This window comes from Uranotaenia lowii, chromosome 1, assembly GCF_029784155.1.
Source record: "Uranotaenia lowii strain MFRU-FL chromosome 1, ASM2978415v1, whole genome shotgun sequence".
NCBI lineage: Eukaryota > Metazoa > Arthropoda > Insecta > Diptera > Culicidae > Uranotaenia > Uranotaenia lowii.
In genome coordinates this window covers 126,009,176-126,153,354 of record NC_073691.1, presented here as the reverse complement: position 1 = coordinate 126,153,354, position 144,179 = coordinate 126,009,176, and the positions used below count along the sequence as shown (strand labels likewise).

The 144,179-nt window shown below is 35.9% G+C and overlaps 2 protein-coding genes across 4 annotated transcripts; one reads left to right on the top strand and one right to left on the bottom strand.

Annotated features, from left to right (window-relative positions):
* Window positions 1-56,296: 56,296 nt before the first annotated feature.
* LOC129738754 (zinc finger protein GLI2-like) lies at window positions 56,297-65,328 on the top strand. The gene is made up of 3 exons (XM_055730014.1): window positions 56,297-57,679; window positions 63,805-63,966; window positions 64,034-65,328. Exons 1-3 carry the CDS (start codon window positions 56,492-56,494, stop codon window positions 64,637-64,639), a joined length of 1,956 nt encoding a protein of 651 aa, XP_055585989.1. The 5' UTR covers window positions 56,297-56,491; the 3' UTR covers window positions 64,640-65,328.
* Window positions 65,329-76,677: 11,349 nt separating this feature from the next.
* Window positions 76,678-143,859, bottom strand: LOC129739842 (shootin-1). Of its 3 annotated transcripts, none has more exons than XM_055731369.1 (7): window positions 143,241-143,859; window positions 125,583-126,219; window positions 118,143-118,531; window positions 117,944-118,056; window positions 92,273-92,435; window positions 91,507-91,999; window positions 76,678-77,202 (listed from the first exon to the last, which is right to left on the bottom strand). In XM_055731369.1, exons 2-7 carry the CDS (start codon window positions 125,920-125,922, stop codon window positions 76,823-76,825), a joined length of 1,878 nt encoding a protein of 625 aa, XP_055587344.1. In that variant the 5' UTR covers window positions 125,923-126,219; window positions 143,241-143,859; the 3' UTR covers window positions 76,678-76,822. The 3 variants fall into 3 exon arrangements, with proteins under 3 accessions (XP_055587344.1, XP_055587345.1, XP_055587347.1); XM_055731370.1 differs by lacking the exon at window positions 143,241-143,859 and adding an exon at window positions 142,894-143,231; XM_055731372.1 differs by lacking the exon at window positions 143,241-143,859 and adding an exon at window positions 130,173-130,191.
* Between the last annotated feature and the right edge of the window lie 320 nt (window positions 143,860-144,179).

Below are 144,179 nucleotides of genomic sequence, written 5' to 3'. Positions count from 1 at the left end.
AAAGTTTCATGAAAAAAGCATTAATTCAAAAAAAAATTCATCGACAAGTTTTAGCAATAATCGAATCTCACATGCAGTAAGGTTTATTGAGCTTGGATTGTGAAGCTGATTGAGTCAAATTTTAGTATTTGTACTCATAAATATTTGGTTTAAAAAAAAACATTTATCTGTGTCAATTTTAGAACAATGCCATTAATGAAGATAAATTTACCGGAATTACCGGTTTTTTACCGTCCCAAAAGTCGGTATTCCGGTATTGAGAAATTGGACGGTTTTACCGGTTTTACCGGTTTCGGTAAAACCGGTTAGACCACCCTAAGAAAATCTTTCCAATTCAGTGGTAGCTGGAAAACAAGTTGAGAAAGTGGGGTGCTTCCAGTATCTTGGTCGCCAGTTAATGCCTGATGGTGGTACCAAGAAAGACATCGAGACCCGGATCAGAAATGCCCAATTTGCGTTTGCAAGTCTCCAGAACATTCCGCGGTGACGTCAGATATCTCTACGAAGAAAAAACCAAATATTCAACTCAAACGTCAAATCCGTATTGTGCACATAGGGGAGAGGCGGGCTATATGCGCATATTAAGGAAAACACTCATTTTCTCCGATATTCCGATAGATAGGAGCCTGAAAACTATATGCACATGAACGGACATCTGTTTTCTATACGTAAGAGAAATTTTTCTGTTAAAATCTCTTACAGTTTTTGTGAAAATAATTTTATAATAAAAGAAGTCAAAATAGCCGATTTCCGAAACCGGCGGGCTAAATGCGCATATTTATGCTTTAAGCTACATTTCATTTATACTCGCAATATTTTGAAATTATTTAATTGAAAATGGTAGAAACGGATGTTAGGCATACGTCAAGGCTGAAATTTTGGTGAAATTTTTTACATCATAGTTCTTTTGCATGAAACATAGTTAAGTATGCCATATGGCCATATTTCATGGTAATATTTTGTTCATATTGTATTTTTATCGGATCAGTATGAAGTTTTTCTTTTTTCGCTGTAAGATCGTGTTTTGAGCGTAGATTTAATGTTTAAATGATAGAAAGTAAAAAAATTATAAGACTAATCTATTTTTCTTGATATAGGCATTTAACCTGCTTTGATATGGGCATTCAGAACCTGTCTCGTATTACAATATCTTATCATCTACAACTTTGCCAAAAGCTTCAATTTGTTGAATTTCCGATTTCCAGATGAATAAGAAAGAAAAACCATTAAAATTTTTGTTCACAGAATCTGTACGCATGTTAATTAAAGTTCAATATATTATAACAAAACTGACAAAAATCTTGTTTGAATTTTTAAATTTTTTCGACTTTATAAAACAATTTAATTTTTTCATGCCATGTGTTAAAAGCGTACTACCCTCAAACTGCACTGATTAGATATGATGAATCTCTAGCCATATCGTCAATCGGCTGTATGCGCATATTACCTAACATGCGCATTTAGGAACACTTCCCCCTACAATGACGTGAAAATTGCCAGTAAGTTGTGAATCGCTGCCTCTGGAATATCATTCGCACTTGGTAGCCTGGCAACTGGATCTCTAACGAGGAACTACATCGCAGGTGTCATCAAAAGGCGTTAGAAATCGAGATTCGGGAACGTAAGTGCCGAACGAGATTTGCAGAGAGGCGGTTGAATGGAATCCAGAAGGACATCGGAGGAGAGACAAACCCAGAAACTTGTGGCGGCGAAGCCTAGCCGGGACCATTAAATAAGTAAGTCTGATAAAAAACGTTACCTGCTCCTGGTCTAGATAAAGTTGCTGTTTCAGCAGGACCGGATTTGAAGCCGGCGATTTCTTTCTTATCGACAATCGCCGTCTGAAATTGTTCTTGGGTTTTTAGGGAAAAATGCAACAAGGATGATGTTTTCAAACTCATAGAAGAAAAACTTTCTCACGTGCAACTAACTCAAGCCGTTGTTGGTTGCTGGCGCTGCTGCATTCAGTCAATCATCCATTACATCAAGGCGTGACTAATCATAAACATATTTTCTAGCTAACACTTTTATTTTCCACTAACATAACACAAATGCGATCCTTCACATCAAGGAACGTAGTCGTTAGCAAGGATCTTCTCCCGCAGGCACACCGTAAAGTGCATATTAATTAGGGAATAAAATCGAACATTAAAACACGCTTAAGTGTCATCCCGTACGTTTTCTCCTCGCCCTACGAAACGCCACCATACAGTGCGTGTCGTAAAAGTGAAGTGCACGCCTCTTTCTGTGCTCGGGGTTTCTCAACCAGTAGGAAAAATCGTCATACCTTACAATGAATTTTGTGTGTAAAATAATCTCAGAAATTTTCCTAACGATTCCGAGGTATGGTATTACATATTTATAAATAGTATTTTGATAATTGTTCACTATTTTCTCTAATTAATTCACAGGAAAGTTGGGAAACGGTTTTCAAAATGAACTCGCCTGCTTCGTTCCAGAGGGTGCTTAGATGGTAGGACCTGCGATCGTTAAACGTTGCACATATTCCTCATAGTTTCTCCTCATCTAGTCCGAGAGCGTGTAGAAGTAGGCGAACTTGAACGGTAGGTACATGAAGAAATAGATCACCGCGCATCACAGTTGGCGGATGGCGAAGCAAGTGCGTTATGTGACAAAGTCAGGCTGGATTAGATAGAGCAGCAGGCAACCGAAGTTGAAAAGTGTGGGAAACTTTGCTTTCCAGCCTCTTCTAGCTAGTGTCACGACATAAAAGTAAAGCAGTGTCATCTTCTCGGTGCTACCGTTGCAAGTCATCATCGTCACCGTGAACAGATTTATGCGTTCTTCCACGTTTTTTTTTCGAGCCTGTTGAGAGGATCCCTGGAATGCACCGTAAGGTCCTTAACCACATACTGAAAAATATGTTGCAACTGTTTGCATTTTCTAGCCTTTGATCCGAAGGAGGATTTATCTAGTGCCTATGTTTTTTTTAGGAATTCACACTTTGTTCGTAGCTGGAGCTGGATTAGGCGAAACTATTAGATGTAACAAATAGCCTATGTAGAATATTATGACAAGATGCTACTGGTTGGAAGAGGATTAAAGGTTGTTGATTAGAGGATTATGTTTAGCCGGTAGCAGAATTTAAACACAAGCGTAGCCGTGACTTCTAACGAAAACAATCCAACCAAATTCCATCATAAATATTCACCCTCATCCGTCCCATATTTTTTACTTATTCAAGTTCTAGGAGTGTCACTTTGACTATTAAAACAAAAACCGCTGTATCCATTTTTTCTCAATTGATCTGTTAAAAACTTTTAGTTATGCAAACCTTGTAATATTTTGTTTAAACGTCATTCAAAATTGAAGAAAAAAATACTAGCGAATACCGAATATTGATCTTTTCAACTATTCGGCCAAACGGATATTCTGTGGAATTTTTAATAAAAATACGAAATAGATTATTGAAAATTTCTTTTTTCTCTACCATCTGAATGCTCCTTATTATCTCGAGTCGATAATTTTCAACCAGATGTGTAACACATCAAATTTTCTTCAAGTAGGGGTCTCTCTGATTTTCAAAATGTCAATAAAAACTGAAAGGACATCAAATGAATTGTTGCTTCTAGGGCGTTAATTACCCTAGAGATTGGGTTCCAGTGAAATCTGGGACAAAACATGTGGTATCAGGTGCCAAACAATTTGATATCGAATAAGACGAAGGTTGAGGAAGCTTCTTTTTTTTGCCAGGAATATCTATGAGCGAGAGAGTCTTCAACATTAGATACCATACTTTCTACCACACGTATCCACACAGCCGGGCAATTCTGCAAAGCTGAAAACCAGTCACTGTAGGGGCATAATGAGAACCCCCTGGGGCAGTATAAGCACCATTAATCGAGGCACGATGAGCGTTTACTGCAGTGGAATCAGGCAGCGAATTCGACTCGATTAAGTCAACTGAATAAAAGAGCTACAGCTTGACTTGTTTCATCTGACGATTTGGCCTTTTGGTAAGGTGTCGGAGAGGTAATCAGTAGGCTCGAGTTATACCTGGTCAGGGTGATTTTTTTTCATTTATCATTCATGATCGATGCATTTTGCACTAAACGGTGAGGCGTAGATTCATCAAACAAAGCACTAACAAAATAATCTAGGTCTATTTGTAGCTTTCAAAGAATTAACACATGCTCATACATTATGTTTCTGGTGTTTTTTTTACGGATGATGCTACTAGCCGTATAATGTAACAATCAAAAAAATCAATCATGATTGATATGTCAAAAAAAAAATCCCCTTTGTATTTTGTGTTGTGCTTAATGTTGTCCGATTTTTTCCAAGGGTTGCACATTTTAAAAATTTTCTCAAGGCTCAGCTACCATATGGTCAAAGAGGCTGATATTTGTTACGGAAGCTTATTTTGAGAACTTAAAGTTCAAATGAAATCCGGGACGGCCCCTTCTGAGGGGGTCTTCCATATAAACTGTACTATGCACAATGGGAAAATTCGGACCCTAAATCGAAAAAAAACACGAAGCAGCTGATTTAAGAGTCTGGAAAAGCATTTATCACACGTGAAATTTCCTCAGAAACTCAAATCTGCTGAATTTTACCGAAGCCATTTGAGTAAAGTGTTATTTGACCTTATTTGCCCAGTATTAAGCTTTTTTCTTTAAGTGTTTTTATGTTTCATGTTGGTACATGAAATTTTGTGTCATCAATCTAAGTATGGAATACTTCTATCAGCTTTTGATATTGAAATGACTTTTGAAAATAAGTAAAAAGTATTCGAGAAATTTCTGCACTTTTTTTTTTACAAAAACTGAAATCAAAATCATTTCATATTAAATTAGAAGTATTAAATGTATTATCAACTTTCCCCAAGACTTCAATTTATTTCGAGTTTTGCGAAAAAGTTATGGAAGTTTTATGTTTTTTTACTTTTTCTTATTTGTCAAATGTTTAAGAAGTTTTAAACCAAATTGAAAGATATTTTCTAAGCATACATGTAATCTTTTTGCATGTTTAAAACAATATGATAAATTAAATTAAGTTTTTTTTACATCTTCAGCAGTTATGTCAAAAATACTTGTGATGATATCGTTCCATTTTTTTAAGTTGTTTAATTTTCCTTTTTTAGAGCATGCATCATTTTCATCATGATATTATTTCATAATTTGATGAAGTTTGATAAACAGAATCAAATTTTTTCATTTATGCAGGTTTGCTATTTAGTTAATCAGTTATCAATGCTTGATTTTACTTCAAACTGATACATTTTAAAACTCCTTATCATCAAAACTGAAAGTTTTCGACCAAATTTGATAAAAAAAATTCAAGTTCAAGACGCTTACATCTACCAATTCAATCAATAAAATTATGTAAAAGCTTATAGTGAAAGGTGTTCATTAAAGAATTCTGAAATATTTTAAAACACTTTTTTCATTTTCAAATTTTGTTTAAATATGAATTTACCGAATTTTAAAGTACAGTTTTTCTTCAATTCTTTGATTACTTGCCAATTTTTTTAAGTCAAACTATTCAAATTTTAGAAATAATTTTAACAATTTTGTCTTTGTTTTTGAAATTCCATAGAAAGAACTGAAAGGTATTTGAAACTTTTTTTGAAGTACCTTTTTACAGGTGAAAAAATTAAAGGACGGGATCTGTCCTCTTTACCCTTATGAAGAAAATATGATTTTATAAAATAATTGCTTTAGGACTCACTTGGAAGTCGATCGAGTTTTACATAATGAATATGAATTTAAAGCTTAAGAATGGACTCAACCACGCCCTAAGTTTAAGATCTTTCGTCTGATTTATTAAATATATCTTTTCAAAATGTTTATTTATTTTGAATATATCTTTTTCATGAAAGTGGGATTATTTGTAATGAAAGTTACCTCTGTAGTATTTTATAAATCTTCAAGAAACATTTATTTGCATTGACACATTTCCACATCCACATCCACATTGAAATTTTCGGGCTGAATAACTTTTTTTATTACATTTTGTTTCACAAAGTTATGACTGTTTATTTTTCTGTATAATAAGAGCCAAATAAAGCTTCGCTCAAATGTCTCGTGTCTAGCTGGACGGAAGATTTGAATTTATGAAAAAATTGCACATGATAAGTAATATATCGGATCTTCCAACCTTCGACTTCGAGTATTTTAGGATTTAGGGTCGAAGTTTTCCTACTGTTTTGACGAGATTATTATCAAAAGTAAGGAGTTCGACGTTGACATGAAATACTGTTCTTTAAGATTTGTTGTTTCGAAATTTGAGAAACAGGGTTTTAAGAACAATCATTAGATTCTTTGCATAATATGTTGAGTTAATGGTTGGGATAAATGATTTCAAAATAAATCTGATTGATAAGGGGCCACTCAAAGGAAAAGCAGTTTAAGTGACTTTGACACTCAGATATTGCAAGTTGCTCGACTTTTTAATTCAAAGATATGTTTTTCAACGAGTGTAATAATCTCAAAACTTCAATTTTAATACTTAAAGATAGATAGAATAGAATTATGGAAATATGAAGTGTTAAGGTTAAATTATTTAGAAAATAATAGTCAAACGTAAATATCTACTTATTTTGCAAAAATCATGTCATATTAAAAGACAATCCGAGTTTTTTGTTCAGTAGCATGTAATCAATGAACTTGTTTGATTTTGTATGGAAGAAGAAATTTTTGCGTATGAAATCATCCATTAAACTCAAATAAGCTTGAAATGAAGTTTGTCTTTGATTAGACATTGATTTTACCAATTCTAAAGGTTCATTTTTTTGCCAACACGAGAACAAGCAAAGTATTTCACGAAAAAAGTTATAACCATTCCAAAATAAAAAAAAAAACGGAATCCTTTGAAAAGTATTGTAAAATTGCTGGCTTTGCTTGCGGGAGGTTTCAATAATTTCATTACATGCAATAATGGGTAACTTACTTACTTACTTAATGATCCCGCGCCGATCCTCCGGTGCATAGGGCCGTGGTAAAAGACCTCCACTGTTGACGATCCGGAGCCAGCGTCTTCACCTGGTCCCAGTCAAGATTCTCGTCGACAGTTCGGATTTCAGCGGCTAGGCTTCGCCGCCACGAATTTCTGGGTCTGCCTCTTCTTCGATGACCTTCTGGATTCCAATCTAGCGCCTCTCTGCAAATCTCGTTTTCATCTCTTCGCAGCGTGTGCCCAATCCATCTCCACTTACGTTCCCGAATCTCGATTTCTAGCGCCTTTTGATGACACCGGCGATGTAGTTCCTCATTCGAGATCCAGTTGCCAGGCCACCAAGCGCGGATGATATTCCGCAGGCAGCGGTTTACAAATACTTGCAGTTTTCGCGTCGTTACCGCATATGTGCACCAAGTTTCGCACCCGTACAGCAATACGGATTTGACGTTTGAGTTGAAGATTCGGATTTTTGTTCGTAGAGAGATCTGGCGTGACCGCCAGATGTTTCGGAGACTCGCAAACGCAAATCGGGCCTTTCTGATCCGTGTTTCGATGTCTTTTCTGGTACCACCATCAGGCGTAATCTGGCTACCAAGATACTGGAAGCACTCCACTTTCTCAACTTGTTGCACAGCTACCATGAAACTGGAGGGATTTCCTGTGTTGATCTCCATCGACTTGGTCTTTCCGACATTGACTTTGAGACCTGCTGCCTTGGAACTTTCGGTGAGGTCGTCGAGTTTGCTCTGCATATCTGGTTGTGTTTGGGCGAGCAAAACAATATCGTCAGCCAGGTCAAGGTCGTTCAGTTGCTCCATTGTTGAAGGATTCCACGGCAATCCTCCGTTCGGTGCACAGTCAATCGATCCAATCAGAATCTCATCCATTACGATTAGAAAAAGTAGCGGTGATAGAATACATCCTTGTCTCACTCCAGCAGTTACCGGGATTGGTTCGGACAAGACACCGTCGTGCAAGACCTTGCACGAAAATGCCTCATACTGTGCTTCGATGAGATGGACTAGTTTCTCTGGGACCCCTCGTCGCCTTAGAGCCGCCCAGATGTTTTCATGGTTAAGTCGGTCGAATGCTTTTTCGAAATCAACGAACACCAGCAGAAGAGAGTCCTGGAATTCGTTGATTTGTTCCAGTATGATTCGTAGCGTTGTGATGTGGTCCACACATGATCGTCGAGATCGGAATCCAGCTTGTTGCCGTCGGAGTGTAGCGTCGATTTTCTCCTGGATCCTGTTCAGGATCACTTTGCAGAGTACTTTGAGGGTTGTACAGATCAACGTTATGCCTCGCCAGTTACCGCACTCTGTCAGGTCTCCTTTCTTCGGGACCTTTACGAGGATACCCTGCATCCAGTCGGCCGGGAATGTTGCAGTATCCCAGATGTCAGCGAAAAGACGGTGCAACATTTGTGCTGATAGGGCAGGGTCGGCTTTCAGCATTTCAGCAGGGATGCAATCGATCCCAGGTGCTTTGTTGGATTTCATGTTTTTGATTGCCGCTTCTATTTCAGCCAGCGAAGGCGCTTCCGAGTTGACGCCATTTATGCGACTTGCTGTTGGCGCTTCGAGCTGCAGATTCTGTTGGCCATCGCTATTCGTGACTCGGAAGAGTTGTTCGAAGTGCTCAGTCCATCGTTTGAGCTGATCTGTTCGATCGGTCAATAACTGACCTGCTCGGTCTTTTAGCGGCATTCTTGCATTAGTCCTTGCACCACTGAGGTGGCGAGAAATGTCATAAAGTAATCTGATATCTCCATTGGCGGCGGCTCTTTCTCCCTCTTCGGCTAGGGAGTTTGTCCAGGCTCTCTTGTCTCGTCTACAAGCTCGTTTAACTGCCTTTTCCAGCTCCGCATATCGTAAGCGGGCGGCTGCTTTGGCTGACCCGGTACATGCCTGCTCAATTCCGACTTTCGCCTTTCTCCGATCATCGACCATCCTCCAAGTTTCATCCGACATCCATTCACTCCTTCTTCCACAAACTTTACCGAGAGTACCATGGCTCGTCGTGATAAAGGCATTCTTGATTCCACACCACTGTTCTTCGACTGTTCCGTCTGTCGGCAGCTCCGAGGCTCGGGATTCTAGCTGTTCAACGTATGCCCTTTTCACCTCGGGATTCTCCAACCGGCAGACGTCGTATCGACACCCGACTTTCTCCTCGCGCCGTTGGACACGTGCAACTCTCAGTCGTATCTCGCCAAGGACGAGGTGATGGTCAGATGCAATGTCTGCGCTTCGCTTGTTGCGCACATCAAGAAGGCTCCTTCTCCATTTTCGGCTGATGCAGATGTGGTCAATTTGATTTTCTGTTCGGCCATCTCGGGATACCCAAGTGACCTTATGTGCTGGTCGATGGGGGAAGAGCGATCCACCGATCACCATGTTGTTGTTGCCACAAAATTCTACAAACAGCTCTCCGTTTTCGCTCATCTGTCCTAGGCCATGGCGCCCCATGATGCGCTCAAGGTCCTGATTGTCGGAGCCAATCTTTGCGTTGAAGTCGCCCAGATGGATTTGAATGTCACCCTTCGGAATTCTCTCAACCACGCTGTTCAGTTGACTGTAAAACTGCTCTTTCTCCTGCAAGTCGGCAACGTCAGTTGGCGCATAACACTGGACCATTGTAAGGTTTCTAACCCGTGTTCTAAATCTGGCTACGATTATTCTTTCGTTTATCGGTTCCCATCTAATGAGGGCCACGTGGGCCTGCGGGCTTAACAGGAAACCAACTCCTCGTTCCCGAGTAGCATGTTCTCCTCGTATGCCAGAGTAAATCAGGACTTGCCCGGATTGTGTCTTGTGTTCTCCAGTATTAGGCCAACGGACTTCGCTCAGTCCCAGAATTTCAAGCTTGAGGCGGCTAGCCTCTCTAGCAAGTTGTTCCAGTTTGCCTTGTTGGGCAAGGGTTAAAACATTCCAAGTTCCAATTCGTGTCCGTGTTTTCATGCTAAAAGTCGTCGCCAAAGTTCCAGGTCGGTCATTTCTTTCGGATTCCGTAACAATTTCAAATCGGGAGCAGTAGGTTGTTAGCCTAAAGTCCCTATCCCGCGATGGGGCTGCCATCTTGGACTTAGCTGGCGGGAGCCGCATTTCATAAATTCAGCCGCTTGCTGCAAGACAGACGCTGTTTGAGCCGCCCCTGACCTGGAGAACAGACGCTCGGTTGTTGTTGCACGCCGCCCCTAACCTGGGGAACAGACGCGTGCGGCCACCTTCTCAGTCTGCATGCGACCAAAGCATCCACCGGGGTTGGGTACCCGATCTCCGCTTAGGTTACTCGCACCCCAGCCGGCACCGCGGGGAGGTAGAGATAGGAGTTGTGAATAAGAGGTGATATGACCACTATGGGGTCTCGTGTTGCACATTATCCACCGTTTACCAGCTAATGGGTAAGGGGAAAACAATTGGCAAATCACCCTATGTAATTAGGTTTTGTTTTGTTCTGACACATTCTTGCAGTTTCATGCGTGTTAATTCGCTCAATTTCGTTGAAGTTTTTGAAGCTGTTATATAACTATTAAAGCTTACAGTATTACAAAAATTAACAGAGTTCAGAGATGAATTTGGAAATAATTTAACAAAAAAATATACATTTAAAATCTAAATATTAGCCCTACTCATATCAAGACTAAAAACCCCTGACAAAATATAGCAAAGTATGGCACACCCACCCCACTAGGTTTTGGATTTTTTTTTGTGCTAATTCGGTTGACTATCGTGAGTAGTTAACACACTTCACATTGTTAATGTATAAAATTAGTGTTCGATGAATGAACTTTAAGTTTAAATGGTTGGTTTAAAGTTCTGAACTTGTTAATTTACACTTCTTAACTATAACCCATTCTGAAGACAAGGTAGAGTTTAAAAGGAATCGATCTAAGAAATTTTGCATTTTTTTTCAATCCAATCCAATAATTGAAAGTAATCAATTTTAAACTACGTTGTCAAATCACACTGATTTCTAGCACCCATTAGCATCTTGGTGAAAAAGAACATGGAACAGGGATTTGTTCTCCCCTATATCAGCGATCGATGTTCCTAAATCCGACTCCGTGTGGTCACACAAATGAAACAGGATACGTCTCATTTGAACTGTACGGATGATATTCATCAAAATTAGTTTGTAAACAGATTGTCAGAGTATTTTCAAAACAAGAAGAAATATGTACGCGTAGGGGAATGCGTGATGATCTCCCCATTTCACCCACGCTCACCGAATTGACTCATTTGCTCGAACAAAAGCATGAAATAATCACTTCTAAAGTGGCCGTTCCTCCCCCTCTTGTTTTCTCAAACAAGAAGTTGGTTGGCTTTGGGAAAATAAATCAGCATTCTCAATCGCTGCTTTCCGCTTAGACAGTTAAGGTGGTGGAAAACTGGGAAACCTAATGAGAGAAGTGTGAAGTTAAAGGGTACAACAGTGATCTTATTGATGGAATATTGAGTGACGGTTTAAACTAGGCGGTAAATTCCTTCGGCTGGAATCGTGATCTAACGGTGGGAAAGTGGGTTTTGCTCGAGTAATTTTGCCCAACATTTTGACGCTTAGCTAACCGGATATGAGTTTCCCACGTGTGGCTAACTGATTGGAATGAATTCAAAGCGTGGTTGAACAAGAAATCCTCAGAAGCACGCACGACGTTTATTTCACGCGAGGATCAATGCTTGGATTCATCCTTTCGTGCGTTGACCTTCCGTATCTCGGGCGGGACACCCTTTAAGTAACCACACAGCTGGGTTCACTTTATTTAAACAGATCAACCCATCAAGCACTAGAGTAAATATTTTTAATTACAGCTCGTAATGGTAGCTGTCTAATATCGTTTTCTTGTTTTCCGATACGTTAGGGGTTACATTAAGTTGATGGTTATGATTATGGATATGAACTCTTGCAAGGTCCATGGGCCGCCTTAATGTACAACCACTTGAGATAGCGAAAGATTTTGACTTTGGATGTCTACTACCAAAAAGTGTGAGGAAACATGCGTCAGCCGTGTTTGGATTAGTTGTTTTATCATTCGTGTCTTGGCAGTTTCAATCATTTCAATGCAATGCAATTAGGCAATGGACTATTTCTTGTTCTGTGTTTTATAGAAATTACTATGGAAAACAACATTTTTTTATTCAAAAATCACCTGAGAGGTACGGGTGCTACTAAAAATTATAACAACAAGTGATAAACGTTCCTAAGTTTTTGAACTACAATTAGTGTTAAGAAACTTTCAGCGCTACTTATCGAAAGATATGATCCTGATTTATGCAAAGATGTATGGATAAAATAGTTGAAAAAGTTGGTAAAATCTATATTTTTTCTTTTTGGAAGAAAAGATCAGTAATAGAAAAAGCCTTTTGAAAAAAATCCAAAGAAAACATTCCACGATGCTTCAAAATGACAAAAACCAATATTGGTTTTGGTTTCTGATCGTAGCAAATAGTTTGTATTACCTTAACACTAAACATAGGTACCGTAATCCGGGGTAATATTGATAATTTTTTTTCAATATTTTTCGATTATTTTTTCTGTTAAGAGAAATGTGACATGTTTTATATTTTTAAAACCAGTACTCGACTCCTATGAACGTAAAACATGGATGCAGAAATTTATTGGACCTCTTTAAATTTGATTTAAAAATCGTTTTCGTCTCTGTTCAGAATTTGATGCTTTGGGGTGACATTGATTAGTCTTTATTCTGACGGTTTTAATGCGTTTTTTTTTTATCATAAAGGATACAAAACACCTTCATAATATTTAAAAATGCTATTTTATCAATTTAACCTTGATTTTTAACGTTTTATTTTAAAAATATTTATTATCGAAAAAAGAACTATGATGCTGCCTACATTTAGGGGCAAAAATAAATTATAATTGCTAAATAGTTTGAGCTTCAAAATACAAATGAAATTTTTCCTTCAAACATTCTCCTAGGCCCTCCCACCATTTCTATTTTCATTTTTTCTTCAAAGTTAACAATTTGATAGGGTTCCTATCCATTTGTCCAATACGGGGTTACTCTAGGAAAATGTCCTTATTTTTTAAATATAAAAAATTTATCATTAAATGACTATAAAAATTGCACTATAACTATTCATATGCAAAGAAAAAAAGTTGTTCTTTCACATTAAACAACCCGTTTGCTTCTAAAAACTTTTTGGAATCATCAGGAGAGCTGTTTGTTTGCGAGCCTTGAAAAAATAGATATTTTAAGATTTTGAAGTTAGATTTTTTACTTATACAAAAAAAAATCAAATATAAACGAAATTTTACCTATTTGATACTCAATTAATAGGCTTTCAAACGTAGAAAACAGTTTTGAAGAATTCAAACTATAGACTGAGTTATTGATGATAATGTGGAAAAGTTTCTTTCTGGTCAAATTTACCCCGGTGATCAATGTTACCCCGTTTTACGGTACTTCAAATGACATACGATAAAGAATTCTTTAGAGAAAAAGTAAGAAAATTAATTGTGGGGTTAATTGAGACATGACGTCCGTAGAAAATAATATAAAAAAAAATCGTTCCCACCCAGAAGAATTTGGCTTTCAATTTTAGCTGGGAATCTTTAACAAAAATATCAAATTTCATTGACTGTTTTTGCCCCTAGTGTTAGACCTTATCGTTGACATTTCTTTGTATAAAAAGCTCGGGTGATGAAATTAAATTATTTAATTTATTTTTTTTAATTTGATTAAGTTTTGGTTTAAATATTTCCAAAAAAACTTGACATATTTCAAGGTTCTATAATCTACATGATTGTTTCATTTTAAATAAGAAGTTTTAATCGTTCTCGTTGATGTTTCTCACAATATAGAGATTTAAACAGTCAGTTTCGACGCTCGTTTTAAAATTTCAAAAATGGCTTTGGATAAGGGAATCTGAATTGCTATTCTTAATTATGTACCAAAACTCACCATGCAAACTTTACAATGAGTTTGACGAAAGCTGAAAAAAAAACAATTCATCTTCTCTAACGGCCTAGGAAGTACCTATATCGATTAGAACTTTTTTTTTTCTCTTCTCGAAAAGGTCATTCGCATCATTTCTTTCCACTTGTTTGCTCTCCAGATGGCTTAGACTTTAAAGCCATGCCAAGAAGAGGAGGACGGACGAACGGAGAGTTAATTTTCTGTTTTGGGCAATAACAAATCCAAATGTTTTCGATTGTCAAGATGGACAAGTTTATTTACTTGGTGTCGATTTTTCCACTAGGTTGTTACTCGGATTGCGTTCTGAGGCTGACTTTTTTCTGTTGTTGTTTGCTGCTCGCTCCAAAATATGACCTGCTTACACAGGACTAAGTAGTATTCGGTTACGATGCACAGGGCTGATCGTTAAAAATGATCAAGTTTAATATTTTCTACTGAGATTGGTTTTCCATGCAGTGGGGATGATTAGAAAAAAATGTACATATAACTGAAATAAGCTGTCAGAGCATTTGAGTGATTGATGAATGTGACATGAGCGTTTCCATTTGTTTTTCTTTGATGTTCGTTATATAAGATCTAAAAAAGAGTTCCATGGATTTTTTATCCTCGAAAAAAAAAGATTGTTTTTTTTTTTAAATTTCGCCTCTATTTCCCAAACATAATTTCTGCACATGTTAGGCTAATTTGTCAAACCGCAAGTCCAAATTTGTAGTCGGTCAGTGTCGAAAAAAAATCCGCATGCGACAATTGCTTGCCAAATGTAGCCTTCATATGATCTTTTTTTGTGAGAGCTGCTTTAGGAACGTGCCTATTTGTCAGTTTTGGATTGCCCAATTTGTTTTTCATAGCATCGAGATGATCTTTAAAATTCGCTAGCAATTTAAGTGAGGCAATTTTTTCAAGATGTTACCATCTGAAAAAAAAATGAAGGAAAATTCGAGCAGATTCAGAAATGAAGTTTGAAATTGTGATTTCAAAATTCAAATTCTGTACGCAGATTCTGTACGCAAATTCAGTGTTCAGGAGTCAGATACAGAATTCAAATTCAGAATTCAGATTCTCAATTCAGAATTCAGGTTCAGATTCAAAATTAAGATTCAGAATTCAGATTCAAAACTCAAATTCAGAATTCAAATTCGAGCAGATTCAGAAAAAAAGTTTGAAATAATGATTCCCATTTCAAATACAAAATTTGAATTCTCTACGCAGATTCTTAGTCCAAATTTAGAATTCAGAAGACAGATACAGAATTCAAAATTAGAAATCAGATTTAGGATTTAGATTCAGAAGAATGACCCTAACGGGTTAAACTCTTATCAAAAGAGCAAAAAAAAAAAGAATTCAGATTCATAATTAAGATTCAGAATTCAGATTCAAAACTAAGATTCAGAATTAAGATTCAGAATTCAGATTCAGAATTCAGATTCAGAATTCAGATTCAGAATTCAGATTCAGAATTCAGATTCAGGATTCAGATTCAGAATTCAAATTCAGAATTCAGATTCAGAATGCAGATTCAGAATTCAGATTCAGAATTCAGATTCAGAATTCAGATTCAGAATTCAGATTCAGAATTCAGATTCAGATTCAGAATTCAGATTCAGAATTCAGATTCAGAATTCAGATTCAGAATTCAGATTCAGAATTCAGATTCAGAATTCAGATTCAGAATTCAGATTCAGAATTCAGATTCAGAATTCAGATTCAGAATTCAGATTCAGAATTCAGATTCAGAATTCAGATTCAGAATTCAGATTCAGAATTCAGATTCAGAATTCAGATTCAGAATTCAGATTCAGAATTCAGATTCAGAATTCAGATTCAGAATTCAGATTCAGAATTCAGATTCAGAATTCAGATTCAGAATTCAGATTCAGAATTCAGATTCAGAATTCAGATTCAGAATTCAGATTCAGAATTCAGATTCAGAATTCAGATTCAGAATTCAGATTCAGAATTCAAATTCAGAATTCAGATTCAGAATTCAGATTCAGAATTCAGATTCAGAATTCAGATTCAGAATTCAGATTCAGAATTCAGATTCAGAATTCAGATTCAGAATTCAGATTCAGAATTCAGATTCAGAATTCAGATTCAGAATTCAGATTCAGAATTCAGATTCAGAATTCAGATTCAGAATTCAGATTCAGAATTCAGATTCAGAATTCAGATTCAGAATTCAGATTCAGAATTCAGATTCAGAATTCAGATTCAGAATTCAGATTCAGAATTCAGATTCAGAATTCAGATTCAGAATTCAGATTCAGAATTCAGATTCAGAATTCAGATTCAGAATTCAGATTCAGAATTCAGATTCAGAATTCAGATTCAGAATTCAGATTCAGAATTCAGATTCAGAATTCAGGTTTAGATTCAGAATGCAGATGCAGTTTTCAGATTTAGATTCAGAATTAGGAATTCAGTTTCCGTGAATTTTGTCATGGAAACAGAATATTGCAGTTGAAAATTTTTAAAGATAAATAGAATAGTTCGAAGAAAATTTTACGTATGAAAGAGCATTTTTGCGAGAAACTTTTTTCTTATATTTTTCCTATCTATATCTGACCATTTTCTATCCTTGTTTTTCTAAAAGTATCTATATACTTTCACTGATTTGCCAGAATCAAAATTTACGAAATCAATCAAACGGTTTAACTTAGCTTGAAATTCAGATTCAGAATTCAAATTCAGAATTTATATTCGGAATTCAGATTCGAGTCTCAGATTCAGAATCCAGTTGCTTGAAGAATTTAGGCACCATTATTATGTTTGTTTATGAGTTTATCGGCATTATCAGTGAAAAGTGATGTACTTTTTAGTAAAGAACATCTCAAGAATATGAATTTTTATTGGTGGATAGAAAGTTAGAAGTAATGAAAGTTGGTGAAAATGAGCGAGTAGAATTTCATTCAGAAGTTTCATCACAAAACAAATTTTTATTCAACACGTTCCTACAACTATGAAGCGGATAGATACTGAAAGACGTCACTTTTCATCGAAAAGGCCGATAAACTTATTCGCGAATTTAGATTCAGAATTCAAATTCAGAATTCATATTCTTATAAAGAGATTAATCACCGTAATTCATGTTTGTTACTATTACGCTGTTACGCTCATTTTCACCATCTTTTATTTCTTCTAACGTTCTGTCCATCTATAAAATTTCATAAACTTAAGATTTCCCTACTAAAAAGGACATCACTTTGCACCGATAAGGCCGATCAATTAAAGTAGCGAATTCATATTTAAAATTTAGATTCAGGATTCAGATTCAGAACTTAAATTCAGATTCAGAATTCATATTCAAAGCTCAATTTGAATTCTGAATATTGAGTCATTTCATTATTGATAAGAACTTTGTGTTTAAGTTTTGGTACAGAACTCTGATTCTGTTTTCAAACATAGATTCAGATTCTAAGGCCAGATTCTGTGGTGTCATTGTAAGATTTTGATTTATTATTAAACGCTTAAAATGCGCTCTATAAATTACTTGTTAAAAATAAAAATAATTCAGATAACTATTGTACATAGGAGTTGTAGTGTAGTGTATAGGTAAGTGTATACTTCTAGGACGACAACAACCTTCTCATTCTCAGTGCTGCGTATTGATCGAGCACCATCATCTTGTTGACTTCCACATTCTACTGAGCTGTGAAACGTGTTTGTTTTCAATCCTTCTGCGCTCCAAGTATGGGGTCAAAAATGAAGTTTATTTTTAATGCCGCGTGCTGCCATAAATTTGTATGATGATTTTTCTCCGATTTTTTCGTCATCATAATTGTGATAGCTTGTCTTGAGATTTTTTTTTGGTTTGAAAAATTTAAAAGTTGAGAATATGAAAACACCTAGGAATTGCAGCATAGAGAACTTGCAGATCTGTAAGCAAGTTTCTGAAACAGCCTTCGATTCGTTAGATGATTGTAACGGTTCCCTTATGATCATTTCTCCGTTTACATTTGTCGCACTGCGTAATTTAGCTTCTTGAAACAATTATTTACGGGCTTCCTATTGACAATGTGACTTTTAAGTTTCAGTTTTGACCTCACCTACTTATCCCATTCGAAGTTTTGCCTTGTAGCTAAGCCGGTGTGAACTAATCCTATTTCTCATATCCTGCCAGCGACGTTCGTCCCAAAAATTGGTGAAATATGAAGTGTAACTAAATGCGGTTGGCTCATTTCGGAAAAACAAACGGATATGTATGTATGTGCTCCGGTCACAAATCAAAAAGGCTAGGGCAAAAAGTGTGAAATGATTTTCTTCTGAAAATTAATTTTCTTAGATTTTACGCCTTTTTCGAGCGGACTTAGCGGAGCTGTAGTGGGTCATAATTTACTAAACACTTGTAGGATTTGTGTGATTTTTTTCGCTGCTTCAACCAATACAGTTTCTTTGTGCTACAAAGTAATCCAATGTCATAAAACAACTGTTTGGTTCATAATTTTATCTCGATTTTTATTATTCGTACTCCCGAGAGGACTAAACACACACGCTCACCCAATTGTCACACCATTAGTGAGCCCTTAAAGTGCAATAAAAGAGCAATTAAGCGTGCGCAATTTTGGCGGGCTGGCCCACAAAAATCGTAAAGATGGCAAGATTTTAATACCATATCCAATTCGGTACGTACTTCTTCAGGCTTGGTGGATGGCGCACTCACAGGCTGATCTTATAGCTGTCAAACAATTTCACGCTTCCGCGCTAGAGCTGCATACGAGCCCGTCAAAATTTTGCAGAGCATATTAAAATTTTGGATCGTAAACAAACAATACTTTGTAGAGAAGATGCTGATTGAATCATCGTTTTTAAACAGATAATCACTGTTTTATATATTTTGAACAATTTTTTGATATTTACTTATTTTTGTCCTGAATCCTCTAAAGAATTCGGAGGAATTTATGGATATTTTTTTGTAAATTTTTTACAATTAACAGAACGTTATACTTTGTTTTTAAGCAGGATAATTTCAACTTCAACACTGTAGCGTACCGTCAAACGAGGCATCATGCAACAGCAAGGTTAGATGCAACATTTGTATACCACAGCAATGATTCAATTTTTAATTTTATATAGTCTAATCAAGTTATTTTTTAATGACTACAAAATGATGATGGCATAATTTCTCAATCTTACGCTAGTATTTTAAAGTTTTTCATTTTCATTCAAAATTTAAAAAAAAAACCACCAACAAACGTACAAATTTTTACATTTTTCGATGCAGTATTTCATAGTTTGCATAAGACAATACTGAATAAATTTATTGGTCTCAGCATTACAGTAAGATTCTGACTCAGTTAAGTGTTCTTGGAGTACTATCAACGAATCTATGAAAAAAAAATCATTGTTTTGGTTGCTTCCAAATAATTATTGGTTACTAGCTCATTTTACCCGACCTTGTTCGGGTTCACATAAAATATAAATAAATGTGAGTCGTTTGAATTTTTGAAATTTTGAAAGCTTTTTATTCATCATTATAACAACTTGTTCATGTTTGGCCGTATAAGCTTCGTAAGTTTTGTTAGTCTTTTCAATGTTTTGATAGGGGTAATAATCAAAGTTTATCGTTTTCATATTATTGAATAACTAATAGTTATGAGGTTTGCCAACAGAAATTTTAAATAATTTCCCATGATTGCTTATTGCTTATTCATCCTATTACAAACATCATTTTAAATTAATGTTGCCAGATTGCCCGGATTTACCCGGACTTTCCCGCATATTTGACACAAAATTTGAGGAAAGTATGGTCCGACCCAGTTGCTCAGATTTTATTGGAAAAAGTCTGGATTTTGATAGAAAACTTCGACTTCTACTCTTTTGGTCCTTTCACACAATGCCTATATTGTGGGAGTTTCATGCGATTTCCAGTGTTTAACAGCATTTTAAAGTTCAGTGAAAATCGCTATCTTGGATTTCGAGATGCACCTGATAGCGAAATTTGACTTCTTCTAGGTTAGCCCTTTTAGCCATTTTAAGATTCAGCGAAAGTCGCCATCTTGGATTTCAAGATGATCTGATAGAGAAATTCCACTGATTAAGCCATTTCACCCAATGACCATATTGTGGGAATTTCTAGTGACTTTCAATGATTTCAATCATTTTATAGTTCAGTGGAAGCCGCCATCTTGGATTTCAAGTTGACACCCGATAGCGAAATTCGACTTCTTATAGTTTAGCCCTTTCACCAAATACCAATATTGTGGGCCTTTCATGCGATTCTTAGTGACTAACAGCATTTCAAAGTTCAGCGGAAGACGCCATCTTGGATTTCAAGATGGCGTCGAAAAGAAAAAAAATCGACTTCTTCTAGATTAGCCCTTTCAACCAATACCCATATTGTGGTTGTTTAATGCGACTTTTTGTCATCTACAGCATTAAAAGTTCAGCGGATGCCGCCATCTTGGATTTCAAGATGGCGTCTGATAGCGAAATTCGACTTCTACTTGTTTAGCCCTTTCACCCAATACCAATATTGATGGGGTTTCATGCGATTTAAAGTCATTTACAACATTTGAAAGATCAGCGCAAGCCGCCATCTTGGATTTCAAGATGGCGTCAGACAACGAAATTTGACTTCATCTCATGATTTATTTCACGGGTGATTAACAACCAATCCGTTTTTATTTAAGATGTCTGTCCTCATTTACTGTACAAAGGATTAACAACTCAGAAATGAGGAACTCATCCTAAGCGTGTAATTGGTTGGCTTGCGAGAGAAACGTCAAATCGAATTGACTAACGCCATGTTGGTTGCAAAATCGATGGGCACAAAATGACGCCATGTTGATGGATTCACAATGCAAGCATTGAAAAATATTTTTTCAAACTCATTTTCCATCAATTCCATCATGATTGACCATCAGATTTGACGAGGGCATTTATTTTAAGATACTTTTTCATACACATTTTGAATAAAATCTTGACTGGCAGTACAAAAGAGGCTAATAATATGGTTAAAACATTGGTATTTTGGCTATTAATCATACCACCAGATCATAACTCAATAATGCAATCATGATTCATCAACCATTATGGTTACTGGAAAAAATAAAAATAAAACTCCGAGAACTCACAGAATCGAAAAAAAAAATTCCCAACATGTTTAATAAGGCCGGAACAAATTTCAAATCCTTCTTTTGTCACTCAGAGTTGGAACATCGTGCGGGGGGGGGGGGGGACAATAAAAAATAATGCGAAAAACAAATAAATTGGAATAAATTGCACAAAATCTTGCATGCAAAAAATTACATGCTATATCATTGCACAAAACCTATAAAATAATGAAATTTTTTATTGAAAAATTCAATAAAATCAAGAATACACATGGTGAAATTACTTCCATCTTCCAAAATTTCTTTTTTGGTCTTGTAATCTATCGGATACTTGATTCTTTTATTAAAATTTCCACAGAATACTAAAAACTTTATTTATTTCCCCCTTCAGGTTTTTTGGAATTTTCGAAGGGGGGGGGGGGGGGGGGGGGAGACAAAAGAAGAAATTGATATTTGTTCCAGCCTAACAGCTTTTTAAAAGCTTTGGAGACCAATAATTATATGTCAAGATGACGTTTCTAGGGTAGGGCCAAATAGCCTAATTTTGGCATTATTAGAGTCCAGGTGATGTTATAGAATGCGCTTTAGCTTTTTATGAAGATTAATGCTATAGTCCAAACGAAATTTTGCTGACCATAATAAAGCTAAAATTGTTACTTGGGCAGTGAAACTTCATGTTTCTTTGAAGAGACCTAAATTCTACTTAAGACTAAAGCGCACATCTTTCAAGGCTATAATAACTAGCATCTTACTTATGCTACCACCACCAGCCCACAGAAAGACTACTATGTGACCGAGACTCGATCTCATGACCTTTGGCTTAGAAGAATTAAAAGCTATCCTCTAGGTCATGGTCGGTGGCATTATTAATATGTTTTAGCTACAATACCAAATGTTTTTTTCCCTTATACAATACCCTAGGCCTTCCTACTATTCCCATTTTATTTTTATTTGAACTTAACCATTTGATAGGGCTCCGAGCCATTTGTGCTTGATCTTGAAAAATGACCCTTTTGTTGATATAAAAAAATATCACATTATAACCATAAATACAAACAAGCAAATTCAAAGGAAAAATGGAAATCTTTCACATAAAATAACCCGTTTACATTGCTTTGCTTTCATCAGGAGAGGTGTATGTTTGTGAGTCTTCGAAACAGTAGACATTTTAATTTTGCATATTTGAAACTAAGTTTATAGGCTTTCAAAACTTAGTTATTGATGAATATATGGAAAAATTTCATGTTGATCAAAGCTCCAACATCAAAAACAACAACAACAAAGCCAACATCAAATTTTGTTGAATACTTAGATATGTAGGGGAGAGTGGGGTAACGTGGGCCATGGGGCAACGTGGGCCACTTTAAATATCTCAGCTGTGTGTTGAGATAAAAATCCCAATCCAACTGTCATCGTCGTCGCTTTGCGTAAGCATGTTTTTCTATATGTTGTTGACTTATGTACGTATCATATGCTTCTTTTATGAAACTAGCCTCGAAAAATGTATTTAAACAATTAAACAAGCACTCGCAAAATTGTATCCGTGCGAGACCTCAAGTACATAACAAAAATATGCTCATATGCTTATGATCTCGGTTTTGTCATGATCTTTCACGTGGAAAAGGAATTTTTGATGAAACATAAATAGGTCACACTAACGCAACCAATTTCCAAATCATTGCTTGTGGGGAATCGAGGGCCACATTTTGTGGGGTATCTTGGGCCACCTATATTTTGGTGTTTTTATACACGTTCAGAACTTAAAATACTTTATTACTATTTGTTAAGTTTTCTTACGCCAAATGAAGAATTATGAAAAATGTTTAGTCCATATTTTCAAATGCGATAGAGACGAACAAAAATCCTATATATGAAATTTTGGCGAAACGTTCGTGAGCCAGGTTTTAGGATCCATTCGATCATACACAACTCTCTTTTCAGTTTCCTCATCTGAAATCGCTTTAAAATAACTAAATGAATTATGAAATTTCAGTTTTGGTTCAACTCATAAACTTTGCACGATATTTAGTCAATTTGGATTTGGTGGCCCACGTTTCCCCACAGTTTTTCGAAATCCAAAAAAAGCTACTTTTTTAAAATAGTCTAAACTCGGAAAATTAATGTATTTAAAAAATAACAAAAAATGCCTAATGATACCTCAAAAATGTAGAAAACATTTCCATTTATTTTTTTAATTTTATCTTTTCTAATGAAGAAGTTATGAAACGAAGAAAAAAAGTGGCCCATGATACCCCACTCTCCCCTACTGTATGCATAAGCCCTTACAAAAATTTCACTTCGATCGGTTTTGCGCATCGACTGTTACAATGAAAATATTATCAACTCATGTATAACGACAATGAACTATCGGTTCTCTTGGTGCCATGGATTGAGGCCGAAACGACGTCCTACGATTTTAGAAGATATGAACTAGCTTGTTTTTATGATATCCAGTTTAAAATATACACGTCTGTTGAACCATTTTATTAAAAAAAATCTTGCTGTTGGTCTGTAACCTGTAGCTCTATGAAACATGGCATTTTAGATCCAAACTGTAACAAAAAAAACCAAAGAGATGGAAGAGTAAGTCTCCACACAAGAATAAAAAAAACATTACAAAAAATGCTTCACGACAGATCGAAACAAGTGAGCAGTCAGTCGGGACTCTTTTTTTTCATTCGATTTATAATTACCACCACCGCGTGGCTTAGAATGCATTAAAGTACGACGAGCTAAGCAGCAGCATCAGAAAAGATGCGAGGAAGGATCATTCTCGCTCGTAACATACCTTCCATCCTCACCAATTCCCGTCAGCTCCCGTCCGACGATCCTGTCAACGGCAATGAAAATGAAAACCGCATGAAAAATGACAGAAAGGTTTAACAATATATGTGGTGCGTTTGGAAAAAAAAATCCATTTTTTTATTTTACCAGGAATAAATCGATTTACGCGTGCATTCTAAAATTGAACGTGTCATTCTGTCCATCTCCAGAGCTACGAAACATGTGACACCGTATATGATATTTTTGAAAGATGCAAAAGAGTGAAGCAGCATGCAACACGGTGCCAAATGGGCCATCTTCTCCTCGTCTCAGATCGATTACAAATCACTATGTCAACCAAGTCTTCATCTTACTCGGGGCAGCGCTGCTGTTAATGAACCCGCGCATTTAACTTTAAAGTGCTAATAAATATTATCACGCGTCTAATAGCATCCATATGGGAGGAGTAATGAGAATGGAGACGCCACAGGATTCAATGTTGAACCAAGAGTCGAGGAATTCTGATCACTTTTGAATTTAAAAATCATTAAATGCTGTTGCTGTTGCAATGAATACATCAACATTAAGAAAAATAATCTTGGATTTTTATCCAAACAAGAGCTTTGAGGAAAAAAATTGGTAAAATAAGTCAAATAAAACTTAGTTCCTTAAGAAATGGGACACTTTATCTTGGTGATTCCTCGTGATCGGATATGCAAAATTTTGATTTCACGTAAAAAGTACCATCATGCAATTTTTTTTCAAAATTTTAAACTAATCTTTTATTTTAATTTGATTTAAAACAGATCTTATTAGGCGAAAAAGTTATTAGCTGTTTAACAGGGGTATGTCTTTTGGCATTGAAAAACAATATCATCAAAGCCAAAAGACATACCCCTGTTAAACAACTAATAACTTTTTGTTGTCCAATAGGATACGGATTTATAGTTTTCGACAAAGTTGTTCAGCGAAAAATTTCCTTTGGAGAATTTATAAATTGGAACAAAAACCATTAGCAGGCTCGGTTGCACTGCACAGTAAAAAATTTTGACTATTACGTGTCACTGAAAACTGCAACCTTTAAAATAAATCACCTGTAATTAACAAAACCTGTAATTTTAAATTGTTTTCCTTGAAAGTTAACGAAGATTCATTTATTATTACACCTAATTATGTCATGTAAAAAAGTTGTGCGCTAAAAATTAAATGTCACGTAATCATGTTTTCGACCTGTAGAGTTACGGTAAATGTCCTGCTCCTTTTTGTTACAGGACATTTGCGTAATTTTACAGGAAAAATTTTTGCTGTGTGGTCTTAAAATTCACTTGTTAAAGGAAACTCTAATTCAATAATATTAGCCTCTACATCTGAACAATTCACGAAAAAAAAACTAAATATAACTTGCTTTGCATTATCTTACATTATGGACGGTCGGAGTAAAGTGAAATTTATTATCCGAAGGTTTTTTGGGTCAAAGATGGTTTGAATAATAGTTTCAAGATTCTCAGATTTTATGGGAGGGGAGCCCCCATACAAAACCATCCTTTTTTATATATTAAAACTAGCTTACCCGGTGTGCTTTGCTACACCTTCTTAAAATGAATGAAAATTGTGAAAATTATTTAAATTTGTATTTTATTTGTCGGTATGTATTGTTTTAAATCGATGAGATTTGAAGATGATTTAAAATTATACCTACATTTTACAGACAGACATTTTATGCCAAATGAAAAGTTATGAAAAATATTCTTTCAATTTTATTGAACGCGATAGAGATACACATCAATCTTTTATGAGGAATTTCGCCAAATTGTTCACGAGCCAGGTTAGTCGATTACACAACTCGCTGTTTTATTTCCTTACCTGAAATTATACACTGCCGGGCAAAAGTTTGGGATCACCCCTTTTGGGATGAGATGAAGTATATGTAGAAAATAAATCAAATTTAATTAAAAATAAAATAAAATTATAGTTGTATTCGGCAACACTGAAGATAAATAAAATAAAATAAATTTAAATGGCAACATTTTCTATTTTGGCAACACTAGGCAAACAAACAAAACAAAGTCAGTCATTGATCTATTCTTGTGAGTGACAGACGTGTTTAAGTGAATCTCTGAATTGAGATTCGTAAAATCACGACAATGGAGTGGTTGGTAGAATAAGAACAAATACGCAGATATTTAAGGCTGCTGCTGCTGATTGTTTTGGTTTGGCCTTCCGGTGGAATAAGACGGAATTGGCTTTAAGAAGCGCAGATATAAGGCTGCTGCTGCTGATTGTTTTTGTTTGGCCTTCCGGTGGAATAAGACGGATTGGCTTTAAGAAGCGCAGATATTTAAGGCTGCTGCTGCTGATTGTTTTGGTTTGGCCTTCCGGTTATGCGTTAGAAGCGCAGTTATTTAAGGCTGCTGTTGCTGATTGTTTCGGTTTGGCCTTCCGTTGGAATAAGACGAAATTGGCATTCCGGTGGAAACAGGCGGAATGAATTTGGAAGAGCAGATTTTGGGCAGCTTCAGGCTGATTGTTTATTTTGGTTTGGCCTTTCAGTGGCTAAAGACGGAATGTCTTTGGAAGCACAGATTTTCAGGGCTGTTGCGGCTAATTATTTGTTATGATTTGGCCATCCGGTAAAAAAAAGACGGAATCGGCTTAGGAAGTGCAGATTTTTAAGGCTGCTGCTTGTTTGTTTTGATTTGGCCACCCTGTGGAATAAGATGGAATGAGCGTTAGAAACACAACTATTTAAGGCTGCTGCTGCTGATTGTTTTGGAATAACCTTCCGGTGGAATAAGACGGAATTGGCGTTAGAAGCACAGATATTTAAGGCTGCTGCTGCTGATTGTTTTGATTTGGCCTTCCGGTGGAATAAGACGGAATGGTTTTGGAAGCACAGATTTTCAGGACTGATGCGGCTAATTTTTTGTTATGATTTGGCCATCCGGTGAAAAAAGACGGAATCGGCTTAGGAAGTGCAGATTTCTAAGGCTGCTGCTGCTGATTGTTTGTTTTGATTTGGTCTTCTGGTGGAAAAATACAGAATTAGCTTAAGAATCACAAATTTTTAAGGCTGTTGCTTCTGATTTTTTAGTTTGATTTGGATTTTTACGGCTACTGCTGCTGATTGTTTGCTTTGTATAAGCCTTCTGGTCGGGTAGGCTGTTTCTAAGAATACTATCGAATTATTCCGACTCTGGTAAACAGAGACACAGTGACAAGAAAAGCACAGTTTGAGAAAAATGTTGCTAAGAATGTTTTTTTGCGGTTTGTTCCGGCTCTGGTAAACAAAAGCAGAGCGACAAGAAAAGCACAAATTGGGAAGGCTTTTGTGAAGAATATTTTCGGATGGGATGAAGAATATCCAAAAAAATGAGATTTGAAAAGCTTTTGCATAGAATGGAATGTGGGGATTAGATGAGGGATATTTGGGATATAAAATTTTGTATTTTAGAAAAACAAATGTCTGTAAATTAAAGATTCTATTGAGAATAGAGTTGAAAAGGAATGTAGAGATGAGATGAAGGATAAGCAGAAATTAAATAAAATTTGTAAGATGGAGAATAAAGATGTAGAATATGGAATAAAAATAAAGAATATTTGGTTAATAAAATTTTGTTCTAAAGGAAAAAAACAATAGTCGATGCATAAAAATTTTAATTCAGAATAGAGGTGGGAAGGAATATAGGGATGAGATGAAGTATATGTAGAAAATAAATCAAATTTAATCTATATATATAAAAATGAATTTCTGTCTGTCTGTCTGTCTGTCTGTCTGTCTGTTCCCTATAGACTCGGAAACTACTAAACCGATTTGCGTGAAACTTGGCAGGTGGGGGTATTGGAGGTAGGGGAAGGTTCCTATTATGGTTTGAGACCCCTCCCTCTCTCATGAATGGAGGGAGGGGCCTCCCAAACAAAAGACAATTTTTTGCATAACTCGAGAACCCATCAAGCAAATGGTATCAAATTTGGCATGGTGTAACAGTATTCTGTAAACCGTTTATTCGAATCACCTCAGTGTATATGAGCGGTGTCTTGGATAAATCTTTTAGTACAACTTGATCAACTGTGGCATTCTTTCTACCTTTCCCACTTACTCTTAGGTTCGACCGAAATCCATTGTGTGAGTTTGGCGGCTTATCCAAGGGATTGGTAAAGCCACGAGGAGCTGACTCAAGCCTCTTTGTTCGTTGGGCTTCATCGAGAGCAGTTGAAGTTTTGTGCACGCAGCAGATTTTAAGTGTTTTCGTTTCCGTTCGATACAAATGGTAGGCTGCGGTGAAATACCACATGGTGGAATAGTTTGTAACTTTTTATTACAGTATTTCCAGCCTTTATTTACTGTCGCTAAATGTATCATCGGTGCATGCGATGAATAGCGTGTTTGAAAGTGAGTGATAAGTAATTTTGTTAAACAAAAACGAAACACTAAATTATATCCATTATCGTATTAGAACTGCTCTAGCAATACCAAATTAAAGCTTAAGAAACGAAGAGATCTATCCGTTATATCAAAGAAGATCATCAGGTATGACCATTGTCCGTTTTGTCCGTTTTTCGTGTGATACATAACCTAATCGTACACGTGTGTGTAGATTAAACCTTCACACGAAGGTTTTTTTCTGTAGATTCTACAGTTCCGTCGTCTCGGCCAGTCGGTTCCGAATCCAGTTTCTTGAACCGAGTCTGGCCAGTGGGAGAAAACAACATTTGGGCCGAGTGATCGGCAATAGCGTGGTCAAGGTCATCCAGGCAGCTTGCACGTCCGTAGGAGGTACCAGCAACCACCTCCGAGCCAAGGGACCCCGGTCGGTTAGTGGTCGAAGACGCGAGCCATCCGGCTAGCGTAAAAGCTGTGCTCACCAGCCGAATCAAGCCGTAGGAACTCCCGTTAGGGTTCCGAGTCAAGGGTTTCCGACACTTCCGGGTCGGCTTTGCATGCTGTCATCCGTCTGTAGGGGCACCAGTCTCTGCCCTGAGCCAGTGGACACGGCTACCGTGGATTCCCCATCGGGTTCTCCGATCGGCGATCCGAATCTAGCTCACGGATTAGGCCAGGTCAGTAGGAGTTCACATCCGAGCTCTGAGTCAACAAGACCAAGCCTCGGTAGTCGCTGAAGTCGTTCGTATGTGATTTGACCACAGCAATCACAATCACCACCGAAACGGAACCGTGGACAACAATCCGACTACGTCGGCAACGAACAAGGTTAGATCTTCTCTAGACTATAAGATATAAAAACATTATTACATGAAATATTCATAGTTTAGTTCGACCAAATATTTATAATATGGTTTGCAAACCCAGGGTAAATAGCCTCAGGTTACACTTACGGATATAATATTGTATTCATGTTATGTTTTGATTGAGAGCTACCGAATATAAAGCTAAAATGGTATTTTGTGAGCATTTTGATTAGTGAGCGAAGCTCATTCGGGCAAAGTAAGTTTTGGGTTGGTTCGTCTCGTATTGCAAATTCTTCACTTTGCGTTTTGGGTTTCGCTTAAGAGTATTTATCCTTTTCCGTCCGCTTGACCCGCCCTGAGAGAAAGTTTTACTAGCTGGGCATCCAACACGCCGTCTCACATCGGCGGATGATCTCCGTCGTTGGCGCACAAGTGAGGTGGTCATTAGCAGTGCAGGTTTGCGGGACATTTCGGGTAACAACTTACTCTATACGGGTTACATTCTCCCCCAGAGTAAATGTGATTACAATGGGGTGGTATTTGGGAACGAGAAATATTTCTATGAATATCAGGTATCCCTCCCTCCTCTCAGTGGGGTGATAGGAAGGGGGGAGGGGGGCTATCTTACAATTTTTCATATAACTCGAAAGCTAATCAAGATATTGGAACCAAATTTGGCATGGGAAGGTATTTGGATACGAAAAATACTTCAATGATTATTTGAGACCCCTCCCTCTTTCCAGTATAAAGGGGGAGGATCCTCTTTCATATTTTTTTTACATAACTCAAAAACTATTAAAGCAAATGGAACCAAATTTGGCATGGGAGGGTATTTGGAAACGAAAAATATTTCTATGATTATTTGGGACTCCTCCCTCTTTCCAGTAGGGAGATATAAATGGGGGAGGGGGCCTTTTTTATAATTTTTTACATAACTCAAAAACTAATTAAGCAAATTGAACCAAATTTGGCATGGGCGGGTATTTGGGAACGTGACATGTTCTAATGATTGTTTGAGACCCCTTTCTTCTTTCAGAGGGGAGAAAGGAAAGAAGGAGGGGAGTTTCATACAATTTTTACTGCATAACGCAAGAACTACAACAGCAAATGGAACCAAATTTGGCATGGAACGAAATTTGGGTACGAGAAATGCTTCTATGAATATTTGGAATCCCTCACTCCTTCAAAGATGTGGATGAAAAGGGGGAGAAGAGGTCTCTATTACAGTTTTCAGTATAACTGGAGAGTTGATCGAGCAAATTGAACCATATTTGACATGTGAGGGTTTTTGGATACGAGAAATGTTTCTATTATAAATTTAAGCCCCAACTTTTTTTCAGCGGAAAGATATATAGGGGGGCTTCCATACAATTTTTTTGCATAATTCGAGAATTAATTGAGCAAATGAAACTAAATTTGGCATCAAAAAGAATTTGAGTACGAGAAATACTTTTTCTTTGTGAAGCAATACCTTTCTTGCAGTAGGATGATAAAATTGGGAATATAGGAAGGGAAGAGAAGGCTTACATTTAACTTTTTTTTTTATTAAATCCGAGAAATGGACAAAACATAACATGGAAAATCATTTTGCTATGATTCTATGAATATCTGACACACCATCCTCCTTTCAGTGAGTAGGTACCTAGGAGGAGGGAGTTGAGGCCAATACACTTTTGTTAGCATAAGTTCTCAATTTATGCAAACAAAACCAACACATGGAAATAAATATGGCATGGAAAGGTACTTGGTTACGAGATATGTTTCTACGAATGTTATAGACCCTTACGCTTTACAGTGTAGAGAGGGGAAGAAAGAAGGCTCCTTTTAAATTATGTTGTAAAGCTTAAAAACTTATCAACCAATAAAGTTATAATTTGATATAAGAGGATTTTTGGACACTAAAAAATGGGTATGATTATTAAAGACCACGACCTCCATTCAGCAGGGGGTGAAGGGAAGGAGAGGGGAGGCTCTCTTATCAGTTTTTAGCATAAATCCAGAGAATAACAAGCAAAAACAATCATATTTTATAAGTTAGATTGTTTGGGTACGATTAATTTGAGACCCTCTAGACAGATCAAAATTATCAGATCTTTTACACAAATTTATAGAACAAGATTCAGAATATTAGTTTAAGTTATCTTTGTGTTGCAATTCGAAACTCCAGCTGCAGCTCCCATTTTATAGCGGTTGCTTATGAATTATGTTATAATGCCAATAAAACAATAAAAATTTGAATAATTTTTGAAAAAATCATTTGATTTTGGAAGGTGTAGCAAAGCACACCGGGTCAGCTAGTTAAAAATAAAATAAAATAATAGTTGTATTCGGCAACACTGAAGATAAATAAAATAACATAAATTTAAATGGCAACATTTTCTATTTTGGCAACACTAGGCAAACAAACAAAACAAAGTCATTCATTGATCTATTCTTGTGAGTGACAGACGTGTTTAAGTGAATCTCTAAATTGAGATTCGTAAAATCACGACAACCCCCTCAAAAAAATTGGAAATTTTGATCAGCCATATCTCAGCCAATTATTTTGATCTCATTCAAGAGATCGTGAGCAAAACCTTCTTTGAATGTATTTGACATAATGTTATAATATTTAGTTTATATGACTTAAATTTAGCTTAAAGTTGGGACATTTTTCAAAAACGGAACTTAAAATTCAAACCCGATCATCCCAGGGTGGGGCGGACCAAATGTCAAAATCCGAGTTAGATTAGAATCCTTTTTTCATAGTTATCAAAATACATTTGTTTAGTTTTGTGCGAAAAATTTGCAATGTACTTGAAATATATAAAATAGCTACTTAAGTCATCGTCCAATAGTTTGGGATCACTCCATATATGAAATTTGAAAAATCGAACAATAAATGTGCAAATTTTAACATTTTTCGATGCCGTAAAAAACTTTACCCAGTATTGGCTTGATAATATTACCTAAAAACTTTTCACTGGTTTCCTCATGCTACACCAACACTGTTGGAGTAAAAATATTTTTCGAACAATCACTCAATTTAAAAAATCAATTTTTTTTATGATTCAGTTAGGTGTTTTGGGTAAAATGTAACAAAATGCAAACCAAAGAAACTTCTTGTAAATCTTGTTTCCATGTGCTGGAATATGAATGTTTTGTACCACACGTTTGAAAATATTGAAATTTCATTCAGCCAAATATTTATTATTATGATTTCAGCCAGTAGAATTTTTCGTAATATTACTTAACCCCTAAATGTATGCAGTATCCTTAATTTCAGAAAAAAATGGCATTATTTCGGCTCTCGGCTTCGCTCTCTGCCCGAATCATCACCCACCCTACCTACTCGGAGAGCAAACAAACACGTTTTGCTGGACGCGCTGCTTGTGGTTCTAGAAATTCAGGAATGATTTTACGTTTATAATTTTCATATTTTTGTGAAATCTCACAGCGAATTGTTGGACCTCACTAGAATGGAGATTAAATGTGCTTTCCAATGAATATACTTTTGATTGGTCCAAACAATGTAAAAGCACTGAAAATCCGGCTGTAACCTGACGGTGGACCACAAAAACAGATGAAATTTCAATTTGTAAAAAAATCGTGCACTTTGAAAAATTCCAGTAAACTCAATTTTTGTTGCATAAAAAATCTAAAGACAGCAAAATGTTTGAATTTTAATAGATTTTGTAGTCATATTTTCTTCAAAAACTCTACCATCGCTTAAACAGTATTTATTAGCAATCGAATGAAAAGTAGGTTTTTCAGACCACTTTTCTGAACTTTTTGCGACCATTTCATTAAAAAAAATAGTTCATGGCTTCATGATGTAGATTAACTTCAGCTTTCATATGCATAAGACAAATATTTTTTTGGATGTGTAATATATGAACTACAGCAGTTTTCCTGAGGCATGTTTTTTCGTTTTTTTTTCTTTCATGCTGAATAACGAGAAAACTAGTAGCTTTAGCTATATATAATGTTCTAAACATATTTTACTGACATTACAAGGTTTCTATTGATATAAGTTTTATATGAAATTCATAATAATTCAAACGACTTAGAAAGATTTTACTTTTGGTGTGTCAAATTGACACTCTAAGTCGGAAAAGGGATTTTTTTGTCCAGGATTTCAAGGTTCGTCCATAAAAAAAGTAAAGATACAATATTAAAGTACTTTTGAATTCATTTAGGGTCCCCGAAGAAATTTTTATATTTTGAAGCTTCTGAAAAAAGTTACAAGCCTTCTAACTTGCAATAGTGTTAAAATGACACTCTAATGCGGATGAGGGTTAAGGCATCACAAATATATTAAAAATATAAGTTTTCATACGTGTTTATAAGATTTTTCATTAAAAACTAAGTTTGTTGCAATTTACCCCCTTTTTTGGAGGGTGAAAATCGCATTTTTTTACAAAATTAAAAATAACTAAAGAAACCAATAATTTTTCTAACTACGCCAATTTGATGTCCCTCTAAACTTTTGATGCATAACGGGTAGGATTAACTGTGAACATAAGTTTTTTAGAAGCCATTGAAGTTGAAAATTGTTGCATGTTGCCCCAGTTGACGGTACCTTCAAAACGATCCGACTCAAAGGAAGGGGACTGGGGGGGGGGGGGGGGGGGGGGGCTTCCATACAAAATTATTAAATATAAGAAACAATTTGAACAATTTTCGGAAACTACTGAACCGGTTAACGCGAAATTCGGCGTGAAGCCGTTTTCAAGACCGGGAACAGTTCTTTAAAACTTTTAAACCTCTCCAAATCCAAATAAGGGAACTCTCATAAGAAATGAACATAATTTTGTCAAAATTCGAACAATTTTCGGAAACTTCTGAACCGATCAACGTGAAATTTGATGTGCAGCCGTTTTTCAAGACCGGGAATGGTTGTTAGATTCTTTTAAATCCTTCCAAACTCAAAAAGTGGGAGCTCCCATACAAAATTAACAAAAATTGACTATTTTTTCATAAATCTCGAATGATTTTTGTTAAAAATACAACCTAGTCGAAATATTAAAAGTTGTATTTGAGATGACAACTGAGCAAATCTTTACCTGTTCATCATTTTGGAACAAGCAGGGTGATTCTTTTTCAACTCATCATCATATCGGTCAAATTTTTACCTTTTCTTCGACGATGAAACTGCTTTCATAGATAATTATGGATTTTCTTTAAAATAAATTTAGTATCGTACTTGTTACATTTTGTTACCAAATAAAAAATTGATCGACAATATTATCACAAATTTTCCCTTTTTTTCGAAATAACTTACAAATACTCTTGAAAAAAAAAAAAAAAAAATAATACACTTTGAATCGCTAACATCTGTTAACGATATTGGCTTAGCCAGAGAGACGCAAAAAAGAACTTTATTTAAGTCAGTGATCCTCACGATCGAGCGAGTGCGAAAAAAAATTCTAAGGTTTGGCAAAAATTTGCTGCACCATAATATCGGTTAGTTAGGCACATGATAAACGAGCACGCTTAGGAAACGAGACAATAAAATGTTTAGAGGTTTTGCTCCGTTTTGGTGTGGCTCTAAATCATTCTAAATTATTCGACAAATTTTTCGCGACGATGCGTAGGATCCTTGATCAGTAGCCGAAAAAAAAAAACAAACATCCACCTAAGCTCCCAAAATGTCTACCATTCAAATTCGGCGGATACTGGAACAAGTTTTCATTCTCGAATCACAATTGAGAATGTGTAAAATTTTAGGAAATACAGTTTTTTTTATCTGTTCAAGTAAATAAGAAATAAATTTAATTATTTCTTTGAACTGTCACCGAATGGCCATTTAAAAAAAATGACAAAAAACTCATCGACGATAATGATAAAATATACTTAAAACAATTCGCCGTTTAAAGTTGTTCTCTAAAAAATATTCACAGAATGTTTTCCAGTGTATTGAATTTTATGTTACAAAAAATCAACAAAAACCTCGTTCCAATCCTGACAAGGATCACGAGCACTGTTCAGGCTTGCATGTACAAAACTACACATGTGGCCGATTTTGCGCAAGAGCGATATAAAACAGATTTTTCTGCGTGCTGTTTTTTCTTCATTTAATTCCGCTGGGATAAGTTGGATTGCCTTATCGTATATAGTCTGGTTAAATTGTGATAGGTTGAACAAAAACCAAGTGTAAATTCAAACATGTGTGCAGGAAAAGTCGCGCGACGAATAAAAACGCTTAACGCATTCTGAAATCCATATATTTTGCTCCACAAAACATCAAACCAGCTGCACTCGAAATGATTAATGTTTTATTGTCTGGACCGTATAAAGTTCAAAAAAATTCTGGGTAAACCTGGTGAAATTCTCGTAAAAAAATTAACACTGCTGAAAGAAATTTAACATAATTTTGAAATCATCACACGAAGTCTTACATCCATAACATTTAGCGTTTTCATTGAAATGATAATCAACAGCTGTTTGAATAACACAAATTCTGGTTTGATCCATCTTAACGCAGCGCAGCGAAAAAATCGAAAGTGGAGGATTCCGAAAATTAATGAGAAAAATTTCGATAACCAAAGAACAGAATTTTATTTATCAGGTAATTGTCGATTCCTTTGAAATTTTATATTATTCGGAACTTCATTGTTTGTTTTTCTAAGAATATAAATCGGGTAAGAAGAAAACGAGAAACATCTTCCAAAACTTTATTTTTTGTTGAACAATAAGAGATATATTATCCATAACCTACATAAAAATTAAAAACTGTTCATTGACTCGCAAATATGAAAGAGATCATGCAATCCACAAGGAGTGATCTTATCCTCGCGTTGACTTGAAGATTTTTGAAGTTTATTTATGATCAGGTTCGCTACTGCTGAAATTTTTTTTACTCACTGTTGTTGTTTATGATAGTCTTCGCTTGTCTTTTGTCATTTCGTATGTGTTTTTATCTGATGAATTCATGTGCACTTGTTTTTTAGGTAAAGCTTCAGCATGACTTCATTTTACCCATTATGTCAGCATACTAGACGGCAGTGATTGAAATCCTCACCAATTTTCTCATCAGAGGCATTCAAAATACACGCTCTGAGGCTTCGCATCAGCCTTGCCAGATCTACGGATTTTTCCGTATTTCTACGGATTTTAAGCATTTCTACGGAGCTACGGATCGATGCTCAAAATCTACGGGTTTTCAGTATTTCCTACGGATTTTCTACGGATTATCGAAAATTTCAAGGGATTCTGCGGATAAATGAAAATCCTACCTGACGACTAAAAAAAAAAATGTTCATCAAGTTAAATTTTGTCAAAATCAGTACATTTTTCGATTTTCGTCAAATCTACGGACTTGAGCGGTTTTTAATCTGGCAACGCTGCTTCGCATAGCTACCCGAACAGAACAGAACCATGGTTTCACATTCATTTTCCATTGTCAATTTTTCAAGAGATTACATTTCTAAGTTTATCGTGTATGGGTGATTTTTTGACAGCCTCGGGGAGATTTTTTTCCTCTTCGTTATAATTTTCGGTCGGGAACCAGGTTTTTCGTAGGTTTTTTAAGTTTATTCGAAGTGCTCGGAGATGGGCGCAACGGTAAGGTCAAATTAAAGTTAACAAGAGACAATCATTATAATAATATTTCATTTTCTAGCAACCAACACACTGCGAATGGCACAGGTTCCGGTAGCCAATGGATGCCGGGATGCGAGCCCCAAACCAGTCCAGTGAATGATAAATTGTGAGTAATGTGTCAAGATAAATAGAATAAATAATAAATGTGAATAAATTCATTCGATTTTTATAATACAAATATGAGAAAATGATGACAGAACAAAAACCGAGTACAAAAAACCACCATGAGCAAAAAATTTTATTACAGCGGTTTTACAATGAAAATCAACGGATTTTCATGATTTTACTATTAAAAATTGGAAGATGTTACAACAATGAACTTCATATTTTTGAGCTTCTTAATGTATGGGAAATCGCAATTTTTTTCATGGTCACGCTGCATAACAATACCCCTTTTTCATGGTTATTTTCGTCAAAACGATGAAATGTATGGTCGTACACTATGAATTCCAATGTATATTCACGGTATCTTGGATGATAATAATCATGGTGCAAACCATACAATTTATGGTTTGTGAATATGGAATTCATGGTTTTTTCATGGTGCAATTCTATTCGGGTATACTGGAGACGATACATATACATTCATTCAAACCTCCCCCCATGAGGAGGATCTGCTCTGAAAGACGCTATTCGTTTGCTGCCCCGAACGAACTCTTTTAACCAGTGATGGTAAATTTCGCCCGTCACGCTTGACCCGACTAGTTTTGTTTCATCAAACGACTGGCACTGTTCTCAATTGACGGAGCCTCACTACTCTCATGACGGATAAAGCACGACAACAATCAACATTTCTCCATCATCGAATGGCGAAGCTCCTACACATGGTCAAAATTTCTCCTGAGAGTGACTGGCAAATCTCTTCACACTTCGATCGGCTGCTGACGGCAGGTACAACTAATTGAACGACTTGCTGGCAGAGAGCAACAATAGCAATAAAAAACTGAAAACGAGCTTGCTGGCAGGAGGAACAATAATAATAAATGCTTTTCTTGTTCCTCTTCGGTCGTCTTCGGCTTGCTGGCAGGAGCAACAATAATAATAAATGCGTTTCTTTTTCGTCATCGGTCGTTTGAATGCGATTGCTTGACTAGGTTATTATTTTAGCTTCAAATGAATGGGGAATGAATGACTGGCAAACGAAGTGACTGGTCGTTAAGGAACAGTCAATTGAATTTGACGGACCAAGAGGCTTCACAGTCATAGCTTCACGCCTCATGACGATGACTTTTGCCAAGCCTGCTTTCAACGTTCGGTTGCTACATGATGCATGAAGAAGACGAGGCACACATACTCATTTACGTTATTGAATTTGATGGACTCAAGCCGATAGCTGTCGTTGGGAGAACATCTTCAACCTCGCCGCAAAGGTTGAGGCAACAACGACAACAACCAAACTTATTGCATTGTATAGGCCCGCAACGTATGGAGCAAGGAGAGGGGAGGAAAAAGAAACGAAAAAACTAGCTGCCTGCGTGCGGTTGCTGTGCAATAATAGCAATACCAGAAAAACCTCGGATATTCGATCCAGGCACAAACGAGGAGACTCGGGTTTGCTGTGCCTTTTGAATTCGGTTCCCTCAAGAATGTAACAGGAGATGAGTGAGAGCCATTCGTTTGTTTTTTTGGATTCGCTGCCTCGAATGTATATTGCTTCGTGAAGGCGGGTCATGTTGAGAGCGTATGCATCATCGGTTTTGTCGTTTTCGCTGCCTCAAAGCAACCTTTGCTTCCGAGTAAATCGTTGAGCGAGAGAAGGTTGATCAATTCATTCTCATCCAAATACAACCACTGCTAGACGGTTTCTGATATCCTGAAACAATTTTTTTTTTCATACATCGGAAGAGTTAAATAACTTTTCGAAAATTTAAAACTCTGGTTCGCAGTTTTTCGATATCTCCATAACCAACTAAAATTGTTCGATTTAGAAAAACTTGAAGAATGATATTAAATTTGTTTGTCAACTCACCATTGAACGCATGAATAGTGTTCAGTCAGAGTCAACGTAAGAATTGCTGATTTTACAATTAATAATTTAAATTCCAATATTACATGATTAAAACACAATAAATCGTGTTCCCTTATAAAAGATCTTGAGTTCTCCAAACTCAGAAAAAAATAAGAAACTGAAGAAACAACAAGATCTCAATGAATTGAATCTCTATTGTAAAATCTGGAAGAAGATCAAATTAAAAGTATAGAAATATTCATGTTCAGAGAATCATTTAATGTATTTCTCAATCGAACTTTGAGAATATTTAAAAGAATTTCAAACCGGTTCTAGTGATGTATTTACATTAGCGGTGCGATGCTTGCCAAATTATCTACATATATGTACAGTGTCGGACAATAGAATAGGACCACAGCACAGAAAGTGACAAAACTTTGAGAAAAAAATTTCCATTTAAGTGCATCAAACCATTTACGAGTTGTAAATTCCATTCTTCGAAGAAATTATAATCATCCGTAGTTAAAACAACTGTCCTTTATTTAAAAATGCGTTTTAAGCATACTTACTGACTAAAATAACGCGACATAAAATAGGACCGCTTTAGAATTCATGGTAAAAAAATTAAAAAAAAAGGGAGTTCATACCGTGATCGATTTGCAGGGTTAGTACTTGGTGGTATAACCCTTATTACGCATCACTTCTCGCACCCGGTTCGGTATCGACTCCACCAGCTTTTGGCACGTTCTCACCGGGATAGCGTACCACACCGCCTGGATTCTCTCCCACAGCTGCAGCTTGTTATTTGATTTTTCGGTGTACACCTTACGTTTAACTATTTCCCATAGGTTCTCTATGGGATTGAGATCAGGGGACTGTGCTGGCCACTCCATAACGTCTACCTTATTATCCTGGAACCACTTTTTAACCGTTTTAGCGGTATGTTTGGGGCCGTTGTCCTGCTGGAACTGCCACTTTAGGGGCATCTCCCACTCGGCGTGTGGCAGCATTACTTTCCGAAGTATCTGGGCGTAGAGATGCTGGTCCATAATCCGGTCGATCCAGTACAAGGGACCCACTCCGTACCAAGAAAAGCACCCCCACACCATGATGCTACCTCCTCCATGTTTAAAAAAAAAGTTTTATTTGTATACTGGGGCATATACGCACAGCCGAGTGGGCGATGAACCTAACTCTTTCCGTCCGAGCCGATGAGGTTCACTTTGGTCTCATCCGACCACAGCACATTTCTCCATAGTTTCTCCTTTTCCGGACCGACCCAATCGGAGTGATCCTTCGCATACTTCAGCCGCGCCTTCAAGTGCTTCGGCGTCAGCATCGGCACCTTCCGGGGACTTTTTCCTCCTAGTCCCTTCTCCGCCAACCGTAGCTGAACAGTCCAGGAACTCACAGATAAGTTCAGCTCGTCTCTCATCTGCTTGGACGCTTTGAAAGGGTCCTTTTGCGAGGCCTGCTTGATTGCCGAATCGTCCTTCGGCGTCGTTTTGCGGGGGCTACCGGTCAGTTCCCGTTTGCCGGTGCTGTGAAGCGCGTTGAAAACGAAAGTTTTCGACCTTCCTAAGTAGTCGGCAATCTCGCGTTGGCTTTTGCCAGCCTTGTACAGATTCCGGATGATCGCTTGCTGGACCTCCGTACAGTCGCAGACACCAGATACCCAGACTGACCACTGAAGGCTGATTTTGGCGCTTGTTCCGCAGCGCTTTCTACGGGTTATCGTGAAACTAACGGCCACATACAAAAAAGGAAAAATCTCGATATATCACACACACATTTGCATTGTGCTATTTGTTTTTTTACATCTAGCGATGAACACAGTGGTTTTTAATTACCTACTTTTGATAGAAAAAAATAATACGATATATTTCGAAAACCACTGAAGAACCGTTTTTGAATTGGAGCGCATTAACCAAATGTGGTTAGAATTCAACCATAAAGCTTATAAAAAATACATTGACTTCGACAGAAATGAAAATGGAATGAAAACTTGAGATCTTCTGCACCACTTCCTTATTGCATTGTGGTTGAAAAATAACCATTTTATGACATCTTTGGCTTCATGTGTGAAGATCACTTTCAACTGCAGGATTTCGTTAACCCCAAAACCTCCGCCAAGAGTAAGTTCAAGTTTCCCAAGTAGAAAAATATTGTGACAACCCAATATTTGTAAATAGTTATGAAACGATCTAGAACTTGTTGAGAAAACGATAAATGACATCGTAAAAACATTCCACTGATTGTATATTGCAAAACTACAGTATATTGAATGTGGCTTTAAATTATATTACTGTTTAGAACTGGTAAATCAGTTGAATGGACGAGATTCTTACAAAATTTTGTTGAATAATAATTTCAGTTAGAGTTTCTCAAAACCCTTCGCCTAGCCGAATTGCCGCATTTATAGAGGTTTACAAAAACTGGATAAAACAAATGTAGAGGTAATATTTAAAAAATTTGTAAAGCAATGTTTTGTTAACAGCTAAGAAGCTTAATGAAATTCGCAACAACGAAATATACCATTAAGTCACCATCTACAACAAAAAACCTGTGTCAGATTTTTATTTACTTTTTTCTCCAATAAATCCTAAAACTTCGAGAAATGTCCTCTTTTCAAAATATCTAACTAAACTTGGATATCAAACTAGCCCTTTTACCACCCACTGGAAGAGGCAGTTGTGGAAAAGATATTTTTAGCTTCAAGATGATACATTTTCCTGCAAATTTAGTACAATTTCATATGACATATGATGATTCTTGACAAACAATCTCAATTATCCGAGTCTGTTTAGTAAGAATAGCTTAGCTTTTCCTGTTCTGTTGTTAAGTTACTTTTTCATTATTTTTTTTTTGGTTAAATTTCGAACCATTTTTTGAATATCGCACGTGTAATTGATTTTATCCATGGGTAAAATAAAACAAACGTGAATTCGTCACATCAAAATCAAAACATTAAATGAATTCACTCACACAGACATACGATATTTGACATTCCATAAAACGACAAGAAAATAAAAATGACTTTCGTTTGCATCAAGATAGAACTGTTCTTTTACCATTCAAAATTCGTTTTGGTGGTGTGGAAAGGCATCGAAATCGATGTATAAGTTTAGTTGGCATCGGTCAAGGAACATTAAAATGACCCTTATTTAAAAGCTTTTTGAAGAATGGACTCATTTAGTAAACTAATTACTTTCGAAATATGGTTTTAACAAAACTTTGAATCAAAGAATTTGGTTGAATGTCAAAGGTGAAAAAATTTCGGAAGCAAAGAGAAATGGATTTGAAACATACATTTTGAAATATTCCAAATTCAGTGCAGTTTTTCAACAATTTTTTTTGAATAAAAGATTTTTAAGTTGACATTTCTCACGCGCACTTGCTCTCGTGTACGGATTAAGATGGGGAAAAGTCTAAAAAAATGGTCGCTTTTAAGGTTAATTTTCCAGTCCAGTCCAGAATTATGCCAAAATCTCGCGTGAGCTTTCATTACGTCGTATGAAACAAAATGTAAACAAACAGTTTTATTACGAAATAAAAAACAAAAATTGACTTAAACTAGTAGCATCTTCTTTGAATTTAGAATATTTGTAGCCTGGACAACATATTCTATATGGGAAATACAAATTTTAAAGTTGTTTTGATAACTTTTGAAGCATTTTTCTGTGAATTTTCAAGATGTTTCATACGACGTAATGAAAGCTCTCGCGAGATGGTCATTAAAGTTGTTTTTTGACATTTCTCACGCACATTTGAGCAGAGAAAATACCCGGTCGACAAACACGGTCCTTTTTGAGGTTATTTTCCCAAAAATTTATAAGTTTTAGTGAAACTAGCAGCATTATATCACGAACACTTTCAGCGGCAAACAGGATTAAAGATCTTATCAATACATTCATCACATTTAAATATTATTCAATATATGTCAATAACTTATTTCACTCCTCAAACCTATCAAGGTACGAGCCAAGAAACAGTTAAGATAAATTAGAATTCAAGTTTTTCAAGGAGTTATATATAGTTTTTCTTTTTGGTCGCAGTCAACCTTTCAGATTAAGACGAACAATTCCGAACTCAATGAATTATTTATAACAGACATTATAATTTTCATACTGTTAATCAGCCGGATAAATTAATATTGAAATCAAAACTGAATCTCAAAATTAATTGGCTCTGAACTAAGGACCGCTATAATGTTGGGTTTTTCATCTCAATCGACCAACAGTCATTGTTTGTATACCATTCATCTCTTATTATGATACAGTAAATTAAAGTAAACAATTAACATTGAAGACAAAAACGATAATGAAAATATTTGGAATAGGGTTTCAAATACTAATAGGTGATTCAATCAAGACGGTTTTTATTTGGCTTGTTAATTATCAAGTGTAATTTTTTTTCTTGATAAAGCACAGTAGTTTCACGATGCCCAAACAGATGGCGTATGATTCTGGGCGACTTGTAGTTGTATGGATTCAAGCGCCACTGATCAGTCTGGGTATCTGGTGTCTGCGGTACAGTGCTGTGCCCGACCCATCGCTTTTTCGGTGAAAACAGAGTAGGAGGAAGGAAATTTTTATTTTTTGTTTGTTTTCATGATTTACATGATTAATTTTATGGGAAATACTTACCAGGACACGAAAATGGACAAACAACACCGAAAACAACAACTTTTCTTCAAATCTAGAGCGCTGAAAATGCCGGAACAGCCGAACCGATGAGCTGGTCTTATTTTATGACGCGACATTTTTCACCCTCTGACAGCTTTCTGGTCGAGTAGAACAAACGGGTTGCTTTGATTGCAACAAACGTGCAGTATACAAAGTTGGCATACTACAATAAGTGCTTGCCGGTAGGTGTCGCATATTATTATATTTGAATTGGCAGTTTAAAGGTGATTTGAATATTTTGCATTAGATCGGTCCTATTCTATTGTCCGACACTGTATATATATCTCGTGTAAGCTCTCATTATTTCGTATGAAACATCTCAAACATTCACAAAAAACTGCTGCAAAAGTTATAAAAACAACTTTAAATTTGTTTTTCACATATAGAGTATGTTGTCCAGGCTACAAAGTCAGTTTTTGTACTTTTTTCCTTTTTAAACTGTTTGTTTACATCTGGTTTCATTCGACTTAATGAAAGCTCACGCGAGATATATAAAAATGAATTTCTTTTTGTTCCCTATAGACTCGAAAACTACAGAACCGATTTGAGTGAAACTTGACAGATGAGGGCATTAAAGGCCAGGGAAGGTTCCTATAATAGTTTGGTACACCTCTCTTTTCCTGGAAGGGAGAGGAGGTCTCTCATATAAAAGTAATAAGTCTTCATAACTCGAGAACTGATCATGAATCAAATTTGGCATGGGAGTGTATTTCGGTACGAGGAATGTTTCTATGAGGGTTTGGTACCCCTTCTTTTCTCCAGTGGGGAGATAGGAAGGGGGAGGGAGGCTTTCTTACATTTTTTTTTCATAACTCGAGAACTACTTAAGAAGATGGAACCAAATTTGACATGTAAGTGTATTTGAATTCGAGAAATGTTTCCAAGGTTATTTGAGACATCTCCCTTCTTCCAGCGGGGAGGATGGAAAAAAGGAAGGGGACTCCATACAATTTTTATACATAACTCGAGAACTTATTGAGCAAATGAAATCAAATTTTGCATGGGAGGATATTTGGGAGGTCGCTTGGGCTTCTGTGGATCTTTACTGGAGTGGTTTCGGAGTTACTTAACGGGACGAAAATTGTCCGTTCATACTGGAGAATCCTTCTCGAGACAGTTTCTCGGCTCTTCCGGAGTGCCACAAGGAAGCCATTTAGGACCGATAATTTTCGTCATCTATTTTAATGATGTTCTCTCGCTTCTCGATGGTCCAAAACTCGCTTATGCCGATGATCTGAAACTATATCACACCATCAATGGTAAAGACGACATCGATTTCCTGCAATGGCAGTTCAACATTTTTGCTGACTGGTGCGACAACAACTGCTCGCCGCTAAATCGCAGTAAATGCTCGATCAGAACTTTTTCTCGCAAGCGACACCCTCTTTATGCTGAGTACATTCTCGGGGATGAAATAATCTCCCGGGTTGACCAAATCAATGATCTGGGTATTATTCTCGATCAACGGCTTGAGTTTTAGACTCACACGAACTACGTGGTAGACAAAGCCTCCAGAAATCTTGTACTGCTTAAAAAGCTTATATTGTAGCATAGTCCGCTCCGTTCTTGAGTATGCTTCTGCTGTCTGGTGCCCTTTCTACCAAAATGGAGTTGAACGAATCGAGGCTATACAGCGGCGCTTCTTGAGATATGCCCTTCGACACCTGAACTGGCAAGATCCTTTTCGTTTGCCCAGTTATGAGAATCGTTGCCAGCTGATAGACTTAGACACGCTTCAAGTCCGAAGAAACGCTACACGTGCTTTGGTTGTTGCGGATCTTCTCACATCGAGGATTGACTGTCCCGTGCTGCTGGAAGCTATCCCTCTCAACGTGCGACCGCGAGGATTGAGAAACCAGAATCTGCAACTCTACGTTCCTGTTCGGCTGAATAACTATGGGGCTAACAGCGCTCTTATAGGCATCCTAAAAACCTTCAACCGTTTTTCGGAGTACTTTGACTTTGGCGTTCCCAGAAATGTTTTCCGTAGAAACATATTGAACAAATCAAGAGAAATGTATTATTATTATAATTTATTAGAGACCTTTTAACCACCCGGGTCATTCGGGTCTGTAAGAGAAATGTAGATTTACGTTAATTTTAATATGTAACCTATAATTAAGATATCATTAGGATCTAAATTTGATCCGTTGATTTTTTATACAATAAACAATAAACAATAAACAATACGAGAAATGATTATATGATAAATTGAAGCCCCTCCATTCTTTCATCGGGGAGATATAAATAGTTTGGGGGTTAATTACATTTTTTTGCATTACTTGATAATTTATTGAGCTAATGAAACCAAATTTGGCATCAAAGGGTATTCGAGTACAGGAAATATGTCTATGAATATTAAGTATTCGCCCCTCCATTTTCTATGGAGAAATAGGAAGGGAAAATCGGACTCTCTCACATGTTTTTGCTTAACTTGACTAACCAACTATTTAACCAGGCAATTGGAACCAAATTTGGTATGGAATGGAAATATTTCTATGATTGTTTGAAACCATTCCATAAGGAGCATAGGATTGACGATATGGGAAGGGAGGAGGAGGGCATCCATACAATTTTTTTGACATTACCCGAGAATTTATCTAACAAATGGACAATGTTTGACATGTTAAATTGTTTTGATATGGTTCAATGATTATTTGAGACACCACCCTTCTTACAGTGAGTAGGAACACAGGAAAAGGGGAGGATAACCCAATACAATTTTGTTAGCATAAGTAATCAATTTATGATGACGAAACCAGCAATTGGAATCAAGTATAGCATGGAAAGATATTTGAGTACGAGACATGTTTCTATACGATTATGATAGATCCTTACACATTGAAGTGAGGAAAGGATATGAAAGAAAGGGGTCCAAATACTTTTGGATGTAAAGCTTAAAACATATCAACAATGGGATTAAGGTTGATATGAGAGGGTTTTTAGGTGCGAAAAAATTGGTATGATTTTAGAGACCCCGACTTTATTCTAGCAGTGAGAAGAACTTTTTTTCATTCATTTTTGAATGCTTTGAATAGTGTTGCTTCCTCGTAACTAAACGCTAACTGAGGAGAGGACCATAAAGCATGGTTTTGTGTACGGGATTTTCATTCTATGAAATTATTCATCCCTACGATATAAAGCATGATCCTTGATTGCAGAATATTTACCCGATATTTTTGTATTTTAAAACTTAAAATACGATTATCTCAAAATGCCCTTAATCTTCAAAACAAGGGCTTTCCTTCAACTATAGCTTCTACGGTTTCTGAAATATTTAGATAGGAAAATTGCTATTTTGGGAAAAAGCAAAAAAAATTTAAGAACGGGGGCTCCCACTCGGAGGGAGTGGGGTGGTGGTTCGATTAACCCAGAATTTTGAATTTTTCTAATTTCCATTACAATAAGCCGTCATACTGATTTAGAGCAAAATCGGAGAAGGTCGATTCAGTTTCATGGTCACTTGGTATGGAATGACTGAATGAATGAAAAAAATAGGAAGAAAACTTATTTTTGTAAAGTTTCTTAGTTGTGCATAATCTTAGTTCAAATTTTAACAAGAGGATTGGAAACAGACAACAAATTGTAGAGCCGTTTGGTGTGATTAACTCGAAAGAACAATTTTGGAAAAAAAAATCTGAGTGACTGAATTCAAAACTCTCAATTTAAGGTCATGATTTAGTATTTGCTTTAATAACACCAAGAATGCAATACTTCCCATTTTCCCCGGCTATCCTATGATAGAAGAAAAAGGGTTATTACCGCACTTCACATTAACCAGAGGTTAAAAAATCAAACATCAACTCAACTCCTACCTATTAATAGCGCAATTCAGTGTTTTGCCCAAGACCTGGGAGACATCGTCATGTTTCCACTGATCTGCTGCGAAGTCCGCATGTGTGTCGAGTTGAGTTTGGTTGGAAGAGTATCAACTCTTCTTGATCTAACGAGCTGAAGATCGCGTTGATTTTTCCTCACATAAACATTATTTTCCATCCACTTGCACTTGTGACACTGAGTCGTCTCCCTTCGATCCTTTCCTCTGTTCTTCACTTCCAGCTTCCTGAGGGTTTTCTGTGGTGCACTGGAACTATGGATATGGTGCCGCGGTTTTTCCTAATGTGCATTATTGAGAATGTTTGTGGTGCTCTTTTACACTTGTGTCATAAATTTCTTAATTTTATATCTATCTATGGACGTTATGATCATCATACATACTCCTAGCGTTGTTTATATAAACAAAAATGTGGCAGCACGTTTGTGGCGGCATCTTTCAAAACGATTTTATTTGTGACCAAAGGATGACACCTGAGCGTGTTAATCTGCGGTGTATGTATAGTTATTTCAAACATATTGCAATGGTTGGGAAAATTCAAACTATACCAAATCTGGAATGAAAACACCGAATGTTCCGAACCGACGATGCTGACGAAGTGGCACACTTTTGCCGGATTTTTTTTCGGATCGTGCTGTCGGCTGCCAAAAAATCCGTCAAGATTTCCAAACAACTAAATCATCGCTTTTTCGAACCGATGCACATTCATACTTAGTATTCAGGGTTTCTTTGTGTCGCTTCCTTCTTAACTGACACGCTTCAACTGAGATGTGTTTTGGCACATTGCGCAAATGAAAAATATGTGAACGTAGGACATATAAACACAGCGCACAAAGCCTTGCCGACCCAACGAAAAGAAAGGCCACTGCTGGAAAATCCGGGGAAAGTCGAAATGATACTTGAGGCTGGACTCTGATGCACTTGACGACAAATGGAATTAGTTGACAGTGGAACAAAAACCATCGGAGACTTTCCGGCCTTTTCCATTTGACCTTTGCACGTGCTGGGTCTAAGTGATTAGACCAGTGATTTTCAAACTTTTTTCACTCACCGCCCCTTTTGAAAAATTTTCGAGTTCAACGCCCCCCTGGGCAAATTTTAGAAAATCTTGAAAACAATTACAATCTTGATCGTTGAAAAACCATCAGCTTTTGACTATATGTTGTTGCAAGACTTAACTCACATAAGTGTTTTCTCAAAATTTGCTTTTATGCATTTAAACCCTTTGGCTCCAAGTGTCTCATATTGCTTTAAACTTCCAGTAAACAGTTAATTCTATGTAAAGTTTCCTCGACAAAATTGATTAGTCATAATATTGATTTGCATAATTATTATTACTAATACAAACTAATTACTGTCAAGCTTTTTCTAATTCTAAACTAAGCTTTTTCTAATTCTAAACTAATTACTTTCAAGTTTTTTCTTTCTAAAAAATCTATTACTAAATCATAAATAACGCCTTTTTAAACAGATCTTTTCGAAGCTTTAGCACATTTTTTGAGACAATACATTTTAAAGAATATCAAGCATTCTAAAATCAATTAAAAATCAAGCCATCTAAAAGTAATCCTTCTAAGCATAACCCAAAACAATCTTACAAATCAAGATCATCATGTAGAGCGTATACAAAATCTGTGACAATTAAAAAAAATATTGTAGATGGATACATTTTAAGTAAAAAATTATTGAGATAATAGAACAAAGATTTGCTTGCAGCTTTGGGAAATTATAGATATTTTAGTCTTCAACTTGATGTTTAGTTCTGTAACGTAATTTCGTTGTTTTTTATCGAATTAACTCGTTGTTATTTCAAATCAACGTTGTTTCGTGATTTGTGAAAATGGTAATTACGACCTTACTGCCCCCCGGAGCCCTTACAACGCCCCCCGAATTTCAAAATTGAGCTCACCGCCCCCCTGGAAGCTCTGAACGCCCCCAAGGGGGCGGTAGGGACCACTTTGAAAACCACTGGATTAGACCATTCCTTCTGAGGTTTTTTTTTCAACTGAAAGTTGCGCCGTTTTCATATAATTAGATAACAATCGTCAAACTTCTCTATTTGTGATATTTTTTGTGTCTTACTTCTAAGATATTTAAGATTTTGAACTCCTCAAAAAACCTATTCTTACTTGTTTTTTACAATCTTTTACGAAGCATGGTGGTTATAGGAACATAGTGAAGGAATGAATTTATTCTAGTAATCCTTAAAGAGGTAATGTAAAAAAATATGCTTAGATGTCATTTTGAAATATATGTACATGAATTCTTAATTTTATTAAAACATAGAAATCGTTGTAAACTTTTTCCGAAGTTTTGTAAAATTGAATTTTCCTGCTTGATGGTATAATTTCTCATCCAAGCCACGATATCTGAAATTTACAAAATGAAATCAAAGTAATTGATTGGAAAATTTCCCCAATTATTTTGAATCGCTATGAATGAAAACTCATTTGAGATAAATGTTTTTTTTTGGAACACTGAGTGATTAATTATCCTGATGACCTCTCTGATTATGTATGTATGTATGGTAGCCACCATGCACGGTCGTACCGCAGTTGTGGCTAAGGCTTCATCAACAAGTCACCGCAAGTTACCATATATCAAGTAATAACTGCTGGATGAGACGTTCAAGGGAATGGATTCGTAAGTAGAGCTACTTACGATTTCCGAAGGGTTAGGATCGATTGATCTCGAGAAGTTATTGCCGAATATACAACTAACTCACAATGCAAGTCTCTGTAGTCCCGCCCCCAAGGTTTGTTTGAAGAAGAGTCAAACAGCAGGAGAACTTAATACGAGTAGTACTGCAACAGATACATACCCATGCGCTCAATCCCTTTGTTTGATAACCTGATGCATCCCAACCCCATGAACCCCATGAAATATTTCATATACTATATATTTAATGAATATAGTTAAGAATTAAAATAGTCTATAATATATAAAGGAATATAATTTAATATAATGGTAGTATGTTAAATAATGGGATACAAAATAAAGTTAATTTTTAAAACAGGTTCACCGCATATCCTGAAAAAAGTATTATTATAAATAAATTTTTAGAAAGTATATACAGTTGCGTTCAAAAAAGAATGAAATCGCGCGAAGCTTCGCACCCACTTCCAACTTTGACAAGTTGCCATTTCTCTCTCGGTTTATATTTTTTCATGAAAATTTCACACAATCTAGACTATCCAATTAACACTCCACAAAATTTGAAGTCTTTCCAATGACGGGAAATTAAGATACAGCTATTCCCGTAAAAAAGGGAAATTTGGAACTGCTTCACTAAAATCACTGTATCTTTAACAATTTTCATTGAAAAATCTTGAAATTTGGTCCAAAGATGTAAAAATGTTTGATCTAATACCAGGCCAAGTTTCGTCAAAATCGATGAACGTGATCAAAAATGGTGCCGGATTGAAAATGAGGTTCATTATCGCCTAGCAGACGATTTCATTCTTTTTTGGACGGATGTTTGTATGGAAAACATCGTAATTCATGTATTCTTGGTTTTTTCTTTCACAAAACAAAAATTTATCACAAAGAATGTTGTAAATAGCTAAAAACATCATTCGTACTTTGTTTTGGAAGACAAAATGTTCCAACAGGGTTCAAAATAATAAAGAACAGAGTTTCAGTAATGACCTGCTAATTACACCGATAAATAAATTTGATCCACAATTAAAGCGAATATTCTATCCGCTCTTTTGTTTCAATACCAGCTCTGTTGGAATAATTTCTATTTCTAAACAAAGCAAGAATGAAGTTCCTATCAATTTACAACGTTCTTCGTAATAAATGTTGGTTTTGTGAAATAAAAACCAAGAATACATAGATTACGATGTTTTCCATACAAACATCCGTCCAAAAAAGAATGAAATCGTCTGCTGGGCGATAATGAACCTCATTTTCAATCCGGCACCATTTTTGATCACGTTCATTGATTTTGACGAAACTTGGCCTGGTATTAGATCAAACATTTTTACATTTTTGGACCAAATTTAAAGATATTTCAATGAAAATTGTCAAAGATACAGTGATTTTAGTGAAGCAGTTCCAAATTTCCCTTTTTTACGGGAATAGCTGTATCTTAATTTCCCGTCATTGGAAAGACTTCAAATTTTGTGGAGTGTTAGTTGGATAGTTGAACTAGATTGTGTGAAATTTTCATGAAAAAATATAAACCGAGAGAAAAATGGCAGCTTGTCAAAGCTGGAAGTGGGTGTGCAGCTTCATGCGATTTCATTCTTTTTTGAACGCAACTGTATTTGTTTCCAGCCTGAGTATTAACATCGTCATTATTTTTCTGTACTGTCGCATATGTTGTGTTGTCAACATTTATACCTGTAAAATTAATTGTTTTCAGAATATAATTGAATAAAAAAGGATGAAATATAAATCCTAATAAAAACGATTTTTCAAATGTCTGTTATAATTTAAATAAATATTACATTTGAAATGGAAAAAAAAAATATATGAGTCGCTCAGGATTAGATGAGTGCAAGTGCCTAAATGATAGTTACGAGAAAACGCGCTTCAAAGCAGTTATAATTCAAACAAAAAAGTGTTCAAAAAAATTATAAAAAATTCTTGTTTTTCACCAAATGTGCATTGAAACATGAAGAATCGTTAGGTATACTTAACTCAAAATTGATGATTTTGGAACTTGCACGCATCTGATCTTGAGGGCCTCATTTACAAATACTTGGTGGAAAGGCTGAAAAACAAATATCTTAAATAATCGTACCTATAAAATTTAAGCTGAAAATAAAGTAGTTAACTTAGTTTTTTTTTCATGAGTTCGTGTTGAGCATAATAATACTACAGTAACCACCAACACCAATTAACACATAATTACAAGAAATACTACATAGTGAAAATATGTGTTATGAAAATATGTAGACAATATAATTTTTTTTAATAAATGTTTAATTCGTACTAGTTCATCATTACATTTATATTACATTATTACATTAAATAAGGTGTTCAGTTCAACAATGAACTGTCCAGAGCCCTATAATTTATGATTCACTAAAAATTTATTTATTCGAATTAAATTTGCTGAGCGCAAACAAGTATTTAATGTAGGAGAACATCCTGTAATGTCAGAAATATTTTAAACTTAAAACTAAAAACTATCCTGAAATTAAAATAATTATAAAGATAACGAACCTCTGCGATGGAAGACTGCATCGATTTTCCTCTGAAGTTGGAGATGATGTTGTTGGCCATCTCTTTGATAGATTCAATGCCCGAAATCCGGTGAAGATCTTCGGTGCTGTGCCAAGGTGGAAGCCGCAAAATCATTTTCAGAACCTTGTTCTGAATCCTCTGGATGGCTTTCTTCCTCGTCGCGCAACAGCTAGACCAAATCGGAACTGCATACATTATTGCTGGTCCGAACACCTGTTTGTATATGAGCAACTTATTCCTCAGGCATAGCTTTGATTTCCTGTTGATGAGAGAATAATGAGATTTAGTGTATTTATTACATTTAGGTTGAATATCTTCAATGTGATTTTTTAAAAGTTAGATTCCGATCAAGTGTGAGTCCCAAGTAGGGGGAAGTGTTCTTAAATGCGCATGTTAGGTAATATGCGCATACAGCCGATTGACGATATGGCTAGAGATTCATCATATCTAATCAGTGCAGTTTGAGGATAATACGCTTTTAACACATGGCATGAAAAAATTAAATTGTTATATAAAGTCGAAAAAATTTAAAAATTCAAACAAGATTTTTGTCAGTTTTGTTATAGGTAATATATTGAACTTTAATTATCGTGCGTACAGATTCTGGGAACAAAAATTTTAATGGTTTTTCTTTCTTATGCATCTGGAAATCGGAAATTCAACAAATTGAAGCTTTTGGCAAAGTTGTAGATGATAAGATATTGGAATACGAGACAGGTTCTGAATGCCCATATCAAGGCAGGTTAAATGCCTATATCAAGAAAAATAGATTATTCTTATAAATTTTTTACTTTCTATCATTTAAACATTTAATCTACGCTCGAATCACGATCTTACAGCGAAAAAAGGAGAACTTCATACTGATCCGATAAAAATACAATATGAACAAAATATTACCATGAAATATGGCCATATGGCATACTTAACTATGTTTCATGCAAAAGAACTAGTGATGTAAAAAATTTCACCAAAATTTCAGCCTTGACGTATGCCTAACATCCGTTTCTACCATTTTCAATTAAATAATTTCAAAATATTGCGAGTGTAAATGAAATATAGCTTAAAACATAAATATGCGCATTTAGCCCGCAGGTTTGGGAAATCAGTTATTTTGACTTCTTTTATTATAAAATTATTTTCACAAAAACTGCAAGAGATTTTAACAGAAAAATTGCTCTTACGTATAGAAAACAGATGTCCGCTCATGTGCATATAGTTTTCAGGCTCCTATCTATCGGAATATGGGAGAAAATGAGTGTTTTCCTTAATATGCGCATATAGCCCGCCTCTCCCCTACTTCACGTGATCAAACCATTCTAATGAAACCCCATTAAAAGTTATGGAATGATTTTCATTAGGTTTTAAAAATTTGCTCTTGGCTTATGGGGAAATAAAATAAGTTGAGTTTTGGAAGCGTTAGGAGAAATTTTCCACATTTTCAAGTAATTCAAAAATGAATTTAAATTTTGTTGCAATCTACCGCGTACCACCCGTAAATTTCGACCTTTTGCTGAAAGCAAAGTATCATCAGCAAACAATCTTCTACCTTTTCCTCCTGGTACATCAGGAAGATCAGAAGTAAAAATATTGTAGAAATTGACCCAAGTATACTTCCCTAAGGGACACCAGCTCTATAGGGTGTCCCTTTAGAGCATGAATTTTATTTTAATTTAATTTATTTAATTTATTTATTTATTAATCCATCGAACTAAAAATCTAAATGGATGAGATGGGAAAAGCACTAGGCATAAAAACCCATCAATGGCAAGAGGCAAGAACAATACATTAGCATTACAATAGTTTGTCAGGAATTAAAAATTGAAATACAGAGATTATAAAATAAAATAATACTAAGATCTAACATGAGATACAGAATACAAATTAAAATCATCTTAAAATTGAAGTTCGTAAGCGGTTCAACAAAGTATCTACGGTCAAATGAAAGTCAAATTCACTGCATCTATCATTAAACACTGCACACATTGCACGAATAGGCTCTTTCTGGCCGTAGAGCGTTCGATGGAATCCAAGCCGAAGAAATTCTCGGCTTCTCAGTTGTCTGGGAGTCACGTTGAAGTCTATCCTCGCAAGAATATTTGGAGCATCAATGCATCCGAGCAGCAATTTCCCAACGAACGCCGCTTTGAGGTATTCTCGTCGATCAGCAAGAGTATCCAGTTTCAGCCAGGAGCATCTTTGCGTATATGAGGGAGATTCATCAGGTACTGGCCAAGGGCAAATCCGAAGCACTGAGCGGGTGAATTTCGATTGTACGGATTCGATTCTATTAACCCAATTGTCATGACTAGGGCACCAGATGATAGCCGCCGATTCAAGGTGCGAGCGAACTAATGCACAGTACAAAGTCCGTAGGCAGCGTAGGTTCGTAAATTCTCTGGTCGTTCGCAGAATAAAACCTAAATTGCGGTTCGCCTTGGCAATGACATGATTCAGCTGATATTCAAACGTCATTTTTGAGTCCAACAGTACACCTAAATCTTTTATAACGGAAACTCGTTCAAGCGTGGAATTCTTCAAAGTGTAATTCCAAACCAACGGACTCTTTTTCCGCGTAAAGCTGATGATATTGCATTTCACCACACTGACCGTTAAGCAATTCAGATCGCACCACTCCATAAATTTGTTCAAAATTTGTTGCAACTCCAAACAGTCGGTATAATTTTCAATCTTCCGATAAATTTTGAGGTCATCAGCATACAGCATTCTGCAGCCCGACGGGAGGGCGTATGTAACGTCATTGTAATAGATACAGAATAAGAGAGGTCCGATATTGCTACCTTGAGGTACTCCGGAGCTATTCTGGAACACAAAAGACTCAGCATTTCCCAGTCGCACAGTAAGAAAACGATTCGTGAGAAATGATTCGAACCAAATCACGAGTCCGTCTCCAAGCCCAAGCTTTTTTTAATTTCGCTAGGAGTAAACGGTGGTCAATGCGATCAAAGGCAGCCTTGAGGTCAGTATATATTGTGTCGACTTGACCTCCTTTGTCCATGGTACGGATGCAAAATGAAGCAAACTCCAGTAATTTTGTATTTGTCGAACGTCCAGGGTAAAAGCCGTGTTGATCGAAAGAAATGTACGACTTGGCAGCTGTGAAAAGTCTCTGTGACATCAAAATTTCCAATACCTTTGAACAGGAACAAAGGGAAGTGATTCCTCTGTAATTCAGTATGTCATGCTTGTTGCCCTTCTTGTAAATTGGAAACATATATGACCTTTTCCATGCACTTGGAAATTTATCAGAGTGAATAGACAGGTTGAAGATTGTCAAGAGAAACGAAATCCTTTAGCTTTCTTGTCGCTCACCAAACCTACCTTCCAGCAGCAACAAGAGGAATCGCCGTGCCGCGTGGCTTGTAGATTTAATTTTGATTGATTTGGCTCATGTCGATACCACCTACGTAATGAATGTTTTATTGTAGGAACGTCAATGACTTGACTTTCATTAGGTAAATCATAAAATATTTGTATGCTTCTGTCAAGTCAGCAAACTTCCAATAGTGTTATATTGACACTTTACAAATAGGTTTTGAATTGTGAAGTTTATTGGCATCAGAAATTCTAAACTAAACATGTTCGAAAACATGAATTCATTCTCACTTAATTTGATTTTTCTTATTACATACTGTGAATAGTTTCAATAATATAATTCTGATTTAGATATTCGTGCTTTGTTACCGATATGATATCTCTTTCCTTTCCACAAGAACACGAAACGGTTGGAAAAACGGTAGCATTCAAATACGTAACGTAATTTTTTTTTTCCCTATAACCCGAGAACAACCCGTGGGATGGAAGTGGTAAAGATGCTAAAGGTCGTCACCGAGGGTCGTGCGGAAAGCGTGATCTTTCTTCTTTCGTTTTCTTTTTTTCCTCTTAAGCGCAGCGTATCTAACCACGAGGCTCGGATGTTTGCGTGCGCTTCAAGCCAAGCCGAGATGATGATGAAGTAGGTAGGCCTACATACCGTGCGTGACGATGTGAAAGATCCCGTTGGAGTAGGACGCAGCGCAGCAGAACACAGAACACAACACATGTGCAAGATCCTTGGGTTCGGTTTATGCTTCATGTTGACGTCTCGAACGACTTTGGTCCTCGGATGTTGTTAAGCACTTGTGCTTGTCTTGTTTTTGTCATTCATTTTCCGACGACCGATCCGTGAGGACGTTCTTTCCGATTAGTCATCTGGTTTATTTTGTCAATTTTAAGTCGGTTGGAAAGTTTCGGTCTGTTGTGTTGTTTAGTATACTATTGACGATCAAAGTGTATCGTTTGATTTTAGTTCGAAGATTTTTGTCTATTGGGATGTGCTAAGTGAAGTGAGTTTATTGGGAGGGAAAATCGTAATTCAAAATGTTTGTCAGTGGCTCAGTTGGCAATAGTGCGCAGTTTGATATTCCCAAAACTATTGACTTAAACGTTCCAATCATGAACTTTAGCAATATGTCACTATTGACCCCGACAACTCCGGGGACAATGAAAGATCCGATGTATATTGGTGAAACCTGTCCGGAGGCGAAAATGATCTTCCATGAAAAACCAAAATGCTCCTTTTCACCGGCTTCAGCGAGCAATTGTTCGTATGAGGAAAATAATTCTGGATTTCGTCAGAAGTATTGCGGTGTGATAGAGGGTGCTGATGAAACTCAACCGAGCTACGCTCCCAATGCACCATACACAATGCAGACCAGGAATGATGAGCTGTACTTCAAATTCGATCCGGAATACATCGAAAAACTTCAATCGTCATGCAACAGTGTTATTGGTCACGATTATTACAACTTCAACGATGTCAACTGCCAATCAAAAAACCAAAGCCCTTGTTCATCGCCACCTTTGGACCCCTGGATTACATCTTCATTGATGATGAATCAACCCCAGGAGCCAACCCAAAACCCATCGAACTCACCAAAGTACAACAACACGATGGACAACCAATCCGATCTTCAACAACTGCCATCGATCAAGTGCGCTTTTGGTAGCTCAATTCAGTTTGACGACACGCCGAAAATCTACCCAGCCCAGAATTCACAGGCAAACTACATGATCGACTACTTCGACACGAGTTTTTTGGATCAGTTCAGCCAAAACGTGGACATCGGAAGCAACAACGCCAGCAGTAACGATGCCTATCAGCACCCGGAGGAAAATTACAACACCTGCGACAAAATAACCGAAAAACCAAACCGCGAATTCAAAGATATTTGGCAGCAGCGTCAGCAGTCGCAACTCATCAAACAGGAACCGATCGCTGCTGCCGACGAAGATGAAGAGGACGAAGAGGAACCGGATGAGGCGGAAGGAACGGCCACCGATCCCGAGCAGCCGCTCGAGTGCCTCTGGACAGATTGCAATCTGAAGTTCCCCGATCAAACGTCTCTGGTAGCGCACATCGAAAAGCGCCACGTCGAGGTCAAGAAGGGCGAAGAGTTCGCTTGCTTCTGGCTTGATTGTCCCCGTCGCTATCGGCCGTTTAATGCCCGCTACAAGTTGCTCATTCACATGAGAGTGCACTCCGGTGAAAAGCCGAACAAATGTCCGGTGAGTGGAACGTTTTGATAAAAATAAATTTGAAAGTCCACCCTAAGAACTTTGAAATCTGATTGTTTGAACCAAAAAATATATAATATTCAAACGAAACCTATGTTATAATTTAATTCTTGAAAATTAGCTTTCTGTATTTGAACTCAAAAACTTTACGATTAGAACCTTCCGATTAATTATTACCAGTCCATTGAATTTATTTTCTTTGTTGTTGAAAAAATCAAGATTTCAGCAAACGGGTTAACAATCTGATTTCTGACTCTGAATTCTGGTTCTGAGCCCTGAATTCCGATTCAGAATTCGAATCTGAATTCTGAATCTGAATTATGAATCTGAATTCTGAATCTGAATTCTGAATCTGAATTCTGAATCTGAATTCTGAATCTGACTTCTGAATCTGAATTCTGAATCTGAATCCTGAATCTGAATTCTGAATCTGAATTCTGAATCTGAATTCTGAATCTGAATTCTGAATCTGAATTCTGAATCTGAATTCTGAATCTGAATTCTGAATCTGAATTCTGAATCTGAATTCTGAATCTGAATTCTGAATCTGAATTCTGAATCTAAATTCTGAATCTGAATTCTGAATCTGAATTCTGAATCTCAATTCTGAATCTGAATTCTGAATCTGAATTCTGAATCTGAATTCTGAATCTGAATTCTGAATCTGAATTCTGAATCTGAATTCTGAATCTGAATTCTGAATCTGAATTCTGAATCTGAATTCTGAATCTGAATTCTGAATCTGAATTCTGAATCTGAATTCTGAATCTGAATTCTGAATCTGAATTCTGAATCTGAATTCTGAATCTGAATTCTGAATCTGAATTCTGAATCTGAATTCTGAATCTGAATTCTGAAACTGAATTCTGAATCTGAATTCTGAATCTGAATTCTGAATCTGAATTCTGAATCTGAATTCTGAATCTGAATTCTGAATCTGAATTCTGAATCTGAATTCTGAATCTGAATCTGAATTCTGAATCTGAATTCTGAATCTGAATTCTGAATCTGAATTCTGAATCTGAATTCTGAATCTGAATTCTGAATCTGAATTCTGAATCTGAATTCTGAATCTGAATTCTGAATCTGAATTCTGAATCTGAATTCTGAATCTGAATTCTGAATCTGAATTCTGAATCTGAATTCTGAATCTGAATTCTGAATCTGAATTCTGAATCTGAATTCTGAATCTGAATTCTGAATCTGAATTCTGAATCTGAATTCTGAATCTGAATTCTGAATCTGAATTCTGAATCTGAATTCTGAATCTGAATTCTGAATCTGAATTCTGAATCTGAATTCTGAATCTGAATTCTGAATCTGAATTCTGAATCTGAATTCTGAATCTGAATTCTGAATCTGAATTCTGAATCTGAATTCTGAATCTGAATTCTGAATCTGAATTCTGAATCTGAATTCTGAATCTGAATTCTGAATCTGAATTCTGAATCTGAATTCTGAATCTGAATTCTGAATCTGAATTCTGAATCTGAATTCTGAATCTGAATTCTGAATCTGAATTCTGAATCTGAATTCTGAATCTGAATTCTGATCTGAATTCTGAATCTGAATTCTGAATCTGAATTCTGAATCTGAATTCTGAATCTGAATTCTGAATCTGAATTCTGAATCTGAATTCTGAATCTGAATTCTGAATCTGAATTCTGAATCTGAATTCTGAATCTGAATTCTGAATCTGAATTCTGAATCTGAATTCTGAATCTGAATTCTGAATCTGAATTCTGAATCTGAATTCTGAATCTGAATTCTGAATCTGAATTCTGAATCTGAATTCTGAATCTGAATTCTGAATCTGAATTCTGAATCTGAATTCTGAATCTGAATTCTGAATCTGAATTCTGAATCTGAATTCTGAATCTGAATTCTGAATCAGAATTCTGAATCTGAATTCTGAATCTGAATTCTGAATCTGAATTCTGAATCTGAATTCTGAATCTGAATTCTGAATCTGAATTCTGAATCTGAATTCTGAATCTGAATTCTGAATCTGAATTCTGAATCTGAATTCTGAATCTGAATTCTGAATCTGAATTCTGAATCTGAATTCTGAATCTGAATTCTGAATCTGAATTCTGAATCTGAATTCTTTATCTGAATTCTGAATCTGAATTCTGAATCTGAATTCTGAACCTGAATTCTGAATCTCAATTCTGAATCTCAATTCTGAATCTCAATTCTGAATTCTGAATCTGAATTCTGAATCTGAATTCTGAATCTGAATTCTGAATCTGAATTCTGAATCTGAATTCTGAATCTGAATTCTGAATCTGAATTCTGAATCTGAATTCTGAATCTGAATTCTGAATCTGAATTCTGAATCTGAATTCTGAATCTGAATTCTGAATCTGAATTCTGAATCTGAATTCTGAATCTGAATTCTGAATCTGAATTCTGAATCTGAATTCTGAATCTGAATTCTGAATCTGAATTCTGAATCTGAACTCTGAATCTGAATTCTGAATCTGAATTCTGAATCTGAATTCTGAATCTGAATTCTGAATCTGAATTCTGAATCTGAATTCTGAATCTGAATTCTGAATCTGAATTCTGAATCTGAATTCTGAATCTGAATTCTGAATCTGAATTCTGAATCTGAATTCTGAATCTGAATTCTGAATCTGAATTCTGAATCTGAATTCTGAATCTGAATTCTGAATCTGAATTCTGAATCTGAATTCTGAATCTGAATTCTGAATCTGAATTCTGAATCTGAATTCTGAATCTGAATTCTGAATCTGAATTCTGAATCTGAATTCTGAATCTGAATTCTGAATTCTGAATCTGAATTCTGAATCTGAATTCTGAATCTGAATTCTGAATCTGAATTCTGAATCTGAATTCTGAATCTGAATTCTGAATCTGAATTCTGAATCTGAATTCTGAATCTGAATTCTGAATCTGAATTCTGAATCTGAATTCTGAATCTGAATTCTGAATCTGAATTCTGAATCTGAATTCTGAATCTGAATTCTGAATCTGAATTCTGAATCTGAATTCTGAATCTGAATTCTGAATCTGAATTCTGAATCTGAATTCTGAATCTGAATTCTGAATCTGAATTCTGAATCTGAATTCTGAATCTGAATTCTGAATCTGAATTCTGAATCTGAATTCTGATCTGAATTCTGAATCTGAATTCTGAATCTGAATTCTGAATCTGAATTCTGAATCTGAATTCTGAATCTGAATTCTGAATCTGAATTCTGAATCTGAATTCTGAATCTGAATTCTGAATCTGAATTCTGAATCTGAATTCTGAATCTGAATTCTGAATCTGAATTCTGAATCTGAATTCTGAATCTGAATTCTGAATCTGAATTCTGAATCTGAATTCTGAATCTGAATTCTGAATCTGAATTCTGAATCTGAATTCTGAATCTGAATTCTGAATCTGAATTCTGAATCTGAATTCTGAATCTGAATTCTGAATCTGAATTCTGAATCTGAATTCTGAATCTGAATTCTGAATCTGAATTCTGAATCTGAATTCTGAATCTGAATTCTGAATCTGAATTCTGAATCTGAATTCTGAATCTGAATTCTGAATCTGAATTCTGAATCTGAATTCTGAATCTGAATTCTGAATCTGAATTCTGAATCTGAATTCTGAATCTGAATTCTGAATCTGAATTCTGAATCTGAATTCTGAATCTGAATTCTGAATCTGAATTCTGAATCTGAATTCTGAATCTGAATTCTGAATCTGAATTCTGAATCTGAATTCTGAATCTGAATTCTGAATCTGAATTCTGAATCTGAATTCTGAATCTGAATTCTGAATCTGAATTCTGAATCTGAATTCTGAATCTGAATTCTGAATCTGAATTCTGAATCTGAATTCTGAATCTGAATTCTGAATCTGAATTCTGAATCTGAATTCTGAATCTGAATTCTGAATCAGAATTCTGAATCTGAATTCTGAATCTGAATTCTGAATCTGAATTCTGAATCTGAATTCTGAATCTGAATTCTGAATCTGAATTCTGAATCTGAATTCTGAATCTGAATTCTGAATCTGAATTCTGAATCTGAATTCTGAATCTGAATTCTGAATCTGAATTCTGAATCTGAATTCTGAATCTGAATTCTTTATCTGAATTCTGAATCTGAATTCTGAATCTGAATTCTGAACCTGAATTCTGAATCTCAATTCTGAATCTCAATTCTGAATCTCAATTCTGAATTCTGAATCTGAATTCTGAATCTGAATTCTGAATCTGAATTCTGAATCTGAATTCTGAATCTGAATTCTGAATCTGAATTCTGAATCTGAATTCTGAATCTGAATTCTGAATCTGAATTCTGAATCTGAATTCTGAATCTGAATTCTGAATCTGAATTCTGAATCTGAATTCTGAATCTGAATTCTGAATCTGAATTCTGAATCTGAATTCTGAATCTGAATTCTGAATCTGAATTCTGAATCTGAATTCTGAATCTGAACTCTGAATCTGAATTCTGAATCTGAATTCTGAATCTGAATTCTGAATCTGAATTCTGAATCTGAATTCTGAATCTGAATTCTGAATCTGAATTCTGAATCTGAATTCTGAATCTGAATTCTGAATCTGAATTCTGAATCTGAATTCTGAATCTGAATTCTGAATCTGAATTCTGAATCTGAATTCTGAATCTGAATTCTGAATCTGAATTCTGAATCTGAATTCTGAATCTGAATTCTGAATCTGAATTCTGAATCTGAATTCTGAATCTGAATTCTGAATCTGAATTCTGAATCTGAATTCTGAATCTGAATTCTGAATCTGAATTCTGAATCTGAATTCTGAATCTGAATTCTGAATCTGAATTCTGAATCTGAATTCTGAATCTGAATTCTGAATCTGAATTCTGAATCTGAATTCTGAATCTGAATTCTGAATCTGAATTCTGAATCTGAATTCTGAATCTGAATTCTGAATCTGAATTCTGAATCTGAATTCTGAATCTGAATTCTGAATCTGAATCTGAATTCTGAATCTGAATTCTGAATCTGAATTCTTTATCTGAATTCTGAATTCGAATTCGTAATCTGAATTCTGAATCTGAATTCTGAATCTGAATTCTGAATTCTGAATCTGAATTCTGAATTCTGAATCTGAATTCTGAATCTGAATTCTGAATTCTGAATCTGAATCTGAATTTGAATTCTGAATCTGAATTCTGAATCTGAATTCTGAATCTGAATTTTGAATCTGAATTCTGAATCTGAATTCTGAATCTGAATTCTGAATCTGAATTCTGAATCTGAATTCTGGATCTAAATTCCAATTCTGATTTCTTAAGGTCATTGGTGATTTTGAATAGACTCAAATATATTTCAATTATTTTTTAACTATCGTTTATATTATAGATTATTATTTTTATTTTGTTGTATGTCTTTATAAACCTCAAACTCAAACGTTTAATTATTTTAGGTGGAATAGTTAAAATATATAATTCTGTTATTCTCATGGAATTTTAATAGTGGGTAAATTTGTTATGGGCTTTTCAGTTTACTGGGCAGTAGAATCGAATATTGTTTTAAGTAAAAACAATATTCGTTTTTACTGCCCAGTGGACTGAAAAAGTGGATTGAAAATTTACCTACAGTAATTATTTCATAGTCGAAAGCAAACATAAGATCGAATTTTAGTTTTATAGTTTGTTTTTCTTGATTTTGTAGTTCTAAAGAAATCGAACGGAATAAAACATTGTTAAAGCGCTACTGTTCAAAGCTAATTTCAGTTTATTTAAAAGACAATTCTGTACATATTTATAATCCCAAAAAATATAATACCTATTTGAACCAGAACTAAATCGTGATCCATTTCTTCTTCCAAAGTAACCCGTCAAAATAACCATACATCCTCGGAAGCTTTCTTCGTTGTAAAGCCGAACATCTGGTTGCTACAAAATGTTTTACAATTTCTTCGCGTGACACTTTTTGTCCCACATATTCGATAGTACGGATCATGTTGGGTGTATGTTTTGAAATGATTTAATCAGCATCATTTTTGCCATGTGTACCGCAACTGTAACGGTTGATGACCTTTCACCGGCATCGGCTTTTATTTATGTTTTTCTCATTTTCCCTTTCTCTGTTTTCTCTTGAATAGTTTTCCGGCTGCGACAAGGCATTCTCTCGGTTGGAAAATCTCAAAATCCACCAACGATCGCACACGGGCGAACGGCCGTACAACTGCCAGTACGTTGGCTGCTCCAAAGCCTTCAGTAACAGCTCGGACCGGGCCAAGCATCAACGAACCCATTACGATACGGTAAGTTAAGGATCTAAAAAAATTAAACATTTCGACAGTTATTTTCATTTATATATTTAATTTTCAGAAACCATACGCCTGCCAGCTTCCAGGCTGTACCAAACGTTACACCGATCCTTCCAGTTTGCGGAAACATGTAAAAAATCATGCATGTCGCGTTGAAGGAGCAAGTCAAGGACGCCGAAAGTCTCATAAAGAATCTGCAACACCTCATTCGGTCGGAAATACCAGCACCGTTACTTCCTCCGGGCAATCGTTGATTTTGCCAAGCGTCAGCTCCATTCGGCGACATTCGGAATCATCGCTGGCAAACTATTACGAATCGATAGCGCAGGAAGCAACTGGAAACACCGAGGACGAGAACTTATTTGAGTTCGACGAAGTTTTCGAAGATCCTCCTAGTAACCCATCGCTCGGTGGTAGCTCGGGTTTCAATGACGAAAAAGTCATCAATTTTAGCCACTCACCTGCTGATGATTTCATGGATAATTCTCCCGTCAAAAGTGCATGTTCGGAAGAATACATTTCCTACGAATGTGTCAAAAACTTCCTCCCAGAGGGCAACTATCTCAACAACTACGGGATGAGTTCCGGTATGATGGATACCGATGCTCATTACTCTGCCAAAGATATCCAGCCTCTGGATTATGACTTTTTCGATCATGTGGTGTAGACTCACCGACTCAAACCCGTTAATAGAATAGTGCATTTATGATTTGAGTTTTAAGCTAGCTTAAGCCATGTGACTTGTAAGATACTCAAAAGGTATACCAAAGATATCCCCGTACTTAGAACAAAGAATAAGCTTTAATAATGAATTTGTTTTTCTTCCAAAACTGAAAGTTTTCAAAACATTACTTTACATGTAGGCTAGCAATTAGTTAAACCCAAACCAATCCAAAGGACATTGCCACGAGATAAAACTAAATATGTTCCCAAAGATAACTCATTAGGTAAATTGTTAAGAATCTTATCGATTAGGATATTCATGTATACCAAACCCGATTTGTTGAACAATCGTTGTAGAAATCATTAGTCGAAACCACACGAAACAACAACTAGGCGCTAAAAAGACATTTCTAAAATTGACCAACGAACCGTTGTAGATCGTTTGGTGTAGAGTTCAGAAAAGCTATTTGTGATCTTGGTAACTACATACCTAATTTGTGGTACATTAAGTTTGGAACTAACTGTCTTCCATGTAAATGCCATAACAGATGTTGAACGATGTAATTGAGCAAAATTTTATGTTAAGTAACTAGTTTATTGTATTCAAGTGAAACGTTTCATGTGTATATAATTTTGCGTTTGCTCTTTTTCATCTTATAGTTGTTGGATCTCAACGAAAGTTTTACACGAAATATATGCCTAAGATCAAATTTGTTCAAATATTAATACAGCATGCGTTTGATTTCTTTGATCCGAAAATGCTCTTGGGTGTGTGTGATTGGGTGAAAGGGTTCAACAGGAAGAAACCGGATTTCGTTGTCTGACGTCATCATAAATATTGTTGATATATCAAAGAGCAGAAGTGAGTAAGAAAAATGAATATGAACTTTACCTACAGTTCTATCCCATCCAACATTTCAATCAATTTGTAAATATTAAACCAAAACGGCGCAAGGAATCGTACGATAAGTGTAATATATTCCAAGAAATCGTCCAATGAATAAATTTTTTTTATCAAAACGTCCAATTAGGTATATGGATACTCAGGCGTGGTCCTATGGGGGAGGGGGGGTGATCGGGGTGATCACCCCCCCAAGCGGCAAAAAACCGTTACAAAATACCCATAAATGAATGAATTTCTATAAAAAACTTCGATTCCCCTATTTTCAAAAAATTTCCACTCCGTGGGGGTGTTTAATCAACGAAAATGTTTGTTTATCACTTAAAGGCTCAATTGAAGAAAAGTCGGTCTACCAAAATCAAGCAGCTGTAATTGGCAATTCCCTGGACCGAATTATACCAATCAACTTCTGTTGAATTCCTAATGGTTTTGACTTTGAATTTGCTAAGCTAACCATTTATCTATTTATAATTTGAGCTAGGTAATGAAATGTAGGGACAATTGTTACTATTTAATATCCTTTATATGCCTGAGAAAATTGTGATAAATTTTGTACCTATTTGTTTCAAAATCTGAGCTTCTTAATTTTTTATTATGTTTTGGATTTCAATGGAATGACAAATTTGAAATAGTCAAAAATGGGAGTGAATATTGTTGTAACACTCAAATACTTGAATATTTTTTCTTCTGAAGTCATATATTGATTGCCTTTACCATGCAGTTTCTTTTTTATTCGATCAGATAGAAGAAAACAATAAAAATACTCAAACTACATATATATGTACGGAATCATAAGATTGGCAATTTCCTTTAATTTTCAGAATATACTATCATGTTTAATGGATTTACAGATCTTGGTCATTCTAATAAGTGAAAAAATACCTTTAGGCTTTAAGTGATAAATTGCCTGATTAGTAAGAAACTTAAATTGTAGTCACGTTCTCCATTGAAGTGATCAGTTTTCCAGTAGGCGCTTAAACGTCTGACTTCAATTGACAGTCTTAGGTACCGTAAACTGGGGGAACTTTGATAACTTTTTTCATTCATTTTTGATTATTTTGGAAGCGGTTGCTTTTTCGTAACACCTAAAAGCTTTAAAACACTTACTGAAGTGAGGAGTATTAAACATGATCATTGATTGCAGTTAATTCAAACGACATTGGTGGTAGTTATTAAATGTTTGTTACAAAACCAGACTTCGAGTTTCGGGGTAACTTTGATCACTATGTTTTAATCGTATCTCAACATCTTCAAAACTCTTGTTTTGATGCCATTTAGCACAGAAGGCTCAAAAAATCGACAACAGTATTTTTTTTGTTTGACTCAATTTAATTTTTCGACGTTTTCTTTTAAAAACAAATATACTCAAAAGATGGACAATGTTGCTGCATACATTTAGGGGCAAAATTTATAAATATTTTTCAATATTTTTTGGCCTCAAAAACAAATGAAATTTTGCCCTCATGCAATTACCTAAGTCCTCGTACTGTTCCCCCTATTTTTTTTTCTTCAAACTCAACCATTTGATAAGGTTTTAGCTATTTTTTCTATACGGGAAAATAACCGTTTTTTTTTCAACATCCAAAAATTATCATCAAATGACCATAAAAATAACACTTAAACTAAACCTAAACTAAGAATAAAGTTGTACTTTCACATTAAACAACCCATTTTCTCCTAAATGCTTAAATTTTATCAGGAGAGATGTTTGTTTGTGAGCCTTCAAAAAAACTATATATTTTAAGATTTTAAAATTATATTTTAAGAAACATTGGAAATCTCCTGATGAAAACCAAATTTAGCTTGTTTGTAACTTGATGATTATCTGCAAAAATTTCATGTTGATCAAATTTACCCCGCTGATCAAAGTTCCCCCAGTTTACGGTTCCTTCTAATCTTTTTGTTTGACAACAATATTTCAAAAAATAAATTCAATCGTAATATACAGAATGTTGAGGCCGCATGAAATCCATTTTCAAGGAAGATTCGGCAACGGAAAGTTCCTCATTAGGACTTTTCTTTGAAGTTCAAAATATATTAAAAACCGAAAGAATCGGGAAAAAATATTATAATAAAACTTTACTTCAAGAATGGAAAGCTAAGACGAATCTGAAATTCAAATATCAATTAGAATTTCCATTTCTGTATTTTTTCTTTTGTTCACAGTTGGTTTATTGTCAATTTTAAATCTTTACAAAGTGATGTCTAACTCATTCCAAAATCCAATGCAGTACTATTCTTACTTGCAAATAAACCAATTGAGTTTTTGAATCACAGTAAGATTCTCTTGCACGATTGATCTCTCCCTCGATTTAACATAATTTAAATATGAATTATGAAACTTTAAACTAATTTTCATTAAGAAATTAAAACAAAAGATCCAATTTAATTGATTTGGTTTGAAATTTATCACATCAAGCATTCATATAATGGATGACCGTAAAACGATTCAAGTACATACTACCAAACAGAAATTGAATATGAAATTTTGAATTTTAATAGTTAGAGTTTAAGTTTCAAAAACCTTTTAAAGATTTCTAAGTTCAAGATAATGCGCTAACACAAGAGATTCCAGAGCAACAATACATCAAAAGACGAAATTGTGGGCAGTGTTTTTAATTTCTGCGTTCGCTATGAGTTTTTAGAGCCAAAAAGGAAGAAAAACTATTTATAAAAGCGGTTTCAGTATGAAGGAATTGGTGTTTTGAGAAAAAGGTTTTAATTCCTCGACCAAAATAAAAGTGCCGGTCCAGACGGTCTTCAAGCAAACTTCATTAAATACCACCATCAAGTCTTCTCTGAACTTATTCGAGACGTCTTTAATGAAAGTTTAGAAAATGGAAAATATCCTGCTTGTTTGAAAACTGCAAGAGTGATACCAATCCACAAAGGAGGAGCAAAAACGGAGGTTAACAACTACAGACCTATTTCTGTATTATCTGTTATAAGCAAGATATTGGAGCAAATGTTAGTTGGTCGAATCACCAGGTTTTTTCATTCGAAGAAAATATTGTACGAGAGTCAGTTTGGTTTTCGTTCAGGATCCAGTACAGCAACGGCTACGGGAGAGCTGTTCAAAAATGTGTACGAGGCAATAGACTCAAAAAAGCAGGTCGGCCTACTATTCTTAGACTTGAAGAAAGCTTTCGACACGATAAACCACGATATTCTGATCCAGAAATTGATTTTTTATGGAATACGTGGTCGGATTCTTCAGCTCATCGAAAGTTTCTTAGATGAAAGAGATCAGTACGTATCGGCAAACGGTGTAAACAGTACTCGTCGTCCCTTGAGAGTAGGTGTCCCCCAAGGGAGTAATCTAGGACCCTTGTTATTTCTCGTGTATATCAACGATCTTCCGAAACTACCGCTGTACGGGAAACCTCGACTGTTCGCAGATGATACATCATTGTGCTATGAGGATGTTAACCCAAATACTATTGTTCGAAAAATGGCTGATGACATGCGAATACTTAAACAGTATTTTGATGAAAACTTGCTGTCATTGAACCTCACAAAATCGAAGTATATGATTTTACATTCTGCTAGGACAAATAGTCTGCCTCATGATGACCTAGTGATAGATAACACAAAAATAGAGAAAGTCACCCATTTTCGATATTTGGGACTAATTATCGACTCCACACTCAAATGGACCAACCATATTGAAACGCTGCTGAAAGACATCAACGCCGCATGTGGTCTTCTGTGGAAAATTAAAAGTTTTGTTCCCTCGAAGCAACTGCTGTTATTGTATCATGCTTTTATCCAGTCAAAGATGCAATACCTGATGTTTATATGGGGAGCGGCATCCGAAGCCAATCTCAAAAAACTACAAATCGCCCAAAATCGCTGTCTAAAGATAGTCTACAAACGACCAAGGTTGTATCCTACAATACAGTTGTACAGAGAAGCTGATAAATCGATCCTACCGATCAAAGGTATGAGAGAACAGCAGGCATTGACAATTATCCACAACCATCTGAACAATCCTCAGGCCCACCACAATGAATCGTATAATCGACCAAACCATCGATATGGACTAAGAAACGAAACAACGCTTAGAACGAAACGTCCAACGACCGAGTTAGCCAAAAATGCATTCACCTATTATGGAATTACTCGTTACAATTCACTTCCACCGCACATCAAATCGGAAAAATCAAAAGTCAAGTTCAAAAATCTCTTGAAAAATCACTTAAAATCGAAAATTGAAACATATTTCAATTAAAACTCCGCAACTGTCAGCATTGAGATGATCAATTTTATTCCAATTTATGACAGCTGACCTTGTACTCCCTTCAAAGAGATGATTCTCACTGGGAGTGCAACCCGCCCCATATATCCTCTTCATTCTTTATATCCTTCACCAAATTCAACCCCCCATACCAATGCTCCTTAATCAACCACCAAGCCCATACACGACTGTTGCAATAACTCTAATACGCTGAAAACATCTTATTACTCTAATTTCCGCCACCCACCGCCACCACCGCCAACCACCGCAAACCACCGCCAACCACCGCCGCCACCATCCAGCAAATGCCACCACCACCACCGCCACCACCGCCGCCGCTACCTCCGCTAACAACAACATCACTACTATTTCACCAAGAATCGCTAAATCATTTATATGGTTATCATAATGTCATGCGAGTGCACAAAAAAGTGATACACCTTTGTAAAACCAATATTCTGAAAAATTGAAATCAAAAAATAAAGAATGATGAGGAGGTTTTATGCCTACGGGAGCATGGACTCGAAAAGAGCTCAACTCCCGCGGGCTTTTCCCTGCTCATAAAAAAAATAAAAAAAAAAAAAAAAAAAAAATTCATCTTCAAAACTCAAGTAGTTGTTTTTAGATACAAAATCTGTATCGTTTTTTCGGGAATTTGCCACTTAGTGGCATTTTTCCCTAAAATATGCATCAATGAATACAAGATAATTTATAGATTCAAAATAATTACTCGTTGTTTATTTAGGTCAGTTGCTTCATCAGTTATCATTGATCGATTAAACTCTAAACAAATTAGTTTTCTAAAAAAATACTGCTGGATATCAATTATATCACCGAAACTGCTTTCAGCTCATCCACATAATAATTTTGAAATTTTAAGTTAAAATCCAGTTTAAGTTTTGATACCCTTCAACTGAAAGTTTGTCTATTTCAATTCCAATTGATAAATACTCTTCACTAGTTTAACCCTTCATGGCTTCATTTCCAGTTTTTATTATAAACTAGCTGACCCGGCAAACTTTGTTAGGCCTGTAATTTTTGAGTATTTTTTATATTTTAGCACTGTTCCTTAGTCAGCCTTCCTTTTAAGTGTATGAAAGCTACTGGATACCTTTGTATCCGAAAAAAATCCAGAATTACGGTTCGTTATTCATTATTTTAAGTTCATTCAAAAAACCGGTAATGGAATGGAAAATATCATACATAAATTTATATTCAAAACAGGCAGTTCGTGAAACAAAAACGCTCAAAAGATTTGCTCTAATAAGTGCGCTAACTTTTGTTTAGCAAACTATTTTTCTTGTTGAGGTAGCGTATAATAAAGTTCTGTAAATGATCAACACCGGTAACTTAAGAACGCTTAATCTATCAAGTTTCAATTTAGTTTAGTCATCATTCCTATTCAACAACTCCTATCTGATAAAGTATTTTAAAAATGTTGAAGATTAATTTCAACAGAAAATGGATCTTTTTGCTGGAGTCGTCTCAAATAGAGTTGTATTTTCGATTTGTGTTAACCTTTGTATTTAAATACATTACAGTTTTCTTTAAATATGGTCGTCAGAATAGACAAATCAAAAATGGACCCGGAAAATTTAAAGAATAATGAATATAAAATTAATTTTTATTTTTTTTGATTATTTCAAATGTCTTTTTTCGGACTTTGCACTAATTACACTAATTGAATCTTATTGTGAATTTATAGAGCTGAGTTTGACAAATATTTAACAATTCAGAAAATGTTACTATTCATTTCATTTTACAGCAACATTTTTCTAATCAATATATTTTTTGAAAATGTCTTCGAAATTTGTGTCATCATTATGTTTTTTTTCAATTTTCAGTTGGGGATTGGCAAATTGCACTAACAATTAAAGCATTTGGAAAAAAGAATTTAAACTTTCTTGTATTAAAATTATTTTTCTCTTAACAGGCAAACCCTGAATGAAAGCAAATCTATTTTGAGTATATGGAATAAAAATTCAAAATATTCACAAATTACTTAAATTTATAGTTTATGATCGTAGGAAAAGAAACTGTAATCCAGACAGTTAAATTTAATTCTGAATTTTATTGTTAATTTGAATCAGTATTCTAACTTTGGCTTTATGAATCTGGATTTTCAGTTAGATTAAAACGTTTATTTAAAAGCTGGATTTTCGTTGATCTTGATTTTTATTTTTTTTGGTCGAATTTAAGTGTTTATATTCTTTAATTTACTTACCTATGATTGACAAATTATTTTTTTAGATCTTATATCTGGTACGAAACTTTTTTTGTATTTTAGTGTATTGGTTCAGATTTTTCTCTATACTTAAATGTTCGAAATTTTAGGTGGCATGCTTTTTACTTAAAATTTAATTTTTATATTCTTTCAAGTTTTTAGTACTTGATAATATTATTGATTACGATCCATTTTTCTGACTTTTGAAACTGAGAGTTGGATCTAATATCAAGATGAAGTCCTATATAGCTAAAATTTTCAAAAGTACCGATTAACCACCGAGCATGAAAGGTAGTGTGGATTATCCAATGTTTCCTGATCCTCCAATCCGTTTTTATGATAATGATTCAATTTACTTGGAATCACAAAATTAATTACCTTCAATTCTCAAACTAACTGGATAAAATCAAGAAAAAATAAATTAAGGTGATCTTTTACCAGTTATACGACTTTCTACTGGTGTTACCAAAACTCATAAAAAATGATTTCATAATGAAATGTTTCAATTCAATCTCATTGAGTTGTTTGGAGCCTATTGGCAATTTTACAGCCATATTGCTTGAGTTGCTAGAAGAATATGACATTTCAAAAAAAAAAATAACGGTGAACGAACAAACATCTAAAAAAAATCTTAGAATTGCCTTGATTCTAATGCAAAAAATTACAAATTTTGTCAATATTCTTCGTACAGGCTTTGCTATGCTTCGTAGTTGCGGAACCCCAAAGGGAAAATCACATCCAAGTATCCATTTTACTGGTGCCACGTGAAAAGTACACTTGCAACGAAAATGGGCGCCAAAACTTCCTATAGAGATATGGATGCACATCAGTAAGCCTTGATTGCTTTTGGCGCCTTCCTATTCTGGGTGATTCGAATGGAAAAAAATGGAAATTGGGTGCCATGACTTTTATTTGATACGAATAAAAACTAAAAATTAATTCTAAAATTCCACAAAAACAATTTCGAAATTATCTCTCCGTTGTGTTATTCTTCGCGTGAAGACAAACACAACAAAAAAAATCGCATGCAAATCGGATGCTCCAGTGAAGAGTTTTGCGTGTTCGCACATTTCTGTATGGTCTGTCTCTCTCCCTGTTTTATATATATAGATTCATATCATTTCAAGAGTTTGGAACTATGAATAGGTACCTACATGAATTCTTTATAATCTATTTGTTGCTATTTCATTTGTTTCAGTACAACTAAAATCGAAAATTTTGTATTATAACCTGAAATTTAAGAGTAAATGAATTAAAATTATGTTCCAGAAGCTTCATACTTCAGTATCTGATTTTAATAATCTTATTTCCAACTAAATTTATATTAAGAGTGTTGATTTCGAACAAGGATTGTGTTTCCAAATTAAAAATAATATTACAAAATTTCCAAATCACTATGCAGTAAACTATCCCAATGAAAAATTCAATCTGCGTAATCATAGCAAATTGAAATTCATAGCAATAATTAACTAAAACTTGTCTCAAAACTATAATTTTTGTTTGGCCTAGCACTAATATTCAGAAGCTCAACAATGTGTTTATAATTTTCATTTGTAAAATGACATTTATAACAAGAAATTCTTTAAAAATAGCAACCCTCACACCCCCTGCCCCCCCAACCCTCCCCCTCTTTTTGCATTTTCAAAATTTTCGTTTTTTCACCAGATATTACGTTCCTTCATTTTGACAGATTTTTGAAAATTTGGAAAATAACCCCTCACCCCAAGAGCCAACTCTAGGACCGCCCCTGTGGATACTAGAAATGTTTTTTGAATATTGGGTACTGCTTCCTCCATCCAGTGAGGAGATACGTCGAAATGAAAGTGGGGCTACTTTAAAATATTTATTTGTGTGGTTAGAGAACTAATCAAGTGAATAAAACCAAATTTTACATGGAATGACACCCCAGCAAACTTTTATGAAGGTATAACGCAGGAACAGCAGAATTATTCAAACAAATATACCAGATAAAAAGATTGTATTAAACTTACCAAAATAGCATATAGCTACAAAAGTGGAGGCGATATATCTACAATGACAAGATTCTAACGATTCAATTTTCCAACAAAATGCAAAATAAACGAAAAAAAATTCCTCGACCGAGAGTTGAACTCCAGCCCTCCGAGTTGGCAGTCCGGTATCTTACCACTATGCCAATTCATTAGTTGATAAGGTCCACGCTTTAGCTCTATAGGTGAGATTTTCTTTTTACGAACCGGTCGAAGGAAGAGACCGGAGAGAGTGTCAATTGAAGGACCGCCCATTTATCGTAAATCGGTTCACTCAAATCCTAAATATTGAATTAGCATATTTCCAACGTTTTGGAAACAGATTTACGAATTGACTAAACTGCTATCAGACTCAACTATTTTTGGGCAAAGCTTGTCGTAAATGAATGATAGAAAAACACTCAATACCAACGTGTTTACGATAGTTATTGAAAATGTCTTAATATTCGATTTGGATTATCATTTCCATTGCGATTTCATGTTGGCTGGGACCTATTGGAATACGAGAACTATTTCTCGAGAGAATCGATTATGTGAGACACTACCTTTCTGCTAGTGAGTACATCGGTATTGAATTTTGAATACGGCGAATGCGCCAACTTCGATGTTTCGAGAAAAACGCGTTCAAAGTTTGACAGCTCCATAAGCTTCCAGCAAAAATATTATTTTGTTTCCTTTATTTCTCGAAAACCAAATATCGTTTAAATAACTTTTTCCAATCAAAATGTAGGTCTTCGAACGTATTTTTTCACCCAGCTAATAACTCAGTTTGTTTACATTTGGCACATTCTTCCTATTCAAAATTTGCTTCCGAAATGTTTAGGGTGTAAGGGCATCTGTATTCGTGGTCCATTTCTTGGGTCTAATTTATACAAGAATTGAACCAAAGAAATTAGATCCGATCCAATGAAAAAACTGGCAAATGCACTCGTGTTCCATTAACTGTCAAACGGTTTAGAACTGCGTCAAATTGGATTCAAATCTCATCAGTTTTGGATCAATCCTTATACCAGCTCTAAAAAAAGTTGAGTTGAAACTGGTATAATGGATCACCAGTGCGGTTGCTCGGGTCGGAATTTTGGTCTAAATCGGCTGTTTGGACCACGGATACAGGTGTTCTAAGAGCCCCATACAATTTTCATGGCATAAATTAAAAAATCGAGCAAATAGAATCAAATTTTTCATGGGAAGGTATTTGGTTTCGCCTTGTATAGTGTGTAGGAGGAAAACAGGGGGTTTCTCATAAATTTTGTTGTACATTTAAGAACTTATCAATCAACCAAATTTTATATCAGAGGGTTTTTGGGTACCTCCTTTCAACAGAGACGGATGGGAACGGAAAAGAGGAGCTCCCATACAAGTTTTGTTATAATTTGTTATAATGTGCTCAGCTGCGCAACGATTGCAAACCACCCTACCACTATTCGGTAAACCTCTAATTCAAATGATATTTGAATAGGATTTTTCGATATGCCATATGTGTTTATCGATATGGCAGCCGCGATTCTCCTCGCTTCAGTTGCATAAATTAAGGCGTCTAAACATAGCTCAGTCGCCATGCCGTTTGAAGAACAATATCGAGAAATTCGGCATCTCTGAAAAGGAGACTCTCCCCTATCCAGCGCACTACTCAGGAGAAAAATAATTCGGGGAATCAACATAACTTTTTTTAGAAGATTTGAGAACAAAATGCACAAGATTTGTTTTTAAGTTTTCGTTCATAATTTTTCCTAAAAACTTCAAATTTTACATTTTTGAACTAAGATGTGTTCAGATTTCTTCAGAAAAAAATCATAACTTAAAAAATTTTGCTAAACATGATTTTTAACTAAAAATGATGGCAAAAAAGTTAGATTCCAAAGAAAATTTTAAAAATAACATTAGAAATCATCTAGAATTAGCCTTAAAATTAACTGGCAACAATATAGCAAATGAACAAGAGCACGGTAATGAAGGTATATTTTTTTATGAAATGATCCATCGAAGATAGAATGTTGTTTTGAGTTTTGTGAAGAGAATTACAATTCAAGGGAGAGTCTCCTCTATAATGTGGCAAATTTTCAGATATTACCATTTTTTTAAAGGGCCGAAAAAAAGACACCGTGAGCTACTGTTTCAAGCAAGGGATTGCAGTGGAGAGAGAATTCTTTGCATTTGGAATGGTAACGATTAAAATTCCACAACTGCTTAACAAATTGTAACAATTTGCAACATTTGCAACAATTGGCACATTTTCAATCTCTGAGCACCGGTTTCTCTCATTTTAACTGAAACCTTATAATTCTCTCTAACAAATTTCAACAAATTATAACAAATTCAATCATTGGCTGCAAAATTTGTTTGACGATGATTCTCCGTTTATCTCAGTTCCCTGGTTTCAAAGTTTCAACCAATCTTTGGCTGTACTTAAAAATCCGGATTTTTTTCTTCGCGGTCTAACGATTTTTGACAAATCCACTTGTCATCAAACTTCTAAGAACACTAACAAAGACAGCTGATGTGATATTGTTGGGATCTCCAATTAAATGGCGAAGAAACAAAAATGCAAAAATGCTCTTGAAGAATTATTCAAAATTATACCATGTCTGAATAAATAATAATGAACGTTATTATGGATTTGGTATCGTAAATAGAGAAAAGAAGGGATTTAATGAATTATACTTTTATTCATTCTGTGAGTGTCGCTATTTCGATCATTGCTATAAATATAATTAAAATATTTTCTTGGATTTCATAAAATGTTAAAAAAATGCAATGTTAGTTTAAATCACTTCTGTTGCTCTTAGTTTGTTTAAGTAAAAACTTGTATTCTAGTTTCAAATGTTAACGACACCGGTGATCACAGTTCTTGTTCGGCTCCCGACGACCCCATCTGTGGTGTCCAAATCTGGCCTTGCTTCGTCCCGCGCAGATAACGACTCCTTGAAAGGCATAAGTTCGGATTCCACAATAACGCGTGACTGTCGATTCCGGCGTTTCATTCTCTCTAACACTTCGTACATTTCACGTAGGGCGGGATTTTTCGCAGCCAGCTGGGAGTAGTTGAGCTGGCTTTGTCGGCTGTCGGCGGACGAACCGGAACCGGAAGACCCGGCGACGTCGTTGGGGTTCGTTTCTAGATCGTTCAGAATGTTCGGCTTCCGGCGGCGTAACGTAACGCGACCGTTTTTGATGTCCTCGATGACGGAATCTAAACCTAATGGTGAGAAAAAAAAAGCAACAAACAAAAGATTAATGAATTGCAAACAAGGGAAATTTTTTAAGAATTTGTGTAAAAAAAAATTCCAGCAATAAGTTTTATGTTTAATATTTGTAAAAATTATCAGGATACTGAACAATGTACAAACGCAACATTTAGTTTAGACTTAAGAAATTTATGCTATTTTCAAAAACGATGCTAACAGATCTGCAATCTGAATCAAAATTTGAACTCTCATAAAAATGTTAATCTGCATCTTTTGCTACAAGTTATCATGAGTAGAGGATATTGAAAGTGAGCGATCACTTAATGTTGAACCTATTAAAATAGCTACACTTGGACGAGTAAAATATCTAGAAATAGATGTATCTATTTTCAAGATCTTCAAGTGTTGTTCTAACGCAAAACCATTCATAACTTTAACTTACGCGCGCCAACAAAAAAACACCCACTGATAGCATATTTCAGTTCGCCCAGACTTGGAAGATTCAAAATAGTCCGTCCTTAGCGGGGGTTGCCTACCGTCGTCGTTATCCTGTGTCTTATGTACCCAACTGCCTACCTACATTTGCTTCTGAGCCACCAAGAAAAGCGGAAGTACCTACATAAGAAAGCACAATAAAATAGGCTAAAACGTGGCCGTGAAAATAGACAAAGGGGATGTGCGATTGACAACTAAGTATAGGCACACCAACCACAAGTGAATTCAATTAGTAAGAGGCACTCAGCTGGGTAGGGCAGTGTTTCTTAGAACTTGGCTGGGGCTCGTTGTTTTCAAAATAGATATTTCATTTGTTCCCTAGAGTATGGAGCTTTCTTCAGGTTTGCAGTTTTATTTGCGATTTTCGTTGTTGATTATTGAACTAAAACTTTTTTATTCAAAACATTTCTGACGTCCTATAGTTTTGCCAAAGAGTACACAAATTTATTTGATGAATGTTTACCGGTTTCTTCAAAAGTCGTCTTGCTGATAGAAGCTTATAGAAGAAAAAGTATTTGCATTTTTGGAATCAGTGCCCTCCAAATATTAAAAAAGCTCTAAATTTTTTTACGCATCTAAAAAAATGTCAAATTTGATGCCATCAAGTATGAAGATTTTTCAAACATATTGGAATAAAAATTCCTCTGAACTTGAAATGAAATGTTGCTTTTTCAAATTAAGCCTTTCTCCAAAGATCGCTTTTGGGAGCAGGCCGACGCCAGATTTTGCAAGAACACAACGTTTTCGGCTTAACGGTATTTTTTGATAAAATACGCAACTTCAGGCACACACTTCATGTTAAATATAAATTTCCTCGTTCATGACCAGTATGGAGCGAAAGAAAAAATAACTTCTAAAATATTAAAGGTCCGGCAATTGAACTGCTACATTACTTCAACAGTAATTATTTCGTTGCACACGAAACAGTATTGAACGACCCCTCGTTGCTTTGTTTACATTAAGTCTTAGCTATCATTGGATGTATGTAATACCGTATTTGTTTTCACCACCCGAAAGTGTTGCACCTTCCACGCTGAAAACGAGCATGAATCGAGTTTTGCACTCACCTTTGTTGGTGTGTGTGAAATCGGCAGAGTCAACAGAAAACATCAAGCTGTCAAAAATCCATTACAGCTGGTATTTGTTTTCGTTTGACTTCGAAAATTGAAATCAAATTTACTTCAGTTGATCATTGTCTTGCAAATAATATAAAAATTTTAGCATGAATTTATGTACTATGTTAAATTGTGAAAATTTCAGATTAATTTTATTAGAGGCTTGCTTGGTAGATTCGCCTCTGGCCCTGATGATAATAACTGCAATACCGGCTGATTCTGGGCGGTCTATGTTTGCTGCTGCTGGACTGCAGTTACCCCAGCTTAATGGTTCTGATATTTTGTCTTGAGAGTATCGTTTATTCCTCGCAAATCTCATCTTCTTCGTTCGAGTATTTCCGTTTCAGATTACAAATAAAAAATCGAAAACGGCGAACTCGGATCGCGGAAAAGTTTAATAACATACCGAAACGAACGAAATTCAAGCCCTTGTAGGGATGAATCATCCCACAGGATGAAAATCCCGTATAAAAAAAGAAATTCAAGCTCCCAATGCGGGTGCAGTCTCGAACTGCCTTTTTTGAAGGGCAACGGGTTGGAATCCGGGACTTGACGCAACCGAGCGTCGTCACCCTAAATAAAGCACAGTTCTTTCCCGATTTTCACGCACTCGGAGGCTTCAACGCTCGAAGCTGGCTTGTAGCAGAGTAGCTTCGAAGCAGCTTAACGCTTCTTGCTGCACGAGACCAACTTAAGGGACCCGCCCGAGCAAGAGAACTCTTCGGTTTGGGCGATTCCTCCAGATCTTTTGGTTGCAATTTTTGCACTCGGATTTGCTGCTCTTCTTCAGTATCTCCTGGAACCGATTGCAGCAAGCCTTCTGGGCACATTTCTTCTTGGGAGCGTCCGATCCGCATTTTCCATTTTTGCTTGAAGCGGAAAACGAGTGACTCTTGGTAACTTTCCGGCTGCCTCCAGTTGCTTGAGGGCCGAGATTCGTTTGTTTGCTTTGGAACGTTTTCTCCGGATAAAATTCTCCGCCTCTGCTGGAAACGGCACTGGTATTGAATCCGGAACAAGTTTCCGTAAATTAAGGAAAAACACAATGTGGAAATAGCTAGAACACAATTTTTGCGGTATAGAAATAAACAAGACCAGCTGATATTTGTTTACATCGGGAAGCACGTCCTGTCAAAAATCATGACAGTATTGGTGAGAGCGCCAGCAACACCGAACATTTTCAGAGTGTTCCACCGTCCACTTTATGGTGCACTACCAGTGGGCCACCATCCCTGAAAACGAGCATGAAAACAGCAAAAAGTGCACTACCGGTAGTGCCCCGGTGCACCACCACACGAAAACGAATTCTCTATAAGTGTTACTTTTGCAATCAGGTGTTATCCGGAAAATGGATCTTGAACAGAAACCTGGAACCAAAATGTCGACGTGCCCACGGTTCGACGACATTCTGCAGAACTAGTTCCCGATATGTATTTTGGTTGATCTTCACTCCTTCAGGGACAAAAACCAGCGGAGTCCGGCCATCACGGGTGATTCCGGCTCAAACCATCACCGATGCTGGTTTCTGTCGCCGAGCGACCGTCAGCAAGTCGGCATGGCTTTGTGATCTGTCTGGCAACCAAGCTCTGTCGTTTTGCTTATTCACGAACTGCTGTACGGTGAAGAGTTTCTCGTCGGTTAACACGCTATTCTTCAACCTTCCTTCCGCGGCCCTCTTCAGCAGCGCCTTCGCTCTTTTTACCCGTTCTTGTTTCTACTTCACCGTAACGTCTTGAACCTTTTGGATCTTGTAGGGCTTGGTCTGCAGTTTACCTTTCAGGATTCGACGGAGACTTCGATCCGATATGTTAAGATCCTCTGCCAATTTAGTGGCACTACGACGAGCATTGCTCTTAAGGCGCTTCTTGACGATCTTCGCCATGGTAGGTGTCACCACAGTAGGTCGGCGTCCCCCACCATACGGTTTTTTGGCACTTCCGGTCTCCAAGTATCTTTTAACAGTACGGTATACAAAACTTCTGCACACACTTATATCGGACAGCTTACGAACTATGTCCTCCTGCCGTTTGCCAGCTAGGAACAAGTCAACCACAGCGCTACGTTTCTGTTCGAGATCCATTTTTCCAGATAATACCTGATTACAAAAGTAACACTTACATCCAATGATAGTTAAGACTTATACTGTATTTGTTTTCTCCACTCGTGGAGTGTTCCACCGTATCCGATAAAAACAAACACAAATCGTCGCCAGTGTATTGCTATCTCACTCACTCACACGCTCTCCCGCAACACTGGCAAAATTATCGGTGGGCCACCGTCCGTAAGCAGAACTCCGACAGGTCAAAACCAGTGCAACACCGTCCGAATAAACAAACAGTTTGACAGCACCTAGTGGTGCACCAGTGCAACACTAGTGCAACACTCGGCATAAACAAATACGGTATTAATGTAAACAAAACGACGAGGGGTCGTTCAAAACTGTTTCGTGTGTTTGTTGCATAACTTTAATTAATTAATTACAATTAATTACTGTTGAAGTAATGTAGCAGTTCAATTACTGGACCTTTAGTATTTTAGAAGTACCGTTAAGCCGAAAACGTTGTGTTCTTGCCGTATCTGGCGTCGGCTTGCTCCCCAAAGCGATCGTTGGAGGCTGTATGCACTAGTGATTATTTGATTGGCGAGCCCACCTCATGGCCCCAGTCACGTTCCACCGAAAATTTCTGAGCAAACCTGCAGCGTAAGATCCATTTTATGTGATTTTATTCATTCCAGAATTGATAAAACAGGCGAAGAAAGGGCTCTAAAACAAGCCATCATGCATTCCGGTTGGCTGCTGGAATATCACTCGCAGGTTTGGCTCCTGAAGCTGTGACGCAGTAAAAAAGCCAGCATTGGATTTCAACAGAAGCAGAAATCACTGCAATCGGTATTATTACGGGGAATGGTTTTTATAGCATAAAAAAATTATCGATACCTATACATTTAGGTACATACGTTTTCATTAGATTTTTCATTAAAATCAAAGTTTGTTGCAAGTTACCCCTTTTTCTAAATATGGTGAAAATCGCATGTTTAAAAAAAATTAAAATAAATGAAGAAAACAATAATTTTTCTGACTACGTCCCACTAACCTTAAAACTTTTAATGCATAAAGGGTGATACGGTCAACATTTGGTCAATATCAACTTGACGTATTTCTTTCAATTTTGCATTTAAAAAACCTGAACACCCCTCATTTTGTAGATGTGTGTGTGTGTGTGTAGAATGTTGCTCCTATTTTGATTTTGGAATTCACTCTTCAGTTGTCAAAATGCCGTCCAAGGAAAAAGAGCAGCGTATCAAAATTTTGTTCGCGCATCGCGAAAATCCGAGCAACTCGCAGGCAAAGCAGGAAAAAATCGCTAAAAGTTGCCAAATCAACCGTTACAAATGTAATTAAAGTGTTTGGGGAACGTTTGTAGACAGCCAGGAAGTCTAGATCGGGGGGAAATCGAAAACCGGAAGCCGCTGAGACGACAAAGAGAGTTGCCGGTAGTTTCAAGCGAAACCCTAATCTCTCTCCGAGATGCCGCAAATAAGCTGGACGTATCGTCTACAACCGTGCATTGAGCCAAAAAATGAGCTGGACTATCGACTAGTAGTAGTTACTCCATATTGCGATGATAAACAAAATACGACGGCCAAAGCGCGATCCCGGAGGCTGTACACGACGATGCTGACGAAATTTGACTGCGTGGTAATGGACGACGAAACCTACGTCAAAGCCAACTACAAGCAGCTTCCGGGACAGGATTTTTATAGGGCAAAAAGAAGGGGAAAGGTAGCAAATATTTTCAAGCACATGAAACTGTCAAAGATCGCGAAGAAATATCTGGTTTGGCAAGCCATCTGTACCTGTGGCTTGAAAAGCAGCATTTTCATAGCTTCCGGGACTGTCCACCAACAAATTTACGTGAAAGAGTGTTTGAATAAACGTCTGCTGCCTTTCCTGAAGAAACACGGTTGTTCCGTACTGTTTTGGCAGGATTTGGCATCTTGCCATTACGGTAAAAAGACCATGGTGTGGTACGCCGCCAACAACGTGCAGGTGGTTCCCAAGGACAAGAACTCTCCCAACTCGCCAGAACTCTGCCCAATTGAGAAATACTGGGCTATTGTCAAGCGGATTCTAAAGCAGATCAAAAAACTGCTAAGGACGAGCAGCAGTTCAAGGCAAACTGGCTTTCTGCGGCGAAGAAGGTGGACAAGGTGGCTGTACAAAATCTGATGGCAGGGGTTAAGCGTAAGGCCCGGCAATTCGGATTTGAAAAAGCGGAAGCCTAACTGAATATTTTTCCTGAATTTTATACTGATCAAACTTGAAAAAGAAATTTAATTTGATTTTTTAAATAAACGATTTCACCGATTTACACGCGTTTTCCCTTGACCGAATTTTGACCGTATCACCCTTTATGTGTTCACATGCATTCTTTAGATTATTTAGATCGACGAATCCCCAATGCAACGTGTACACCATACCCGGACCCCATGGCATCGTATGAACTGTTATGGATGAACGTATTGAGTTGATATAAATACATCGGTTTATTTTGGAAGAACGAGTCAATTAGGTGGGCTAATTTACTTACAGGTATTCCGGCATCCGTGTATATACCTGGCTAGCTGGCAACTGAATGAACATTCTTATCATATAGTCAGTTATATGAGGGAACAAATCTTACCTATCGGCCACTTACGGGATTCGAACTCAAAAGTTTTCTTGCCGAAACCGGGAATCGAACCCAGTACGCCTGGCATTCCAAACTCAGACTCGCGCCAGCCTATCCGCTAGGCAACAACGGCGCTCATTAGGATACTATACCTATGTGTTTGTGTTTAAAAAAAATCCCTTTTATTCAAAGATAAAACACGAAAAAAAGAGAAGTTAAGATCCACCGCGTTTTTGACCAGACGGTCAAACAGCACGCATCCGCCCAACAGAGCCTCAAGATCCGTGAAAGCACAAACCGGATAAGGGAGAAGAAGTGTTTTTCCTATATTTATGATTGGAAAGTAACCACCCACAAAGCGGCACCCCAGGAAGCCCCGTCACCGGATGATTGTTATCTTCGTCAGGAGTCTCCTCAGTCTGTCATCAGAATCACCATAAACATCATCGGTGTCCCATCTCCCAGATGATAATGGGGGGATGCTGCTTCCGCTGTCGGCCGGCGGTGTGGCCACATGCCGACTCGACAACAGTTTGCATCTGGTCGTGAAAGTGAAACGGTGCTCGCACAAGTACCACGTGCCGATTCGGTTGATCCTGCAGCGATACGTAACTAAAAGAGGACCAGTATTTCCCGACTACTGCCTGTTGCGTCGCGTTTCTTTTTTGGCGTATAGTTTTGGTTTGGCGGACGATATTTTTTTCGCGGCTTACGGAAAATGCTGCTTGAAAATTAAGCGGCTCAAGTGCCTTGTTCAGGGTTGATTAGATGCTTTCATGGTCGAAAAAAGTAGGTCGACTTACATGGATCGGAATTGGATACAGCAATCGGTTGTTTGAAAAAGGTTCAGAAAAATTAGTGGATTTTTTTTAATTAGAGAGGTTTTCAAGTTTTTAGTGATTCGTCTCAGAAAAGTGGAAAACTTATAATGAATACTAATGGACAAATTTCCAAATAAAAAATCCATTGTCAGTATTCGTCACATTCACTCGAGGTAGTTGAAAATCCACAATTAAGTGATAGAAGCTGCATGCATGATTGAATTTAATGACCTTTTTTGGTGGGTCACGCGGGCAGCTTATGTGGTTTTTGTGCTGAGTGCGTCTAGTGAAGTGGTAAATTAAACGACGATTCGAAGTGAAGGGAAATTTATTTTTGCAACAATTATGTTGCCAGTTGCCGCCAAATATATCTGTGTGGTTGTGCTGCAGAAAAGGGAGCAACATCATCCCTAACGTAGGCTGATGATTGGATTAAAAAATGGAACTTGTGATCGTCAGTGCCGCTAGATATAATGAGAAAACTTTTTTAATCTAATTTTATTTTCATTAATGATATTAAAATATACTTACCAACTCGCCAAAATGAACACTAAAAAAATCATTTGAAACTAACAAGTTCTGAAAGTTAAACTTAATAATCATGATGTAGCTAAAAATTTAATTAAAAATCTACATTTGCATTAATACGACACATGCCGCAAGTGCAAGTTTTTTTCCATGAAGAATACACACATGTGTAGTACAACGCCGATATTGTCTAGCAGATAGGCTGGCGCGAATCTGGTTTTGGTATGCCAGGCGTTCTGGGTTCGATTCCCGGTATCGACAAGAAAAATTTTGGGTTCAAATCCCATAAGTGGCCGACGGGTAAGATGGGTTGCCTCTTTAACTGACTATATAATAAGAATGTTCATTCAGTTGCCAGCTGGCCAGGTATATACACGGATGCCGGAATACTTGTAAGTAAACTAGCCCACCTGATCGACTCGTTCTTCCAAAATATACCTACATCAACACGCGCAATACGTTCACTCCATAACAGTTCATACGAAGCCATGGAGTCTGGGTATAGTGTACGCGTTGAATTGGAGATTTGTCGAACTTTAATCATCTAAAGAATGCATGTGAGCACATACTTAGGCAGAAACTGCGGTGAATCCGTGCACCCATGGTGGATAACCAACATAAAACATACAAACAGAATACACATGCTTAGCGTGTCAGCGTATGTCATTTGGAAAAATACATCTGAATCAACTCTAACTGAATTCAAAACAAAGATCTCTTTGAAGTGATATAAGCAAAAGGGGTAAAAGTGTATAAAAGATAATTTCGAGAAATTTTTGTGTTGTGGCCATTTTACATACATTTTTCGAACATTTGCAATTTTCTTTCGAACGTAAAAGTATGCAAATATAATTTTGAAAATCAAAAATATTAACATCGAAAATCGTTTGGCATTATTTACTCAAAATCGATCATTTTTGCACTTATACCACTTTGACTCTGCGGGCCTTATGTAACTTTACAAAAAATGTTACCGTCACTGTATACAAATAAAACAATTACAATTACAATTTTAAAAATTATCAAAATAGTACGGTATATGACACATGATCTGTAAATTCCATCACACATTTTTCAATGTTTCTCGATAGGGTTTTGGTGACTACACATCATTCAAGCGGACTCTAGTTTAATTATGGAGGAGTTTGGATAACCTCTGAAAAATAGTAAGATAGTATCAAAATCGTTTAAAAATCGTAAGCAAATCACCGAAGCATATCAACATCATAATTAAATTAAACATTTACAACAACTTCAACCATTCGTAACATAAATTCTATTTCAACAACGCCGTTCATCCATCCAAATTAAAAAGGTTTTGTAAATTATGCAAAATATCGAAAGTGTGCTATTTTAATTTTACAATTTAATATTGTTTGCTTAGCTTTAACGAAAAAGAGTATATTTATAAAAATTAAACCAAATCCAAATAAAATTTAATTTGCATCTTACTCTGTATTTATGATCACCAATTATAAAAATTTACAGAATTTACATTTGGGTATTAAAATTCAACTAACCGGTTAGGGAAAAATGTCACAATACACTGAGTCGATTTGGGGTTATTTTGGAATATCTCAAACCCTGGGGTCTAAAAAGCTTCGTCTTGGTCCAAAACTCATCCATGATTTTTTGCAAAATTCTTAAGTAACGTTTACATGAGTAAATTTGAACATTTAGGTTTGTATGGGAAATTGAGTATTTTGTGCTGAAAAATCTACATAATTTTTGTTTCGTCTGTGGAACCGAACCAGCTGATGGTTTTTGTGCCAATTTATAAATTCCCGAAAGGAAATTTTCCGCTGAACAACTTTGTCTAAGACCATTACTTCGTATCTTGTCAGGAAAAAAGTTATTAACTGTTTAACAGGGGTATGTTTTTTCGCATTGATTAACAATAAATTCAATTGACATCACTGCTTAAGCCTCGCGAAGTGTTGCATGGAAAATAGTCACGCAATACCTCGCTAGGCACCTGCAGGGATGTCAATCGAATTTATTGTTTACTAGCTGACCCGGTGTGCTTTGCTACACCTTCCAAAAACTATTGAAATATGTAGTACCTAGCTATTTAACTTTTCATTGAGTTTAACAAAATTTTCAATTCAATTTCATAATTATTAAAATGTCTTTTCAAAAGGAAATGGCAACTTTTTTTTTTCTTTTGAAATCATACAAAAAAAATTATCCGTGTTTTAATCTTTTTTATGACTCTGAATTTCTTTGCTTCTTAAGACTATAACTTAATCTTCGGTGTACCTTTTAAATGTGGAGAGAGTTCAAACTATCCCAGAAACATTTTTTGTAACTATATAACATCGCATTATTTTACCTATTATTATACAAATTGTGAGAGTGACCCCATCCCCTATTCCTATACCTCTAATGGAAAAAGGGGGGGGGTCTCCTAACATCAGAAAAGCACTTCTAGTATACAAATACGATCACATGTTTTATATGGCTCCATTCTTGACAAATTCGCGAGTTATTCAATAGAATGAGATGCCCTCTCCCAACTCTGGCAAGAGAACCCAGACAACCATTTGGTGGGTATATCAAATTTGTAACACAAAATATACGTGCAAATATACGTGTAAATAAATCGTATATAATGCAGCAAAACCAGTATATACGTATCATTTTGGAGGCCATATAGGTACATTAGCACACATATTCTTTATTTGGATTGTATTGTCGTAATAAAATCATGCAATGTATTTAAATATGATAAAGAATATGCAGGGGACGCACATTGTAAGTGCAGATATACGAATTGTCGTAAAGGAACATGCAATGCATTTAAATACGATAAAGAATATGCATGGGCCGCACATTGTAGGTGCAGATATACGAAAATGAGTTTAAATAACATTCATACGATATAATCTGTAAAATTATATACGACTTCTGGTTGTCTGGGAAATGGGTCTCAAACCACCGAGAGAATATCTCCCGTGCACAAATATGCTTCCATGCAAATTTGATTCCATTTTCTCGAAAATTTATATTTAAAAAAAAAGTATGAGTGACTCTCTTTCCTCTTCCTATTTCTTATTGTTTCACTAATTGGAGGAAGGGGTGCTAAACTACCGGAAAAAAAACATTTCTTGTGCTCGAATACCCTCTCATGCAAAATTTGGTTTCGTTTGCTTTATTCGTTGTCGAGTTATACTTTAAAATTAGTATCCAAGCCCCTTTTCCTACCTGGAAGGAGGGGATCAAGATCAAACATTCCGTGTTTTCAAATGCCCAATGCTGTTTTATTTGCTCGATTGTATGATTGTTTTCGTGTCATATTGGTTACATAAGTTCTTGGTTTATGCAAAACAATCGTATGTGAGCTTCCGTCTTCTCTAACTGTATCCCCAATTGAAGGCGAAAGAAGTCTCAAATAAGCAAATAGTCATTTTACGTATCCAAATTAGAGGCGAATCTTCCAAGCATGCCTCTCTAATAAAATCAATTAAATTGAATTAAGAATCCAAATGTTCTCCCATGCCAAAGTTGTTTCCATTTGCTCGATTAGTTCTCGAGTTATGCGATAAATTGTAAAGGAGCCTCCCTCTCTCCTTCCTATCACGCAACTGGAAGGAGGCAGTAGTTACAAATATGCACATAAACATTCATTGTGCTCAAATACCCTTTCAAGCCAAATTTCGTTGCTTTCGCTGAGTAAGTTCCCGAGTTATGTAAAAAATTGGATGTGAGCACCCTGCTCCCTTAAGATCTCCCGATTTCAACAACGGAGGGTTCTCAAAATATCATAGAAACATTTCTCGTAATCAAATACTTTCCCACGCCAAATTTGGTTCCATTTGCTTGATTATTTTTCCAGTTATGCTGAAAACTGTAAAGGAGCCTCCTCCACCCTTTCTATCTCCTCACTGAAATAAGGGAGGGGTACCAAATATTCACAGAACTACTTATCGTACCCAAATACCCCTTCCTAGTTAAATTTGGATTCGTTTACTCGAATAGTTTTCAAGTTATGCAATGAAAAAGGAGTTAAAGGCCCCCCTCTCCTTCCTGTACCTCCAACGGAAGGAGGGAGGGGTCTGAAATAACCATAAAACCATTTCTCGTATTCCACTACCCTCCCATACCAAATTTTGTTCCCTTAGCTTATTTAGTTCTCCAGTTATGTAAAAAATTGTAAGGAGTGCCCCCTCCCCCCTTCCTTTCTCCCCACTGGAAGGAGGGAGGGGTACCAAATATTCTTGGAAATATTTCTCTTACCCAAGTACCCACCCATGCCAAGTTTGGTTTGATTCGCTTAATCAGTTCTCGAGATTTAAAGACTTATTACTTTTACATGAGAGACCCCCTCCCCTCTTCCAGTGATAGGGAGAGGTCCCAAACCATTATAGCAACCTTCCCCGGCCTCCAATTCCCCAATCTACCAAGTTTCACGCAAATCGGTTCAGTTGTTTTCGAGTCTATAGGGAACAGACAGACAGACTGACAGACAGACAGACAGACAGACAGACAGACAGACAGACAGACAGACAGACAGACAGACAGACAGAAAGACAGACAGACAGAAATTCATTTTTATATATGAGGCCCTTGGAGCCAAAGGGGTATAAGTGACAAAATGGAAAAAATCGAGATAACCATCTAGAACGAATCCTTGACTGTCAATCATCATATGCTATTTTAATCATAATTTTATTTCACTATTTTGTTATGTTTAGATCTCGTTGAAAAAATCGTGCTAACTGAAATTTCCTTTTTGTTTGGAGCCAAAGGGGTATAAGTGCTGCACTTATACCCCTTTGCCTCCAAAGTCCATTAAACTGATGTACTTATACCCCTTTGCCACCAACCCTAACTTGATTTCATGAAAGTAATGTTTTTTCATCGGGACCAAAAATTTTTAAAATTAATGTAATTAACTTTTCTTTTGAATAGCTGATGATGTTTAAAAATTTACCATCAACTATGATTCATCTGATTGCATTTAGTGATAATTCTAGTAGAAAAAAAATTAATATATTTAATTATTTTTTCTATTTCAATAACAAATTAGCGGATCACAAATGCCTGATTTCTGGATTTATGAAGTGTGTCACGGATTAAAGGCTTATAAAGTACAAAAAAAATGTATTTGTACGAGATAATTGGGTTAATATTGAAGCGCCTATCGTTAATTTACTGTAAAAAACCAACTCAGAGTGATCGCAAGTCCCATCCCAATACCCAATTGATTAGGCAAAGACGTACAAAACACGTGGTGATTGGAATTTAGTGGAACATACCTTTCACGAATTATTATAAATTAATCTTGATGAAAAAACGTTGTTTGGAAAGATTTAGTAGAAGTTGCCAAGACCAGGTCGATCTTCAGCCATAAAATCTCTTAACCTACTGTACCAGAGTATATTTCTCATCGAAACAACAAAAAATATATTTATACGAAAACTAATTGACTCTTGTAGCAATGAATATTTATGGTTTCTTACCTATATCAATACGATCAAAAAACCTGGATGTGAAAATTTGTTGGTGGCAAAGGGGTATAAGTGAATTTATTTGGTGGCAAAGGGGTATAAGTGCATGTGTTTGGAGCCAAAGGGGTATAAGTACCAAATTTAAAAAATATGTATCGCCTCAATAAACGTCAAATAAACGTTGTTTTTTGGGAAAAAAAATGTAAAATGCTTTGTTTTTATTTAGAAAAATCATTCACATGAAAAAAATTCATAAAAAATATCTATGGAATTTACTGGAATACAACGAAGTTCAAGTGCTTTTTTCTCGAAATCAGGTTTTATGCACTTATACCCCTTTGGCTCTAAGGGCCTCATATATATATACCTAGATCAGTGCGGAAAAACATACCCCTGTTAAACAGCTAATAACTTTATTTCCTAATAAGATGCGAAGTTACGGTCTTCGACAAAGTTGTTAAGCGAAAAATTTCCTTTAGGAATTTTATAAATTGGCGCAAAACCATCAGCTGGCTCGGTTCCACAGACGAAATAAAAATTTAGTTGATTTTTCAGTACAAAATATTCAATTTTCCCATACAAGCCTAAAAGTTCAAATTTACTCATGTAAACGTTACTTAAAAATTTTGCTAAAAATCATGGATGAGTTTTGGATCAATGTCTCAATTCACGCCGAAGCTTTTTTAATTTGTCGAAGGACACTTTTGGAAAAACTTCAGTTGATTTACTTCCGGAAAAAGATGTTTGGAAAAGTTATGTTCTGGTGGAACCAAGCTTTTAGATTGATAGTTTCTTCGAAAACAGCAAATGGATTGAATGGAAAAGTAGATGCAGCACGCCTCCCGGAATATGCTGACTGCTGAAAAAAAAAATGACAATACAACGTATACCTGTCTAGTTACGATGTGATGGTAGGTACAGTTAAAGTTTTTTCTACTAGACTACACCATCACCGACTAGCGTTATCAGAAGATATTGATAGGTACATATGTAGTTTGTTGAAGGTTGAAAATGTAAAGTGAGTGAGCCAGACGAAACGGCCAGCAGTCATAAATAGTGGGGAGCAAGAGGCAGTCGTTTATTGAATTAACTGAGCTTCGGATGGACCGGAAGTGAGGTCCACCTGTTCTGCGTATACGTATCTATGTACCTACAATGTCAGATTTGATGTCCTACCTTCACGCATATTAACGCACATCGTAACGGATCGATACAGCCGTAATTGGAACCTACCTGTTGCATGTTGCTGACTCCTGGTAGCATTTTTGTGCTTGTCTGCGATGTGATTTAATTTTTGCGTCGAGATTGCTTCACTAAGTCCCATTGCCCCAGATCCGGTTGCGGACAGCGCTCTCTGAAGCGATGGTGGTTGAGGTGGTGGTGGGGGTGGAGGCGGAGGAGGTGGCGGAAGTGGTGGCAGTGCTTGGGTTTGGTAGAAGGCAGCAGGCGCTAGACTACTCATGCCGGACAGGAGCGAATCGTTGTCCCCATCACCGGCACCGAAATTGCGAAGGCTCAATTTGTCCAGATCTAGTTGGGAGTAAAATTGGCGCTCTTGAAGTTGACTGGCCCGGAGCAAAGATGTCAGCTCACGGACCTCTTCCTCGGCCCTTTCGGCACGATTGACTGCTTCTTCGAGATCCTGCTTCAACCTATCAACTTCCAACTGCAGTGCTATTATTTGCTCATTGGTATTTCGCGTAAGCTCCTGCTGCATTAGTGATTTCTAGGAAGGTTGGTTTTTATACACATAAGTAAATAGCTAAGGGAATTAAATCTACTCGATAAGTTACATCCGACCACAAACCGCATAACAGAAGCTAAAGCATGCCTTTGGTACAGTTTTTTTTGTCATTTTTGCGATTCACTTATTGTGGGGCCGAAAAGTGAAACTCACATCAACCACTCCGAAAAATATATTAGTCCGGTTATACGATTTGTTAATACAATAAATTTACAAAAATACAAAAACACTAATGCAAAGTATGTAAGCACTTACATATTCGATAAACTGTGCCTCGAAAGTTTTGCGCTTCTGTTCCATCTCGGAGCGCAGCTTTTGAATTTCCTCATTCGGTCCAGTTTTAGAATCGACGGAATCGCGGCTTTGCAGGGCGAGTTGATCACGCTCTCGTCGGATTTGCATGAAGGAACTTTCCAACCTGTTAAAAAAAAAACGCATAACTGTTGAAATCATTCTAAACTTATGAATTATTTTGCATTTCAAATGGAGTAGGAAATATTCTTAATACTACAAAAAAATTTTTTGAGATTCTCTGACAGTAAGGAGGGTATTCGATAAAAAATGCAACACTTTGTTTTGTGAATAACTTTTGAATGCGTGAATGCAAAATTTTCAGCGAAGTTACCTGGTGATGTAATGTTTACATATGCAAATTTTAGTGATGTTCTGTCAAGTTGTTTTGAGATAGCGCCCGATGAAGAAATTTTTCGACTTTAATTTTTGGACAACACGTGCGCCATCTATAATGCATACTACGAACCACCTTTTTTCAAATCAAGATAATATTTGATTACGTTTGCTGTTTCCTGAAGCCTGACCTTCAAAACAACTCAAAATTTTGAATTTGGTCAAAGTTATAACAAATTAAGCCGATTGTTTTCTTACGGCACGAAAACAACATATTTGACTTTTTATCACTCCACCGCCGTTTTTGTGCAACAGCACGATTTCCAATTTAAAAAGAGTATAAACTTTGTGAGACCTATTTAAGAGCTTTTCAGGGAGAAAGGTCGCATTTGGAGGCAGTCTTCTTTGTATTTTAAGCCATTCATCCTGTCAATAGTTATGCTAGTAATTTGCAGTTTCCGCAGATCGCTAGCCTGCTCAGGTAATAGACATTAAATTTTTCAATTTTTTATCCTTGTTTATCTCCGGGAAATACAGGCGAGACTTGTCAACGAAAAGTTTCTGGTTGGAAACCTGCCAGGTGACCGCTAAAGAGTTCGTTTTGCTGTCCTTTTCGAAATTTTTCAAAATATCTCTCCACAATAAGTCCAAATATCTTGCGCACGTTTTTACCACTGTATTTCGTTTATTTTACCGGTAGGCAGCTTTTCTACCTTAAAGAAATTAAGTCAAGTCTATTTAAAGGTCAGCTAGACGAATCAGTCAGGAAAAATATCTTTTTTATCTCTTCCTCATTCATATTTTCAGATTGAGCTTGAAAAAACCTCTCACATTCATCTCACTTCATGGAATCAATAATCTTCACTGAAATTCAAATTTTTGCTCACTATCGGGTCCTCTAGGACTTCTTTAATGATTCACCATGTGAGCTTTGTTCGAATTGTTGATTTTCAGATGTTTTTGGGTCCCCTACTGGGACTTTCCAGAATTGATTCTGCTCAAAAACTATATTCAATGAACTTCAGTATTGGACGCTATCTCAAAAACAACTTGACAGATTTTCACCAAATTTTGTGCACGTAAACATTACATTACTAGCTACCTTCATTCAAAATTTCATCAATTTCCATCCATGCATTTAAAAGTTATTCACGAAACAAAGTGTTGCATTTTTTTTCGAATACACTCCTTAGTCTAAATTTGTATACCATTTTAGGAAACGCTATTTAAAAAGTTCAAGTAATGTTACCAATTTCGTTAGCGCTTTCCTCAATAACAAGTTTTTGCTTTAATCAAAAACATTGTTGAATATTTTAAAGCTAGCAGTGGATTTTTAGGGTTGACTCCCAATATGTGAAGGAAATATTCCTTCTATTCTGCATAGCTTTCGTTATGACAATAGTTTATTTTTAGGTCCCATTACGATAAGGGTTATGGTAAAAAAAGACATTGAATTTCAAAAATTAGCTTTTAATGCGTCAATTACAAAAAAAAAAAAAATACATGAATGATCGTTAATCGACGCTTGTATACCTGTTTTTGAAGCCAAATAAGGCCAGAACGAATTTTAAATCCTTCTATCCTTCTTTTGCCACCCGGATTAGAATTGGAATAAATTGCATGAAAGCTTGTAAACATCGAATTTGCATACTATATCATAGCACAAAACATATGAATCAAGTATTTTTTTATCGAAAAAAAAAATAAAGCCAAGAATATAAAAGGTGATAAAACTCGCATCTTCCAAAATAAGTTATTTGATTTTATAATCTTTCGGACACTTGATAAATTTTTCAAAATTTCCATAAAATGTTTTTGGAACTTTTTTTTATTCCTCCCTTCGGATTTTTTTTGAAATTTCGGGGGGGGGGTTATGGGGTTTACAAAAAAATAACTCTAATTGTAATGCGTTCTTAAGATGAAATATTGTCATTGTGGTGATGCAATTATTCGCAAACATACTGTAAGTACTATCTTCTATACGAATACACATACGAACCCCCACGCAGCGAACGATTATGGCGAGCTTGCTAGCATCGTGGGTGAACTGTCTCGTGCATTCTCAAGTAGACTCTCGACCGTGGCACATCGCTAGTTACCACAAGTGGCGACGAGGTGAAACGACGCGCGTGCTAAGAAAAAAAGAAGTGGCTTAATCTTGGTGGCTTGTAATTTTGGGTTGGCTTATAAGAGAAGTTCATGGCTTAAGGTTCGGAATAATGTGAAAATGATTTAATTGCATTTTGGTGGATTTGAAAAAGAGTTTGTAAAATAATAGTTGAAAAAAAAAAGAAAAAAGTGAATCCACTACGGGTCAATGTTTTTAATCTTGTGAAAATGGAATTAATGTGAAAATTTAGAAAAGAAATAAGGTTGATTTGGGGATTGGGGTTATTTTATGTGATAGCGCTTACTTGCTTTCGAGGAAGAAGAAAAAAAAAATGGTGAAACGCTTCCAGCTTCGCCGTGGATCATTTTTGGAGTTGAAAGGTATGTGCAAATTTATTTTTATGTTTGCTTGGAGAAATGCAGTTTCGAATAGCATTGTTGGTTGCGCAAGGCAGAGTTTCGGTTCTTCTCGTGCTATCGTGGAGAGCGGTCGTTGGGGGGCGAGGCTGGTAAGAGGCGGGGATGTTGAAACAAAAAGCTGGTGCAAAGTGCTTTTGCACCAAATGGTCGCTGAAAGCGGGTGAGTATACACGCTTGGGTGGCGTGTTAGAGGCAGTTGATTTTCATTGGAATAGAAGCATCGCACAAAACGGAATCACGAAACTGAGATGTTGTTGCATTCGTTGGTGATGATCAGCGGTTGGCTTTTAAGCATTCCTACAATTTCAGGGGCCACCAGAGTATATGGAGAATGTTTATTACTATTAGGTGTAGATCATTTATTAAGATACTGTTCAATTCTACAGTTCACACATAGAAAACTTGTTTCGGAGCAGAAGAATGATAAGATAATTAAGATATGTTAAGATATGTATGCTTCAGAATGACGATGGTCATTAAACTATTGGTTTGATTTGGTAATCAAAATAAGGTACTCAAGTGCTCAGAATGGTTTTGAGTAGAGATCCTATGTTTGCTCTTAAAATGGTTTTGAGCGAAAAAGAAGAAGAAAAAAAATTGGTTTGCTCAGAAGTTGTTTTGGGTGAAGTTGAAAAGTTTGCTCAGAATTGGCTTTGGGCGAATCAACAGAATTGTGTTTGCTCAGAAAAGGTTTTGAGCGAAATAAAGAAATCATTTTGATTGCTCAGAAAGGTTTTGAGGCAAATTGAGAAGATGGAAAATATGTCGTTAATTAGAAAAAAAAAAGTAAGAACTTTCGCACAGGTCTTATATAAAAAGTTGAAGAGTTGTTGAAGCACTAATGGAATGATCTTAAACGAACTCGCTGATTAAATAGTAGAGAAACGAGGCGACGAGTTCACGGAGCAAAATTCTTGGGAGCAGCAAATCAACCAAATGCCGAAGTTTGTATTCCTGCATATTCTTTTACCAAAAGCTATAAGTTCTTAAGTGAATTAGATCAAATGAAATTAAAAAAATGCTACCTGCATTGTTGATGGTACAGGTTAATCATGCTAGCAAACGGAAAAACTGAATCGCAATATTAGAATTGTTGGTGGTAACTCCGAGGTTTCAGATGCAACTGTTCGGTATCAGAGGCCTTAACTCTTTGACAACGTTTTCCCTAAACGAAACGAGAACTATCAATCATTTGAATTGTGTACATTGAAAGATATCCCGAGTATTTTGAAAGACATTGGATTCGCACTATACGATGCAAAACGCTGTAAATTACAATTTTAGATATATTAGTTGAGGATGCTTTAAGATCTGCGACAAAGATTGCTTTAAAGAGGGCCATCGTTGTTAGGTGATGTAGCATGAGTTGTGAGCTGTAATCGAGCGATCGGCCAGGGGGCACAAATGAGAGAGCAGACGAGTACACCAGAGTTCTAGAAAGTTGAATCTGGTAGATCACAGTTTAATGAATATGAATGCAAAGTATTAACTTACAGAAAACGCATATGTGGATTCAACAGACATCGTGGAGGTGGAGATACCCAGCTGTGGGTGGCAGTTTTTTTTATAACATGGGCGATCGTCTTGCTAGCATGTGTGCTCGGAGGATTAAGATATTGCGTAGAGGACGAAAGGTGGATAGGCGAAAGTTACCAGTCAGCGACAAACGACCCTAGTATTTATGTATGTATATCCCGTTTGAAATGCGAAAGAGAAAGATAGAAAAGTGCAATTGCAGATATAAGATTGACGAGGAAAAATAAGAAATGGTGATTTGCAAAATCAAAGGTTTTCTTCTGAAATGCTTATTAGTTCTGGATAACAACATAAACTATTAGATTAGAATATTGAACGAAAGTTAAAGGGATTTTAAAATTGAAAAAGATATTCCTATCATTCGGAAGAAATGGTTAGTATCAAACAGTTTTGGCTCAAGGGAGAGAGCCGTTGAATGTGTTTACCGTATTCGTTGCTTCTTGAAATGTAATCGTCGAAAACAACAGAATTACAGAGGACACAACGCAATTAAAGATTTTCAACTAATAACTTTCATTGAATATCCTTCGCCAGTAGTTACATAACTGCTCTGTCGTTCTTCTATCGCAACTTTGCAAAACGTTGAAGAAAAATATGATGAGTTTTTGTACGTGGACATTATCGAGGGCTAAACCTTCTCCACAGGTTCCATTCTTGATTCCGAACAACAAGGATCCAAAAATCTACGCTATTGTGAAGATAGGCAAAAATTAAAAAAAAAACGATGAACCTCTTGTTACCAGCTTACAAAAATAAACGGAGCCAAACTTTTCACAATACCGATTTAAAAGAATCTTTGCATCAAGTAGAATTAACAGAAGAAATATGATATCATAAACAGTTATTAGTTTCGCTACAGCATATTATTTTTGGAGTTATATGTCTCTGAGATCTACTGAATTCCAATGGACTCTATTCTAAAAGTAAACGAAAATTCAGCTGTTTAAATATACGATGCAGTCATCTGGGAGGCTACTGAATGAAAAACACGTTAAGGCAGTTGGAACACCTTAATCTGCATTGAAATATTGTTGGTGTTGCTGTGTATTGCAATGTATTGCTTTGACGTGAACATGCGTCGGATCAAACAACTTGAAATTGATTTTATGGTACGAGGTTAAGGGAGGTACACCAGTTACTACAAAGTGAAATACATTTACAACGCAGGCCTCTAAAATCGAAGGAAGAACTAACAAAAGTTTTATGGGATAGATCATAATCATCGTGAAAATTTATACCTGATTTTTAACTACCCTTGATCTAGGAATAGGTCGGTATTCTGACCAGCAGCTTCTTAGGAAAACCATCTCGTATCCATGGAGCACTGAACATTAAAGATCCTTTAGAGTAGTAAAAGGGTTTATAAGTTCTGTGAAGTATAGGCCAAATGCTGGATGGTTTCTATACCTTCGTTGATGAAGAGCAAGACCTGTGAGCCGTGTTGATTTTGAATAGGAAGGACTGATATGGGTAGTGCATCTGAAAATTGGACTTTGTTGGTGGAATGGTTTTTTCACCGATAGGCTTGGAAGCAGATAAAGTAACTAACCTGAAAGAAAAATCGAATCGATTTTATTTATTTTGATGATTGAATAGAGATTGCAATAAGAGCTATTGAAGAGGCTCTTGCGATAAGCTGCAACATCTTGAGATCTAGTTAAGGATGCTGTACTAAAGGCGTTAATAGCGAAAGGATGGAAGGCTGAAAGTCTTTAACCGTGTACTGTATTTCGAGACGAGCTTGTAAACAATAACCGTTTTATTATGTCTTTGATTATGATTAGCCTATCATTCCATTGGAACTTCGAGAACGAATTTTAGTATTGGTGCATGAGGGTCATTCTGATTAGTCTGATATCTATACAACGTTGGTGAACTATTATGGTTTAAGAAGCTGAACGTGTTTGTAAGAAGTGCGAAGGCCGTTGTACATTTCAGGGTTCAGACCCACCCGAAACAACGCAACATAGATCGCGTAGTAGCTTTCGCAATCTGAAATTGCGGTATATTTCGTGGAGTTCATGCCAGCCGGAGAATAGTGTCCGTTGATGGTAATAGACAATTTTAGCCGACATGTGAAATATGTAAACCGTTATTGACACTTTTATTGTCGAGGAAATTATAAATCGGACTTCAAGGTATTGAGAGAAACCACGTCTTAATCATTTTACAGCAAAATATGTTTTAAGAGCTGGACGATTTTTATGTTACCTAATACAAAAGAATTAATAAGAATCATACCTCAAGCCTATGAAAAGAAGGGAAGGCAGAATAATACGTTGCAATATTGTGAATGCAATAAGCAGAAACAAATATTTAGAAACTAAAGTAGTTTTAAAAATGTAAATCGACCATTGGAAAAGCACTGGAAACAGGATTAAACTATCAGAAAAAGAATATTTTGGAACTTTTTCCACTGAGATTCAATTCTCAAAGAAAAGAAAAGAAAATAAAAAAAAAGAAAACTAAGAAAATAAAATAAAAGGAAATAGAAGAGAAGAATAGAAGACAGAATTAAATCAAGGCTGCTAATCAGTGCTTAGCGTAACTTGCTTCCAGGTTGTAAACTTCTTGTAAGAGAAACTCGTAGGTGTTGCCTGAAATCCATTGAAACAATTCAATCATACCGTTTATGATTTGAATAAATATAATTCAAAGAAAATATATTTCTCCAATAAGTAAATTAGTTCACCAGAAATTGATTTAAGATGAAAGTGATCACCAAGTCCAATAGTCTTTCAGTAATTCTTCCAGCCGATCTTATTATCAACAAAGCCAATGTAAAAATAATTTAAAAAAAAAAAATAATCAAATGTTTGTTTGTTATGAACGAAAAATAAGAGCTGATATTGACGTTCAGTATCAATCTAAAAAGCTGTTATTAGATCAAATTAATAATGCTTTATTTATTTCAAGGAAAGGGAGATGTGGTGATGCAATTATTCGCAAACATACTGTAAGTACTATCTTCTATACGAATACACATACGAACCCCCACGCAGCGAACGATTATGGCGAGCTTGCTAGCATCGTGGGTGAACTGTCTCGTGCATTCTCAAGTAGACTCTCGACCGTGGCACATCGCTAGTTACCACAGTCATAATTAAAGCTTTGAAATACTCACATTAAAAGAAAAATCGATTGATAAAGCCCAAAATTATAGGTGAAACTGTTTTTTGTTCATTCCAAAAAAAAAAAATACATGTGATTCTATACAAACTTCAGGTTTGTTCCACGACCCCTTTCCGTATATAATCTGGCCCTAATTTTGCATGGAACCCTGTGCTAGTACCTTCATATTTTAATTTTTTAATTCAGTTAAAAGTCTCTTCGTGGGAATGTGCATACGGGGATCGATTTTTATTTTCAAGAAACATTCTTTGAGTTGGAAGTTTCAATAAATGTCAGTTTTGAAATATAATTTAATTTTTTGTTGTTGTTCTGTACTCTTGGGCTTGGGCTCACGGACATCGGCTCAGGAGACAACAGACTTGCCAACTGAGCTATATCACAAGCCACAAATATAATTTAATGAGAAATGGAAAGAAAACGTTTATCTATGAAATTTACCATGTCTAAAGATTTTTGAATCTCATTGCATTAATTTCATGGATACTTAGTTATGTTGTTTAAACATAATGTCCGCAAGTAATCGAAGCTATTAGCGCGGTTTTTCAGTCTTTTTGCAAGATTTTTATTCAAAACACAGATAACTCACTACCTGCAAGATTTTTTTTTTCAAATCAGAGAATACTACCTGCTGTATGTTTCACAAATATTCTTTTAAAAATTGATGCGGATTTCATGTTTATGATCGTTTGTTTATTCTCGAATCAAGTGTTCAACAAGCGCATTTTTATATTTTTTTATTAAAGAGGTTTTATTCGATTAAAGTCGTTTTAACATCTTGTTGTCATTCGCGACTTATATCAACGATGCAGTTGGCGGACAGTCATTGAAAAACTTATTCGGTACATGGAACGGTGATTACTCTTGGGCTCGAACTCACGGACATCGACTCAGGAAGCAACTGACTTGCCAACTGAGCTAAATCACAAGCCAGAGATTTTAAAATAACCTCGTTTAGGGTAAGTGAGCCCTATTTTGGCATGGTCCTTTTCTTGACATGCCAACTTGTCTTTTCATGTTTTTCAGGTCCAAATTGAGCTAAAAAAATTTGAATATATTTTCATTGCGAAGAGAATAATTTGTTTCAAATTTGTGCATACCGAATTTTTTGATTGTTCGTGCTTTATAAGAGTAGTTAATTTTTTTCGATCAGCATCCGAGGCAATTGGATTGTTGGAAATCACCGTATGAAAATCAGATGAACTCACCTTTCTAGTGCAACTGTTGAATTCGAATGCGATTTCAAACGCGGACATTCATTAGAAAAATTTACAATAAATGCAAATACTCATGCCTACAGTTAAACTCAGCAAAAAATCAAAAATTACTAGAAAGACAAAAGAATGAATATTTATTTAGGTTTTGAATAAAAATTTAAAACTAATTTTGTTCCTTTTCTTGGCATGCAACTTCAATAGAAATACACCACCAGTGTTGGAAGCTGGAAAAAATACATGTTCATTAAAGAGGTATTTTTGGGCTGATGTTTTCCCTAAAAATTCATTTAAAACTACGCACAAATGTTTTCATACTAATTGGGTAGGGATAAGACCGTTTATCAACTTAAGCTTCGAAATAATTTGGAGAACATCAGTGATTCGACCCGAGCAAATGCCACGTGGTCTCCTACAGAACACAGTGGTTCGAAATAAAAAAAACCAAGTGAAATTGAGCAACTCACAAGACTGTTTTTCTTATAAAAAAAACTGTTAGATCGATGGCAATTTATGACTTTATTATATAAAATACATAATTAATTGAGTTATGGAATCGTTTTCTATTGTTTGGGAGCCATAAACTCAAGTTTAATTTTTTTGGATTTTTTTTCTAATTTTTTTCTTGGAAACAGAAGTTGGAAGTTCAGGAAAATATCGTTTTCTTTCCAATTATTCCTTAAAATATTAGATGTGAGTCGAATTAAAAAAGTGTTTTAGCAAGGTTTACATTCTAACATCGATTTGGCATGTCAAACCACTGCGCAACGTCCCGGGTATTCGAAATGGCTCTTGGCAGAAGCTCATAATTTCAGCTAACAAATTCAAAAGGGCAACATTTTAAAACACCATTCAAAGAATTTTTCAATTTCTAACTTTATGCAGCAAAACTCCACAATATGAAGATAGTTGTTTGGTAGTGAAAATAACCCTATGTGTCGCAATCGCAAAGGAATAATTTAAACAATGATTTATAAATGACAACACATCATGATGCACAGAACCATAGAAATGTTGTGAATGAGTCTGTCGTTAGGCTTAGCATTCCTGAATTTGTCCAGTTAGCATTCAAGTCAGGAAATTATCCAAAAAAAAACTGAGAAAATCTAAGAAATTTTTCCAATAGATATTTGGAAAAATCTAAGCGATGAGAAAAGTTCAAAATAAGATATTTGAATTCAACGTTACAATACCACTTTCCCTCCAACACGTTCAAGTCGTTTTTTTCAATAATTCGTTTATTTGACACGGCTCAAACCCTTCAGTATTACTCCCGTTCAAGTCGTATTTGATTTTTATTTTGATGAAATTGTCTCAAAAAACTTCGCAAAAATGATGAACTGAGAAATCTCTTTAAAAAAATTCGAGGAATGTGAATCAATCGGGGCCAGATACGGATATTTTCCTCAATATTCCGGCAGCTAGACCACATTTAAAACTCTGCGTTGAAAACCTGGGCTAGTCTAGATAAGCCCATGACATCTGAAATACTTTTTCTAGTTTGATCGGCTTTATTTAGATTTTATCAGTCCTTTATAAGTAACTAACTGTATACATATTGGAGAATTTTTTTGAAATGTTCAGTTTAAAAAGTTTGCTTACAAAATATGTTAGTTTAGATTTCATCAAAGGGACATAATTCGCGGACATAATTCGTTTCTGAATCGGTCCCCTTGGTGATGGTTTGGTTGTCATTCATAAACCAATGATTCTTGTTCATACACAAATATTCCGAAACAACCTGAGGTGTTTATAATCATCACTTTGTTTAAATGAGTAAAAAGTTTAAAGTTTTAAAAATTAAAAAAAAAGCGGAAATTCTGGACTTCCGACCTTTTTATATGAAAGCTTATTTTGTGCTTCCCTTCCAACCAAATTTCATAATGTTTTCGAAAGCCTTTTTGTTGTATGAGTGAAGCCCGGTGTTCCATCGTCGCATAGAACTTTACGCTCAGCTGAATTCATTCTGTTGGCCTTATATTCAGAAAAGCCAACGATTCTGTTAACTGTCAATTGAGCATTTTCGGTAAGATCTATTGCACATTGCTGGTGGCCAAGAATCGGATCATCGAAACGGCAAACAATTGGTACGGCGGCCAAGTATTTGGAGCACCGCAGTGAGTACTTTGCATGCATTTTGCTCACATTAATGAAAGTTCCATAGAGAAAACATATTTATGTTGAACTCTAAGCAAGTTAGCAAGTAAATTCTTCAAAGGATGTTCTATGGTGTACTCAACAGGAAGGTTGGAATGTTGAAAAAAAGGGTAAACCATGCCTTAGGTGCCAAGGTCGGGTACATTTACCCTATACGAAAAAATTATGGTTCTTAATTTCGTTCTTAACTTGATACTTGAATCAATTTATTGAAGGGCATTATTATGTAAAACAACTTTTGAAGAAATACCATAATAGTGTTTATGTAAGAAGAAGTCATGAATGTTTCCAAAAAAGGTAAATCAAGTTTCGTGACGTCACAACGCATTCTTTCCCCGGGTGCAACTTCCAACCCTCCCCCTTATCTTGCTGATTTTTTGACAACGTTATGATTCAAATAAAGAATAATTGTTAAAATTAGAATATTTTCATACTAAAGTTGTTAAATTTCAATGACAACATACTCAATTCTAAGAAAAATTAACTGAATATCTTTTGATGGAAAATGAAGCTTAAGAAAAAACCTTTCTAATAATGTACAAATTATTTTTGAATAATGAAAAATTTAATTTGATCAATTTAATTTCTTCAATCAGAATTTGATGCAAATTCCATAAGAAGGATAGATTTCAATTTAAAAATTTTAACATTTTGGATTGGGCTGTCACAGAACGTAGAAAATCGAATCTTTATGAAGATTAACTTTTGAAATAATTGTTTGATTTCTTAAATAGGCAATCCAAATTGGACGTTGAAGCTTTTTCTAAATTTGAGCTCAATTTGAAATACTGAGGTAGATTTTATTCACAACTGCTTTCCAAGGACGCCTTGAAAGTTGAAGGTACCTAGACTAATTTAACAAAGTATGCTAAGTATTATAATTACCTGAGATGAAAATAAAAAAAAGATAAATTTGACTTCAGGTAGCTTTTTATAGTGGAAAGCATACAAGTATCATCTAACCAGGTCCTTAAATTAATTAGTATAAAACCCCTACGGAGATAAGTCCACCACATCAGTTACCCTTCAGTGATTCAAGCAGTTAAATAACGAGCAATATCAACAATGGATCTGTCCCAGTTGCCAATGGAACTAACGTGGAAAATCTTGGAAAACTTGTACGACTTGGGTGATCGTAAGAACGCGTCGCTTGTTTGCAAAGCCTGGAATCGGATGGTTTTTACCAGCCAGAAAGCACAGCAGAATATCAATCTGCGAATCTACGGCAAAAATCAGGGCCCGGAGGAAGATGGACGGATGTTCAACGAGCTTTTCGAAATTATGATTGCCAGTAGTCGGAACTACGTCAGTGTGGAATTTTTCTACATCAATTTCGAGCTTTTGGTTGCCAGAGAATTCCTGCATTTTCTGGTGACTGTGTGTTGTAAATCGATCAAGTGCCTAAGATTCACATCGTGTGTCGGTCTATTTCGGAGTGATATTCTCACCTTAATTGAAAAGACAGAGAATCTGAACGAGTTGTACGTGACGAACCGCATCGGGTATGACGGGAACGAATCGACCACTTTTGTTGTGCCGGAACTCAAGAAGATCGAGCTCAACGTGGACGATAACTGTCAATTTTACAACGATCTTTGTGAGTTGGCCCCCAATTTGAAGGAACTTCGGATCAGTAACTCGGATGAACACAGTTATACTCGAAGGGATATTTCTACAATGGCTCTCTTTGGCAATCAGCTAGAGAAGGTGACTTATAAATCAGAGCGTGTTTTAACAATGCATGAATATTCAAAATTGCAATTCGAACAGCTTACAGAGCTTTCTTTTAAGGTGCCTGGTAATGTAGATCCTCATTTTTTTAAATCAATGAAAAAATTGAAGTGCCTGCAATTAGAAATTGTAATGACGGACGATATTCTGAGTAGCATAAGTGAAGTGACATCTTTGGAGCAACTGGTGCTAAACTGCAGTTTACCATATATAAGTAGAAGCTTTTCAAATCTGGGTAGATTGTGTAAACTTCGATCGTTGCAAATTCGTGGGATCAACAAGTATTCATGGGATCATGTAGAGCTACCCAAGCTGGAACATCTCCACGTAGAAACAATTGGTTGTGATTTTATCGATTTCTTGAAGCGCACATCGCTGAAATCTTTGGAAATTCACGACGTTGGGATCAGCAACAAGCAGCTGAAACGAGTTTGTCGTTACCTACCCAATGTTGAGAGGTTCGAATTGGGATTTTGTCTATACATCTCCGATGGCGGACTCAAAAATCTCGGCCAGATGCGGAAATTGACCGAACTTCGACTTTGGTGTATCGACATTACTAGAAGCTTCTTCAAAAGGTGGCGATTTTTACCGTTGAAAAAGCTACTCATCTACTTTAACGATGCCGTAAGTGACATTACGTTGCAAGACATCGGAAGTAAATTGACGCAACTAGAACAGGCAGTATTCTACGACTGCTACAACATCAGCTTGAATGCCTTAGGAGGTCTCCAGAAACAGCTTCCAGGTTGTCAACTTCTAGAAATTTATCGAGGTGATGCGTTGCCTCCAGCACTGGTTGAGGAAACACAGATCTACACCCGGAATGCAGCATACCCGCACGGAATACTCAAACAGGAGCTTCCTTTCACCTGGTACTAATAGTTATATATAATTTTTATTGTATATTTTGTATCACAAATATATTTTTTAAATTATAGCTCTTTTTTATTTTTTCTTCTCTTTAATTTTTGTCTACATTTGTTACACGGACTTCAAAAGCACATCAGAGTAAAAGTCGCTAGGCCGTATAGTTCGCATTCGCATAAACAGTCGGCTTAAACATTCGGTTGGCGCTACTCGTCAACTCTCCGTTTTATGAAATTACAGTCATTAAGGGGGGGGGGGGGGGGTAGGGTTCTAACGGGTAAAAAAAAACACCATTTTCACGATTTTTTTCTAGAGCTATCGTTCAAACAAATGTATTCAAATTTTTTGCATTATACAAAGCATTGTTAAAAGAACATTTAGTAATTTTTTCGTAGAAAATTTTTGAAAAGTGAGCCGGTGACGGAGCACTTTCGGAGATACCTTTTAGAAAACAGGATTTGCGGTGGACACTGTATCTCAGCACAGAATCATCTGAAGTCAAAAAATCAGAGCAAAATATTTTTAATAGATGTTTTTCTGGACCCCAACGTTTTTATTAAACTTGAAAAAATGTTTATGAAATTTTTGTGGCTTTTGAAGTAAAAACTACGATTTTTCACGAAAAAATCCGCCTTTTTTCACCTGTAAAATCTCCCCAAAGTAAAAAAAACAAAAAAGAAAAACGTTGGGGTCTGGTATTTTATATGTAGAAAATATGTTCCAAATTTGAAAAGAATCGGATAAGTAGTTTTCAAATGACGATGTCCACGGACTTTAAAAATGTGCTTTCGAGAAAAACGCGTTTGAAGTTTCTGCTCTTGCTTTCTTGCAGTATAAGATAGGAGGAGATAAAGGCCTATAATTTCTACAGTTTTGCTTCAATTGACTTGAAAATTTGACACAACATTCTTGAAATGTTTTTCAATAAGAAAATAAAAAAATAAAAAATCGATTTTTTGAAAGTGTTAGACCCTACCCCCCCCCCCTTAAGAATTGCACCACCGTCTTCCCTAGATGGCGTTACACTTCCTGACTTTCAATTTCAAAAGAAGCAAAGTCTTCCAATTCGTTGCCTCAGATTATAGAATCTCTTAAATTGAATAACTTGCCCCCCACAGAATATTGAAGGGGCCCTGGCTAAACTTTGCGGATTGTGTGGGAAAAGAGAGGGTATATTAGTCGCTTTAAGTGACTCATGTTAACTTAAACGGTAGATGCAGAGATCTTCACGATCCACCCATAAACGTGGGGAGGTTTTAGAGGGGTAAATTTGGGGAAGGTAAACCCTGGGAGATGCTAGGCTAGCATTACGGGTGATCATTTCGTCCTACACCTCCTATGCACCTAAAGTTTCCTACTGAAACTCCTAAAACTGACAATGATGCTTATGAATAACAATCTCAAGACGTTTAACATGAATAAGTGATATTTTATTAAACGCATTAGTATTTTAGTATGATAAAAAGAAGCGTTTAAAAGCGTACAAACTATTTTAACTATGAAAACAAAGAAAACATAAATGAAGACCCGAAAAAATATCAAATATTTTCATGTATCAAAATCTATTATTTATTTTCCTGATGAACTAGTAATTTTTCAAAACAATTTTTGCTAAACATATTCATGATGAATCTTAAAAAAACTTTAAAATTTATCTGAACAAAGTAGTAATAAGTAGTAACAAAGTAGTAATAAAATTCGATCTTAAAAACTATGATTACATAATAGTTTTGAAAATGTATGGTACAATTTCTAGCTAGCCTCAATTTATTATTTATTCTCATACAAGAGTAGTAAAGATATATTGATTAATCTCAAAATAAAAATCTGATAAACTTCACTCTCAGCAACTTCCATGTGCTTAATATTTGAACCCGAAATCAAAGTATTCATGTAATAAATACTTTAAAAAATCGTAATTTTTTCTCGCAATACGTCACAAAAGCACTGATTGGAATATATTTATTCCGGATTATAAAGGATGAATTCAAGAAAACATAATAATACTTAGCTTCGGTTCACTGCCAACTACCAATTCTGCCAGAGGACCTTCCGGGAAGACTTGGATCGAATTTCTATAGCCTGATAGGTTGGTCCTGCTTTACTATCGGAGGGAACAGCTAACCACATAATCAGTGTAGACATTTCACTATTCATTTAATTTCATTAAAAAAAATTCTTAGGACAATGATTTTGACACACGTGAAGTCGCTTGGCCGTATAATGTTCGTTAAAGTATTCAACTATTTTTAAACTCACGATTCCTATGGACCTCATATATTGTTAGAAATTGGGGGTTTCTTCAATGAGAATTCAATGAGCAATATTCAATGCAACTTTCAGAATGGAAATCGGTTCAAAAGGTTGTTGCACTCGGGTAATGAATGCGCTGTAACGTCACGAAAATTGATTCGCTATTTTCGAAAACGTTCAAGACATTTTACCTCATCACTATTATAGTATTTCTTCAATACAAATTAAACATAACGATGCGCTTTATTACATGAGATCAATCATCAAATTTTTAACGAAACTAAAAAAGTTATTTTTTTATGACACACTAGCTGACCCGGTGTGCTTTGCTACACCTTTCAAAATCAAATCATTTTTTCAGAAATTATTTTCTAATTTTTATTGTTTATTGGCATTATTTTAAATCAAATTATGACATCTTCTAATATATAAAGATGAGTTGGACTATAATATATGTTTGTTTGTTTGTATGCACCTTATACAAATCCACACTGCTTAACCGATCAGCCTGAAATTTGGCACAGAGGTGTAGTTGAACCAGGGTAAGGTTTTAGTAATAGTTCTGAGCCCCTCCCACCTAAGATAAGGGACCCTCCCATACAACTTTCGTTTTTATTCCCACAATCCAAAAGTCATGGCACCCATTTTGGCAGCAGATTTTCGTTTCCTTTGGTGGGTTTTTTTTTCACCATCATTATGGGCCGAGCATTAGCAACGACCATTCAAAGTTCACGTGTACTGGAAAGCAAATCAAAGCTTGCTGATCATTGAAAATTTGAAAGGGGGTATTTTGGCGGGTATTTTAATTCCTTCTTCTGTTCTAATCACGTGGTACTGGTAGGAGATATTTGAATGCAATAATGAGCCTACATTTTGGATTGAAAAATACAACTAGCCTGTTAGAAATATATTGAATAGAAATGTAGTGATTTTCAAAGTGCTCCCTACCCCCGCACCCCAGTGCTTTGAAGGTCTACATGAATATACAGTGAACTGAACAGTGAACAGTGAATTGACTTCTTCAGCTGAATGAACCGACTTTCATAAATTCCAGCTTTTATGAACCAACTATTGTCGAATTTTTAGAATCTCTCATAGAGAAAGAAAAAAATAATAAGATTCAGAGTTATAAGTTGAAAGCCTCGATTTCAACGCTTAAATAGCCGTCGGGGAATTTTAACGGGGGATTAGAAAATTGATCGTGTATTATCCAGAAAAACTTTTGGTTCCGTTGGAAACAAATCCATTACATGAAACTTTTATTAATTGAATCTGAGGCTTTTAGTTTTATGCAGTTCTATTTCTTTGGCCAATTTATAACTTTTGAGTCAATTTGTTCAATTCTACCATCCAATTTAGATAAAACTTATAGTAGAACCGTTTAGTACTGCGAATTTAAACAAATAAACTTTAAAATTGATCAGACTTCACAAGCATTAATGGGATGAATGTCCAAGAATAGAAACATTGAAATGTAACTCACATATAAAATTAGTATGGTTATTCTGGTTCAGAGGTGGTTTGTTTTCAAAAACTTCAAAAAACTAAATGTGGAACTTTCACATTTAAGACCAAGTACTCATAAAACATTGTGAAATGAAAACGAGAAAAAAGCACACAAATAGTTTGAAACATGCAATGTGAGTCTTCAACATGGTTTAACCAGATTCGGATGTTTGTTTAGAAATTTCAAAGTAGATAAAGGTCTAATATACCATTGTACAGGGAGATCATCCGTCTTGAAAAGTGGAATGAGATTTTTATTAGAGGCAGGATGGGAAAGATATCAAAACAATTAAATCATTTGAAGATAACAAATAAAAGTCCAAATCTTTTCAAGCTTCCTAAAAAATGGTGGATGAAAAAAATGTTTATCGTGATGAATAAGCTTTCAGGGGAAATTATTTTGTATGTCTTTTAATTTAAAGCTCATACCTTTAAGTTTTTCTATAATATGAAAACGATAAACACAGTGAATAATCTCAATAAAAAACTGAACAATGGCCAAAGATGCGCAAAATTGCTTATAATGATATAGTTTAATATAAAAATTCTAAAAGTCAAACGACTCATTTTGATTTATGTTTTATGTGAACCCGAGCATAGCCGGGTAAAATCAGCTAGCTATGAAATGAGAGCTGCAGCTAGAGTTTCAAATTGCAACACAAAGATAACTTAAACTAATATTCTGAATCTTGATCGATAAATTTGTGTTAAAGATCTGATAATTTTAATCTGTTTCCTTAAGCTTCGCCCTTGAAAAGGAGGGTCTCAAATGAATCGTACGCAAATAATCTAACTTATAAAATATGGTTGTTTTTGCTTGATATGTTCTGGATTTATGTTAAAAAACTGATAAGAGAGCCCCCCCCCCCCTCCTTGTCCTTTCCTTCACCCCTGCTGAATGGATATCGTGATCTTAATCGTAATCATACCCATTTTTTTCGTACCCAAAAATCCTCCTATATCAAATATAGTTCCATTGGTTGATAAGTTTTTAAGCTATACAACAAAATTTATATGGAGTCCCCTCCTTTCTTCCCCTCTCTACACTGTAAAGCGTAAGGGTCTATAATAATCGTAGAAACATATCTCGTAACCAAGTACCTCTCCATGCCATATTTGTTTCCATTTGTTGGCTTCGTTAGCATAAATTGAGGACTTATGCTTACAAAATGGTATTGGGCTCACGTCCCTCCTCCTATGAACCTACTCACAGATAATCATAGAATCATACCAAAATGATTTTCCATGTAAGCCTCCCCTTTCCTTGCTATATTCCCCATTCTATCATCCTACTGCAAGAAAGGAATTGTTCCATATAGAAAAATTTCTTGTATTGAAATACCATCCCATGCAAAATTTGGTTTTATTTGCGTAGTAAATTCTTGAGTTATGCAAAAACTTTAAAAAATGTACCATCCCCCCTTCCGTTCTCCCCGTTGAATGGAGGGGTGAGAACTTAATATTCATAACGGTATTTTTCGTACTCAAATACTTTTTGATGCCAAATTTGGTTTCATTTGCTCGATTAATTCTCGAGTTATGCAAAAAAAGTTGCATGGAAGCCCCCCTTTCCCCCTTTATATCTTTCCGCTGAAAAGATGGGGCTTCAATTTATAATAGAAACATTTCTCGTATCCAAATACCCTAAAATGCCAAATATGTTCCAAAAAAAAAAAAAAACCTCTTTGAAGGAGTGAGGGATACCAAATATTCATAGAAGCATTTCTCGAACCCAAATATTGTTCCGTGCCAAATTTGGTTCCATTTGCTGTTGTAGTTTTTGAGTTATTCAGTAAAAATGGTATGAGACTCCCCTCCTTCTTTCCTTTCTCCCCGTTGTAAGAAGCAAGGGGTCTCAAACAATCATTGGAACTTGTCACGTTCCTTAATTCCCCGTCATGCCAAGTTTGGTTCGATTTGCTTAATTAGTTTTTGAGTTATGTAAAAAAATATAAAAAAAGGCTCCTCTGGCCTTAATATCTCCCTACTGGAAAGAGAGAGGGGTCTCACATTATCATTGAAATATTTTTCGTATCCAAATACCAGTGATTGAAATCCTCACCAATTTTCTCATCAGAGGCTCTCAAAATACACGCTTTGAGCAGGGTTGCCAACTGTTTTTCGAAAAAGTCTGGAAAATTTTACAAAAATGTCTGAAAATGTCTGGATAGCTTACCTTTGAAGGTGGTGACCCTTTTTTTTGTTTTGGTTGCCAGATCTCCATGTTGCAGATAGCCAAAAATCGTTTGTTTCTGTAACTATCATCAGTTACATGTTCTGTTGGACTACATCTTGAAGCATTTGCCATAATATTCAAGGGATATTCAAATAACGTAGTATCGAGAGCCATATTGGATTTTTTGTGACGTCGCAAAAACGAATGTATCAAAAATTTATATGCGAATGGCAGAAATTAAAAAAAAACCCGTTTTAGAAAGAAAATGAATTCCAATTTCTTTATGATTGTGTTGTAAGGCCTCCATTTCACTATGTTACGAAATTTTTGGTCCTTTGAAGATCGCATTATGTTTTTTTTCTCATTTTAATAAAGTATGCAATATCATCTTGGTAGTTATTGAGAGTTCAACTGATTGTCAGTAGAAGGAAGTAGAATTAGATACAAACACTTTTGAAGCAGATGCACATTCAAAAAATTCTTCCGAAAGACAGAGTGCGACTGAAATTTTGATTTATTGTCAAAATTTCAATCGCATGAAAAGCTCAGCCAAAATGAAGGATATTTATAAAAATGTATTAAGCTCGTCCTTCTCAGTCATTCTAGCAACTGAGACTAGCTGGGATGAAAGCGTTCGCAGTGAAGAAATTTTTGGAAGTGCATTTAACGTATTCAGAGACGACAGAAATTTTCAATTGTCTCAGAAGAAGTCAGGTGGCGGAGTTCTTATAGCCATTTCTAATAGCTTTAATTCTGAAATAATTCCAACCCAAAAATTCAATGAATTTGAGCAGGTTTGGGTGAAGGCACACATAGCAGGTGAAACACACGTGTTTGCCTCAGTGTATTTTCCACCAGACCATGCTCATAAAAATACTTATGAAAAATTCCTTATCACTGCAGAAGAGGTAATATCTCATCTATGTGCTGAGGTTAAAATTCATATCTATGGGGATTTCAATCAACGCCACGCTGACTTCATCGAGGACTCTGAAAATGAAAGCATATTACTCCCAGTCGTTGGGGATAATGAAACTTTGCAATTCATTTTTGACAAAATTTCTAATTTGGGATTGAATCAAATTAATCACATAAAAAACCAGCAAAATTGCTATTTGGACCTTTTACTAACAAACATTTATGAAGATTTTTGCGTTATTGAAGCGCAAAACCCTTTATGGAAAAACGAGGCGTTTCACACGGCGATTGAATATTCCATATTTATACATGAACATCAAAGACCCAACGATTGCGAATATGAAGAAGTCTTTGAATACCAATCTGCAAATTATGAAAACATTAAGAATAGATTAAACAGTGTCGATTGGCAAGAAATTTTTAGGAACGAAGGAAATGTCGAAACTGCTGCTGACGTCTTTTACAAAATTTTATTTGGAATTATCTCACAAGAAACACCATTGAAGAAAAGAAGACGTCACCGAAACTCTAAGTACCCGGTCTGGTTCAACAGACAAATCATGAGCTTAAAGAATCGGAAACAAAAAGCACACAAATTTTACAAAAAACACAATACTAATGAAAATTTAGCATCGTATTTGAACTTATGCGATCAACTGAACTTGGTCATTAGCAATGCACTTGAAGAATATAATGAGAAAACTGAGCTTGAAATAAAGACTTGTCCAAAGAAATTTTTCAACTACGTGAAAACGAAGTTGAAATCTGGGAATTTTCCGTCAAGAATGCAAATTTCTTTCAAGAAATTTATACGACATTTAATGAAGAAGATCGTGATCGCGATTATTTTTCATTTTTTCCAGAATTCTCAAGGGACATTAGCATTAATCAAGTTCATGTGCAGGATATTCTGCAAGGACTAAAAAATCTAGACGCTTCGAAAGGTCCAGGACCAGACGGGATACCTCCTGTATTCATGAAAAGTTTGGCAATGGAACTGACAGCTCCATTGTTTTGGCTTTTCAATATGTCATTGGAATCAGGAAATTTTCCTAAAATTTGGAAAAGCTCATTTTTAGTGCCTATTTTCAAATCTGGTCGAAAGTCTGACATTCGAAATTATCGCGGGATAGCCATTATCTCTTGCATTCCCAAGCTTTTTGAAGCAATTATAAACGAAAAATTATTTTCCCAAATTAAGAACCGAATAACTGACAGGCAACATGGCTTTTTTAAAGGCCGTTCAACCTCAACTAATTTAATTGAATTATAGACTTTTCATTGAATGCAATGGATAATGGCAACCATGTGGAGGCTCTTTATACAGACTTTAGTAAGGCATTTGATCGCATAGACATACCAATGCTTCTTTTCAAATTACAAAAAATTGGAATAAAATCTAAACTCCTGAAATGGCTTGAATCATACCTGACGAATCGCCAACAAATAATAAATATCAATGGAAAGAAATCGCTCCCTATTCAAGTCACTTCAGGAGTTCCGCAAGGATCTCATTTAGGACCTCTACTTTTCATACTTTATGTAAACGACATTTCCTTTATTCTCAAAAATCTCAAAATGCTCATTTATGCCGACGACATGAAGCTCTATTTGGAAATAAGAAATGAAGAAGACATCAGCATATTCCAGAATGAAATTCACATTTTCTACCAGTGGTGCAAAAAAAGCCTTCTGAAGCTCAATGTAAAAAAATGCAATTTAATATCATTTAGCAGAAAAAGAACAACACCAAACATCACAATTACATTAGGAGATCAGAATGTAGAAAAATGTGAACGAGTTAGGGATTTAGGAATTATCTTAGACTCTAAACTTACTTTCACAGACCATTACAATACTATCATCCATAGGGCAAATAACATGCTGGGCTTTATTAAGCGCTTTTGCTTTAATTTTCAAGACCCATACACAATAAAAACACTATATATTGCCTATGTAAGGTCTTTACTGGAATATTGCAGCGTTGTTTGGTCCCCTTATTCAATTTCACACGAAGAAAGAATAGAATCAGTACAAAAGCAATTTCTACTATATGCTCTTCGTAAATTAGGTTGGACATCATTTCCACTTCCATCATATAAAGCGCGCTGCATGCTCATTGACATACAAACACTAAAAGAACGCCGTGAATATGCAATGGTTTCATTTGTAAACGATATTGTTTCGCAGCGTATTGACTCAAAAGAAATTCTATCAAAATTAAACTTTTATGCACCTTCTCGGCAACTCCGAAATCGAAATTTATTTTTCATTAATCACTATCGCACAAACTACGCGAAAAACGGGCCAATAAATCGCATGATGGCCTCTTACAATCAACACTGCGAAACCATTGACTTTACAATGTCTCGGCAAAAACTCAAACAATATTTTAATCGAAGAAATCTAAACTCTTAAGGAGAAATTGTAAAGCAGACACTGCTTAAACCTATTCTTAAGGAAATTCACATGTATCAAACTATGTAGTCTACGTTACGGTTGACGAAATAAATAAACTAAACTAAACTTAATCAAACCGGTTTACCATATTCAATTCTTATGTAGAACAACTAACATCAATTAATGCCAATAAATAATTGTGATTTTGTATAAAAGTTTGTTTTTTGATAACTTTACTGAAATTTTCATGGAAAAATTTGAACTAATTTTAAAGTTTTGCAAATTTGAGTAGGGAAAATACACCATTTTTTCGAACTTCGATGGTCTATGTTATATAAAACTAACTCGAAAATCCAACTTTTTTCGTACCGATCTTGAAGAGCAAGTATCCTTCTAGAATAACACGTTTTAAAAGTGAAAAATTTCCAACAAATTCTCCGAGTTATCAACAAAAAATGCAAATTTCCTAGTAAATTAATAGATTTTTAGTGATTGTGACGTCGCTGTATGTACTAATACTAAACCAGGGATGCCTTGACACTACCTTCTTTAAATATTCCTTTTTTTTGTAAAGCGGCCCACCACACTCCGCCACACCAAGAGGCTCGTTTGAGCCCCCTGGTAATGGACGCTTTCTGTTCTCAGCATGCCTGACAGCAAAAACGCTTATCAACAACAACTTAACGCGAGCAAAATTTACTCATTCTGAGAACTTAAAAAAATATTTACATTATGCGGGGAAATGGTACGATACAATAAACTAAATTTAGACATGAATCTCAGTGGAAAAAGATTTCCTTTAAAGAGATCCATTTTATTTAACAAAAACAAAAAAAAATAAACTAGAATCTATTAAACTAATGCTTTACAAAAGGAAAATTAAAAAAAATTCTACTACTAAATGAAAATTAAAATGTCCTTGATAATTAATAGCTTTTTCAACCACTTCTGAATGCATAATTCATAAATTCTAATCATTTCCTGTCATATTCTACCATGACCATTTTGAATTTTCAGAATTTCTTAGAACAATTTACGTCCTAACACAAAAGTCTGGAATTGTCTGGAAGAAATGACAAAAGTCTGGAAGTCTGGAAACCTGAAAAAATGTCTGGCAGAAGTCCAAAAAGTCTGGAAGATCCAGACAAAATCTGGAAGGTTGACATCACTGGCTTTGAGGCCTCGCATAGTAATACAGGAGACGATACATATACATTCATTCAAACCTCCCCCCATGAGGAGGATCTGCTCTGAGAGACACTATTCGTTTGCTGCCCCGAACGAACTCTCTCAACGTTCGGTTGCTACATGATGCATGAAGAAGACGAGGCACACACAGTCATTTACGTTATTGAATTTGATGGACTCAAGCCGATAGCTGTCGTTGAGGAGAATATCTTCAACCTCGCCGCAAAGGTTAAGGCAACAACAAAAACAACCGAACTTATTGCATTGCATAGGCCCGCAACGTATGGAGCAAGGAGGGAGGAGGAAAAAGAAACGAAAACACTAGCTGCCTGCGTGCGGTTGCTGTGCAATAATAGCAACAGCAGAAAAACCTCGGGTATTCGATCCAGGCACAAACGAAGAGTCTCGGGTTTGATGTGCCTTTTGAATTCGGTTCCCTCAAGAATGTAACAGGAGATGAGTGAGAGACATTCGTTTGGTTTTTTGGATTCGCTGCCTCGAATGTATATTGCTTCGTAAAGGCGGGCCATGTTGAGAGCGTATGCATCATCGGTTTTGTCGTTTTCGCTGCTTCGAAGCAACCTTTGCTTCCGAGTAAAGCGTTGAGCGAGAGAAGGTTGATCAATTCATTCTCAACCTAATACAACCACTGCCAAATACCCTCCCATGCCAAATTTTGTTCCATTTGCTTAATTAGTTTTTGAATTATGTAAAAAAATATGAAAGAGGACTGCCTCCGACTGCCATACAAAGTTTACCAAAATATGATCAAATTCAAATAATTGATAAACCTAAGCGTTTTGACATGATGAAATGGTTGATGAAATTGACAAATAAGTTTTCATAAAATTAGATGATACATTGTATTGATGGAGTTTTGATAAAATTTGATGATATATTGTATTGATGGACCTCTCCCTCTTTAAAAAGCGAAGACTCTCATATTCCATAAATAAGAGATGAATCATCCCAGAGGATGAAAATCCCGTGCAAAAAAAAATTGAAAAAATTTTACCACACCTTTTGATTGAGTGAAAGATTTTATTTTATTTTTTTGGAACTTTCGACTTCTGGTTTTGCTTTTGGCAAAAACGACGTTTTGATTTACGTTTCCAACGATTCGACCCTTTTTCGATTTTCTTGAGTGATGAAAAATTGCACACCGCATCGGCTAGTTCATACCACGTTCATATATTCTAAAATAGCATGCTGGTGGTGCATTAATTTTGGGGTAAAAATTCTGAAAAATCCAATTTTCAAAGGACGGAATCTAAATAAAATAAGAAAGGCATGCACTCTCATGCTTCTGGTCTTTTATCAGGTTTACTCCCAAAAGAATTAAGTACTGAGTGTATGTATCAACATAGTAAACTTTAAAGTAAAAAAGTTCAGATTTCAGAAAAAAAATAATTTTTTTGAAAACATTCCAAAAATGAAAACCTCAGTCCGTCCGAAAAATTAAATATTTATTAATAAAAAATATTCTTAGGTATAATTTAGAAATCAAACTTCCAATAGTGACATATTGACTCTCAAGATAATTGGAAGATACATGTTTCTCACTCTGTCAAGGTCTAAAGTTTTATTTAGGATAGCATCGAAAAAATTAACTCATGTGTGTTTTTTTCAAAAATGAATTTCAAAAACGGAAAGCCCTACGCGATGCGACATTATTTTAGCCAAGACACTCACCGTTTGCTTGTATCGATCGATTCCAGCATGTTGACCGACATGAGTCGCGCGATCTTGCTAAGCTCGGCATTCTCGGCGCGCAACTTTTCGTTTGTATCCTCGTACTGCTGCTTCTGCAATGATACACAACATATGTATAACCGTTATTATAGATGGCGACAATGTCTCGTCGTACGCGAATTCATTATGTCACACTTACACTTTCCTGCAGTTCGGAAATCTTTTCGTTAGCCTCGTACAGCTGCAGCTCAACGTTGTTCAGGTAGGATTTCAACTTTTCCATCTCGTGCAAAAGACTGTCCATTTCACTTTCCTTCGTCGGGGACGCCGTTGATGATTTTTGCCGTCGAAGAGAAGAACTTGCTCGTCCATCGTCTCGGGATGAAGATTTCTGCTGTTCGTCCTCTGCTTCGCTGCTGCTGCTGCTCACCGAGGGAACGATTTCCGCTAGTTTTTTCTTCAGCTTTCGATTTTTATCCATAAATTCGGTGCGCTCCTGTCTCATGGAGGTGATGTCTATCTGTAGTGCAGCGACACTTTGCTTCAATAGTTGATTCGTTCGTTCTAGGTTTTCATTTTGCCTTGTAACTGAAAAAATATAGAGAAAATTTAGAGGAAATGTATTTATTAATTACTTAATCAATGTAAGAAGTATCGGAAAGACAATAGCAACTTTTAAAACTAGTTTACCCAAAAAATGGGTTTTTTGGGGTTGTACATAAAGCAAAAGTTTGTTTACATGCTTAGAAGTGTAGTGCAATCAATTTGTTCGGATTAGTTTTTTTTAATATTCGTTGTGGTTCGTATTGATCTTGAAACTAGAAAGAAAATTCTGCATACTTTGTGCACGGTGTTACCTACAACCAAATCGCAAAACGGTTCAAAGTGCACCACACATCCGTGAAAAATATCATCGACAAATATAGCTTTAAGTCGTCCTTGAAGGATCTGCCTAGATCCGGAAGAAAACCTGGTTCCAGTCAGCCCCAGTTGGATGCTGAAGTAGTCACTCATATCAAACGTAACCGATCGGTATCAACGCATGATCTAGCTAAAAAGTTCAAAACCAGCATTGGGATGATTCAAAGAATCAAGGCCAGAAACTCCTTAAAGACGTACAATAAGCGGAAGGTACCTAAGAAATCAGTAGAGCAACAATCTTCGGCAAAACAAGGGCACGGGGACTTTACGAACGGATTCTGGACAACAGTAACAGGTGCATCTTAATGGACGACGAAACCTACGTCAAACAGGATTCAGGATGATGCCGACTGCACGGTTGCGATGGAAAAATTTGGGCAGAAGGTTCTAGTATGGAAAGCTATTTGAGGTCTGTGGTCAAGTATTTTTTTCACAAAAGGTATATTAAATTCTCAAGAATACAAAGATGAATTCTTGAAAAAAGATTACTGCCCCTCTATAAAAAGTAAAAAGCATCAGCATCCCCCTCTCTTCTGGCTAGATTTGGCATCTGCACATTTCGTCAAGTCTGTACTGCAGTGGCACAATAACATCCAATTTATCGAGACAAACATCAATCCAACAAATTGTCCAGATTTCCGATCGAGTGAACGATACTGGGCGATTGTGAAGAGGATCTTTAGGAAGGAGGGGACAGTTTCTCTAAGCATGGAAAAATTCGAGAAAAATTGGAAGGCAGCATCCAGGAAATGCACAAAAGCTACTATGCAGAACCTGATTGAAGGCATTTCATCAAAAGTGCGATCATTCCTTAGAACATAAGTTTTTGATGTTAACCATGACATTGTTTCGCATATTTTTTTTTACAGTGCCTTATGCGATCGTTATTGTTGCTTGGTGAAAAGTATTAAATTTTTGTATGATAATGTTTACCCCTGAATCTATGCAACTAATTTAACATTTCTTCAAAAATAATTAAGGGAGCAGAAAATGTGTGATTTGGCTAAACAGGGATACTTCTGCTAAGAAGAAAATAAGCACGTAATAATGTCAGTTTTAATAGATGGGAAGGCATTTTTGTTGTCATACTGTGTTTGAATACAACCGAGTTCATCATTTACTTACATATATATCATTTGCATTGTACCATTTCATCTCTCTTGCAGAGCCGGATTAACCCATCGGGGGCCCAAGGCCATTTTTGAATCGAGTTATTTTAAATGCCATCGTATTGAATATATAATATTTTAAACAAACAAACAAGTTCAGTATATTGCCTTCAAAGAACCATTATGTTTGCGATGAAAGAAGTTTCTGGTATTTTAAAACAATAGAATTTACTGTTTTTATTTAAAAAATATCTGGCCGTGTGCTTCATCGGAAGCGAATTAATTTTCCGAATCGAATTCAGGTATTGTAAATTTTTTTTTTCATATGCTATATGTTTATTTCAATTTCATATTTTTCAAACACCTAAAAATCATTTTTATGTTACGTGTTTAAAGCTTTAGTTGTAATGCAGGTAACAATTTAAAAAAATCTCATAAGATCAAATATTAAAAACAGCGAGTTACATTCAAAAACATAACTAAGAAGAAGAATAAATGTTCGAAACAAACAAAGAATCAGTAATCCTTTAAAAAAAATTGTCATTTCAAATGAGTTCAGCAGCTTAAGAAAAAGAATTGGAGTGCCCAAAACTCATAAAAATAATGTAAATAAAACTGAAAAAATAACATAAGATTTGAAAATCTCAATGAATGGGATCTCTATTTAAAATCTGGATGAAGATAAGACTAACACATTAGACTGAGTCGATTTGGGGTCATTTTGGAATTTCTCAAACCCTGAGGTCTTAAAAGCTTCGTCTTGGTCCAAAACTCATCCATGATTTTTTGCAAAATTTTTAAGTTACGTTTACATGAGTAAATTTGAACTTTTAGGTTTGTATGGGAAAATTAAATATTTTGTACTGAAAAATCAACATCATTTTTGTTTCGTCTGTGAAACCGACCCAGCTGATGGTTTTTGTGCCAATTTATAAAATTCCTTAAGGAAATTTTCCGCTAAACAACTTTGTCGAAGATCGCAACTTCGTATCATATTAGGTAAAAAAGTTATTAGCTGTTTAACAGGGGTATATCTTTTCGCATTGATAAACAATAAATTCAATTGACATCCCTGCAGGGTGCCTAGCGAAGTATTGCGTGACTACTTTCCATGCAACACTTCGCGAGGCTCAAGCAGTGATGTCAATTGAATTTACTGTTAATCTATTCGAAAAGACATACCCCTGTTAAACAGCTAATAACTTTTTTACCTAATAGAATACGAAGTTACGGTCTTCGACAAAGTTGCTTAGCGGAAAATTTCCTCTAGGAATTTTATAAATTGGCACAAACACCATCAGCTGGTTCGGTTCCTCAGACGAAACAAAAATGATGTTGATTTTTCAGTACAAAATATTCAATTTTCCCATACAAATCTTAAAGTTCAAATTTACTCATGTAAACGTAACTTAAAAAATTTGCGAAAAATCATGGATGAGTTTTGGACCAAGACGAAGCTTTTAAGATCCCAGGGTTTGAGAAATTCCAAAATGACCCCAAATCGACTCAGTCTACTAACACATAAATATATTAACCTATTTTTTAAGTATTTTTTAACAATGAAATCATAATCAGAATCAGAAGCACTACAAAATCAATAGCCTAAAACTTCGGTTAGATTAGTAAAAAAAAATCTTCAATTCTATTTTCAAATCTTAGACTCAAACTGTTATGGAAAGATTTTCAATGTTTTTTCACTTTCTTCACATTTTTTTAAAATTCAATAAAACCGAAATATGCCTGGATACTGTCCGAAAACATCAAATAATTAACATCAAAGTTTAAAGTAAATGCGATATACTTTTATAGTAAATGCGATAAAACTACACTAAACGAAAATGGGAGCTGTCTTTTTCTATTCCATATATTTATTCTGTACTGCAAACATCACTCAAAAACTGATAATTACTCAAATTTATTCATATTTCGACAAACATTTCTTGAACATTTAAACATTTTGATGTTATCTTCAAAAAGTGAGTTTTTACCATTTTATCTATTAAAATTTCGCAAATATCAACAGTGTGTTATTTTAACTAAAAATTGAAAATGCAATGGTCTACCTAAAGCGGGCACGCCTGAAGAGCCGCAGCCAAAATCAACTAAAAAAATGTAATGTTACATAGTTAAAAATGTGTAATTTGTGGTGAAACGTGAAATCTACAGTGACTATTTTTTATAAATAATTTCTGAAATGGCTGGCCTGCCACATGCAGCAGTGAACCTCTAGTTTGATAGATCTGATCTTTATAAAATTCACCTCCAATATTTATGATAAAAAAAAATTACAAATTTTTAATTTGCAGCCGAAAATACATGGATTTATTAGGTTTATGTTCTCAACCGGGAAGATGTTTTTTAATTTTAATTATTGGCTTTTTACGGTCTTAGATTTCGATCAACCAACTTTTTATTCGAAATTACCGACGCTTCAACCAGTTTTTGTGGTCTTTCTCAAGGGAATTATCTGTCTGCTGGATTTGTGTTCACATAAACACTTCTAAACTTTAAGCAAAGTTATATATTTTGACTAAAACTTGAAATAAAGATTGTTTTATATTTGCTACTGTAATATGAGGTGGGACTGATTCTATGATATTGGAAACGCTGTTCTTTCAGCACCCGATTTGATTTAGATTCAGGTCATTTGATTTAGATTCACAAAGTGGGGTGAAATGGGACAGTTGCTGTTAATTGAGAAACTCGTGTATGTACTTAGAATGCCTTCATTATAGCTTCCATCATTTAAAACACAAATCAGTGCAAAGTTTATCGGTTTACAGATTTTTTTTTATTTTATCAATTACCAGTAATCCCCTTGTTTATCAACCATACTAATATTTGATGAAATGTTGATGGTGATGCTTAATTCCAGAGGAACACTCAAACAAAATTTTGATTTTTTATAGGCTTCCTTCGATAACTAAAAGCCCTCTTAAGATCATGTTCAAAAAGTAAGTTTATTAAATTCTACGTTCTACCGTTCGAAGCAGATTGAATTGATTTTTTCTTTTCTCGCCAAAACCACGAATGAATTTTTCATCATATGTCAAAATTCAAGTCATGACACATTACTATTTGAAGTGATGCTAAACAGCACTTGTCTTGTAACGAAATAAAGCGATTTTTGTATGCTTGAAATAATATTTGAATTTAAATTGAAAATTTAAGTTTACCAAAGTTTGTTTTCCGAGATATGTGAACCTCATTCATGTTTCATTTGGATAACACAAACTATAACACATAAGGAAATTCCAAATGTTCAAGCGAATACCAATACGCTTGAAGAATACTCCAGGAGATTCTATGTTCAGCAAGTTCAGTTACTAGCATGTTCCATTATAGAAAGTTCCAGAATATTCCATTACTATTTAGCATGTTCTACCATAGAAGGTTCCAGAATGTTCCATTTCTATATCATTGTATTTCCGATGTTTCTAGAAAGTTCCATATAATTCCTTAGAAGAATCTAGAATATTCTGTACGTAATTTATTGGTATAATTCCGTCGTTTCCAGAAGATTCCATTAGCATATAAATACAGACTCGAGTAATCTGTGAGTTAGTGTTATTCTACCTTTCAGTGAGTATTATTCTGCATTTGAGTGAGTATTGTTCCAACCTTCAGTGAGTTCAAGTGCATCCTCGAGTTCGTGTCCTAAGTGAAAATAAAGTATTCCCAAATACAAAAGTGTGGTTTTGTGAATCCAAGTACCAAGAAAGTTATCCCTATCGACGTCAGTGAAGTTACCAGAACTTTGGACTGTTGTCGATGTTAGAGTTATCAGTACTCTAACCAAGATTTCCTATCAACATTTGAGCTTTCCGTTTCCTGCAACGGAACACCAAATAATATTGACTTGATCGAATTTTTTCGATCACTCAGAAAATAAATGTATGAACGACTCCAATTTTCATTTTTTTTAATATTTCATAGTAATTTAAAAACTAAGATAAAGAAAATAAGATGAAAATTACTGTGCACTGAAAGGATTTTTTGGGTGTAAATTAAAAAAATGGACTAAAAATTTTTCAATAACCAAAGTGTCTGAGGGCTCTGCGACCGAATATTTTAATGTTGCTTAAAAATGTTTCAGAAAAGACTAAATTTTTCATTTCCGGAAAAATTATGATGATCTACTGTATTTTTTTCTTTTGAACATCTTCTTTCAACACACTGTTCCTAGTCAGATTTACGGGATAAAAAATGAAATTTATAAAATAGATGCTATTGAAAAGAGTATTTAGTATTGTGAGTAAAATTAATCAAAAATGGTAGTAACTTTTAAACCTAGATCCATTTTTTTTCAAACGAAAAACACATGGACCAAGTCTTTCTGAGGCTATCAAATGATAGATTTTCGAATAGGCTTAATTCTCGTTCTTTTACGTTTTTCAATTTCGTTTAGCTGTAGCATTTGACCACTTCTTGTCAAATAGTTTTCATTAGTATGGATTGCAGGCCCATGCGAAGGAAAAGTTCCAAGGGGGGGGGGGGGGGGGGGAGGGGGTTTCGAAATTCAAGTATAGCTTCAAATAGAAACAATACCAAAAATGCACAATAAATAACAAAATTGATTTTAAAAAAGGATTTTCTAACTCATGACCATCACCCAAAATCAAAAATGAATAACTGATACGATTCAAATAAATCAGAATCTAAGTTTCAAAACATTTTTTTCCCTATAAGTTGCTATAAATTATTCAAAAAGAACTGAACTAGAAATTTTAAGTCAATATTTATGAAACACCAGAAAAGCCAGACTTTAAGCTTCGGGCATAAGAATCAGTGCTCAGTTTTAAGATATATTAAATATAACAACAGATTTTAAAGAATTTGAATCCAAATTTTATAAATCAAATGAGGTAACAGAAATTAACCATGATTAAAAATTGTTTAGCAAAATAATAGTAATTTTTTATTATTAATCATATTAATTTACATTTCTTTTCTTCATTTTCAGTTGAAAGGTGGATATCTTGAATTTGAAATCACAATTTGAAATAAGAATGACCAATAAGGAGAAAATATCCATTATGACCTCGAGATAATTTATTCAAAACTAGAAGATGATTATTGAATTTCATTTCAAAACGAAAATATATATTTAATTTGAAGAGTACCAGTGAATAATGTCAGGGATAAAATCCTTTTTCATATTCAAATTCTTCCAGTTATAAAAATAAAAGGCTTAAAAAATCATGTTTCATAAATTTTACAATAATAACTTTGTATATTTAACTTACAATCTTATTTAACGACAACGAACTTTGAAATCATTTATTCAAGTAATCAAGAAACTTATGGTTGCTTAGGAGGTTATTCAAACAATGTAGTTTGTTTTCAAGTTTGCCTACATTAAGTGTAAAGTATAATTTCAATCCCAACTCAGGATTTCCTCCCTCCGATTGATGAATGGGTTTAAACTTTTTGGACCCAATCAAACCTTAAAATGCAGCCAACGTTCGGTAAGATAACCGTTATGCAACTCCCTCTTACCAATTGGGATCAAAGGCCCAAAAAAGTGCCTTCACGAAACCATCAACCAAACTCAACTTAAGAGTAGCAAGAAGGCGACGGAAAGTAAAAAAAATGAATGAAACACTCACTTTCTTCGCACTTGTTGATCAGTCGGTTGTGATTCTCGCGCAGCTGCAGGTAGTCGTTGTTGTGATTCTCCGCCATCGTCGTCCCGGTCAGATTTCCGCCCCGGGGCAAGTACATCGAGCTGTGCATGCTCATGGCGGTGGCCGAGCGCGAGGAACAGGCCGACCCGGGCAGTGAGAACGTGTGATCTTCGTGGGTTGACGACGCTGAGGAGGCGTTCGAGGAACCTCCGTTGCCGGTGATGTTGTTAGCAATGTACAGATGCAGGGAACTTTTCCGCTTCGGAATCGGTATGTTGCTCCGAGAGCCCGGTGATGAAGACTGTTGCTGCTGCTGGTCCATGGCTCTTCGTCGTCAAGAAGAGAAAGAAGGGAAAAAACCCACGGGCTATCTCGTCTTAGATAAGCTCCAAATCTAGGTGCTGGTGCTGGGAATCAAACCGGTGGAGTACGGTGACATTTGGAATGGCAACGACCACGATGACGGTTCCGAAACCCTTTTGCTCGACACAGTTGTCGGTTATTTGCTCTACGCGTTTCCTCACGTTTGAGGTGAGAGATGCTATAAATTGTTGGCTCTTGTACTGCTAAGCTATCATTTCATATGGAGGGTACACACAAACGATGACCGAGGTAATTACTGCAATGAGATAACAACATTAGAGAATTAGTTTCTTTTAGTAACATCATATTTCCGATATGTAAGACTTCGTGTATCATGAATTACATTAAACTTTTACAGGACCTTCCTTATTCCTTATCATGTATGTATATCCACCTTATTGATAAATAACCATCATTTTTGATCCCAGCCACCACAAGCTAACAAGTGTTCGCGTTCTGCCTCGAGCGATTTTATATAGCTTTGTAATAATGTCAGTCATAATTCCATTTATTCCAAGCTCCAAGACGCAATCGTTGACGCCTCTTCGTTATTGGTCATTCTTTAATCGCCGGACTGGATGAAAACACCTTCAGCCGCCCACTTGACATCATCGGCGATCCGAAATTCCACGGAACGACAATCGAGACGGAGGACGCTGACCAGACCATATCTAGCATAGCATGAGAACTAGTTCCACCAAAAGTATCGGTGAGCAAATGGGCTGCAATTAGCACTTGTTCGTTGCGAATGGATTGAATTTGTGCGTGTACTAGCTACAGTTTAATTTTTATTAAAAGTATTCTAAATTAAGTTAAACTTAAAAGGCCGCACCAACAAGACTTTTTCGGTTGAGGCTAGAGAAATGGAAGCAACTTTTGCTCATATTGTGGCGCTCCTGGTGGACGGATTTGGAAGTTCTTGGCACCTACGTGTCGGAAATTTTGCCAGCTTCACGTATGTAGGGGAAAAGTTTATATAACGCTCCATGTGGCTAATACGCGCCACTCGTTTTTCAAGAAACTGTAACATTTTAAGGCTGTAAAATACTGCCAATTTGTTTTTAATGCTCTGATTTGCCAGGACAAGCATGGTTTTTCCTTAAAATGTCCCTGATTCGTGAAAATTACACAATTTAGTTGTTACATCATCTCGATGTATATTTCAAGACACTTTAAATAAGGTGTTATTTAGCGAAGAAAAATGAACAAGAAAATATTTTATGATACATCGGTAAAGAATAATCTTAATTATGATTTGATGTTAAAAAATCACACTAAACTCGCCATAATATGCTTTTACGGGTATGTTTTATCACGGCCCTTGCGCTCGTTATAACGCACCAGTCATAAAATGGTGAAAATAGCATTATTTTTCTAAACTGCTAATTTTCATTGAAAGTTAACAAAAAGTGTACAAACCACTTTCCAGGAATAATTCAACCCAAATAAATCAAATTTGATTGTTTTATGAATTTCATTTAGTCCATGTTGATTTTTCTTTCCAGTCAAAAAGTGTTTTAGTATTGGTGTGTTTTTTATCTTCGGCTGTTTTCGAGTGTGTTCGGCAATACACACAGGCGCGAATTAGCAACACGGTTTAGTTCTGTGGCTTTTGATAAGGGTTAAGGGTTCAAAAAATCAAGTTTTCGAAGCAGTTAAGTGATTTTGAATGATGAAAAATTATTGGCACTTGTAGAAAAGACTTTTTGTGCGGTAGATATATGAGATGTGTTGTGTCGAAATTAAGCTCAAGCACAATGCAGACAAACTGGCATCACCCCACACGCTCGGCGACATCCATCATCGGAGAAGGAGTTCATCAGGTGAGTGTGGTCCGTGAGTCCGTGCTCCGAGGTCAGCATGGTAATTAGGCGATTCCGGATGTAATAGTCCGAACCGCATACTTTTCTTCATCGATTTCACTCGTTTTTTACTCCAAATGTTCACGGAAAACATGGCAAATTGGTGATTCGCTTAGATGGGGCATAATAGAGCATGTTCCCTTATTTTTGACATTCCGAAAATCGGCTGTACTTAGTAAACAATCACCATAGAAGCCGAAAGAAGGAAAAAAAATGTGCACTGTTATTTGGAAAATCCATTGTGGTCTGCATCTAGGCTAGATTAACAGCTGAAATTGCTCAGAATTACCGTATGGCGCGTTATCAAACGGTATTATGCATGCCGAAAAAATCCAAAATATGAACGCTAATAATCATAGCAGCTTTGCCTACTAGCGAAACGTCGCATACGTCGCGACGTTGAAAATAATAACGACGCATCGCAAGTTTCCTAGGATACTTGGAGGATGCGAATGATTTTTTTTGTTTCGATTATAGTCGTTTTACCATCTTTATGGCATTCGCGACTTTATCAACGTTACAGTTGGCGGATCGTTATTGAAAAACTTATCCGGTACAACTGTGTTCGATGTTTACTCTTGGGCTCGAACTCGTGGACATCGGCTCAGGAGACAACAGACTTGCCAACTGAGCTATATCACAAGCCCTAAATGCGAATGATGGTTTAAGGAAAATGTACAGTAAATAACATAAACAATGTTCGAGTACTACATCGAAATCGCCTACTGGACTGAAAAAAGAAAAACAACCTGCGAATGACAGAAATCTCGCTAGTAAAGTCGCTATTCGGTTTGGTGCTATACACATAATATAAGAAAGCATGTAAGACGATTCGGACGGAAGCCTCTAGCCAATAATCGTCGGAGTGGAACTGTTGATCGGTGCTGCCCATAGTACCGTGGGGAGAATTTGACTACGGGAAGGAATCAAGTTGTATCGAGTTAGCAAACAGAAAAATCGGACCATAAAACAGAATAGTGTGGCCAAAATCCGTGCTCGGAAGCTGTACGATCAGGTGTTGACCAATTTTGACGGGTGTCTTCTGATGGACGATGAAACCTATGCCAAGGCTTACTTCGGGCAAATCCCAGGTGAAAAATCCCTGGTAAAACGATAAACGAAGAAGGTGTGAGGTTACAGTTACATTTTAGAATCCCTTCGAAACCATGATGAATACGCTACATTTGTATAAAAAAAGATCTTGAATTCACTAGTAAATAACTTAAATACACGCAATTGTTTCTGTTCCAATTCTATTTGAAGCAAATTTAACAAATAAGTTTATTGATCACACGAGATTAAGCTGTATGTAGCATGAAGAACACTAGGTTTTTATGAATTTTATAGAATTTTACAACTCCCATAACTTTTTTGAAGGTTTTACTGCCAAAAAAGCAATAAACACAATTAACTTTGTATAGGAAAACAAATTGTTCGATTCAAAAATCACCAGAGATGTAGATACTGAATGTTTTATAAAATATTACTTTGAATTATAAAATATTCCTTGATTCTGGCAATAGGTTTTATGTAAAAAAAACAATAAACCTACATAAGTTTTACCTTCAGAAAATTATGAATTTTTATTTTTAAAAGATTAAAATTTTTCCATTTCTTCTAATATTGGCAGAAGAATTGGCAAAAATAATAACTAAGAAGAAACTTCATTTCAAAACTATAAATGAATGAATAATATTCAATTCTGTATGGAAGAAGAAATTTGTTCATATGCATTGAATATGCAACAATGTTTTCCTCCATAAAAAATTGAAACTAAATGCGCTCACTCACTAATCGTACTTCCACAGCCAGAACTTATGTCCGATCCCGGAGAATAATAAAAGATATTTATTATTCTTTTCGTATTTGCTTATGTTTTCTATTATGTTGACATAGAAACATTAAAATAATAGAAAACATAAAATGGCCGGGCCCACTGTGGATCATCTGGAACACGGGAACAGAAGAAACGATCAGTCTTGTTACCTTATCACACAATTGATAAATGGAACTGCATAATAAACAGTTAAATTGAAATGAAAAACTACATATTTTTTATCTAATTGATTTTCACGTAGATGAAACGTAATATTTAGATAAGTAAACGCGTCCCTATAGGAATTGATGCTTACTTACAACTTACATGCATTTTTAGTGGGTTCAGCGCGATGTAATGATAGATACTACGTCAAATGTTTTTAGTATTTAAATAATATTTGCGTGCAATTTCTTTTTAGGTTTGTTCAAAATAATACGAATTTAATTAAATTTTATCGTATCGTAAATTAAATTTATTATCATTTGCTTTAAATAATCACTATAACTTAATCACTGCTGACGCACTTACGTTGTAAAAAAACTCCTATTCCAAGAGCTCTTGCCAGCGGGTTAATTCGGGAAATTCTGTAAAGTTATAAAAAATAAATAATTTGAAAAAGAATATCTAAATGATAATAATTAACATTGTTAAGGATTTGTAGAAAACTCATTCGTTTACCTTCGGGCATCAAACTCGAAACGCAAAAATGCTCATTCACGATGGCAGGTTACCTGACAAACCACAAAAACAGTTAGCCCTCAGAATTTTTCCTACAAGTAAACAAGTTAGCTTACTGGCGACAATTCCTTTTTAAAATTAGAATCTACAACCACACGCCTGGAAAAAATGCGCAAAATGCATTCACTAAGACTTTATGTGAAATTCATGAGCTACGAGCTACGTAACTGTAAAAGTAAAGGAGCTAGAATTGATGTGATGCAGCAAAAGCTTAGTTTATGTGAAAAATACCGTAAAATTTATTTCAAAATTATTTTGCGTGCAGGTAAAAAATTTTGAATTGCTACGGCTCGGGGGGATGTTCCAGAAAAATTTAAAATGATTTTTGCCGACTTTTCCCTTTCATAAGCTCTATACTACAAACAAGTAACGTTAAAATCTAATCCTATACGTGGAATCATCATAGCAATTCAGAAAATAGATGTCGTTGGCAAGCGAATACACTCGGGGGTAATCACTTTGCGTGTGGGGAAAACGAAAAAAAAAACATTTTACTTTCACCAATTTCACCATGAAATCAATTTTCGACAACACTTTCTATTCTTAGTATAATTTCCTTCCAGCACTTTCCGGCACTTATTGGCGGACTTTTAAAAAGAAAGATGAATGTGCACTGTCACTTCAACCTTAAACTTCTATTACCTTTTTGAAACTAAATGCGCTCACTAACCTTTAAAAAAGGTAAAAATACACTATTTCAGAAATCATTCCAATCATTTTATATTTTTCACCGATGCTTGGTGACCCAAAAGGTATCAAAAATATATGGCAAACAAAAGTCAATTTAATGTAGGCCCATGAGAACACCGTTTCTGCAATTTTAGTCGAACATGATTGTAATGTAAACTGAAGCAATAACACTAGTTTACAAAATTTAAAAAAAATCGAGAACTTTATTGGCCGACCTACATATATTTTCAATGTGAAATCGGGCGCTTAATCCGAAAATGAAATTAAAAAAAATTCAGTAGAACAGTTTTTGAGTTATGCTCCAAATATGAAATTTTGGACAAATAAAAAAAGTACTTGTACTTGGAATAAATATCTCGGACTCCACAGCAGTAATTCGTTCCATAGCAGTAAATTTTGTTCCAGCGAAAGTTTTAGACTCGATGGTAATACAGTAGTGTTCCGATTTTGTCAGCTCCCGATTTTGTCTACCCCCGATTTTGTCTATCCCCGATTTTGTCAGCATTTTATCCCCATTTTGTCAGCCTTTAAATTTAGTTGAAATTTTCTGCTTTTGAACTAAAATTCCCAGTCATTTAACACTGTATGTTTTTTGGGGGTTGTTTTGACCCCCGTAGAGGACCACCCATTACCCACTTGGTATTTTAAGGGTGGGTATTCTAAGGGTTGGGGTGATTGAAGGTTCATAAGAGTTTTTACTGATGACAAATGGAAGGAGGTTGAAACTTGACCACATTTTGATCACATGGTTTATGGATAGCCCTTGGGGTTCATCCATAAACCACGTAGACTTCAGGGTGGAGGGGGGGGGGGGGGGGGGTTGGACAAAGTCTACACTCCATACAAATTTTTGAAATTTTATATGGACAAAAGTATACGAGGGGGGAAGGGGGCGGCGGGTCTGAAATGAATCTACGTGGTTTATGGATATTCCATTAGGGAACTATTCACAAACCACGTGGATTTGTCGTTTTTCATGAAACATATTTTATTTTTTTTTTAATTCAGAAAAATAAAGGGCGGTTCAAAATAAAACATTTATTTTTGTAAATCCGTAAAAAAGTACCATTACATTCTTCAAATTAAAACGTTCCATTGCTTGTGGTTTAACATCAATTTCCCAGAGATTTTACCATACCTACCTGACGAATACGACGCACACACATGATGTCATCAATCGAAAGGGATGATTCTTCTGCCCAATCGATGATTTTATCGAACATTCCCACCATTTCTGCATGGTGATTCTTTTGGCAACATTCTAATAAACCATCCCGATTCATCTGCATTACATACCATCTGAGCAGTAAGCTTTCGATGAAGTATTTCCTCGTGAAAGTTCTCCAAAAAACCCTCAACCCTTCCTATATCGCTCTATAACGCTTCGCCACATATCTTAAGCTTGTGGATACCACACAGAATTTTTTTTTGACTATTACGTGTCACCGAAACTGCAACCTTTAAAATAAATCAACCTGTAATTAACAAAACCTGTAATTTTAACTTGCTTTCCTTGAAAGTTAACGAAGATTCATTTACTATTACAGCAAATGTCCTGTAAAAAAGTTGTACACTGAAAATTAAATGTCACGTAATTTGTTTTTCGAGCTGTAAAATTACGGCAAATGTCCTTCCCCTTTTTTGTTACAGGACATTTGCGTAGTTCCACAAGAAATAGTTTTTGCTGTGCATAGCGCTTCTTGAAGTTATGTATCCAGTGCAGTGAAAATTTAAATGAATCTGGGACGTTGCAACTTTCAGCAAATGCTTGAGCTTTGACTATGAGCATGGTCGAAGAAACTGTTTTGTTCAGGCGTCGTTGGTTAAGAAACCAAAGAAACAAAACATCCTACAAATTTTTCTACGCACCTGTGGAAACGTATTTGAAAGTCTTACCAAGTCTTCGCGATGTTTGCTTTCTTCCCAGCCTTTTCCTAAAAATTCCGAAGGATTTTGACTTTTTCCTTAAGGCTGAGCGAGTTTCGCTTTTTTTCTCAATAGCCACTATTTTTGGAGACATCTGTAAATTGTTAAAAAAAAAGCCATCTGTTTTGAAAACCGTACAATTTGAAGCACTTAAGATAGTACAAACCTTGCTCTACACAGTGCTTAGCTTTTAATGGTGACGTTTTTTAAAGTTAGTTATTATGAAGGTTCTTGATAGTGTTTCCAATATAACTGCGAAAATTGGTAAACGTATGTATTAGGAAACAGTATTTTCAGATTTTATTTGGTGTTTAGAACTTACCTCACCGGCGGCGGTTGGAAGCAGAAAGAGGTTGTTGAATATTGACATCTAATCATGAAGCATTTGGCAGCAGTGAGCTGTCAACACGTGCTGATAGGTTCAAGATGTATTAAGTTTAAAGTGATCTTACTTATGTGATCAACAAATTCAGCTGCTTTGCAATTGCATATCTATCCTGCAGCTACGCACCAACGGTTTTTCAAATGGCATGTACACAATCCATTGTATGAAGGGTGCTTGTAAACAATCACTTAGGGTTGAGTTCTTGAACAGGTCCTCCATTTTGCTATTTGCAAGACTTTTCATTTGACACCTCAAGAACTCAAATCGGTCAAGCGGTCATCGAGAAACGTGTGTGACATTATTTTGTTACATACACACACACACACACACACACACATACATACATACATACACACACAAACAGACATTTTCCGATCGCGACGAATTGAGTCGAATAGTATATGACACTTGGCCCTCCAGGCCTCGGATCGAAAGTTGGTTTATCAAGCGACATGTATGTATACCCTTTTTTGTAAAAAGGGTAAAAAATAAAGAAAAGGGTTCAATGTCACCCCTTATCACGGTATTGACATAAAATATCGAAGTAACAAGTAAACGGACAATTATCAAATCAAAATTGAAATTATTTTCAAGAAAATTTTTTTTCCCGATTTTGTCAGGTACCCTGTTTTGTCTGCCCTGAATTCAAGATGGGGCTGACAAAATCGGAACAATACTGTATTTAAAAAATCGGATTTTCAATTGCCCTTAATTTTCAATTCCAAAACAAATATTTCAAGTGGTTATTTATATGTTAAATAATTATATATAATATGCCCTTTGTGATGTTCGTTTACATTTGATATTCATGAAATGGCGGACATGTCACAAAAAAAGGCTATTTGAGGATTTTTTTGTAACTTCAAGTCCATAGAAGGCTATTTGAGACCCAATTTGTAGCTTTTATACTGAATGGATGCGATTGATATGTCACGAAAAAGGCTATTTGAGGATTTTTTGTAACTTCAAGTCCATAGAAGGCTATTTGAGACCCAATGTGTAGCTTTTATACTGAATGGATGCGAATAACATGTCACGAAAAAGGCTATTTGAGGAACTTTTTGGAACTTCAAGTCCATAGAAGGCTATTTGAGGCCCTATTAGAAGCTTTAGTACTGAGTAATGTAATTGACGTGTCACATAAAGTCTATTTGAGGAACATTTTATAACTATCATGCTCACATTCGAGAAAATTCGGTACCAATTCCTTTGGAACCTTTGTTCAGCGAGATTCGAACTTTGGAGGCACTAGTTTAAGTAGGAATGGGACTTTTGATTACTTGGGTTATGTCATTGAATAAAATAATTGCTTCCTATCTCACTTGAAAATCAATCAGTTTTAACAAAAAGCTCATCAAATTATAGCTTTAAAACAAATTAAACAACGCTCAAAATTTTATATCGATTGACTAATGTATACAAAAGATATTTACTTTTACGTAAGAATTGAGATTTAACAAAAAAATGATTGCTTAAAATAGCAGTTTTTATGATACAGAGCCCATTTAAAAAGGCTTATAACTCCTGTAATACTTTATTAAACTTCATGAAACATTAGCATCATCGTTAAATGATTCCTAAAACAGTTTTACTACAGTTTTAAATTACTCCAGGCCACTCAACCTGCGGTTTCGAATTTTTGGGATTGTAGGTCCAAATTCTCCCATTGTGCGAAAGTTACGCGAGGTTCAATATTTAAAACATGAATCTTAAATCGCGATTTCTATAGAATTTTTGACGAATGTTTCCATATGAAAATCATATTTGATGTTCTACAATCAGTAAATTTATTTCAATCTAAAACTTTAGAAAATATCGTTAGATTCTGATTTTGAAACACAAATGAATAATTTATTCCATGTTCCCTTTTCGTTAATTTTTGTCAGACATTTATTGCCTGTTTCGTAGATTGAAAACATAATTTTCCCAAAAACCGTCCAAAACTCCACAGAAATTTTATTTTTCGGTCCAATAATCTAATCTTTTATCCCACCGATAGAACTTTTCTGAAATTTTAGACATGCATGTTTTGTTTTCAACAACCACTTTGCAAAATTTAATGGTCGTTGTGTACTTCCTCAAATATGGCAGTTTGGTTTGTTAAAGTCCAAAAAGTCTGATTTTCGTAGAATTTCTGTATCTTAGGTCACACATATTTTAGGAAGTTCGAACTTTGAGAAGAAAAAGGGTGATAGTTAATCTATCTTACGCAGACAATTTGAACAAAAATTATCATCAGAGTAAAAAGTTGTAGAAGGCTAAAGTAAAAGTCAAAACCCTTTTTACGTGTTGGTGCTGATTTCTTATGGCCGGAATTAAGAATCTTATAAATGACTAGCTGATCCCGTACGAACTTCGTTTCGCTTTAAATCATTGGTACATCAAAATGAGTTTAGAAAATGAATTCGAAACATTCTTTCGACAATTTTGGGGAAAAAATTCAACAGTGTTTAAAGTCGCTACTATTACTATTACTTGAAATTCAAATTAAACAGTTGATTAGCTTTTTATTAAAATTTATGTGAGAGTGTTTTCTTCTCGATCGATTGCAAAATCTAGACATTATGGCAGAAACATGTACTATTTGTTTATGTGCACGACTCTTCACACTTAAATTGGTATCAATTAACTGCTTCCAACAAAATTATTGCACAAAACACTGAACATTCGATGAAACCCTCTTTTTCTGTCCCATGGCCCGAAATTCGATAATTGAAACCAATTTTACGTTTCTCAAAACTCCCTTGTGCCATTTTTTCTTTTGAAATTATTTGTAAAATAACGTCAGGAACTTGAAAACAGTGAACAGTGAATATAGACGCCCCTTTCGCCGAGTCAATTGCTCATAGTTTATAACCCTCATCTGAACATTTTCATCTCAATCCGATGCATGATCACGACAATATTGCGAAAACAGTGAGCAACTAACATGGACGGCCTTTTTTTATCACGATTCAAAACTTGACACCTGAAATCAATTATCTTTTCTGTTAAACTCCCATGTGTCAATTTTCATTACATTTCTATGCTCAATCAAGAGAATATCGTAAAAACAGTGAACAGATAATAACCCCTTTTGCCGACCACTGAGTCAAGATTTGAAACCTGAAAGCAAAAGAGCGTCCCTAAAAACTCCTATGCGGGAATTTTCATCTCAATCCAATGTAGAATAACGTCAATATCGCAAAAACATTAAAGTTGGGTATGGACGACTCCTTCAGCCGACTTCTGATCCGCAATTCGAAACTTCAAATCGATTGCTCGTCCCTCAAAACACTCATGTGCTAATTTTCATCACAATACGATCTATAATAACGCCAATATCGCAAAAATATTAATCAGTAGATATGGCCGACCCCTTTGGCCGACCCCTGACCCTAAGTTTGATAACTGTAATCGATTGCTCGTCTCTCAAAACACTCATGTGCAAATTTTCATCACAATCCGATGTATAATAACGCCAATATCGAAAAAAAAAAAATTAATCAGTGGATATGGACGACCCCTTTTACCGACCTCAAACCCTAAATTTGATAACTGTAATCGATTGCTCTCAAAACACTCATGTGCGAATTTTCATCACAATCCGATGTATAATAACGCCAATATCGCAAAAACATAAATCAGTGGATATGGACGACCCCTTTGGCCAACCCCTGACCCTAAGTTTGATAACTGTAATCGATTGCTCGTCTCTTAAAAAACTCATGTGCAAATTTTCATAACAATCCGATGTATAATACCGCCATTATCGCAAAAACATTAATCAGTGGATATGGACGACCCCTTTTGCCGACCTCAAACCCTAAATTTGATAACTGTAATCGATTGCTCGTCTCTCAAAACACTCATGTGCAAATTTTCATCACAATCCGATGTGTAATAACGACAATATCGCAAAAACATAAATCAGTGGATATGGATGACCCCTTTTGCCGACCTCTATCTTTGAATTTGATAACTGTAATCGATTGCTCGTCTCTCAAAACACTCATGTGCAAATTTTCATCACAATCCGGTGTATAATAGCGCCAATATCGCAAAAACATAAATCAGTGGATATGGACGACCCCTTTTGCCGACCTCTATCCTTAAATTTGATAACTGTAATCGATTGCTCGTCTCTTAAAACACTCATGTGCTAATTTTCATCACAATCCGGTGTATAATAACGCCAATAACGCAAAAATATAAATCAGTGGATATGGACGACCCCTTTTGCCGACCTCTATCCTTAAATTTGATAACTGTAATCGATTGCTCGTCTCTTAAAACACTCATGTGCAAATTTTCATCACAATCCGGTGTACGACCCCCTTCAGAAGGGGTCGTCCAAAAATCTAAAAACATTTTTCATCATCCCTGGTCCTAATGAGCATCCATGCCAAATTTCAGATCTCTAGCTCTTAAGACGGCTGAGTCTATAGAGGACAAACAAACAAACAAACAAACATACAGATAATTGCTTTTTATATATATATATATAAAGATTGCTAAATTTGACTATATCAGACAAATTTACCCGTATCAACTGTTCGAACTCAAAAAGCCTAAAAATGATGATAAAAGTTTTACACCCGTGTGTATAACATAAGGTGAAATCTGAGCAAATACTTTCCAATCATTTATGAAACGAAAGATCATGCCCAGGAAATGGGTCACCAGCGCGCGAATATGTTGCTCCGCAGGATTGAACGACAAAAAACATGCTCATAATCGATGCATTCCGGACACTGGACAGGACAATTGCCGAGCCTGTCTCAGCACAAAGTGATTGCAATTATACCCCACATTCAGTTTTTTTTTCATTCACCGCTACCAGCAACATACAACATCATACACCCATAGGTTCAAGTGCTGGTATGTATGTTGGAACCTTCAACTTGCACATAAAAGTAGCATAACCTGTTGCAGAATCCAGCGAGAGAAATTTTGCACCGGAACAAGTGACCGGGAACTTGCAATATGAGTAAGGTAGGTTGGCTTAACCTATAAGTACACAACAGAAAAAAAATGCTAGCTTATCGGTCAGCTTACTGAAACGTATGTACAGTGCCAAGGGCTGGAAATGAATAAAAGTAAATGGCGTGTCTGAGCAAACGCAAAAGAAAAGAAAAAACCAAAATATATTGCGGATTATTTACTAAATAATCTATCCAGCATTGCAATTGATCTTGATGATTGATGTTGGTTATAAATGGTTCATTTATAAAAACATTCATGATAAGATTGTTCCAAAACAAACTTGAACTGTCACCTGGAATGAGAATGAGTGAGAATGATATAAATTGAAAACTTTAAATACTATGACTCAGTAATAATTTGTAGATTTGTCTCAACACACTATTATGATTGAAAAAAGAGAAAATGATAAAGTATGACGCAAAACCAAATTATATTTTGAAACTTTGGCACAAACACAATAACAAAAAGACCGACAAAGAAACCTGTCAAAAATATCGATATCCAGAAACAACGCAAGAATAAACAATTCTATCTAATTCCACGTAAATGTTCTAATTTGTGTTTAGTGTTAGAAAATTTAAAATTTGAATATTAGTCAAACTTTTTATCATATAAGGCAACCAAAAAACTTAAGGATCAAAGTAGTCAGCGGTTGAGACATGACGTGTTTTGCAGGAGCTCTGTGAAATTAATTTTTATCCCTCGAAAATTCTAAGAAATTTTGAAATTGTTAAGTGTAATGTTGTTAAATTGTGAAAATTATGAGACGGAACAGTGACGGAACATGTGTGCTAATATTAACGTGGACAATCTCGTGAAAATAAAAGCGAGAGGAGGCTGGGTATCCTGTTTCCACGTGAACGCGTTTTTGTTGACAGTTTTTTAAATTCGATTTTGAGGTGTTAGAAATAGTTTTTTCAAGAAATAATTTTGTTGGGTTGTGAGTAAAGTGTATATGAATGTGAAAAGAATGGAGTCAAACGTTGAGTCATCAACGCTTCAAGGTAAAATGTATTTTTTCCTCGATGTTTCGCAATAGGTTTTATGACGACGCAGCATTTTATTTTTGGCATATTGCAAAAGCGTCCAAAAAAAATGAATGTAGATATCGCTTCAAAAGCTTCATTAAGCTTGAAACTCCAATCTTTAGCGATACCATGCATTACATCTTCCAACTAACCGTACTGTCATGTGGTGAGTAAATGTTTTTTCTTCGGTTTTTAATGACATCTGGTGGAGAATAGTAAAAGTCTGCTAATGAATCTAATAAGTGTAATGCCGTATTTGTTTTTTCCTCTCGTTCAGTGTTCCACCGTACCCTATGAAAACAAACACAAATCGTCGCCAGTGTATTGCTACCTCACTCACTCACACGCTCTCTCGCAACACTGACAAAATTTTCGGGGCAACACCGCCCGATGGCAGTGCAACACCAGGTCAAAACCAGTGCAACACTGTGCGAATAAACAAACAGTTTGACAGCACCTAGTGGTGCACCAGTGTTGCACTACACTCGGCATAAACAAATACGGTATAAGTTTCATCTTGTTTGTCGTTTTCGAAAATCAAAGAAAAAATGTCAAATCTATTTTGAAATATTTTTCTCGAAATATCAATTTAGGCTTTGCAGTATTTACTTCAAATTTTCGTTTTCGCAATTATGGACTTGAGCTAATGTCATTAACCCATCATACTATCCACAGCGTAGACGGAAAAATACGAAGACAAAATAGCTGATTTACAGAAACCCAAATGGAATATTCTTTATTCTAATTATTATTGCGGTGAGTATAATGTTGGTAAGTTTCGAAATTACCTAATTCCTTAACACCATTTAATGAATCAATATTCCATATATTCTTCCCAAATGACATAAATTCATATTTAGGTCTTTCCATATTCAAAATATTATATGAAGCGTTTGGTAGGGATCTCCACGCTTCATTCCGCCCCTGTATCCTGTATCTTTCGCGGTTTTCATCACATGGTTGGCCTGGCCGTAGTAATATCTGCAATGCATAGCAATATGTAACAGGTAATACGATGAAAAGAAAAATGAAAGACGCAAGTCTTCCATTTTCCAGGATGCCTACATGTTTTGGCCATGTTGGTGTAAGAAGAAGAAGAAGAAGAAGAAGAAGATAAGGCAACCAAAAAACTTAATTTTACAAATTCACAGTGACAACACATCCGGACAATACGCTTTTACTAATGGCGTATTTTCTTTGATTCCGGATTTGGCTCTGGAACCGTCAGAATAAAAAAGCGAGGTTCGGGTTTCGAGCTATTCCATACGTAGGTGTGCGTGAGAACGAGCGCAATGTTTACATGCAGCTGTCATTTTGTTCTCCCTTCTGGATTTCTTCATTCGGTTCTTCACATCCGGATTGCCGTTTTTCGTGTCCGGATTGCACTGGAATGCAGATAGTACGATTTTGCTTGGCTGAGAGGTTCAAAATCGCGGCAATAATCATTTGCCCGTTCATTATTTCAACTGTTTTGTTTTCAGCCAAAAACAGCTGTTTAATGTTTTGACAACAACGTTGAGAGTATTGGTGAACTTCACGCAAAACTGATTTTTTTCTCAGGGCGACTCCGTCCCTTTTTCGAGCGAACCTAGGTTGCCTCTCGAGCAATAAATGAGCACGATGACAGCAGTTAGAGCGAACCTAGGTTGCCTCTAGTTTGCCTCCAGGTGAAAAAAAATACGGTATAAAGCAATTCAGAAGAAGAAACAAGGAAATCAACATACACTATACACTAATGTTGCCAGATTGCCCGGTTTTATCCGAGTTTGCCCGGATACCTAATACTAAATTTTAGAACAGTCCGGCCCGGATTTCATTGAAAAATGCCTGGATTTTGTCCGGATTTATTCACTTTATTTGCCGAATTGAACAATAAAAACACAACAAACACCTCCAAAACGAAATATTTTGAGCAAGTTTTATAAAAATAATCATGGAAGGTTTTTTGGAAGCCTAAAATACGGTTCCAAATCTATCGATGATTTTAGATGAAAAAAGATTTTTTTCTTGATTTTTGTTGAGGAATTTTTGAATGTTGACAAAATTTGCCCGGATATTGCTCGGATTTATGGTCGTCAATTTGATTTCGAATGCCCGAATTTTGCCAGGTTTTTATATAAAAATTGCCCGGTTTGTCCGGCCCGGATACGTGCTGAAAAAATTCTGGCAACCTTACTATACACTTCACTTATTGTTAAAAATAAACTATCCATTTCTCACAGGATCCCTGATGAAGGCGTTAACTAACACCGAAACGTTGGATCAAAAATAAAAGTTTTAAGCTTCAATAAAATTGGACTAATTGCCATTAATTTAAAAATACACAAAATTTTCAAACGAAGAAGTACTTGTCGAATAAGTCGTACATAAGAAGGAAATTGAATCTAAATATATATAAAAAAGCAATTTTTGTGGGTTTGTTTGTTTGTTGAGAGCTGAAATTTGGCATGGATGCTTATTAGGACTAGGAAGGATGAAAAAGTTTTCAGATTTTCGGATGATCCCTTCTGAAGGGGGTCGTCCATACAAGACAAATATTGTTTTCGCGATATTGACGTTATTTTTCGTCGCATTGTGATGAAAATTTGCACATAAGGGTTTTGAGAGATTACCAATTGATTTCAGGTATTAAATTTTGGGTCAGGGGTCGGCAAAAGGGGTCGTCCATATCAACTGTTTAATATTTTCCAATATTGGCGTTATTAAACATCGAATGGAGATGAAAATTTGCACATAAGAATTTTGAGTGACGAGCAATCAAATCGGAGCAATACGGAGCCAAAGGGGTCGTCCATATAAACTGTTCGCTGTTTTTGCGATATTGACGTTATTATGCACCGGTTTCAGATGAAAATTTGTACACGAAAGTTTTGAGGGACGAGCAATCGATTTCAGGTAACGAATTTAGTAAAAGGGGTCGGCAAAAAGGGTCGTCCATATTCCTTTTCAATATTTTTGTGATATTGTCGTTATAATACATCGGATTGTGATGGAAATTTGCACATTGGAGTTATTAGGGACGAACAATTGATTTCAATTAACCACATGTTATTCAGGGGTCGTCCATATTCAAGGTGCACTGTTTTCGCGATATTGACATTATTGTGCATCCGATTGAGATCAAAATTGGAACACGGAAGTTTTAAGGGATGAGCAATTGCAAAAAAAAGCGAAAACTTCTTATTGAAGTAGGTGTTTATCTCAAAATTCATTCTCTTCGGGGACTAGAATTAAACTTTTTCTCAGACCGTTTGTAATTTTTTTTCTCAAATGTTATATGCAAGGTTCTGAGAAAACAATGTGTGTACTCATATCGAAATTCGCAACCGGTGCAGAGCGAGAAAAAAATAATTAATCGCCCCATATTAGGGCATCGAGAAATGGTTGTTTTAAGTATTTGCTATAGGTGCCTAGAGTTGAGGTCCAACCGTTCGTTGTTTGCCTGCGAGCGGATTACTTTTGTATAGAATTCCCCTGAAGGTAGTCGCCACGGCAAATCTTCTATCAAGCTACTTACATCCACATTATTCTCCGCCAGATGCAAATTAGGTAACTGTGTGGGTTATCTGGGTTTGAAGTTTTTGTTACGGCACAGAAGATTCGTCATTAACGCTTTTCCAAAGAACGTTTGTTCCACTGAACTCGTTGTTTATCACCAATTTGCTATCGTATCAGTGCCACTAACGATCGTCGCACATACAACTGGAAGGGCGCGTACATTCAAAATGCGCTAGCACAACTCAAACTGCACACCAAACAAATTCGTATATGACGTTGACACATTGGCCTCAAATGAATACCGTTTTAACCACCTCAAGAATCATTTGGTTTTAGGTAAGTACCGCAAAGGTACATTGAACTTACATCTTTCTTCTTTAGGCACACCACGAGTAGAAACCAAACGGTCTGGTCGGTGGAATGTTGGGTGTAAGTTAAACAGTGACACTCTCATAAAGCCAGAGAACTTCTTCTTCCAGATCAGGAAACACCATAACACATCACTACACCACACTTTAAGCTTTTTTGAGATGACTCATGCAGCACTTTTGATCATTTGTTATGTCTGCCTATCTGTGTGTCTGTGTTTCTGGACAATTCCCTAACAGCTGCGACTGCTTGCTAATATTTTCAATGAGACAATAAATCCTCCAAGCCCAACACGATCCGGTAGAAAGGTACCACGGAGAGACTTTCGTACGCCTAGCTCACTGTAGATCTGAATAACCCTGCGGCTCCAAATCTGTGAGCGGTAGGTAAGTAAGTACTCTAAGCGCTTTTTTATGGCAGGTTTTAGAATAGGAAGCCTAACTAACTCTACACTGCAAGCGACCAACCTCTCGTCTCGTCGTGGTCATGCAGGTTTAATCGCAAAAGCTGGAACCCGTTTCAAAGAAGGTGGTAGATGCGCGTACCGAGCCAGCTGGTTGGCTGAACGACAGAGCAACGACTAAAGCTAGCCGTGTCGAATAAAAGTGAATTAAGCTATCCTCCTCAGATGGCGGCGCAGCGCAGCACAGTTGCTCGACTCAAAGAGAGACTTTGGCAGACTGGACTGGAATATGTGTGTTGAATCGGTTTGCTTTCAAGGTGGTTCAACTTCTTAGTAGAGAAGTACCATAGTGGTATTCGGCGAACGGCCGAATACCGAATATTGACCTTTTCAACTATTCGGCCAAACGAATATTCGGCCGAATATTGGGTTTTAAATGCAAATACAAAAGCGATTATTTCAATTTCCTTCTATTTCTTCCATCTTAATGCTTTTCATGTTTTTGTGTTGCTTATTTTCAACCAGATGATGTA

Bases quoted from the DNA above. Each gene is read 5' to 3' on its own strand.
- LOC129738754 (XM_055730014.1), top strand. From the start codon at position 56,492: ATGTTTGTCAGTGGCTCAGTTGGCAATAGTGCGCAGTTTGATATTCCC. The intron at 57,680-63,804 runs GTGAGTGGAACG...TCTCTTGAATAG, and splicing joins AAAAGCCGAACAAATGTCCG to TTTTCCGGCTGCGACAAGGC. The intron at 63,967-64,033 runs GTAAGTTAAGGA...TTTAATTTTCAG, and splicing joins AACGAACCCATTACGATACG to AAACCATACGCCTGCCAGCT.
- LOC129739842 (XM_055731369.1), bottom strand. From the start codon at position 125,922: ATGGACCAGCAGCAGCAACAGTCTTCATCACCGGGCTCTCGGAGCAAC. The intron at 118,532-125,582 runs GTGAGTGTTTCA...ATATTTTTTCAG, and splicing joins GATCAACAAGTGCGAAGAAA to TTACAAGGCAAAATGAAAAC. The intron at 77,203-91,506 runs GTAGGTTCCAAT...TCTCACCATTAG, and splicing joins GAGTCAGCAACATGCAACAG to GTTTAGATTCCGTCATCGAG.